Source organism: Trichoderma breve, chromosome 6 (genome assembly GCF_028502605.1).
Source record: "Trichoderma breve strain T069 chromosome 6, whole genome shotgun sequence".
Lineage (NCBI taxonomy): Eukaryota > Fungi > Ascomycota > Sordariomycetes > Hypocreales > Hypocreaceae > Trichoderma > Trichoderma breve.
Genome location: NC_079237.1, coordinates 1,915,324 through 2,020,852, shown reverse-complemented (window position 1 = coordinate 2,020,852; position 105,529 = coordinate 1,915,324). Strand labels below are relative to the sequence as shown.

General features: G+C 50.2%; 31 protein-coding genes across 31 annotated transcripts; 15 read left to right on the top strand and 16 right to left on the bottom strand.

The window, feature by feature from the left end:
• Positions 1–616: 616 nt before the first annotated feature.
• Positions 617–2,413, bottom strand: T069G_09552 (uncharacterized protein; the record flags this gene model as incomplete). The annotated part of the gene is made up of 4 exons (XM_056176762.1): positions 617–1,164; positions 1,245–1,876; positions 1,967–2,123; positions 2,287–2,413. 4 exons carry the CDS (start codon positions 2,411–2,413, stop codon positions 617–619), a joined length of 1,464 nt encoding a protein of 487 aa, XP_056025240.1.
• Positions 2,414–3,108: 695 nt separating this feature from the next.
• On the bottom strand, positions 3,109–7,320 carry T069G_09551 (ankyrin repeat domain-containing protein; the record flags this gene model as incomplete). Its single annotated transcript, XM_056176761.1, has 6 exons — positions 3,109–3,278; positions 3,408–3,466; positions 3,509–5,560; positions 5,635–6,256; positions 6,328–6,973; positions 7,033–7,320. 6 exons carry the CDS (start codon positions 7,318–7,320, stop codon positions 3,109–3,111), a joined length of 3,837 nt encoding a protein of 1,278 aa, XP_056025239.1.
• A 3,622-nt stretch (positions 7,321–10,942) lies between these two features.
• On the top strand, positions 10,943–11,575 carry T069G_09550 (uncharacterized protein; the record flags this gene model as incomplete). Its single annotated transcript, XM_056176760.1, has 1 exon — positions 10,943–11,575. One exon carries the CDS (start codon positions 10,943–10,945, stop codon positions 11,573–11,575), a length of 633 nt encoding a protein of 210 aa, XP_056025238.1.
• A 116-nt stretch (positions 11,576–11,691) lies between these two features.
• On the bottom strand, positions 11,692–12,882 carry T069G_09549 (oxidoreductase family, NAD-binding rossmann fold domain-containing protein; the record flags this gene model as incomplete). The annotated part of the gene is made up of 2 exons (XM_056176759.1): positions 11,692–12,218; positions 12,285–12,882. 2 exons carry the CDS (start codon positions 12,880–12,882, stop codon positions 11,692–11,694), a joined length of 1,125 nt encoding a protein of 374 aa, XP_056025237.1.
• Positions 12,883–13,984: 1,102 nt separating this feature from the next.
• T069G_09548 (adenylosuccinate synthetase domain-containing protein) lies at positions 13,985–18,164 on the top strand (the record flags this gene model as incomplete). Its single annotated transcript, XM_056176758.1, has 28 exons — positions 13,985–14,152; positions 14,311–14,439; positions 14,522–14,622; positions 14,687–14,978; positions 15,349–15,431; positions 15,492–15,507; positions 15,587–15,718; positions 15,789–15,807; positions 15,867–15,876; positions 15,941–15,961; positions 16,018–16,056; positions 16,116–16,152; positions 16,213–16,262; positions 16,320–16,411; positions 16,469–16,527; positions 16,586–16,823; positions 16,880–16,908; positions 16,999–17,027; positions 17,104–17,226; positions 17,278–17,314; positions 17,369–17,403; positions 17,461–17,465; positions 17,530–17,555; positions 17,614–17,649; positions 17,709–17,777; positions 17,833–17,973; positions 18,029–18,055; positions 18,111–18,164. 28 exons carry the CDS (start codon positions 13,985–13,987, stop codon positions 18,162–18,164), a joined length of 2,097 nt encoding a protein of 698 aa, XP_056025236.1.
• A 5,231-nt stretch (positions 18,165–23,395) lies between these two features.
• T069G_09547 (uncharacterized protein) lies at positions 23,396–25,097 on the bottom strand (the record flags this gene model as incomplete). The annotated part of the gene is made up of 2 exons (XM_056176757.1): positions 23,396–23,653; positions 24,885–25,097. The coding sequence occupies 2 exons, from the start codon at positions 25,095–25,097 to the stop codon at positions 23,396–23,398; spliced, it is 471 nt and encodes a 156-aa protein (XP_056025235.1).
• A 1,740-nt stretch (positions 25,098–26,837) lies between these two features.
• On the top strand, positions 26,838–28,148 carry T069G_09546 (phosphotransferase enzyme family domain-containing protein; the record flags this gene model as incomplete). Its single annotated transcript, XM_056176756.1, has 1 exon — positions 26,838–28,148. One exon carries the CDS (start codon positions 26,838–26,840, stop codon positions 28,146–28,148), a length of 1,311 nt encoding a protein of 436 aa, XP_056025234.1.
• A 1,043-nt stretch (positions 28,149–29,191) lies between these two features.
• T069G_09545 (heterokaryon incompatibility protein (HET) domain-containing protein) lies at positions 29,192–30,802 on the top strand (the record flags this gene model as incomplete). The annotated part of the gene is made up of 1 exon (XM_056176755.1): positions 29,192–30,802. One exon carries the CDS (start codon positions 29,192–29,194, stop codon positions 30,800–30,802), a length of 1,611 nt encoding a protein of 536 aa, XP_056025233.1.
• A 518-nt stretch (positions 30,803–31,320) lies between these two features.
• T069G_09544 (uncharacterized protein) lies at positions 31,321–32,806 on the bottom strand (the record flags this gene model as incomplete). Its single annotated transcript, XM_056176754.1, has 4 exons — positions 31,321–32,108; positions 32,172–32,329; positions 32,390–32,471; positions 32,539–32,806. The coding sequence occupies 4 exons, from the start codon at positions 32,804–32,806 to the stop codon at positions 31,321–31,323; spliced, it is 1,296 nt and encodes a 431-aa protein (XP_056025232.1).
• A 2,253-nt stretch (positions 32,807–35,059) lies between these two features.
• Positions 35,060–37,543, bottom strand: T069G_09543 (carbon-nitrogen hydrolase domain-containing protein; the record flags this gene model as incomplete). Its single annotated transcript, XM_056176753.1, has 3 exons — positions 35,060–36,917; positions 36,992–37,331; positions 37,402–37,543. 3 exons carry the CDS (start codon positions 37,541–37,543, stop codon positions 35,060–35,062), a joined length of 2,340 nt encoding a protein of 779 aa, XP_056025231.1.
• Positions 37,544–40,028: 2,485 nt separating this feature from the next.
• Positions 40,029–41,127, top strand: T069G_09542 (cytidylyltransferase-like domain-containing protein; the record flags this gene model as incomplete). The annotated part of the gene is made up of 5 exons (XM_056176752.1): positions 40,029–40,221; positions 40,276–40,413; positions 40,474–40,777; positions 40,836–40,929; positions 40,984–41,127. 5 exons carry the CDS (start codon positions 40,029–40,031, stop codon positions 41,125–41,127), a joined length of 873 nt encoding a protein of 290 aa, XP_056025230.1.
• Positions 41,128–43,836: 2,709 nt separating this feature from the next.
• Positions 43,837–44,844, top strand: T069G_09541 (uncharacterized protein; the record flags this gene model as incomplete). Its single annotated transcript, XM_056176751.1, has 1 exon — positions 43,837–44,844. One exon carries the CDS (start codon positions 43,837–43,839, stop codon positions 44,842–44,844), a length of 1,008 nt encoding a protein of 335 aa, XP_056025229.1.
• Positions 44,845–45,288: 444 nt separating this feature from the next.
• T069G_09540 (der1-like family domain-containing protein) lies at positions 45,289–46,489 on the bottom strand (the record flags this gene model as incomplete). Its single annotated transcript, XM_056176750.1, has 3 exons — positions 45,289–45,747; positions 46,097–46,373; positions 46,440–46,489. 3 exons carry the CDS (start codon positions 46,487–46,489, stop codon positions 45,289–45,291), a joined length of 786 nt encoding a protein of 261 aa, XP_056025228.1.
• A 1,140-nt stretch (positions 46,490–47,629) lies between these two features.
• On the top strand, positions 47,630–48,028 carry T069G_09539 (uncharacterized protein; the record flags this gene model as incomplete). The annotated part of the gene is made up of 2 exons (XM_056176749.1): positions 47,630–47,805; positions 47,869–48,028. 2 exons carry the CDS (start codon positions 47,630–47,632, stop codon positions 48,026–48,028), a joined length of 336 nt encoding a protein of 111 aa, XP_056025227.1.
• A 198-nt stretch (positions 48,029–48,226) lies between these two features.
• Positions 48,227–49,436, bottom strand: T069G_09538 (DNA polymerase III, delta subunit domain-containing protein; the record flags this gene model as incomplete). The annotated part of the gene is made up of 3 exons (XM_056176748.1): positions 48,227–48,975; positions 49,036–49,256; positions 49,333–49,436. 3 exons carry the CDS (start codon positions 49,434–49,436, stop codon positions 48,227–48,229), a joined length of 1,074 nt encoding a protein of 357 aa, XP_056025226.1.
• Positions 49,437–49,841: 405 nt separating this feature from the next.
• Positions 49,842–53,660, top strand: T069G_09537 (fcf1 domain-containing protein; the record flags this gene model as incomplete). Its single annotated transcript, XM_056176747.1, has 8 exons — positions 49,842–49,877; positions 49,941–50,468; positions 50,846–51,331; positions 51,408–51,612; positions 51,709–51,740; positions 51,814–53,176; positions 53,244–53,410; positions 53,511–53,660. 8 exons carry the CDS (start codon positions 49,842–49,844, stop codon positions 53,658–53,660), a joined length of 2,967 nt encoding a protein of 988 aa, XP_056025225.1.
• Positions 53,661–59,205: 5,545 nt separating this feature from the next.
• Positions 59,206–60,582, top strand: T069G_09536 (nmrA-like family domain-containing protein; the record flags this gene model as incomplete). The annotated part of the gene is made up of 2 exons (XM_056176746.1): positions 59,206–59,544; positions 59,602–60,582. 2 exons carry the CDS (start codon positions 59,206–59,208, stop codon positions 60,580–60,582), a joined length of 1,320 nt encoding a protein of 439 aa, XP_056025224.1.
• A 991-nt stretch (positions 60,583–61,573) lies between these two features.
• T069G_09535 (ERG2 and sigma1 receptor like protein domain-containing protein) lies at positions 61,574–62,318 on the bottom strand (the record flags this gene model as incomplete). Its single annotated transcript, XM_056176745.1, has 2 exons — positions 61,574–61,911; positions 61,979–62,318. 2 exons carry the CDS (start codon positions 62,316–62,318, stop codon positions 61,574–61,576), a joined length of 678 nt encoding a protein of 225 aa, XP_056025223.1.
• An 856-nt stretch (positions 62,319–63,174) lies between these two features.
• On the bottom strand, positions 63,175–65,276 carry T069G_09534 (uncharacterized protein; the record flags this gene model as incomplete). Its single annotated transcript, XM_056176744.1, has 5 exons — positions 63,175–63,319; positions 63,377–63,675; positions 63,730–64,082; positions 64,143–64,652; positions 64,775–65,276. 5 exons carry the CDS (start codon positions 65,274–65,276, stop codon positions 63,175–63,177), a joined length of 1,809 nt encoding a protein of 602 aa, XP_056025222.1.
• Positions 65,277–66,411: 1,135 nt separating this feature from the next.
• Positions 66,412–67,285, top strand: T069G_09533 (nuclear pore complex component domain-containing protein; the record flags this gene model as incomplete). Its single annotated transcript, XM_056176743.1, has 2 exons — positions 66,412–66,623; positions 66,718–67,285. The coding sequence occupies 2 exons, from the start codon at positions 66,412–66,414 to the stop codon at positions 67,283–67,285; spliced, it is 780 nt and encodes a 259-aa protein (XP_056025221.1).
• An 804-nt stretch (positions 67,286–68,089) lies between these two features.
• T069G_09532 (uncharacterized protein) lies at positions 68,090–69,184 on the top strand (the record flags this gene model as incomplete). The annotated part of the gene is made up of 2 exons (XM_056176742.1): positions 68,090–68,427; positions 68,533–69,184. 2 exons carry the CDS (start codon positions 68,090–68,092, stop codon positions 69,182–69,184), a joined length of 990 nt encoding a protein of 329 aa, XP_056025220.1.
• Positions 69,185–69,330: 146 nt separating this feature from the next.
• T069G_09531 (uncharacterized protein) lies at positions 69,331–70,021 on the bottom strand (the record flags this gene model as incomplete). The annotated part of the gene is made up of 3 exons (XM_056176741.1): positions 69,331–69,431; positions 69,499–69,573; positions 69,694–70,021. 3 exons carry the CDS (start codon positions 70,019–70,021, stop codon positions 69,331–69,333), a joined length of 504 nt encoding a protein of 167 aa, XP_056025219.1.
• A 755-nt stretch (positions 70,022–70,776) lies between these two features.
• Positions 70,777–71,505, bottom strand: T069G_09530 (uncharacterized protein; the record flags this gene model as incomplete). Its single annotated transcript, XM_056176740.1, has 3 exons — positions 70,777–70,840; positions 70,923–71,281; positions 71,413–71,505. The coding sequence occupies 3 exons, from the start codon at positions 71,503–71,505 to the stop codon at positions 70,777–70,779; spliced, it is 516 nt and encodes a 171-aa protein (XP_056025218.1).
• A 1,606-nt stretch (positions 71,506–73,111) lies between these two features.
• Positions 73,112–74,026, top strand: T069G_09529 (uncharacterized protein; the record flags this gene model as incomplete). Its single annotated transcript, XM_056176739.1, has 1 exon — positions 73,112–74,026. The coding sequence occupies one exon, from the start codon at positions 73,112–73,114 to the stop codon at positions 74,024–74,026; it is 915 nt and encodes a 304-aa protein (XP_056025217.1).
• Positions 74,027–74,847: 821 nt separating this feature from the next.
• Positions 74,848–79,426, bottom strand: T069G_09528 (ABC transporter transmembrane region domain-containing protein; the record flags this gene model as incomplete). Its single annotated transcript, XM_056176738.1, has 3 exons — positions 74,848–77,188; positions 77,257–78,938; positions 79,016–79,426. The coding sequence occupies 3 exons, from the start codon at positions 79,424–79,426 to the stop codon at positions 74,848–74,850; spliced, it is 4,434 nt and encodes a 1,477-aa protein (XP_056025216.1).
• Positions 79,427–81,636: 2,210 nt separating this feature from the next.
• Positions 81,637–82,326, top strand: T069G_09527 (exosome component EXOSC1/CSL4 domain-containing protein; the record flags this gene model as incomplete). Its single annotated transcript, XM_056176737.1, has 2 exons — positions 81,637–82,092; positions 82,156–82,326. 2 exons carry the CDS (start codon positions 81,637–81,639, stop codon positions 82,324–82,326), a joined length of 627 nt encoding a protein of 208 aa, XP_056025215.1.
• A 1,044-nt stretch (positions 82,327–83,370) lies between these two features.
• Positions 83,371–84,129, top strand: T069G_09526 (GDP/GTP exchange factor sec2p domain-containing protein; the record flags this gene model as incomplete). Its single annotated transcript, XM_056176736.1, has 1 exon — positions 83,371–84,129. One exon carries the CDS (start codon positions 83,371–83,373, stop codon positions 84,127–84,129), a length of 759 nt encoding a protein of 252 aa, XP_056025214.1.
• Positions 84,130–84,737: 608 nt separating this feature from the next.
• On the bottom strand, positions 84,738–86,319 carry T069G_09525 (uncharacterized protein; the record flags this gene model as incomplete). Its single annotated transcript, XM_056176735.1, has 2 exons — positions 84,738–86,185; positions 86,286–86,319. The coding sequence occupies 2 exons, from the start codon at positions 86,317–86,319 to the stop codon at positions 84,738–84,740; spliced, it is 1,482 nt and encodes a 493-aa protein (XP_056025213.1).
• A 1,426-nt stretch (positions 86,320–87,745) lies between these two features.
• Positions 87,746–90,193, top strand: T069G_09524 (uncharacterized protein; the record flags this gene model as incomplete). The annotated part of the gene is made up of 5 exons (XM_056176734.1): positions 87,746–88,010; positions 88,076–88,356; positions 88,424–88,582; positions 88,636–89,855; positions 90,082–90,193. The coding sequence occupies 5 exons, from the start codon at positions 87,746–87,748 to the stop codon at positions 90,191–90,193; spliced, it is 2,037 nt and encodes a 678-aa protein (XP_056025212.1).
• A 784-nt stretch (positions 90,194–90,977) lies between these two features.
• On the bottom strand, positions 90,978–93,597 carry T069G_09523 (MIF4G like domain-containing protein; the record flags this gene model as incomplete). Its single annotated transcript, XM_056176733.1, has 4 exons — positions 90,978–91,756; positions 91,825–92,905; positions 92,970–93,445; positions 93,540–93,597. 4 exons carry the CDS (start codon positions 93,595–93,597, stop codon positions 90,978–90,980), a joined length of 2,394 nt encoding a protein of 797 aa, XP_056025211.1.
• Positions 93,598–95,356: 1,759 nt separating this feature from the next.
• On the bottom strand, positions 95,357–96,833 carry T069G_09522 (protein kinase domain-containing protein; the record flags this gene model as incomplete). The annotated part of the gene is made up of 6 exons (XM_056176732.1): positions 95,357–95,490; positions 95,550–95,948; positions 96,002–96,350; positions 96,404–96,487; positions 96,550–96,722; positions 96,788–96,833. The coding sequence occupies 6 exons, from the start codon at positions 96,831–96,833 to the stop codon at positions 95,357–95,359; spliced, it is 1,185 nt and encodes a 394-aa protein (XP_056025210.1).
• Positions 96,834–105,529: the final 8,696 nt, after the last annotated feature.

Here is a 105,529-nt window from a genome sequence, read left to right as displayed (position 1 = left end):
CATCGCTCCGGCCCAATGAGAAGCGCCATCTCGCAACTAGTGTTTGTTCTAGCGAGTGAGCGCCTAGCGAATCCAAGGACGCAGAATGCTAGTAAGAGAGAAAAAAAAGCGGGAGATGCAAAAAGATGCAGCGTCTCATTGTGTGATGACGGACCCAGAAAGTGTCGGCGCTTAACTGCAAGCTCCACGTGAGTTCGCGCCCAATGCCGCCTTCCAATTCAGGTACCAAGACTTTTGAGAATGCGCAACTGGATTCGATTGGACGGAACTTGCAGGTTAGTAATTAAATAGTTTCTGTTTGCGGGTGGGAGTATGATATCATTCATTTCTGGCTGAGAAACGATTACTGTACTGTACGATACCATCCCATAGACTATTACCCAAGCCCAATCACACCCACCCATACTTGGCATCTTTGCACCATCATAATAGTAATAATCATGTATACGAATTGATACCTAATAACGCCAATTGCCCAAGAGCCACATGTGGGTAACTAGAAAAGAGAAAGGTACAAGGCGACCATTTCCATATCGACAAAAGACTCCCACGCCAGGATACTTTACACTGAAAAAGAATCCTCAGTCTTGATTCCACACATTCTTTTCTTCCTCTTTTAATCGCTGTCCTCGTCGTCTCCCTTGCCTCCCTTCTTTGCTGCCTTGGCAGCCTTCTTCTCTGCCTTCCGTCGTTTCCGCTCTGCCTTCTCCTCAGCAGTCTCTCCCTCGTGCTTCTTTCGCTTCTTCTTGTCCTCCTCAGCGGGAGCCTCTGCATCGTCCATCTTGCTATCAGCCTGCTCGCTCTTGGAAGGCAGGACAGGGATCGATGTGGTGGCGGGAGCAGCCGCGGCAGCAGCGGCAGAGGTGTCGGAAACGCTGAAGTCCTTGTACTCAGAGGTCCACTTGGAGGGGGTGGCATCGTTGGGTCGGCCAAACTTGTCGAGCTTGCCGTCCGCCTTGAGCTTCTTCTTCTCCTGAGCGACAGGTCCGAGACCCCATCTTCGGGGGTAAAGATCACGCTCCATGATGCAGCGCTTGACCTTGGCCACAACTCCGTGGTCGCATGTAGACATTTCGACCGTAGACATCTGAGCGATACCAATGGCGATAGCCTCACCCTTGGTGGTCATCAAGACAACCTCTTCGTGGTGCTCAATGCCAGACTCTGTGAGAGAAATTTTCAGTCAGCGAAACGCCCTATAAGGTATAACAAAGCATTTAAAGCTCTCTCAATCATGTACATACCATAACGCAGGAGACCAGGAAGCATAAGCTTGGCACCGTAGCACACGGCGTTGACGGCGCTATCCTTGACAACAAGACGCTTGTAGCCTGTGAGGAGGGTCTCGAGGGGCGCAATCACTCTGCGCAGGTAGGACTCATCCCGGGTGTTGTCCATGGTCCACTGGGCATCCAGCACATCGTGCAGGGTGACGAGGTGCTTGGTCTCGTCCATAGCACCGGATCGCACACGACGAAGCTCCTGCATGTGGGCGCCAACACCCAGCAGAAGACCCAAGTGCACACACAGAGTTCGAATGTAGGTACCAGCCTCGCAGCTCACCCAGAAGACACCCAAGTGGCGGTCATTGTCAAACTCAATCAGCTTGCTCTCGTGGATGGTTCGGATACGGAGCTGACGCTTGACGGCAGAAATCAGAGGAGGGCGCTGGAACAGGGCGCCAGTAAGGGTCTCGAGGGCACGAGCGAATTGAGCCTCGCCACCAGGCAGCTTGTCGTGAAGGCGGATGATGGCAACATACTCCTTTCCGGCTCCTTGTTGAGACTTGACCAGTCGAGTCGCTCGGTCGATACAGACGATCAGGCAGCCCGTGACCTTGGGATCGAGGGTACCACTGTGACCAGTCTTCTCAACTCTGCACCGATTTCATTGTTAGCTCTACGATACAGCGTGAGGAGAGCGACTGGAATCCCAATCGACGAAGAAACTGCAAGTCGCCACGAACCGAAGAATTCGCTTAACCCAGGACACAACCTCGTGACTAGAAGGGTTCGAAGGCTTGTCCAGGTTGATGACACCAGAGCTGATGTATGATTTGAGATCACGTTTCAGGGGCGCAGATCCATTGGGAATCGGGGTGAAGTGGCCAGTTCGCACAAGGACTAGAAAGAAGAACAAAGGTCAACAGAAAGGCTCTTCTTGGTGCTTGTGTCGTTTTTCCATCTTGCGCTCCAACTTTGCTTGGACTGCATCGCCACGCCCAATTGAGCGCCGAAATTCGTCCTACAAGTGTAAAAAGACCACCAGGATAGATTCTTCACTCACGCTTGTCATAGTTCTTGAGAAGCAGCGGCCACTGGCTGGTGTCGACGGCGGGAGTCACCGCTTGAGGCTTGATGGTGTATTCCACCTCCTCCTCCTGCTTCTTCTTGTTCACGACTTCCGTAACCATCTTGGGCAGTTGCTTTCCAAATTAAGCAGCTGAATATCCAGGATTCTGAAACAAACGGAAAGTGCAGCGTCTAGCAATCTCAATTACGGAAGACGAGGCTGGCGCGCTTGCAGTCGTGATGGTTTTTTTCTAGTTCTGCGAACTTTGGAGCTTCCAGTTTTTTTTTTTTTTCCTTCGCTCTGTGGGGCAGAAACTTTGCGTCCCCAAAATTGTGGCGTCAATTGGTCGCTAATCCGAATGCGGCTTATCGTGATTATGCAAGCCACCGCTATCCATTCACCAGCCACATCGAGGTTGTCTTGGGTACTGTCAGTACTTCTCATACACTCATATCCCGCACAAGTTGCGTTACCACAATGCCTGGATAGCATTTACAGAGCAAAAGCTGACCTAAAAGAACATGCACTGTACAGAATAGCTGATGGAAATTTTATGTAATATAACTACAGTTATAGAGGAATTACGGTCGGTTTATTCAGGATCAGTTTGTTTGATTAGGGCCGCCTAGATTGATCAAAATTTTCCAGATTGATGAAAGGTCAGCCAGTTCAATCAAGTTCATCCTCATTAATCAGGTCAGCCAGTTATATTAAGTAGTATTTCCGTCTATTAGCTACAGAATGTGTTTTATATGTGAAGTCTACCTAGTAACTAGTCCTGCTGTGCTTATATACTTTATACAGGATCCAGTACACTTATAGGTCGCCGGTATACCGGCTCTGCTCATTATTCTCGCCTCGCGCTTCATTGAGCATTTCCTGTAAAGCGGTTTTATCATCAATGCCTTGTTGATTACCAATTTCCTGATTCTCATCTATCCCACCACCGGCTTTGCCGTTAGAGGTGATGCGGGCTCCGGCGGCGTCTAAAGGTGTCATAAATTGACATTCAGCTCCTGCTGCCATGTTTACGTCGGCCCCTGCGTTTATGAGCATCCTGATAATACTCACTGGCACCGACGCATCTAAGCAGGCGGCCACCAACAGGGGTGTACCTTTCTTGTCTACAGCGTTAGGGTTCGCACCGTGGTTTAAGAGTAAGGAAATGATCTCTCTGCGGGAATTTTCGAACTCATCTTTGCGATCGCTTTCAGACTCGCGGCCAATAGATCGATTGATACAGACGTATAACGCAGTCCGTCCATCGATGTCTGTGGCATTAACATTGGCCCCCCATTCAATAAGCTGTTTCACTTTTCGTGACTTCTCTTCACAATCACTGTGCATGATACACAGCAAAGGCGTGTTGAAATTGCCATTTAGTGTATTGACATCCATCTTTAGCTTGATCAACGCGTTGGCTGCGGTCCAATTCCCTTCCATTACAGCTGTATGAAGAACCGACAAGCCCTTCAGCTCGGTAGCATGTGGCATGAGGAGCCCCAGTACCGCAGCAGCAGAATTGTGTACGACTTTGACGGCTTCTTCAAGAGCATACCAAATGATGCCATGGTACTGCCAACGAGGCAAATTTTGGACGTACTCAAGTAGGAGTGCCACTAGATCCATGTTGGATCGTAGCACAGCCTTGATGAGGGGCGATGAACTAGTTATCTTCTGATAGCCAAGTGAGACGTCGGCACCGTGCCGAAGTAGCTCTCGTGCAATTCCGATGTCGTCGAGTTTGACAGCCCTGATGAGGGGATAATCCTCTAGTTGGGAAGAGTGGAAATTGGGACTCGCCCCTGATTTAAGCAGTGCCGTCACGATTTCTTTATTTCTTTTCCCAACGGCAATGTTAAGAGGGCTCATCCCTCGAAAATCGCTTATGTTCGCATCTGCTCCATGCCTGAGTAACAAATCGCAAACTTGCGCATGTTCGCTCTCTATTGCGAGGACAAGGAGGCTGTCTCCCCTATCGTTCTTGAGGTTACTGTTCAAGCTCCCCTCCTCAAGCCAGACCTGTAATATTTGTTTCAGGCCTATTATGGCACAGCCCAATGCCGGTTCGGATATTGGACGCAGCAGAGCCCGCGAAGAAAACAGATTTCGGGCCTTCGGCGATGTGTTTGGGCGTCGTTTCGTCAAGTTATAATTATTCTGATTCAATACCGTCCATGCCCGATACGAGTTGCTTGATTCACCCGGTTTGCCCAAAAACTCTACCAGTAGACCAGCAGTTGCCGGGTCTGGCCCTTTTGCGGATACCATGCACCGCAAATGCGAATCAAATGTATGAGAAGCATAGGAAGCCCAGCCCTCCACTCCGGTATTTCGGTATCCTTCGATATACGGGTCGAAGATGACGCCTGAGTAGGACTCGTTATCGTCGTAGGCGCAATCATGCGAAAATTCTACGAAGCATTGGAATGGCGGCGCCTGGGACTTCACACCACGTATCTCGTGATGGCGGTCATCATGGGAATCTGGTATTTGTTCTAAAGCTGTCACACCGTCTTCATCATGAGCCTCCGGCTCCCAAATGACTCGGAACGTTGTTGACTTCTCCAACTCAGCCACTGATAATATAGTTCGGTCGCCAAGAACTATTTCATCCATAGTGGCAATGCCTCTCCTACGCAAATCCCAGTCGGTAGGATTGTCCGAGATGCGAAAAGAGAGGAGCGTTCTTAAACAGATTCCAGCCATAAAGGCCTCTGATTCATGTGTGCTCCAATGTTTGCTCTCGAGGTATTCCTGTACAGATAAGTGAGAGAAGCGGCATATGGAAGAGGGGCCGATCAATGTTGTGCCGGATCGTGTTGTTTTGACTGGTCGCGAAGAGTTCCTAGGATCATCGACCTTCTGATACTGGTAGCCACCCATAACTGTATAGTCTGCTCGGAGAAGCTCATGCTCCGCATCCACCGGCTTCTCGAGAGAGCCATCGGTCACCACTAGTAGGTTATGACAGACCTCGAGGAGATAGTCGATATCGACGTCACCGTCGATACAGAAATCCATTTCTGGATCCTGCACCACAGCTGCCACCAGCTCGTATGGGGACAATGGTCTCCGAGACACCATGACGATCTTGAATGCTGCAAAGGCTACGTCTTTTTGACTACCGTTCTGATTCGATATATTTTGAAGGATTTTGTCGTAGGCTGCTTCTAGTCCTCTAGGTAGCTGATGCAGGTACTTGAGGATGTCATTATTCCGCTTCAGCGCAAGCAGCTCGGAAATATGAAGAACGGCCCATTGGAACCTTGCCATTAGAGATCTGTTAGCCAACGAGTTTACCTACTACCATCATGTGAAGTGAAGGGGAGTAGAACTTACATTCCCTGACTCTTGTCATGAAATGTTGTGAGAATCTGCTCACGAACTGTAGAGGTCATCTTGGTGTTGCAGAAATCGCTCTGCTTCATCTTTTCGATGACAAATGTTTCAATATCAGCTTGGTTGTCGTTTGCTGTCACTTCTAGGTGCGTCCCTCCTTGATATCGGCTCCGGAGATCCTGATCCGTTCTGCTGGCAATATATATTTTGACAGGATGCCCTGATTTGTCAATCAAATCATCGAGGATATTCATTAAGACGTGACGCGTCTCCCGATCGCATTCATCGAGACCATCTATAACCAAGTACGTTCCACTCTGAACTCCAACCAGCTGAAGCAGCAGCTCGTGGCACTCCTCGCCACTCAACCTGTCTCTAGCAAACCCTTTTCGCTTCCTTACCATGTACTTATGCTCTGCGCAGGCATCAATACTTGAAGTGTCGCATGGTGCGCAAAGTTGTCGAATAAGACTTCGAAGAATTGCCACTGGGTCTTGGTGGTCCGCTCGATTTCGGTCGCAGTAAAAGTATGCAAATCCCATATCTCCGGCGTCGCCACCCTCCACAACCTGTAAGAGATCATCGACCACTTTTGACGAGAGTTTTGTTTTCCCAGCACCGGCTTTGAGTCCCTTGTCAGACCCGTTTGTTTTTTTAGTACCAGCAGGGGTTGCTTATATGTCAAATACTCACGAATCCCATTTAGCCATAGGACTGTGGACTCTTTAGCATCACGCCAGGCTTTATACGTCTCATGCTGAATGAGCCAACCCCCGGTTCCTTCTATTCTTCCACTTTTTGCCGTGTAATGATCACTCTCGTACGGTATATCCGATATCCACTGCAAAATTTTAACTCTCTCATCTTCGTTGAGCTTCTTCCACAGCTGTAGGGTATCCGTGTCCATGCGTGATACGAGCTCATGTAGCTGTTCTCGAGCTTCTTGAAACTTTTCGTTGGTTTGGTGGATTGCGAGTTGAGCCATGTTCTTTCCGCACAACCCAGCATCCCTGATTGTTCTCGTTTCAAGTCTGCCAATTTCTGATAGCATGTCTGAGATCTCATCCGGATTCAAAAGTGCGTGTAAAGCTTTCACAACGCCGTTCTTGTTCATCAATCGAATGTAGTGTGCTAGGAAAGATAGAAGTTTAGCGTACAACTGCACAATCACTTGACTTAGTGATTTCATAACGTTAACATGGACCATTTTTTGGGGCTCTATGTTATCCAGGTACAGCTGCTCATAGACTTTGCATCGCGTGATGAGACAAGCCACTTGCTCCAAACCAATGAGCACCAAGCCCATCTGGGATTGATCCCTAGTGACGACCTGCGAAGCCTATCAACGCGCGGAACCTCTGAGAGGTATTAATTATTCTTTTAGTTAACTGAGCTTACCTGTAAAAGGAGTTTTACTGCAGCCCATGGTAAAGCCGCATGGCCTGGATCCATCGATACAAGGATATCCCCGATGGCTTCAAACGATTTGAGCCATGACACCATCTTCACTATTACATCTTTGAGGGCAATTCTGCGGCCTCCGAAATTAATTTTCCAAGCCTTGTCTTGAACTACCTTTTGCTTTTCAGCCGTTAATCTATGCACATCGGCCAGGATGAAGCTGGGTTCAACGCCATCGCCAGGAAGTCGAAGTAGCTCCTTGTCCTGATCGTTCAACAAAAGCATCGCATATTTCCAACGGTCCACGAGAAAAGGCTTGCCTGGTTCGGGTGCTGGAGGTGACAACGGCTCGGGCTTTTCAAGGACCACTGCAGTGACGGAGGAAGAGGTCGATTGATTTGTATCTACATGATCAAGTGACAGGTCCGCGTCATCCTCTTCGGAAAATTCCTGGCTACTATTCTGCTCTGAATTTACCAGGGATGATGGCCGTGAGACGCTGGACGGAGAGTTGGATCGACTCCGAAAAAAGTTTCTCAGCTTGTGTCTGTGTGAAGTTCTAAAGCTCGGCATATTCAAGAGCAGTTGCCAGAAATTTAGCCCCAAGTAGAGTCCGCGGCAGCTCGTGACTATCACGATCGAAAAACGAGAAAAAAGAAGGGAATGTCAAAGCATAACTGCATAACTGCGCGATTATAGTAAGGGACGAGAGACGAGAGACGTAAGGAAGCAGAGGGAGAGCGGGGTTAGACCAATCTCGCTATATCCAAGGTGGCCGGTTGTCACCACCCAGCCTTTATGGTTGCGACAATGGACCTTCGGGGGACAGGTACATAAGTAGGCACCAACGATGAATCTTTGAGATCTGACCAATCAGATCAAAGTCATACGCTATTGGTACAACTCCAGACGATCGAGTCGTCCCAAATTGATATGACCTAGGAGGACTATATTCCAGGTCAATTAGATTGGGAATGAAGCATCACAATCAAAAAGTGGATTCGGATACCACATGCACTTTTACCCGCTTCGTGATCAACATATGGTTTATCGTGATCGTGCAAGCCACAGCTTTGCATGCACCAGCCACATCGAAGTTGTCTGCTGTTTTCATCAAAGCCATGATCATCGGGCAATTAGAGTCAACGGAATAAGAATGTACAGTATTCCTGTTTGAAAAAAAAAAAAAAAAAAAAAAAAAAAAAAAAAAAAAAAAAAAAAAGGCCAACTGCATAGTGCAAACTACCACAGGCTATCAGCAAACTACACTGCAGTACCCTTCCCATCATGACCACCACTATTGTAGTAGTTAAATGTACATTTTAAATAAACTTACTTCAGGAGTCGGTAGTTTTGTTTCTCTACAGATTTTTAGTTAAAGTCAAGAATGTGAAAAGACAGCGAGAAGAAAAAAAACATGCTGGCTCGTCGAACTCGTGGTTTAGGGCAGACTCTGGCAATGTGATCCATTTCGCGGCAGTTATAACATTTCTTTCCTTTGTGAGGGTTTTCGGTGATGGCAAGGCACTATACACCTATTCTTTAGTAGCTGCTACTATCTACGTTTTTCTAATAACTGCTACGACATTTACATTTTTCTAGTAACTGCTATTATATTTATATAATGCTGGCTGAATACGCGTTCTACGACTAGGTTAGGTGCTTATATTTACTGAATGTATGTACGTATTCAGTTTGCGGTCTCGCTTTTTCTGACCCCCGCTTGGTACAGTACCTATCCGTAGACAAATCCGCTTACAGACCCTTGATATTGTATGCAGATGACCTGCTTCCCTTTCTTTTCGAACAAAGGGTACAGGATGCGGATGCGGATGCCGACATGAAATGGCAAACTACGAGAGAACTCACAAAGTCTGATGCGTGGCTGTATCTAATCTTATTTCATTTTAAGTTTCTTTTTCTCGCTTCCACCAGGGATTTAATACATAAAGAGCCACCGCCTCCTTCTCCTCTCTCAGCATTGGTCCCCCCTTCCTTCTTTTCATCTCCTTCACTCGTACTTCACCCATGTGTGACGGGAAATTTTGTTCACAGGGAATGTTTTGAAGGGATCGTGACCGATTGCACTCGAGCTTTAAAGATGGGTTGCAGTTGGCGGCAGGCTCTATGGGTGGGGGTAGAGCGACATGACAAACAATTGAGACCAGGGGGACACGCGCAATGATGATTCACCTCTGAGCACAACGAAGCGACACATAGTGGGACACTGGGGAACATCACATGAGGAAGATTCAAAAAATGTATGGTCAGGGGTCGTGATGTCGGGCACAACTTTTATGGCAGATAAAAGGCATGGTTTCATTTGACGATGAAAGCCAGTATCAAGCCATCCCAACCATTGGATTTCATCTAGCCCAAGCTGGGTAGCAGTACAAGCACTAATCAGCTTGACTACGACCGATTGGGCTGACCTGGAGACAATGATGACCATCAAGTTGTCGGGAGATATCGCCTCCCGAGGGACCACGAGGGTGTCCCATTGAACCGACTGCTGAGTCTCCAGGAAATGGCATCCCCCTGAGCGAACCAGGATTCCTGAGAATGGGTTGGGTGGCTAGTAGCCAAAGAAGAATGAGATGACTGCCATTCATATGGCCGATTTGTTGTGGGAATGAAAGAAACGAAAAGAGAGAGAGGCGATATAGGCGATGTTCACCTTAAATACCAGAGACAGAGGTGCTGCTTCTATTTCTTTGACTTGCTTCGATTGTTGCACGTTCCTTCTAATTCTACAGGTTCCTTCCATCTCCGTACGCTACTTGCAAGGCACTTGTAAGAATAGAAAGTGCCAGACTACTGGGGGTCTCGCCAGACTGAGTAAAAACTTCAAAAAAGAGAAGCTACGCCCATAGGCACTTTAATGAAGAGACCAGAAATGCGGCGGTTGGAGAATTGATCAAGATACAAGACGAGTTACAAATACCTATGCTTCAAGCAGCAGCAAGGGCAGCTACTCATACGCCAAAGCTTGAAACATTGCAAATATGGGAATGGACGAAAGAACCTTGCCGCACCTTTCAAATATGAGCCCGCCACAGAACCAGATCAGACTTCTACCATTACTTGGAGAGGTACCTGGGAGTTTCCTTTACATGCTTCCGTCATTCAAGCTTGGCAATCTCTTTGCATATGAGCCTTCACCATATAGAATGAGAGTGATTTACGAAAGTATTGGCGGCGATGGGGTACGATATCACGGCGACGCGATGCTCCTTCTAGAGCCTCCAGAGGCGGTCATCCGGCATGTTTCCCTACGACAGATTCGACATGAACAAGTATACATACTACTAAAGGCCAGCTCAAGGGTTATCATAGAATCTAGAGTTCCGAAAAAGGCAGCATCAATAGACTCAGCTACTACCAGAGGGAAATCCAGGCGAAGTTTGTCAACTTCAGGCAATGGGAAAGGTGCTAGGGCCGCGAGGTCGCGGGCGAAACAAAAGTCTTAGTTTAGTTTAAGTTACCTACTTTAAAAAGAGAAAAGAAAACTGAAGACAACTTATCGCGGAGTTATTAAAAAAAAGGCATTTACACTCAGACTTTTAACACCTTACTGTATGATACTACGACTATAGCACGGATTAGCTCTGGCGATCAATTTACGGGAGCCTACGTTAGTCGGTGCCCCCATTCACGGTTCATGCTGCGGGGATGCATGCAACGGCGTTCAGTGGCTCACCCTGTAGACGTCGGCTTTTCAAGTCTTGCGAAGAAAGATGTAACGCCGAATTACCGGTATAAGAGATTGCGATGATCCAGTTTAGGAGCGGTAGTCAGTCATTCTTTTTACACGATAACAGCTTGTCTTCACTACCAATACCAATACCAATTGGCAGTCCCTCACGTCTCTCAACATCAGCCAACAATCCCTCACCACGTCTGCAAGATGAGCGACTCGACACCAACACGCCGCCCCTTCCACGGCTCATGCCACTGTGGTTCCATCAAGTACATCGTCTTCCTCACACTCCCTCACAAACCGCCCTCAGTGGACACACCCCCTCCTGCCGATCCGTCTCGCTCCCACCAGGAGTTCTACCGCTGCAACTGCACGGCCTGCCACAAGGCTGGTCACTTCCACATGCGCCTGGCCTGGGCGCCCGAGGACTTCATGTTACTCTCTCCTCTAGATCCCATGGCTGAGCTTGCAGACTACAGGTGTAACTCCGGAGGCTTTCACTGGCCCTTCTGCAAGACGTGCGGCGGGAAGTGCTTCATCTTCGAGGGCAAGGGGGAGACGGCCGAGGTGGACCTGGACGAGATGGGCGTCAAGGACAAGGACGGGAGCAGAATGGGCAAGAGGACCATCTGGCGGCCCAAGGCTGAGGGCTGGAATGAGGAGAGCGGATCCGGGTGCTATCTCAGTGTGAATGGGTATACCGTCGATGTGGCGCAGGAGGGGTTTGAATTGGGCGAGTTCACGACCAACGGATGGGTCGCGTACATTGACTGCCTTGAGCTCAATGGTCCGGAGCGGGAGGCGCGGTATGATAAGCCTTATGAGGGCGGCGCCTTCTGAAGCAAAATGCCTTCAACTTGAAGTGCGGGCTGGTGATATTCTCTATATTGTCAAACTCAATCAAGCTATCTGTCTTTTGTTTTAGTACAAGAGCTTATATAGATTCTCTATACAATTTATGCCCAAACTGCACGAAGCTTAGCTTCTTCCAAGGCCTTGTGAACTTTCAATGCGTCGTCAAGGGTGGCGTATCCATCTTCTTCACCCTTGGCAAACGCCTCGTATAGCCTCGCTACGTTTTGTCCCATATAAGACACCTGACTCAAATGTTCCGGTTCACCGGGGTTGAAGTCAATCTCCTTTGCTTCTCCTCCAAATTCTCTCAACTTCAGTTTGAGGCCTGGAGGCCCCCAGTGGAAGATGCCAGGATCGCTAGTCAACTCAAGCTCTCCCTTGGTCCCGCTGATGATCCATCGGAAGCCGGTGGTGTCGACTGGTTCTTTGGACGTCCGCATCGTCACTGACGTTACGGCACCACTTTCCAAGACTCCCTGGAGAAGAATTGTGTCTGGAGCTGTGATGTTAAAACTCTCTTGGATGGTTTTGCCTTCGTGATCCACAAGCTTCGTCTTCTTGTTTTGGATTTTGAACGTCGACTGGATATCCTTAAAGTCCCCAAGGATACTCAAATGAGTGTCCATGACTAGGTATTATTAGCAATCGGTTCTTTTCACTTACCATTCATGTATGATAATTGGATAAAACTCACTGTGCCCAACAACTAGATGCAAGCGGCTGATGCCAGAGTCGATATTCAGAAGAATTGACTGCGACTCTGGCCACATGGGCGCCGCAACAAGGGAGTTATGGCCGTTGAGGGTAGAAAACACCACATCGCCGATGGCACCGGACTTGACCAAGTCCTTCATACGTCGGAATACAGGATGAGTACGGCCCTGTGAGCCACTGATGGTCTTGACTCCAGCATTATTGGCCAGAGTAGTCAACTCCTCAACCTCTGCAAGTGTCGGCGCGATGGGAAACTCCACTAGAACGTTCTTCTTCTGTTGAAGCACAGGCTTTAACAATTCGTAATGCTTGCCAATGGCGACAACGATGGAGACCATATCAATGCCAGGATCACTAACAACCTCATCGAGAGAGCCGTAGGCCTTGACATCGGGGCCTAGTTTGTGCGACTCGATGGACTTTTGGGAGGAGGCGAGTGAGGAATTGCAAATACCGACAATCTGATAGTGAGGAGAGAGTTTAAGAGAGTTTAAGTGTTGGATTCCCCATTCGCCTGTCTTGTAACCCGCGCTGGAGGTGGCAGCGAGCCCGATGATGCAGATGCGGATAGGCGCCATTGCAAGTTTGATCTGCGTGGGAATTTGTATGAAGTTGAGAGTTGTACTATGAATTGTGATCTTTTATTACTTGATTCAAAGATTTCTCGAATGTTTCTCGAGTTTATATACATATCTATATATACACAAACTATATCTTTACATGGATATCACTATTCGGATGCCCATCAACACTGCATACGGGGGTTGCAATATGACCCACAAAGTCCGCGGTTGCTCCACTTGAACTCCGAGGAATTCGGACTCTGTTCTCCGCCAGCATCTTGGATGCCGAGTTCACGGGCCAGCTATCCCATTAGGAATGCAAGCTCATTACTAATCCATCGTTTGCCATAAACTGGAACTTCAAGATTCAACAACCCCAAACCCCGAGGACTTTCTTTAGTTGCATCTTGGGTCGATTCAGCTTGTGTTTAACGTGCCTCATTATACATATATCCGCGGACAATTAGACATGCCGTTCCCTCGCCAAAAGTCTTGCACTCACTGCAGGCAGTCAAAATTACGATGCAACCGGGCAGCTCCGACATGTTCCCGCTGTGCTGAGCGCAATCTGGCATGTGATATTCGAAATATTCACGTACCACCGTATTCGGGCTCGCGCCGTTCCAAAGTCCCTGGACTGGAAGGTGTGGACTTTGAAGCTCTCGAACATCAGCACAGGAGTTTTGCAGTCCCATCGGCTATTTTCGATGGAGTCTTACCTTATGCAGCTATAGGTCTCAGTGATGAGAATGTAAGCTCCAACTGGATGGTCACCGATAGTTTTGAACCCGGTCATTTAGACCCGAAAAATCTCGAATCTGGGATTGGCAATTTTGGTCTCGACACTCTCGAGGACGAAATAAGCCTGCAAATGATGCCTGAGTCCAATTGCTCGGAGCAAAATGACGTCGGGACGTGGACATCTTCCTCTGTGGTTCCCCCTGATAATTCCGCTCCAATCTCATGCTGGGACCCTTCACCTCTCTTAGGGGGGTCTGGTTCGGAGAGCAACACCACCTCGTGCGATCACACGACTTCCACCCTAGCTGTACGGACTCCCTCCAATCAAGGATCCCTGCGAAGCCGCCCAATCCTAAAAGGCTGCATGTTGACCAATATGGTCCTGGGACAAATTACCGGTTATCCAAAGATGCTCGTCCTAGGAGACCGCCTTCCTCCATTTATCCATGCGCCTTGCTACATGGACGAGAGGCTTGCTCCAGAATGTGGTGAAATGGGGAAACACCAATGCTTGCCCAAAAGACTTGCCATTTGCGCCAGCTTGGTGGATATGTTCTATTCGCGGACAGATGCCAACGCGGATTTCGTCTGGCAGACGATATCTTCTGAGGGACAGAGATTGCATGACGAGGTATTATTCTCTTACTTCACGCTTACTGACACCAATTTTGCCTTTTACTCACAAAATTGACCTTTCTCTAGTATAAAAGCTTGGACTCATACGGCCAACTTGCTGCCCTACAGGCGGTCATCATATATATCCTCCTACAAGCTCAGGATCCCGAAACAGCGGAACGAAATGGCGCCAATGCTCTGCTGTTGATCATGATAGTATGTTGACTCCATTTGGTCTTTTTTTGGACAATCAACCTGCTGTTCAACAATACTTACCGGCTGCATTGGCATAAATTAGGAACTCTTTACTTGCCTCACTGAGAGCATTGACTGGGATTCATGTGACTCTACAGAAACACCAGACAGACAACATTGGGTATTGAGGGAGTCTTTGAGACGGTAATCACACATACGCTCCCGTCCCATGCTGAAAACAAATTCCAAGTCCTAACGAGATATTCAGGATAGTCGCCTTGCTTGGCCTTGTCGAGCTACTATTCGAAGGTCTAATCCCGCCTCACGCAGCCCAAGCCAACCCTCCCTATAAAAACTTCCGGGCCACTCCTCTACCAAGTCAGCGCGACTTGTGGGAAGCCCGCACCAACAGATCTTGGAGGCGAGAGCTGAAGCTGTACCTTTCAGGCCGGACGTCGCGCGAAGTGCTAACAGTCGGAGACCTGCTTGAGCTGGATAACGCGGGCTGTTTCAAGAATACTTGGAACAATCAGCATGCGTACAGCAAGTTGCCGGATGCGGTCAGTTGGTGCGGAAACTCTGATTCGTTGGGGATGTTGATCTGGATGGTACTTCCGTTTCAAAGATGGAGAAAGAGGGATGCCCTCTGGTGATGCGATTTGTTTCGAGGACAATCTGGACTAATAGAGGAGCAATTGACACAAAGAGTGTGCTACAAATGATAATACGACATCCTACATACATCAACACTTCTAATAAAAATAGGCCATACACGTGCTGTCATTGAAAATCCAATTAAATGGCGGGGCCGGACTCGCGGGATCGGAGGCGATCATTCAAGTTTATTGGCGGGGCTTTGCAGCCACGGCGGTGCGATAAGATAAGGCGCCACTAAAAAGAAAGCTGCAGTGACTCAAATGGCCGCTTCAGCAACTGCGTCAATTGAAATCTCGAATCTTTCAAGCCAGCGAAATCTGCAAGCAGAATCCGAACCAGCCATGGCTACGATCATTGTAAGCTGCTGAAACCTGGTATACTATGCGGAATACGAGCTGACATTGACTTCTCCAAAGCTGGGCGCCCAATGGGGTTCGTTACCTCTTTTTTTCTATGTCTCCATGCGACTGCCATTGGTTGTAACTGTGCTAACATGATTGCGACTCTATAGGCGACGAAGGCGTACGACCATTTCCAAATTCCTACTATTCCTATGCGATTGCGACTAACAATGGCGACTCGACAGAAAGGAAAATTGACCGACATCCTTGCTCCCGAGGCGCAACTTTGCGCGCGAGCTGCGGTGAGCCTTTTCTCTTGACCGATCTATATAAGACGTCTGAAACAAGAATACATGCTGAGACGAGATCTAGGGCGGTCATAATGCTGGCCGTGAGTTTACCTTTACATGGTTAAATATTATAACTAATCATGAATAATTGTTTAAAAAGACTCCATTGTGTAAGAGGAAAATGTTCTTATTATATTCTATTTGATCCTGAGTTGCTGACCACAGCTTCAATAGTGCCAATGGCGTGTCGTACAGGTATGCGCAACCGGCAGACATTTCGTTACGGCGCAAATACTCAATATAGATTCCAGCTTCCACCTGCTGCCTTCCGGCCTAGTCAACCCCAACTGGTATGCGTTCATGATTTGGCAATTTGCGGCGGACATATTGCTAATTATGCTTCTTAAAGTCGAAACCTTATTGGTTCTGCCGTGGTGGCTCACATTGTTCATACCCCCCAACATTACTCCATGCACAGTCAAGGACTTGGCTAATACGTCGAATAGCCTTCGTTCTTCAAGGAACTAGAAGAGCTCGAGAAAAAGGGACTTTCAAAGTATTATATGCCTAGTCATTCTCTCAATTGCCAACAAGCATGCTAACCATATACTAGCGTCCACGATCGAATCTTCATCAGCGACAGAGTTCACATTGATCTGGACCTCCACGTTGCCGTTGATGGCTTGGAAGAAATCGAACTTGGAGGTAATTAGCTATATCATGAGTACGGGTCAATTATATATGCTGACTCCTACCCCTCAGACCGCAAGGTTGGAACGACAGGCCGCGGAATTGGCCCTGCTTACAGCACGAAAGCGGCGGTAAGGATCTAGTCCGAACGATACGATTGAGTGGGCAGCTTTACTGAACCAGATGTAGCGAAGCGGTATCAGACTCGCAGAGGTCTTCAACGAGGAGCTTTTTGAGTCGAAGCTCCGAAGACTTGCATCGGGCTACCAGAAGCGATATGGCGATCTGCTCAAGTACGATGTTGAGGAAGAAATCAACCGATTCAAGACATATCGGCCCAAGCTTCGCAAATACACCGTTGACGCCATTGCTTTCATGAAGGAGGCACAAGAGAAGAACACCAAGATCCTTTGCGAGGGAGCAAATGGTAGGCCAGAAACCCCTCATACCATTACTCTTATACAGATGTACTGACCTTGTTAGCTCTTATGCTGGATCTTGATTGGGGATCTGTAAGTCAAGTTCATTGGAGCGGCCCAACTCCTGTCGCTCTTTATGAGAAGGCATGCGACTCTGGGCGGGTATTTGTTGACTTTGTCTAGTACCCATATGTGACCAGCAGTTCTACCGGGTTCGTACCATTCAAGAGGCGGCAGATGTCCCTCATCCACTCTGACAATAAATGGATTTGTACTTACTTGGAATAGCATCGGTGGCATGGTAACTGGACTTGCTCTTGATATCAGGAAGATTGGTGAGGTCATTGGTGTGGTCAAGGCCTACACCACTCGTGTCGGCTCTGGCGCGTTCAAGACCGAGGATCTCGGAGAGTACGGTATTTCTCATTCTTAGCATGTGAAGAGAGCTAACCGTTACGACAGGATCGGTGAAAAATTCCAGGAACGAGGCCGAGAATGGGTGAGCCTCAACGTCTTCCCTCTAGTTGACATGAACGCTGCTGACAGCTCTTAGGGTACTTCAACTGGCCGAAGACGTCGCTGTGGCTGGTAAGCATTTACCTGTCTTAAGAACTTGTGATGGATAGTTTTGACTAACTGAAACAGGCTTGGTATGTGCTCTGTCTATCTTCATATCATGATACCTAGATCAAATTATTAACCGGAGTCTTGTAGATCTCGTCGTCGTGAAATACACCACGGTATATATCGTCCATTCACCTTGCAAGAAACCTATTGCAGGTATCTAACGTACACTAGGATGTCAACCACTACACGGCGCTGAACCTCACCAAGGTAAAATACTGCCTTTCTTAGTTTTTAATTAGAGGAGCATATACTAACTCAATTCTCAGCTTGATGTCTTGGACACCTTCCCGACAATCAAGATCGCCATTGCGTACGAGGACCCTGAGACCGGCGAGGTGGGATTTTGAGCTCTTTTTAGGCATGGCAATGACACGCACTAAATCTTTGCAGAAACTCGACTCATATCCCGCATCATTGGATGTTCTCGACCGTGCCAAAGTCATCTATCATGAGATGCCCGGCTGGAACCAGTCGACCACCAACGTGAAGACCTTTGAGGAGCTTCCCAAGGAGGCCCAAGACTACATTCTGGTTAGTATTGGCATACTCACCTGGAATTTTTTATCCTACTAACATATTTGACTAGTACATTGAGGAGTTCGTTGGAGTCAAGGTATTTTTATTCCAAGGCGACCTATTCCATGAAGATGTAAACTGACAAAGCGTAGATCAAGTGGGTTGGTACCGGCCCGGACCGCGAGGCTATGATCACCCGATTTTAAGGGGGCTGCCTACAACAGCACATATTTGGTAAGTGTAAAAAGCAGGAGTGTAGAAAACATAATATAGGCAAAGCTAGAAGAGCATTCTAGAAGTCTCGAATCAGATATGCTAGGTTCGCAAGAAGTATTAAATAAAATGGTTCGCAATTAGACTCATACGGCCTAACCCCTCCCCCCTTTGGCAGAGATGCAATGAAAATGAATCCCCAATCTCCGCCTTCCAAAAGCCGCCTCTAATGCCAGTGAGGCTGCCGATGAAGCCAAAAGAACAGACACTCAGACAGTTCGTCGCCAGCGATGATATGTAAGCGACTTTGTGACAATTCTCAAGCACATACAACCGTAGGTAGTGGAAAATCCGGGGTCCCGTCTGCTCCCCTATAGACAAGCCAGTATATCAATTATTTTGCTGCAATGATGTAAAAGAGAGCTAGGAGCAATCTTTCACAAGGTATACAGTAACCACTCCATCTCAAGGTTTCCTGCGAGACTTTCGAGTAGAACCCTGCGTAGCACAGATGCTGGATGCGTCTCCTTTACTGCCCTTGACTCTCCTAGTCTTGGGGTATACGCAATCATTTAAACCTATGATGCATTCTATTGGTACCCATGAATCTTCATTCTTTGGCTGTGATAGCCATCTCTGAAGTTGGTAGCCATTTGAGACTTGAGCCGATTGTTGCTGCGAAGCTGTGATGTACATAAGTCTAGGAGACCTATAAGGCAAAAGCACAATTGAACATACCAATCTTCTCAGTGCCTAAGTTTTGAGTCATCTTCAAAGATTTTGAGTTAAATCTGCTCATGCAGATGGTAAGGCAAGATATAAAAATATATGAAGGAGTATTAGAGGGTTTCTGTATATTAATAACTATGGACGAAATATATTATCGCCATTAAATCTATGCCAGCACCAGCTTTATATAATTGCTCTTAGTTCTTTAGTACTACGTTAGAACTTGAACTTTATGGGAACAACTCTGGACGCCATATCATTTTTTTCGTGTTGTCATCGAACGAGGGCCATTTTCTTCATTGGAAAGGCAGAGGAAACGTCAGATTGCCTGCAACAAATACCTAGGTACAATATTCTGCAATTGCAAGCACTTACTGACTCTTCCTCGCCAGTCAAAAAATTGGCCCTTGGATCTGATGCTCAGGAAATGCCACTACGTCTTAATTTCCTCGTTACCAATTAGCTTAAGTGCCAAAAAGGGTGAGTACGTAGAGGAGACATCAACACCTATTTTAGTCGTTGACTAGCCACGAGGATTAACGGCCCTCGTCCAAGCAGCTAACTGAAAATGCAGCAAGCGCCTTTTAATGTAGAACTATCGCTGCCTAATTCAGCCTGACAAGGGGAACATAAAAAGCATGAGGATCAATATACAGGAATGGGCATGTAGAGATTGACCAATCAGAAAAAAGGCCCTCATCCCAGTGCCGAGCTGCAACGCAGCGAATCAGCAAAACGGCCCCTCTTTGAAGCGCCTCAGCTGATGAGACGCAACTGATATCTACATATACTATAGACAGCTACCGTTTAATTTTCAATTTTTGTTTCTCTTTTCTACTCATTACTAGCATTTTGAGCGCCTTGGGGCTCACCAATCGCGGGAGCTACAGTGGTAAGTCCTCCTCTAATGCACCCCAACTTACCCGTTGTACTTGTTACTATGGACGTTTCGTTTGACTGGTCTCGAGTCTTGCTAGATTCTCTCACATTTATCAATCGCCACCAGCGACGCATGGAAATTATTATCATCATCGTAACGACATTTTCTTCCTGCTTGTTCTTGCGCCGGACTTCCCGGCGCGCCGAACATTCGGGGGCACCATGACGATCACCACATAGAGCGCGTAGACGCCGATGAACACAATCTTATATGGTACCTTGACTTGATAGACACAACCAGATCTAACAAGCATTTTGGGGCCTCCGATCTGTGGAGGGGCATTGTCGAACAATCGCCTGCCGCCGCCGATCGCGATATTACCCCTGCTTTTAGTGATGGTCTTGACTTACTCCTAGAGCCATCGACTCCTACTGGTTATTCATTTCATTTCACAAACGGAACTGCGCCTTCGTCCGAAACAGATGCATCAACAGCCTCTGAAGATCAAAGTCCACAAATCGCAGAAAGTCCAAGTTCCCCATCGCCCGCAATTTCAACTCCTACGTCGCGAGCCGACTCACCGTTCTTCTACACCTGCGACTTCTGCCGCGATACTTTTTTCAACCTAGGCCAGCTTATCGATCATATTGAGCTGAAACACCGACTAGGAAGGCGGTTCTACTGCAAGACTTGTCATGTTAGCTTTGGACTGAAGAAAGATTTTCGCCGGCATCTTGAAACCGCAAAGCCCCATCAATTATCGGCTATTCGATGCCGCTGCAAGAAACTACTTCGTAAGGATAAGTTTCGCAATCACCTTCAACGCAAGAAACCCTGCGACACTGTTGCACATTTTCTCTGCTATTGCGGGCATGGCGTTGACAGCAGTACACCCGATGCAGTCTCAAGGATTGTACAACATATCGGTGACTGTGGACGGGGCCGGCCGGGTCGACCAAAGAAATGAATGACTTCCATGTAGGAATGGATGGTTAAGAGGAGGAATTGCGCAAGAGATGACTTTGTTTTTTTCCCTTTGTTCCTTTTTGATACCCAGCCATCACTACTATTACCTATGTAGTGATGCGCTATGCGTACGGTCATATTGAGTGCAAGAAGTCTGTGTCTATGCTTCTTGGTTAATATTCGATGGTTCTTCGGACGATACAAACCAGTGTTTGGATGGTCTGTTTAACATAGGTAGTTGGTCAGTCCGTGTCTTGATTACCCGCCTGGGAACAGTGCCTTTGAGGCCTGGGTAAAGCCTCGCCGGCTATCAACATACCAAGATAGGGAGGGTGTTGTTCCTTTATGTTTTTCTCATTTGGTTTTTAGCAAGGCGTTGGGGATATTGCGGATTATGCTTTAGCTATACTATGGGCTGGACCCTTGGTTTTCGGCATCTTGTTTTCTTTGACTATATTATGGTTTGGTCTTTGGTTTCCTGTTTCTTTCCGCATATTCAAAAATAAACGAAAATTACTGATGATACACTTATCAGTCCAGATTGAGCCGTCCAATTTCTGTTTCAAAATTGCAGCCTCTTTCATTTCGTGCTATAATCCCGCTAGGGAATTATTTCACATTTGAAGTGAGGCTATATCAAGGCCTTATTACCTTCTTACCCTCATCAGGGCTAAAGCCCAGGCAGGTCAAAGAAATAGGAGCCAGCACGGAAACACAATAAACGAATAACAGACGAGGGCAATGGAAGTTCAAAGCCAAGTGATGAATGCCTGTTATTTAGCAAGATCGAGCCAATATATGCGCGGTATTTCTTTGTCGCACATCAGTTGCTCTCTTCGCAATGTCTATATAGTTCAACTCAGCAGCATACAGTCTCACATACGACCATAGGTAAGGGAGACTTTAGGATCCCGTCAAGTTCTATAACGCAGTTCAAAGTCTTTTATATCCGGCGCCTTGGGCTTCTAAAATTACTAAAATTAAAAATACACGACAATTAAATGTATACAGCGTTGAAATCAAACTACCTATTATATGTAGAAATTTTTTAAGGTTAGATCTATTAGACAAAGCCCGCATCTTATGGCAATTCAAGTGCCTTTGAAGCTCTACCCCCCCTTACAGGCAGTTTCATTATCAATAACCCAATAACCCCTGTCATCACACGTTTCGTACTCATATGGCGCATAATACAAATGTCTTGCCCGCCCGCGCATTAACCTTCTTAACCCCGCAAGTCTGGCCGGTACAGGGTCTCCAGGCTTTATCTGAACAGAGTTATAGTGTTGATATGGGTGCCCAGCGTATATGGCATCCCGCTCTATAGAGTCCCTTCTTTGATATTGGTAGAATAGGTGTGGAATCTTGGTAAAAGCGTTGTCAACTGCATTAACAAACTCCCAAGCGCGAATACTAAAGACAATAATATATAAGTAATCCATGTTTTAAAATAATGCAGTATATAAGGCATTAGCTTTAGTTACTTACCCAGTCACACTGTCATCAGAGACTAAGTCCAAAAGGTCAGTCCTTTCCATCCAGGTTTTATTAGTAGCCCAAATATAGACTATAACACGCCAGTCTCCAATTAAGCAATTATAATCCTGGCTATATTGGGAGAAAACTGCTCGTCTCCCGCATGTAATCTCAGGAGGTGCATTATCAAGCCTTGTACGGTTTTGCAGTTGGCCTAGATGTCTTGGAAAATTCTTCCATAAAAATACAGACTTTCGACTGATCTTTTCTTGAATGAATAAGATAGGACCGTATAAGCATACGCCATGGCGCTTGCCCATCTTTATATCCCCGGGGAATAAGGTCAGCTGATATCAGCCATCGAAATGATCGTACTGTGGGCGGTGTTAGCGGACGAAGCGGACGACTAATCTTCATGTTGATAGCCAACCACGCATCATGCCAGGCGGCCGCTATCCGTCGATAACCCGAGCTTTGCGTATGCTTAATTATGGTCTTGTTATAGTCTTCGTCTTGATAAGGTCTTTGCAAAGGTCTTTGCAGCCATAATGGAGACGATTCATCTCCCAGCGGCGGAGAAGCATATTCGGGGAGCGAGGGACAATGGCAGGGGATATAGTGCGTGCAGCGAGGTTTGTCTTCAGACGTATATGTAGCTGATGGTTCTGCGCCCACGGTTGAGGATTCTGCAGTCAAAAGTGACGATGTTGCAGTCTTGGTCGATGGTATTACAGTCATGGTTAATGATTGTGCAAGTGCCTTATCCATTAAATAAGGCTTTGCAACATATGGTTATACGTATGGTTTATATATCCAGAGAAATCGGCCCGACGCAAAAGTAGATCTCCTCTTGTGGGAATGGCTGGCTTGATACTTTTGGCGTTTCTCCCATTACCTATGACGATGTATCAAGGGGGTCAAAGAAGGCTGCGACGTCGCCAAAATTCACTATATACAAGATAGTATTTACGTACCTTTGTGCAGGAGCTACGTTGGGATTGTCTACATCCTGCCTTATGAAATTGGCAAGTACTACTGGAATAAACCTTAGCTGACCTGCCTTATCTTCTGTGACTGTGACCGCGACTGCCTACCTAGTAGATATAGACGGAAAGTGACAAGAGGATAATAATGGAAAGCCATGATAATGGAAAGCCATACCTAGCCTTGGAATTATTTAGAATCCATCCATCTCCCGGAAATCTTACTTTGTTTCTTCTTCTTCTTCTTCTTCTTCTTCTTCTTCTTCTTCTTCTTCTTCTTCTTCTTCTTCTTCTTCTTCTTCTTCTTCTTCTTCTTCTTCTTCTTCTTCTTCTTCTTCTTCTTCTTCTTCTTCTTCTTCTTCTTCTTCTTCTTCTTCTTCTTCTTCTTCTTCTTCTTCTTCTTCTTCTTCTTCTTCTTCTTCTTCTTCTTTTCACGTCCGGCGTTAATCTTTTATATTATTTATGGCCTGTATTATGGTCTGTATAAACGCCATTCCGACATGCCTCTCAAGGTCACTGCCGTGGTTCACTTCTAATAGACTTGTCAATGTTTTGTTCGCTTACTAGGTAGACAATGTGATTGATGGAATGCTTCTAATACGCCCACATAAGATTGTCTTGCTCTTGGTATATGATATCGGAGAAGAAGATGATGAGAGAGACGATGATGAACTATCTAGAAAGGGAGGAAAGCCTCGAGGCTTCCACGAACGAAATGAATATCCTATTGGTGTTGCAAACGGACAGGCTCGCTGCATCAGATCACGGGGGGTCTTACGTGCAATAGTATATCAAGGAGTGTAACGGAATTCCAACAAGGACCCCTATAAGCCGTTGTAAAGGGCAGTGCTAGCCTAAGCTGCTAGCATTGACGGATCTTTTTGATCTATTGGCTCAATTGGCACCCTTTTCAATTGCTGTTACACCTAGGGTGTTATATAAATTGTGCTAGCAAAGACATTGATTAAGATCCATATTTCTCGTTATTGAGTTTTTTGGCAGCTCTTTCAGCCCGGATCTGTTCAATTATTTCAGGGCCCCAAGATTTCGACTGATACTTCCTCGTATTCTTAATTCGCTTGGTTCTCTTCTTTTCTCTTTCTCTAGCAGCAGTCAATTGTTCTTGAGCTATCATTTCAGCTTCACCAGGCGAGATTTGAGGCATCGGTAATCTTGCAGCTGCTACTGTGCGGCTCAAGTTGTTGTTTATCCCAACATGGCCAGGGCAACTGCGCTCAGCTAGTAAGAGCAAGGCCCGTAAAGTGAAATGTGCGTCATTACCGCCATTATGCAGCCAATTATGCGGACATTGAAGTTCAGTGAGAAGCTCCCCAAGGGAAAGAGAAAAGTAGGAAAGAATGTGCTGGGCTATTCTGGATGTGTCGAGGGAGCCAGTGATATCAAAGCGTGAAAAAACAAACTTCAACTGCCTCAAGATTCGTATCTCATGTCGAATATCGTGGCCTACGAGAAGAACTTTACGACCCAGTGGAATGCATTGCATTATACTGGTTAGCATGTGACAATGATCGATGACCACGGGCTTTCCGAATAAGAACTTCAATTTAGCTTTTTCGGCGGTATCCTGCTGACCCAGCAACAAAGTTATAGGTCGATATTAGACGTTCTGAGGAAGTTGAAGAACTGAGATGTATAGGATCTAGAATGGCTAGTCCAACTTGAACATCATTTATAGGAAGATTTGTCGACTTGTCAAAGTTGGCCGTATTCTCAAAGTCGATGGCGACAAGAACAGAATCTCTATATTCAGATTCCATCTCAGATGTCCCGATGACATCGAGAACAGCTTGTAGTCCGTCTTTTATCATTATTGGTCCGGGTTGATAGATCGGAATCTCGCGTATCTGCGTCTCCAAGTCGAAAGATGACATCGTTGGTATTCTTTGGTGAGAGTAGTGTGAGACTTCGCGCGTCCTCTTAGAGTGATGGCGCCCGTGGACGCCCAATCACACTGGAAGAAGGGCCAAAATTCTCTGGGCTGAGCAAAGTGGACGGAGCGCACAAGCTCAAGCGGCAAGTGAGGAAAACGATGGAATCCAGTACTTTGAAAGCTTGGGATACAGGTGCTGCTATCATGTATAGATAGCCAAATCGGCATATAATAGATTACATGTAGTCAAGCCAAGCTGCGAGGCAGTTTTTGCGAAGGCTCAACCGGAGTGAAGAGCTGCTTCTAGCTCTGCTTTTATAAATAATTTAATAACTCTCCAAGGGCTAGGGAAGTTAAAATATATTTAGGTTTACAATTAGCCTTTAGTTACTGTTTGTAAGTACTAAAGGCTCTCAGTTATTGTGTTTTTCTAAGGTCAAAGTTGGTATAGCGATATTGCTTTTTGTAGCGTTTGTGAGTTTTGGAAAAGCTATGTATTTCTTTTACTTACAATAATCGCAGGCTATTATATAATACTTTGCCCGAATCTATTATATAAGAAAGCCTAGTGCCGCAAGAATAAAGCGCTGCATACAAGCCCCCAGCAGCCAGAAGGCAACATTTCTAGAACTAAAATCCAGCGATCCAGTTACCTAAGGCAATAACAATCGGAAGATCTTGATCGAACGGGAAGACCTTGATTGAACTAGCTGACCTTGATTGCTGCAGCAGCTTTGCTCGCCCCTATGAATGCCTTAGCAGGCATCAGATTGATAGCTGAGTTAGTAGGTGACCATCAGTGAACAACGGCTTATAATTCGATTCAGCTCCATATTCTATCACATACGACCATAGGTAGAGGAGAATTCGGGGTCCCGTCTGCTCCCCCATAGACAAGCCTCTAACCGGCAGATTAGTAGTTGAGTGGGTGACCATCAGCGAACACCGGCTGTTGTATGTTTTTCTTTTTTGCAATTTTTTCGAAGCTTGTGTTGTTTTTCTGCGAGCAGGCATTTGAGGCCGAGTTGGCCAGGGTCTGGTACATACGACCACATCCATTAGAAAATACGGGATCCCGTCCGCTCTCCCAGAGTCAAGCTAATGAGAGACAGATTAGTAGTTGAGTGGGTGACCATCAGCGAACACCGGTTGTTGTATGTTCATTTCTTTTTGTCTTCTTTTTATATACTTCGTTGATTCGACTAGTGATGCGGGAATGGTGTTGATATAAGTTGGTGGTGGTGGTGCCGTAAGCATGCATGGATGGATGTAACCCTCCAAGCCAATGGGCTTTGATTCTCGGGCATCAAGCGCTCATTGGTTAAAAATGGGATACCTAACAACTCAGATACTTGAAACGGACATTGAATCTCTTTTTCTTCTTTTCGAGTTCAACCTCGTTCTCCCTACATCATGCTTACCATTCATCCATGGCCTAGGGGTTGGCAACAAGCAGTGACTTAGAGATATTCTGGCCGATTAGCCTCAAAATACAAAGATGGGCTACAGTTGGCGATACGTTGGTTCGCAGGGACGAGAATAACGCATGGACCGTCGATGCAACCATAGCTCGGAATTCGAGTGGCTTCTACCTCGAGTACTGGGGATCTTTTATTGGCTAGATCAATTATCAGAGCTTCAACCTGAACGGATATCGCAAAGTGAAAGAAACACGACGTGATTACCAGGGAACAAGACGACAAAGATCCAGAACCGACATCTCTGCTCGATTACTTCCAGCATGCCGCGACCGATGCAGGACGGTTTAGGGTGGGAGCAGACAACATTCTATTTGATGCCAGTATGGACGCGGGAACCTTCAATCAGCGCGATTGAGAGCGTATGCCGCCAACAGCTCAAAACGCCCTCTGAGGACCCTTGCACCGTCGCCTTTCACGCAGCAGGTCTTTTCAACAAGGTCTACCTGGTTCACACTGCCGGGCGCTCTTTCATCATGCGCGTCACCTTGCCCGTCTACCCTCGTCACAAAACACGCGCCGAGGTTGTTACCTTGAGGTGGGTGCGCGAGAACACCAGCATCCCAGTTCCCGAGGTCTTCGGTTTTGACGACAGTAATGACAATGAGATCGGCTTCGAATGGATCTTGATGGAGTACATGCAGGGCACATCGGCGCGGAAGCGTTGGCGCACCATGTCGATGGAGCAGAAGGTCGCGCTCGCGGAGCGATTTGCAGTGTTCCAGTTCAAGTTATCAGGTCTTGAGAAGCCAGAATCCATATTCGAAGGAATAGGAACATTGGATTCGCCGGAAATAGACCTCGAAGTCAACTCTAAGACATCACAATCCACGGCCGCGCCTGGGCGCCTCATGTCCCCTGAATTCTTCATGGGCGATCATCTTGAATACGACATCCCAAGGGGGGCATTTCGCTCGAGCTCTGACTGGCTAAACGCCATATTGGCCATCATCATACGGCATCAGAATTTGGTTCTAGAGAAGTCTGAGGATGAAGACGACATCGAAGATGCCGAGGACATCCTGCCAGTAGCACAAACCCTCCTAACTCTCCTTCCCAAGGTTTTCCCCCAAGACTTGACCACATCAGAGTCGTCAGCTCTCCAACACCATGATCTCAATCTCAACAACATCCTAGTCAACGAACAAGGCGAGGTCACAGCTGTGCTCGACTGGGAATGTGTCTCGGTACTACCACTCTGGATGCTGACTCAAGTGCCCAAGTTTCTGGACGGTGAACCTCGGGAAGATGAGCCACAGCGGGATATATATGCGGACGAGACACCAGAGGAGGCTGCTGCAGAAGCGGATAGGCGCAACGACCCAGACTACCAGGACAACGAAGGCAAGAACGAACTGTATTGGATTCACAAGCTGGAATATGAGCAGACGCAGCTACGGAAGGTGTACAAAGCCAGGTTGAAAGAATTGTGTCCGGAATGGGTCGAGGAAAGCCCGTTGCAGAACGACTTTTACGAAGCAGTCTCGCAATGCGATGGGATATGGAAGAAAAAGGCGCGCAGATGGGCCGAGCGTGTGGAGAAGGGCGAGGCTGTACGGTTCAGAGATATCTAAGCGAGGGCCGGCCCCGAGACCGCCTTGTGTCACCAACATGCATAACTCCCGAGCCAATGAGCCCTGTTTCTCGGGTATCAGTCATTCATTGATGAAACTGGGATCCATGCCTTTTGCTTCGTCGCATTAGGCGGCAAGTTAGGCGGCAAAGCACACAAGATCCATCATTTCCTGCATTTTAAAAACGCGAAATTTACTTTTCAAAGACCTCTATACATCAGAATATATGATCGACCTTCTACGCATGCTTCAAGATAGTAAAGATGTGGATAACAACTAACGATGATGACGAAGCGCGCTGGCACCAAGATCGTCGTGGTGCCAATTTGCCGGGACAGCTCCCTCCACCGGAACACACACAGCTCAGAGTCGACTCAGATAATACTGATAGCAAATACTGTAATAATTGTCAACACGTCGGCAATTTCATTCTAACTCAACCCCTAATCAACCGGATTCCGGATGGCTACGCATCTTCCCGTAGTGAGGCGATTGCGGATGAAAAGCCATATTACGAAAAGAAACATGACACCATTAGATTAGGGAATCTCGCGGATCTTCAGGACAATCAAGGCTGCGTATGCTGTCGGTCTATTATTTCTGCCCTGAAAAATCGTATGGTTACACATGGTCTAGAGCGTGTGGCTATCGGGCAACGATTGCATGACTGGGAAGCAGAGTTATGTTGGAATGGTAACATGTTCTCCTGCATCCTTCACTGTCGTGAAGATAATAAAGCTGTGGCTTTCAAACTTCGCCTATCAAGATTACCATGCAAACCAGAAAGCTTGGACCCTGGTTCATTTCCCTACCACAAATATAGGAGGTTGATGGATGTCTACAAAATAGATACGACAATCATTCAAGAATGGATCGAAACGTGCGACCGTCTTCATGGGCCTGAATCGCAGAAGATTGCCCCTTTCTTATCTACGAGTAAGCTCGAGTGGTTATACCTCATTGATTTGGAAAAGCAGTGCCTAGTCAAGGTCGATACTGCCCAAAATCCCAAATATATTGCTTTAAGTTATGTATGGGGCGGAATGGAAATGTTGAAAACGACATCCGAGAATCTGGAGAAAATGCTACAACCAGGAGCATTGATCGATAGCCAGGGAACAAAAGGGCCAAAGCTCGCGCGCACCATTACGGATGCTATGGACTTGGCACGAAAACTTAGCTGTCCTTTCTTCTGGACAGACTGCATATGCATTGTCCAAGGCCCTGGTCAGGAAGAAATTGATGAACGGACCATGTTTCTGAATGAAATGGCTTCTATATATGCCAACGCATACGTTACAATTGTTGCTGCAGAGGGAGCGGATGGTAATTCCGGCATTCCAGGAATCGGTCGCTGCTCAGAGCCGCGGGATACGCTCTGGAGCGAAATGCAATTCCCTGGTCATACTCTATTGCTTGGACGTGATTGTGACACTAGACATGCCTTGTATGGCCGAGACAAGACATGGTCGACTCGCGGATGGACATTTCAGGAGTCCTACCTATCACGACGGGTTCTTGTTTTCACGTCAATCGTGAGCTTCCACTGTCAAAAACACACAAGCTGTGAATGGGACTTGGCACCTCACGGTATGAGGAGAGGCTGGATTGACCGAATATCTTTCGTTTGCAATGTTCCAAACTGGCCTTACATTGGCCACTACCTGGATGTGGTTCGAGAGTATATGAAGAAGAATCTGTCATTTGACGATGACACACTCCACGCTTTTGCTGGCGTGACGACAGTTTTAAAGCAGTCCTTTGATTCGGGATTTCACTACGGTCTACCAGAGGTGTTTTTTGATGCTTCTCTGCTATGGGAACCGGACTGGGCAAATTCGACTCCTCTTCAGCTCCGAAAGACAGAGAAATTATTACTTCCGAGCTGGTCATGGGTACGCACGAGGGGTCCAATCAAGACACGCATATGGAGGTATTTTGCAGAAGACTTTTACAAAGATACGTCGTTCAGGAACCATTATGAGCTCAAACCTCTAGTTCAATGGTGGAAAACCAGGCCCCAGGGAGAGACACCAAAGCTGATTACATATCAACACTTCAGCAACCATGCCTCGATGCCTCCAGGCTGGACTTGTCGGGGCGCTGAGCGCAGATATGATGCCAATTATTCACACTCTTCGTCTCCAGACACAAAATACCCGCACCCTTTCCCATTTCCCGAGAGTGCCGAAGCACCTCTTCAGGATGTTGAGTATGGCCCATTACTGAGATGTGTCGCACACCGAGGATGGCTGGTCAAATCAAACAAGTTCGAAAAGTATGATACCGTCACAATGTATGGCACATTCAACCTTTGTCTCAGCGACGGAACCTGGGCTGGGATATTATTTGACGATCGACTGGACCAAGGTTTCCCCCAAAAGTCTAGCGAGAAATGCGAAGTAATTGCCATTGCTGAGGGGCGGGTTCCTGGTATGGATGATGACTATTCCTTACCCGAGTACCGGGTGATTCAGCGAGCAATCTTTCCAGGGGAAGAGGTGTCGGGTCGCAGAGACTTTTGTTATGAGTTCTATTTTATCCTTTGGATCGGCTGGCTTGATGGCATTGCATACCGGAGGGGCATTGGAAGAGTTCTTAAGGGAGTGTGGGAGAACATGGAGCTTGAGAAGATTGAAGTAACCCTCGGTTAGATATGAGAGTAGCGAATTTGACATTGAAAGTTGACTTTTGCGTGTGCATATTGTTCAGTCTCTGTGAGGGCCTGCCTACTAATACCAAATATATTAATTAGGAGGTAACTATAGATTAACACAAACACCAACTAAGCCAATGAGTTTTACTTCCTAGGCACCAGCGCCGATTAAGATGCAATGTCAACTGCCCAGTCACTTTACTTATTACGCATTGCGTGCAAACGCAAGAATCATTAATCAGTCAGGAATGTGTAATAGATTTATTCTGAAAAGTTTGCACCATCAAGGTGTGTTCGGGTATCCCCAGCATCCAGCCCTCCTAGCCCCCTTCCATGCCCCCCAATCCCAATAAACTGCGCACCTTCGCTACAGCATCAACATAAGAGGTATATATATGTTTAAAGCACGCCAAAACACCATACAGAAAGAACAAAAAGAGGGAGAACCCTGCATCAAACCCAGCAACACATGACATACTTCATAATTCGTGAGCATTAGTTTGCATACATGTCCCTTTAAACTGCATTCCCGTTCACGTCGTACTGTCTTGGCGGGCTATCAGAGTTTCTCCCATAGCCGGGATGAGCTAGGATCGGAGCCTCAACGTGAATCGGCTGCTTGTTTGCGACGATTCCGCTTCCGGCACTGTCAACATATTGCATTTCGTATGCCTCCTCCTTCATCTTGCCCTTGTCATCCGGCGACGAGACCCATCGCTCATGGCTTGCATTGTTAATGTCAATGGCTGAGCCAAGCGCGAGTCCAATTTCCCGAGGAGATTGAGGAGATCCATGAGCGGGTTCTGGCCACGGCATATGATTGGCCTCAGTCGCGCTAATCGGACTGTTGAATTGAGAGGAATAAGGTGAGAAGTATCGAGGGAAGGTTTTTTCCGTATTGCCAGTCATGGGAGAGTCATCCCAGTTCCGCAGAGGGCGCTGGCTGATGGGAGTTTCGTTCGAATCGTGCGGGTTCGTAGACATAGATGGCCATCCTCCTGGGTTAGATTTCATCGGTGGCATATTGGTCTGCAATTTCCTGAGGAAGGCCTTTCTCCGTCTCCTGCCTCTGCAGACGATGAATACACCGGCGAGGGTCAACAACAGAATGAATCCCGCCACAGCGACGCCAACTTTTCCGCCCAACCCCAGCGGACCATGGTCGAACCAGGCAGGGTCTACCTTGGCTGTTGGTGTAGGCTCAGTGATGTTGACAACATCACTTGAGAAGATGTTGCCCTGAAGGCCCAGGGTTAGACCATCCATCGGCTTTTGTTCACATCCGGCTTGGAGAACAGTAACAACTATACACCGCGTTAACAAATGCTACGGTCTTCATTAAGTTGGGGCATGAGAGTGCATCATACAGTTTGCCAGATAGTTGTTGCTGACCTGAAGGCACTCTATACATCCGTGAAAGTCGACAGAGTCGCCGGTAGGCCATGTATCGCAGTATCCATAGTCGTCATACGTGACTGACAAGTTCTGATACGCAATAGCGTTGGCAAAGACACCACAAGCTTTGCTAAAGCCAACGTGTTAGTCATGAGACACAAGGCCAAGGACGGCGTGGTGTGGCATTTACCTCGTACCACATGGATTGTTCACAAAGTCATAATGTGATGGCTCGTTGAAGACGCAGTATGATACAGCATACCGGAGGTTATCTAGGGTCAAAGGGTTAGAACTTTTGTTGCAATAACATATATGACTTAGGTGAGATGAAACACATACACAAGGCCGCTTCGTTGTCGGAATAGTTGTTCTTTGTTACATATCCGCTATTTAGCTCGCACTGGACACAGCCTTGAAACACGGTGCCAGCATTGTTGTTGTAGCCGCCGCTGTACTGGCCCGGCGTGCACACCAGGTCATCGGGCGCCGTCGAATCCAGAACATTGCCGCAGTTGGTCGAGCACGGCGAGTCTGGCGCAACCAGAATAGCCTCGGCCGCGGGCAGCACTACACCGGCGGCTGCGAAGCTCGTTAGGAGGCGTAACATGGCTTTTTTGGCGAAAGCCCTCGCTTGACCGTCTTTGCTTCTGTGTGGGAGGGTGGCCTTTTGTCTTTTTTTTTGGGTGTCTATGATAGCGAATGTAGGGAGGGATTGGATTGGGGCGAAGGAAGCTTCGGGAGAAACACAGGACCGGCCTGTGCTACATGCCACGCCTGAAGGACGGCAATGCTGAGATTGAAGCTGTTCACGAAAACGAGAGACGGTCCTTGGCTCGGGGCGGGAGAATCGCGGAGAGGGCCAGTCGAGGTTGTTATAATGGTTGCTGTAGCGTGCTGTACGAGTGGAAAGCGTGCTCGCTCGCTGGTGAAGCCAAGAACAAAACAAGGGGAGCCTAGCTGTAGCTGGAAGCTGTTGGTTGCGAGATGTGATGAAGATGCAGAGTCGCATCGCAGGCCCTTTGCCATCCCCAAAGAGAGAGCTTTCACATTCTCCACCCAGAGTGGATGGGCGTCCGGTTCGCCCGCCCATGTTCGCCGCCGCTCATCTCCTCCTCCATCCCGTCCTGTCCTGTCCTGTCTTGTCCCGTCCTGTTCACGGTCATGGTGAGAGCCGGCAGGGCTATCCAACTAGCCTCAGTTTGGGGGCCTTGCACCATCCATAACCAGCAAAATCTCGAGTCACCTCACACCGGCTAGATGCTAAAGCCGTGCCAGACAAGGGCTCATCTAGCCACTAAAAGGCGGGAGACGACCCGCGATCCCCTGCGTGGCGTCAAGCCTCTGCAGGGATCCCTGCTCACATTCACATCGCCATCACCAGCCACTGGCTGTCGCCGGCCTCCGATTGGCGGCGTGCTGCGTCCTGGGCGCTTAATTCGACTCTGTGGATGGTTGCTGACAGGCCTGGTGTCGAAATTGTCAATTTGGAGGCGGTTGAACAAAGAAAATTGTCTCTCTCTTTTTTCCCCGCCGCGAGGCAATAATCAACTAGCCTAGAATCCAGTCCTGCCGTGTCTGCGTACAGTAATTCGTACGAGCACTCCGTAATCCGTTTTGTCAATGGCACGATAACGATGAATTAGGCGGCGTCCTCACGTCATCCCAGACCGTATGCGTTCATGTCAGGTACTTTCTGGGCCCTGCTGCAGGAGGAAAGCCTCACTGCTACCCTGCCCAGAGAGGTTATGGATATCCAGCTTACCGTACGGAGTAGACATGTCAGAGATGGAAGTATTCAACACGCTGGTAAAGAGAGGACATGCGAGTAAGTCTCCGAGGCGTCAAAGTCAACAAAGATTCACCGGCAATATGCTCGTACAGACAGACCCGCTTCTCCTCTGTCTGCATCTCGTCCTCCATCTTCATCCTCCTCCATCTGTGGGGGCCAAACCTCCCCGCCTATCCGCATAACATCACATCAACCTCGAACCAACACGCATTCAAACACAAAAGTCCTCCTTCAAAGTCCAACGTTACTCTGGCATCAAACACGGCGCTTCCCGTATCCCCTCGGCATCATCACCACATGGAATCACGCCTCTCGTACTACCAACTGCCGGCACGGGACACGGCTTGGAAAGTGTACAAGTGCAAAGTATGACAGCTTTGCCCGTGTGGAGAGTGGGAAAGGCAAGTATCCCTGTGCTCCGTGATACTCGCACATCCCCTCGCGCTTCACAAACGGACGTGTACTCGTGCTCGTACGAGAGAGTATTTTTTTACCCGCCCCCAAGCGCCGTTCACATCCGCAGCCATCACACTTGATCACGCTTTATTGATGTTGGGTGAAGGCTTTTAGGGGGAAAAACTGAAAAGAATGCATCCGGTTGTCAAAATTCTGCTTGGCGCGCTGTTAAATCTCGCATGAAAGCGCCAACTGTGAATACCTATGCGAACATCATCACTCGACGATGCAGAAGTCCATGACTGCACCTATTGCATCACCATCACATTCGTTGTAACTCGTACATGCTATTAACCTAGAACCTCGGCAGCCAAGGTACATGCACTAAAGCCGCATGCCTTCAGTGGCTGCGGTATACATGAGCACCCCTCCCTTTCGCTTATGCACGTCTAAACTGCAAGGGACAGGCGTTTGTGTGTGAGTAATATTCGTGAGGCACTGCTTATCCCGTATGTGACAACATCAGATGTGCCATGCTTGGCGCCATTCACTTGGATTCACGTAGCATCACGAGAAAAAAAAAACTTCGTCTATGGTGCAAATATTCTCGCTAAATCAATCAAGCAAATCAAAGCCAAATGACACCGGCCGCCCAAACCAAACAAAATATGTGTCCTACCAGACTGAGCTCACACGTCGCCTCACAATATGCGCCGGAGCCTTTTCCACGCATTTCAGCAAAGAGAACGTTTTCTCGAGGCCATCAAGTAACTCCAGATCCGGAATCAATTGCATGGCAGTCGGCGTCTTGGGGCCGGAACTCGTCTTTGCAGTAGATTCTTTGGACCTCTCCTTCTCACCCCGTCTCGTCTCAATACTGGACCGGACTTGTTCAGGCTGTGACGAGTGCGTACGTCGGTGTGATAGACTGTGAACATCCCTCTGGCTTTCGTTCTGCGACGTATCGCGCCGGGTGGATTGTCTCCTAGCTGTTTCCGCCTCCAACAAAGGTTGCGAACGATTCCCTGATCGACCTCTGGCCCTCGAACTGTTCTGACGCCTAGTCCCAGATGGAGGGCGACTACCATGCACTGGACAACTAGCAGAAGGATATTCTTCGATGAGGGCAAACTGTGAAAGATCAATTGGCTCTCTTTGGGACATTTGCGTGCCTCGAGACTCGCGCCGTCCCTCTTTCAGTTGTTTGTGCGAAGATCGCCGCCTGCCCCTCCCAGTCTCCTCTGTAGCTACTTGCGAAGTTGTGTGAGATTGCAAAAGGTGCACTGGTAGAACAGCACTGCTGGAATAACTCCTCGCCATTTCATCGATTTGACTGTAGCTGTACTTGCTTCGGAGTTGATTCTGAGACGACTGTCTCGATAACGGCATCCCATAGTCACTACCACGCCGACTATTCCAATCAGAGGATTGCCGCTGGCTGTGTGCCCTATGTCTGTTTCTGTTTCGCTCTTGAAATCTGGCGCTATTTCCTGCTTCAACAGTCCTGGGCCGTTCTTGAGTTGATAGATGCGATAATTCGGGGCCGTCAATCATTGAGACAGATATTTGGCGGACTCGACCAGGTTCGTTGTTCCAGACAGACACATCAGATCGGAGACTAAATCGTTTCTCATCTTCCATCATGTCGGGGTAGAAAGCTACGTAGTCATCTCGATCTTTTCGCGAGCCCCGGAGTTCTTCTGGGGGTGCTGTTGTAGACTGGTTCGGGGATTTGAATGAGTCCAGATGAGATACCGGAGACTCAGCCTCGAGGTATCGTCTGAGCATGTATTGATCAGGCGGGATATCAAGCTGTAGAGAATTGATATTCAATTTTGGGCTCGATGATCTTTGCGTATTCTCAACCTGGGGCTTGTTTGGCGTGTGTTTATCATATCCCTTGATGTACTCGGAAGATTGGTGGTTGTGTTGAACATCCGGATTGATCGAGTTACCCATAAGCCACATGTGCAAATCATCTTCTTGTTGGTCGGTTGAAGAGTCAATGGGTGCCTTGGATGAATCTTCATAGTCTTCGCGAGACTGACCCTGAGACTCATTGTGTCGATACGGGCCATTGCCAGAGTTTTTCTCCAGGTCCGGTGAGGCATCGTCTTCGGATCGAATATTGGGCTGAAGCGGCTGGTAAGACAGTCTAGCATACGGCTCAGACTCGGTATCAACGACAAGCAGACCCGTTTCACCGCGGCCCATTATACCGTAAACCCAAATTTCGCCAGACTGTATGCCAACAACAGCGCTGGTACCAGCATAAGTTGCTTCGCCCTCGATGCCACAGCGGTTCGCAAAGACGACAATGACTTCTTGGTTCGATTCTGCCCGAATCAGCGGCTCAAGGCGAGACACCCAGTACAATAAAGTCATGCTATCGGGCTCCATGGGAGTGCTGGTAAATTCTCGAGGATCCTCATTCGTAAGCCAAGCCATAGAAACTATGACAAGTCGAGCACCGCTGTCCAGCACATGTTGTCCAAATTCGAACTTGTTCCAAGGAGCTTCAAACTTGTAAGGACTCAACGTACGGGTTGCTGTGTTAGCTTTGGTAGTTATGGGGAGATGGAGAGTAACCGCCCTTCCATTACTCACTTTAGGTCCATGCATATCCCCATGGCGGCTTGACCTAAGCCTGGAAGTCGTCCTTTGAAGAAGCCATGGGAGCCCTCCAAAGCCCAAGTCTCGTCGGTGTAATACAGATGGGATTTGCGGTAGTTGGCCACTGTTTCGCCATCGCCGTTGACAGCGATTGCCGAGTTGTAATACTGGGGGTCCGTAGGCCAGTTCAGCGTCGGATCTACCTTTTCGGGATATCCCACGACGACGGTGCAGTCATGCTTGAGGGCTGTATTCCGAGCCCAGAGCGAGCTGATACCCGTGCTGGATTCTTCAAGATGGGGAGATATGTGGGTTAATGACTTGAAGTTGTAGCCTGATCCAAGCATGCAGCAAGTTAGAAAGGAAGTCGTGGGGCAAATGCCAAATAGGATATGCAGCCTCACCGGTGAAGGCCAGTTCTGGAAGGACCAAAAGATCCAGGCCTAGGTCGTCGGAATCCGCCTGGTTGAGGACCTCGTCCGCCTTGTTGAGGTTGTTTTCCACATCTGCAACCTGCGGCGCGAACTGAAGGCACGCGATCCGCATCTTTTTCTATTTCCACGGACGGCCTCTCTGTCTCTCTCTCTCTTTCTGTCTCTCAGCTCGTCGTCCCCCCTCAGCGACTAACTGCACAGTCCAGAGCTCGGCGTCGCGGGCAGAGCCCGGCTTTTCCGAGTCGCTTCGGGTGTTATAAGTCTCGGGCTCGCGACGACAAAGCAGATGATGGTGGTATTAATGCCGTGCCGTCACGCAAAAAGATGCTGGACCCAACAGCAAACCGACTGTTTTGGGCGTAGGACAAGAGCTCCTCCCAAGCCTCTCTCTTCCTGAATGGGGTTTTCTGTACACTGTATGCGTTTGAGGGGGGAAGGGTGGGGTAGTACACGGAACGGTTTTGAGTTCTCAGCACTACCGAAGAGTACTTACTCCATACTATGACAAGGGGACTGACTACCGCATAGTAACAAAGTTGAACTGCGCACTGCTGGAAGAGAATCAGTCAATGCTGGGGAAAGGGGGGAATGGGCTGACTGCTCACAGCCACATAATATCTTCAAATTAGCCTACAGTATCTTCTGCAGTACTCCGCTACATGCGCGGTACCTACTTTCTTGGTACTATAAGGTACTAGGTAGTCCCTAGATATGCCAGAACTTCAATCTTCTGGTGTTGCTTTCAAGATATGCCAAGTGCCAATACAGCTCAACCTTGACTTCCAACAGAGTACAGTACCTCACATACAAGTATAAGATGGCTCTTCTTTGTCTCTGGGAGACAACCTGCTTGTCGTTGGGCTCCGTTTCAGGTACTGCAAGGGGTCTTCCTGCATCTCCAAGACAGATTTGATTGGCTGCAGTGTGATTCCAACGGCGCAGTCCACCAACGGCGTCGCTTGGTTTACCGCCTTCTGCTGCATGAGCAGGGGTCGTTGAATCTGGATGCTTCTTGTCCATGTATACTCGTACAATGCTCTGCAACAAAAAATCGTCTTATACATCGCCTTTGTTGGCTGCCTACCTCTACTGTATAGGTTCCATAGTGTACTCGTATGTATTTGCAGTGCTTGTACGGCATGCTCCCCTATCTATCCTTATTCTTCTTGTATCCAGAGTCGACAGTTGCTGCAAAAAGTGGACTCTTACCCAAGGTAAAAAGGTACCTTAAGGTACGGGGTTTTCGGAGGAATCAATTAGGTACTAGGTAGTGTGATGCAAAGCAGCGGAAGACTCCGCACGTGCTGCATCCCGGCAGACAGGTGCCTGTATTCTCCTAATGGCTTAATACAGTCTCAATAAAATCCACAGATCATGACCACCCACACACAGCATATGGCTGGATAGGCGACCAAGAGAAATCAATTAATTAGACGGCTACCTATAAACTAGAAACATAATACCGAGGCCATCAGTAATCATCCAGCCTGTTGGATCTGATTCCCCATACTTATCAATCTGTCAATCCATTTTGGGATAAGTTGATTTGCCTCTTCTAGAAGAGAGACGCATAAACTATTACCCTGTAATCAGGTATTGATGACGGTTCACACTGCCGGATACCAGGTAAGCTATGTGGAATAGATATTCTTGGACTATGATTGACATCTTGTACTTGTACGAGATGCCATAAGACTCTTGGTAAACCTCGAGGGCGCATACTGCCCTTATAATAAGCCTGAATACCACTTACATGTGTTGATGTGATAGCAGCTTTGGAGGCCGCCACCCCCCAACGCCCGCAGGATTCTAGTCAAGGCTTGGAGATTAGTGCAGCCTTTGTATTACCACGATTGTATAGCACGAGCAAAAGCATGCAGTGTAGGTACATATGCATTACCCCGTTACCGAAATTCTGTCGTCGCCCCGTTTTACCACCGATTGCATCTTTGACAAGGTTGCGCAAACAAGATTGCGAGTTGGAGGATGCATGTGAGACGCGGGCTGGGCGAGATTGACGTCACTTTTAGGCAGGACGTCGAACTGCCGCTTTTTTTTTTTTGCATTTACGGGCATTTGAATTCCCCAAACCTTCTACAGATTCCAAACGCTGGAGGATTTGTCAAGATTAAGCCTTCCTGTCTTGCTTGGAGTGTTGCTGGATCCAGCCAACCTCAGTGCTAAAAACAGCCACAGGAGAAACAGCGACGCAGATTAGTAAAACGAAAAACAACTACAGAAAACAGCCTGTTCCAGCAGAGGCTAGCAGACTTGGAACAACTGACAAGTTCGGGTTTCGCTCGGATTAGCGTCTTAGTACCTGGAGGCACCTATTCTTAGTGGTGGAGGGTAAATCCCTCTTTTCGGCGTTACGTCTTTACATTGAATACCCACATCACCTAAATAGTCATCTATCGCCATCACCATCGCAACCTCTTACACCATATAGTCTGTTTCCTCTTCCCTTCGCTACACACGCGACCACCGAAATTCGGCATCACCGCCCTTCAAACTCGACTCGGGCTCCTCGATATCCCTTTCGCGACGTCCTTTGCCCCTCGTATCGCCGCCTGTCGCATATCGCAGACCCCCATATCATGGTGGCCTCGGCGTCGAGCTTCGGGACTCTCCCGCACCAAAACGGCACGCCGATGCCTGCCCCCCAGCCGATAGCATCGCCTCCCGGATATGCGTTTCCGTACCAGAACCTGAAGCGTCGCCTGACGCGGCCTGACAAGGCCCCTCTGGTTCTTGTTGCCTGCGGGAGCTTCTCCCCGGTAACGACCCTGCGTAAGTGGTTGAGGGCACGTGGATATCGCCAATGGCGCCCTAACGAGTCCATAGACTTGCAAATGTTTGAATTTGCAGAGAAATATGTAAAACAGAGCGATCCCGGTTTCGAAATCGTTGGCAACTACATGTCGCCCTGCTCGGACGCATATCAAAAGTCATCATTAGCGCCGGCCCACCACCGGATACAAAGTAGGTTGAATGCGCTGAACTGGGAGAGTGTTGTAACTCTGTACTGACTGCTTTCTATAGTGTGCAGCCTCGCTGTCGATACGGATACGAAGGTGACAATAACAATCGATCCTTGGGAGACGGTCCGCGTTGATGAATCCGGCAAGCCTCTGTACAGCCCGACGGTTGACGTGCTCCGTCATTTCGACCACGAGATAAACAACGTCCTCGGCGGCATTGAGACCCTGGACGGAACTTTTACGACGGCGCGCATTATGCTGCTCATTGGCGCCGACCTGGCTGCCACAATGGCAGATCCCAAGCTATGGGATCCCGCTGATATTGAGGTCTTGCTGGGCTATTATGGAGCTTTCGTGGTCGAAAGGTAGCACTGCCCCACGCCTGCTGGTCATACGAACAAAGCTAATCTATCATCATCTCAGGCCTGCTCAATGCAGAACCCAAGATGCCATAGAGCCTCTCGAGAAATACAACGCCAAGATCTGGGTCGTCCCAACAATCATCAACGAAGTCTCGGTAAGAAGGCATAGTGTCGTTCCACTGGCCATTGATACTGACCAGGCGTATTAGTCAACTCGCGTCCGTGCTCAGATACAGAACGGAGAGAGGGTGGAAGACATTCCGGATTCCGTCTACAAATACATCAAATTGCATCACCTATACCAGAAAGAGCCCATGGCCAACGGACACACCGAAATCACCAACGGGAATTAAGAAGCGAATCAAGACATAGACTGTTGCATTTACTTTCACAGCGTTGCATAATGGATACACCTGATAGCATTCCCCGCTATCAAACATGATACACGACAAGCGCAGCTACAAAAGAGCTTACAAGGCTCGCCATGGTTTAATAGAGTACGCTCTCCCCCTTCTGTCACTCTATGGCTCTGATCCAATACTAACTCTAGTATAGATAGGGGGAATGATGATAAAGCCAGTCTAGCGACTACTGTTTTTTAGTGCTGAATCTTGAGCTGGCTCGCTGCATGCTAGAATTTTTTTATTGGATACACTACAGAGGATATACGGGTAATGAAGAGTAGTATACTTAGAAATTACAGTCTTTGCGCCTGGCTAAGCTTCGCAAGGCCCTGGGCCAGCGAACAGTCAAAGGTTCAATTCTGTATGCCAATGATGAAATACGTCTAGCGATTATTCTAAGAGTGATGGGGGCTTTGACGACTTACGGCTCCAGACTCTGACTCAGTCTTGATATAGATAGCTGCTTGTGAAATGAGCGATGTCTTTTATCTTCTGTTCCCGAGTGGTTTGGCAGGGTATGTCTGCAGATTATTAAACGGAATTTCGAGTCTCTCTTTACAGCCTAATGCTAAAGGAGTGGAATCAGCAATATTGATGAACGGCCACACCCTTGTCCCTCTCTACGCGGCCGTCACGATCAGGTGGGCAAAAGCAAGAGATTGTCTCCGTGACATGAATGCAAATCGATTGGCCATCCGATGTTCACGCAAAACATCTCTCTCATCCACGTGCCCGCTCCATGTAACCGTCATGATCACCACAAAGTAGCATTCACTGACACATGCCTGCAATCTGGCCATTGCGACACTCTATCGACCGGAATCACGTCAATGGTTCATGCAAGACTTCCCAAGGCCATCACACAGGCGCCGTCGCGGCTATCGGATGCTTCCTAGCGCGACGGTGCACAAGCGACGAGAGAGCAAATGCATGTCAGAATAATCCCGGCCCAGGTCGGCTATTCAAGTAAAACCGCTCACTTTTCTAGCTGACGAAAGAAAGCAGTAGGCATTTGTAAGTTTCTTCTCGGAGGGAGCCAATAGCAAAGGCAAAGATTTAATTTGTATTACTCCTCTTCCCTCTTTCTCTCTCTTGTTTCCACCCTCCATCTTCGCTAGCTTCTGTTCGTTTCAACCTCTCTCAGTTGATTCTACAGGGTTTCATTCGTCCCGCTATCGAGTGGAGGACGCGGAACACAGGCCGTGTTGAACAGGAGCCAATCATATGGAATTCCGCAGCTCGGACACCTGTTCGTCGAATATCCGCAGCTGTGCGCGTCTGTCACTGATCCTGGTCGAGCGTCAGTGGCAAATGGCATATTGACAGGGGACGAGAAGAGACAGAAAGGAAGGTGGACGGACGGGCCTTGCAATGAAGCAATATCAGAGATTTGAGTGAGTGAGTGATTGAGTGGGCTCATGTACATACAGGGGGATCTTCATACCAGTGCATACCAATGGAGATACAACACAAGGCACGATATTAACTGCTCATTGTCATTTACACTTTACCCATCCTCGTACAGGTAGGGTTGCATCTTGCGCGGGTCGCCAGAGGGCGTCTGAATGGCCTCGTCTTCCGCCCGCCAATCCCGGCCCTCGTCAGTCGTTCCTCAACCCGGTCCAGACGGGCTCCTCCGCGGCACGGCCTTTGCGCTCTTGCGCCTCTTTGCCCGCGCGTCTATGCCGCTGCTGATTGGATCACCGTCTGTGGCGTCTACTTGTTTGCATTGGTATCCATTCGCTCGGACAGACGCCGTGTTCCCGCTTGTTCTTTCTAAGAGAGCCTCATTCAGCCGACCTTTTTCTTCAATCAGACGCCCACGTACTCTCTATCTTGACTATACGAGACAGGGCTTAGGGTCATCTCGTGCCGTCTCTCTCTTTGCGAAGTTCCCACACGCACCAAAAAAGTCCTACCAAAAGCCCACGTCCTCTGTTTGGATGGAAAGCTTACCGGTAGTCGAAGGATCCAAAAGGTTGCCACAGGCTAAGATGCTCTTTCAGGTTGGATCGTCGACGAATAGCATCATCAGGATCGCTAGATGAAGAAAGATACAGCCAGCCTTGAATTTTCCCTCCAGGCTTACAACCCCTCTTTCTGCTTGGCGGGGGACCAACATTAGGTTTCCTTGTGAAATGTGTTTTCTGCCTCTACGTGATTTTTGCCTCGGTGTTGAGAAAGCCTGATCGGATGGGGGCGTGTGTGTCTTGTCACCACCATCAGCGTTGCATCCTAGCAGGGGATCCATCGGGATATGCATGCAATCTGTATGCTAGAACCAACGCGCCGTTGACATGATGCCCTAATACGGATGCGGGCGAGATGTTGGCTTGTGTGTGTATGTCCGAGGATGCGTGCGATCCAGGCTTCCATGGCCCGTATAACTATTGCCGGGCCTCCCCGTCGGCCGCATCTTGGACATGTGTTTCTCGCTAGCTGGTGTCTTGCTCAGTCGCCTGTCTTGATAGGGTTGCTCAGTTCAACGATATCAATCTTTCTGTTTGAATCATCATCTCGAAAGGGAATGAATGATACTTGCAGTGGGTTTGACTCAGCCCTATTGTGAGCAGGCAGCCTCGGTGATAGACCACTAGTACATGTCATCTTGTTATACTTGGATATTCCCTACTTCAATCATATATAACAGACCCCAACATGATTTCATCAATACATCTCCCCTTGGTGGTTCTGGCCGTCTCCCAGGCTACATGTATCCAGGCTCTTGAAATCATCCCAAGAGACTCTTCGTCTCAAAGCCTCCCTCTATCCGCCACCATCGGCATCATCGTCGGCGTCATCTCCATCTTCGCCCTCGCCACTGTCCTCTTCATCATCTACTTTGCTCGCCAGAGACCTTCCCCATACATCGAGCAACGCTACTATTATAGAGAAGAATATGTCTCTCCTAAAAACCTAGTTGAGCCTTGGGGTTACGTCGTCAACCAGGCTCATCATGGCACCGACTTCCAGGGCGCTGCAAACATAAATGATGGAGCCAGCGAGACCAACGGCCAATACTACAACCGCATGGAAGACGCCGCCCGCTACGGCCATATCCAACTCACACACGATCCAAGATCTGTCATTCAAGGCCCTGACAACGCCATGCCTGCTCATCATGCCTACGATCCCAACACTGTATCAAAGAAAGATAGCAGAGCCGGCTCTACACGATCCCTCTCACCCCCTCGACCAACCCACAGACTCAGGCCAAGCACGCCCGACTCATTCATCATCCAAGCCTACAAATCAGTCGTGGAAGACGCTTCAAGACAATCCGCTCTGCAATCACCCCCTACTTCAGCACAGCCCGCGCTGCCATCCCCATCATCACAGGCAACTTCCTCGCCAACTTTGAGGTCTTCATCTCGCTGGAGCTCCAGACTCTCCTCCCTCTCCCTACCCAAAATCCACATACCCAGACGAAACGCTCCTCCCAGCCTCGTCCTTCAGCCCATGGCAATGGCCCGAACCTCTGGGGACCGCCAGCTGCACATCACGCCTCCCCTACTCAACGACCCGAGATTCATCGACAGGCCGCTTGGCGCTGGCATCGTCGTCGTCGACCGCAATCGTCCACCGACTCCTAGATCCAGCGAAAAGTACGCTGCCTACACAGAAGTTCCTCTGGCTAGTGGGAAGAGCGTTCTTTACGGAATGTAAAGGGGAGACGGCAGGAATACTCCCTGTTTTCTTTTATTAACATACACACACTCGTTTACTCACTCTCCTTTCCTTTGTCTTTTATTGTATCGTTTATACGGGAGGCTCTAGCGTTGTAAGGCTCTTGGATGTTTGTTCAAGTGCTCTCAGGTTTGGGGAGGTGGCTTTGTCTATTAAGCGGCGTTGGGTTTGCACGAGGTATTCAGTCATATGGAAATGGCCGTCGATCATTTATACCCTGGGAAGACTTATCAAGGCGTTCCGGTTGAAATTTACAAATTCTTATATCCAAAACCTGTATTCAATTATATATTCTTGGGCCATTCTGGTCGTTGAGTCACAATGTTATATCCTTTGTAGCAGTGTATAGTGTAACAGTTTTGCATCATCATCATTTAGTAGTATTAATAGATAAAGAGGTGACGTGTCTTATTACTAAATGGCTCAGCCTAGGCGGTGCCCAGGTCCTCTTGTCCGCCACGAGTCTGGCAGTGGTCCACGAGACGCACCACTACTTCGACCGGATGCTGCATCAGGCACTCTGGCTCCAGCTACTGCTGGTCGTTGTTGTGGTGCTGGTGCTACCCCATTCACCAACGAACTAATAAACGCAGGAGTCTGAACCCAGTTTCGGCCACCTCCAACCTCAGGCCAGATCTTGCTGAGGAACAGATACAAGTGTGCCGCTGCAAGTCCATGAAGCTGCAGCAATACGATGCCAATACCACCGGGGAAGAAAAGGTTGATGGCCATCATGGCAAACGGCACAAGCTGGGACGGGATTTGAATGAACATGTAGTTCGTTTGCTGCCCTCGCTGCTCCTGGGTTACGGTATAGGCCATGGCAAGGAGAAGAGCTTGCGTCAGTACTCCAAACCCGAAGCCCGTCAGGTGACTCAGTATCTGAAGCCGGGGTGTCAGCCTCAATCACGAGCCAGGAGGATACAAAATGAAGGTGATGGAGAAGGAACAGGCACAAGTGACATCAAGAGGGAAAGATGTAGGGAGCATATAAAAACCACTCGAGTGAATAGTGAACCACACGAGCCATCCATTACGACATCCCACCATGCCTACACCGCAAGCCGATCCTTATGCGAATGAGTGGATTGACTCGAAGTGCAGGGGTAATCTTCCTCAATTCCAGGAACCGTGATAGCAGTAGAGGCATCGCACTATCCGGGCAGATATTTTGAGGAGTTTTCATCAGGGTACATGGGGAAGCACGAGATATTGAGCTAAAAAGACCTACCAGAATCGTTCCGCTAACGAAAGTCAGGTACCAGACGAAATCTTCTCGTCGAGACAATCGCGGATGACCTCTCTCCAGCTGACTCATGTACATGTACATGTGGAAAGTGTCAAACAGAATACCCAGGTTTGGGAAGGTAATCAAGAAGCATGTTACGATACGCCAAACTTGCGGAGGGATCCGCAGTAAGTAGCGAAAGTCATAGTAGAAGAGATCCCCGGCAAGGACTCCCGTGTGTACAGCGCAGGATAGACCAAAGGTAATGGTCGCAACAGTTCTGTAGAAGCAGAGTCAGTACAGGCTTCTTGTGTATGTATGAGGCTGTATAGGAGAGTGTCCTTACCTAGCAATGGGCGGCGCTCGCCAGTATGCGTCCGTAGAAAGCTCTGCCATTGTGGGCAACTTTGCTCATCAAAAGGCGTAAAACCTCAAGTGCAGACGTGAAAAGAATGAAGATGCAAAACACCAGAGCGCTAGAGATGCTTATGAACAGCAAAGGACAGACTTGGCAGCACCAGGCAACAACGGGAGCGTAATCATTGCTGGGTTTGCTCGTGTCAAACTTTTTGTTGGCTGCTGTAGGACAAAAAGAAATTGTGTCCAAAAGATTCTTTGCTTCCGCTTTTGTCATCAGAGCTTTTGCCTGAACTGTATAAATGCATATACCGCTTACTAGGTTTTGTACCTGCAGCTTTGTACCCCACAGCTGCAAAAAATACGTGAAAAATCGAGGCGGTTCGTGGTGCGAAGTGGGTGTGCTAGAAAATTTCAATTGGCTAATGCTCCAGTGAGCAGGAAACAGCACGGCGTGTTGGAGAAATTTGCTCCGAAGGCGTTTTCATTGTTTGCAGATACTTTGTAGCAAGGCTAATATATGAGGCCCTACAGGTATACTCTACCCTAAGGTTAAATAACAAGATCCATCAACGAATGTAGATATTTCCAATTGCTCAATTACTATTACGGGAAAATACCCCGCGTGGCAGACATCGGGCAATTTATTAGCTTGTCCAACCAGACATTGTTCGATAGAGAGTGTTGGGTCAGAACCTCATATGCCTTTTAAGGTTGTGTAATGGCACGCTTTCATTTTGCAACTTGACAGCACTCATACAAACCAAGAAGGAACCCCGAAGCGCGCTGTATTTCCAAAATAGCTACACAAGAGAGCTACACGTAAAAAAGGCCCTGTTGTCTGTCGTATCCATTGAAAAATTTCTGATTATAATTCTCGTACGAGCAAAGATGGGATATGTGGGGAAGCTCACAAAACAGCTACCCTGAAGCTTTTTAATGACGTACAATATTTCTCGGACGCTCGGCTTTGCTAGATCTCACGCAGCTGTTTTCGATGTGAACTTGGCATCATCCCAAAGCGAATCTGCATCTCTGTTAGCCCCTGGAAATATTAAAGATTGGCATCCTTGGGTATCTCTGCCCCTCTCTTCATACACCCTCTTCACCGGCTGTGGCCTTGAACGCTCAACGCATCATTCAATTGCCCCGTCTCGTACTGCATTTCTCGCCTCAAAGATGGTCGTCGCTCCCCACGATCCGTTGAAGAGCGACGAGGCAAAGGACGCCGGGTGGGAGGCCGGCAAGGGAGGCCTTATCGGAGCAGCCAAATGGGGTTTCGGAGCGGCAATCCTGGGGAGCGCCGCCTTCTTCTGGTCTCCAGTCTACCGTAAAACCACCATCCAGTTCAAAGTGTAGGGCATATCAAATCAGAAACTTGAACTTATTAGGTAATACATGAGCTCATACGGCAATAGTTATGTTCAAATGTCAGCCATGGTCCTCGGCGGCATGATCGAGGCAGATCAACGCCTGAGGCAGTATGAAGCTCAGGTGAGAGCTCAGAGAAGGTGGCTCAGAGAAAAGGCAAAGTGGGACAGATACGAGCAAGAAATTGCACAGAACAATGGTAAATAAAGATGGATGAGCCCAGCATGTCGGATTTTCCAAAGATCAAAAGCTTGATCATGTATATAGCATCATATGATGATACCCCCAAGTACCTCACAATGTATAGTAGCATCTCCCCAATTCCAACGCCCAAGAAACCGAAATGAAAAGCAAAAAAGCACATTCGCTACCTGTATTCCGTCGGTCATGCTATTATCTTCTATCCTATTTTGACGATGTTTTAAACCTCTTGGGATCCATGTTGAGCTTGCACAGACGAGCGACACACCCAGACAGCTGAAGTAGGGTCTGAACACCTTCCAGAATCTTCATGTGTGTGAAGCCAATCTCCTTGATGAACTCTAGCTTTGAATGTTCGCTGAGCGTCGGCATTGTCTTTGTGACCTTGAACATGGTACTGATAATATCGTGGCTCGAGTATCCCAAATCCCACAGCTCCCGGAGGGTGTCCAGAGCTGAATCAACATTTCCCTCGTAGCAAGCTTTCAGCATGGCCTGCACTTTGATTGGGTGCGGTGAGTCGACCACCTTGAAGACATTGTCGCCAGAAACAAAACCGAAACCAGCCCATGTTGATTGCAAGTTGTTAATGGCTTGTCGCATATCTCCCTCTGCACTAAAAACCAAGGCGGCCAAGCCATCGTCGCTGTATTCAACCTTTTCCGCCTCGATGATTTGCAGCAACCGCTTCACGACTTGTTCATCCGTCAATTTGGCATACCGAAGGATTGCGCATCGTGATTGCAGCGGCTCGATGATTTTGTTGGACTGGTTGCAGGCGAATGCAAATCTAGTGGTGTTGGAATAAATCTCCATTGTTCTACGGAGAGCTTGCTGGGCACCGGATGTCATACTGTCGGCTTCGTCGAGAATAACCAGCTTGTGTCTGCCAGCGGGCAAGGTAACTTTCTTCTGCGCAAAGCCCTTGATTCGGTTACGCACGACATCAATACCTATGTTTACGAGTTAGCAGAGGTCAATTGCACCGCAGCATATACGCAAGCATCATGTACCTCGTTCATCACTGGCATTGAGTTCCAGGACAGCCTCCTTGTATGATTCTCCTAGCAGCTGGCGGGCTAGGCAGAGAACACTGGTCGTCTTTCCAATGCCGGGCATACCCGATATAATGACGTGTGGCATGTTTCCCTCCTTGGCTATAATCTTCAAACGCTCAATAGTCTCTGTGTTGCCGACAACGTCGTCCAGGAACACCGGGCGATACTTTTCCACCCTTCAAACGATGCCGTTAATAACTTCAAAGTGGAAGACACAGCTGCCCACCTGGGGGGGCTGGATTTTCGACATACCATGGTAACTCATAGTTAGGTGATCCATTGGACGAAGCTGCAAGAACTGCCTTTGACGTGGCATTCGAGGACTCGCCCTTTTCTTCTGGCTTTGCGGCGGGCATTTTTGCTTGAGGATTTTGGGATGGTGAACTAAAGCACTTTACGCGATCCAGCGGACGCGTCGAGATCGCTAAGTTAGCAGCTCTGGCACTGCTTTAGTGGACACCAAACTGCCTACAGCGGTACAAAGGTACATTGGAAACTAAAAGTGGCTCGTGCACCACCGCCACCACTACGCAGCAGCAATCGCAATCTTATCTATCCAACTTTTTTTTTTAGACTCTGATCGTCATATCGTCTCACGACAGCATTTACAGAGGGTCGAACCGTTCACAACCAAGCTCTCTTTTACCTGCGATATCACGCCTTTCACACAACCAGGGCCGAAGCATACACATAATTCCAAAGAATTGAGAATCAAAGAGGCCAATCATCATCCATAGCCGGACGACCGCAACAACGCAGCCATGGGTGTCGCGAAGAAGACGAGAAAGTTTGGACAGGTTTGTCTTCTTTCACCGGCAAGATTTATCGAGTTTCTGGGAGATGCTGACCATTGAATCTAGGTCAAACGAGTCATCGGCCTGAAAGATGTCCGACTCAAGGAAAACCGATTGAAAGAAGAACTCAAGCAGAAGGAGAAGGAGGCCAGGAGGACAGTCGGAGGAGAAGTCGTCAAGGAAGTTGCCCAGATGCCGAGCGGCATGTATTTCGCCCACAACGACAATCTCAAGCCGCCCTATAGCGTCCTCGTCGATACAAATTTCCTAAGTCATACCGTTCAGAGGAAGCTGTCGCTGCTGGAATCCATGATGGACTGCCTCTACGCAAAGTGCAACCCCATCATCACCTCATGCGTCATGGCCGAACTCGAGAAACTCGGCACAAAATACAGACTGGCTTTGAAAATTGCTAGAGACGAGAGGTGGCAGCGGATACAGTGCGATCACAAGGGCACGTATGCAGACGACTGCATCGTGGACCGGGTGACCAAGGATCGGATATACATCGTGGGGACCAACGACAAGGCGCTGAAGCAGAGGCTGCGAAAAATTCCTGGTGTTCCGATCATGAGTGTCGCGAGGGGCAAATATGTAATAGAGAGGCTTCCGGGAGCGCTGCCTACATGATAACGGGGTTATGGGTTAAAGCCTTGATTTATTTACTTTTTTTTCACAATCTTCGTTCTCGGTTTTTACACTTTACGGTTTTGCGCAACTCGCGACTGGAGTTTAGCGCAAATCCGAACCATTTCCGCTTAGGTAATACCACAGAAACCATCAGCCTTGCTGTCACCAGTCCGTAGTTGAACAATCTAGACTCCAAAGCGACTACGACGCTGTAAATAAACTTCATAACGGTCAGCCATTGCGACTCTAGTGTGTTACTAGTTGTGTTAAGCATATATAGGCATTTGGTGTGGCGCGCGAAATTTCCAGACGAGAACTTTTCGGCTTGTGAGCGCGGATAGCGAGCATCGCCACCCCTTTGTATTACAAAAGGCTTACAAAAGGCCGACGACAAGGCTGAGAACCAGCGCACTGGGCAAAACACCATCAGGCGTGACAACGAAATGGATTTGGGAATGAACTCGGGGAGCTCAGCATCCCTTGTAAAGAAGCGCACGCGGATTCTCCTCTCGTGCGCGCCATGCCGGAACTCGAAGCTCAAGTGTGACCGTGAGCAGCCATGCGGGCAGTGCGCCAAGAAGGGCCGCCTGGACTTGTGCGTCTATGCGCCAAAGCCGGAGAAGAAGAGGCCGGCGGCCAAGGGCATGGCGGCGCGGCTGAAGAGGCTCGAGGGCATGGTGCGAGGCATGATGGACGACGAGGGGAATCTCAGATCGGGGCCTCAGGCGGCGGAGGGCGTTGCGCCGCAGCTCAAAGGAAAAGTTGTTCATGGAGATAATGCGACGACGTATGTGGGCGCCACTCACTGTCTGGCGATGCTTGAAGATGTGAGTGATGAAAAAGGCGACGATGACAATGGGTTTTGGGATACGCGGAAATTCCGAAGGCTAACGGTGGTACCAGATTGAGGATATCAAAGCCTACTTTGACGATCCTGGGGACTCGGATGACGACTTGTTGCCAGGCGAAGAGCTGGATGGACCGGAGATGCTTCTTTACTCTCGAGGGGCGCCAACTAGTCGTGAAGAACTTCTTGCTCAGCTACCCGAGAGGCATGTAGCGGACAGACTAGTTACGCGGTATTTTTCATCTAAAAGCCCGTCTCAACGTGAGTATCATTCCTTCAGGTTCCTCTTGAGTTGTCAAAGTTTATGAGAGTTTCTGTGGTAGAAAGGAGGGAGGAGGCTGACCTCATGAGATATAGACGTTGTTCACCGTCCGACATTCACAAGAGCGGTAAGTTTGATGGAGAAACCCCCGCCCCAACTTGTCATAAACTCACCCATAACTAACAAAAGATGGCATCAAGTATGTGAAATTCTGGCAAAACCCTGGTGAAGCCTCACTTCATTGGGTAGCCCTACTCTTCATGGTACTCGCGCTGGGCGTGTTTTTCAATAACTTTTCCGCCCCCGACGAGGTTGAGAGTGATTCGCCGATATCAGTCAAGGACAGAATCAAGCAGTACCGCTCATGTGCGGGATGGGCGTTGATATGGGGCAAATACTCTCAGCCGACGTCTGTAACGGTGCCGGCGTTTATTCTTTATGTGGAAGCCGACTTCATTCTCAACCGAGCGGCGCAGATGAACTGCTACATCCTGTCGGGCGTCTGCGTGCGGTTGATGCTCAAGATGGGATTCCATAGAGATCCTTCTCACCTGGCCAACATTTCCCCCTTTGAAGGCGAGATGAGGCGCAGACAGTGGAACATGGCTGCCCAGATCGACCTCCTCGTCTCCTTTCACATGGGTCTGCCGAGCATGCTCGCTGGTATTGAAACAGATACGGAGCTGCCGCGTAACCTGGAAGACGACGACTTTGACGAAAAGTGCAAGGAGCTGCCGCAGCCACGGCCGGAGAACGTTTACACATTTATGACTTACGCTATCCACAAATCCAGACTACTTCGTGTATTCAGCAAAGTTGCCCAGCAGGCTCACTCACTAACACCGCCGAGCTACAGCGATGTGCTGAAGCTGGATAACCTGTTGACCGAGACTTGGAGCAGCATCCCGTCATTCATGTATGTGAAGCCGTTGGAAGAGTGCGTCGGCGAGGAGCCCCACCAGATCATTCAACGATACGGAATTGCGTCTCTATATCACAAGAGCCGCTGCGTTCTCCATCGACGCTACCTGGCAGAGGCAGACCCAAAGCCCGAGCACGACTACTCGCGAAATCAGTGCCTGGATGCCGCTACGACACTGCTGGACTTTCAATATGCTTCTTGGTTGGGCTGTCAGCCCGGCAATGTCCTCGGCCGCTCGGGCTGGTTCATGAGCTCGCTCGCCGTGCACGACTTTATGCTCGCCGCCATGATTCTATATCTCATCATCCAGAACGACAACTATTCCGAAGACGGCTCTGGCTTCGGCACGGCGGGCAGGCAAAGGGAGGCGCCGACCAAGGAGCAGCTGATTGCCATGATTCGGCGATCACATGATATCAGCTGTCAAGTATTCAACAAGTTGACGGATCTAAGAAAGACGGCGGATACACTGGCTGTGATGCTGGCCAAGCTCGGACGGCCAGTTGAGCGAAGCTCGCCTGCTTCCTCCAGCACGCAATACCCACAGTCCGGTAGGGACTCGAGTCGATCAGTATCTAGCCATGTAGTATCTCTCGATGCTGTTGGATACGCCTCTGACTATCCCAACAGCGGACTCGAAGGTTAGTCTTCATTCCAGTAGTGTCCTGTCCCCCCAGATGATATGCTTGGGTTACTAAGAAACTGCAGATTCAGGCTCTAGCTCCGGCCCAACACCATTCTCCCAGGGTCAGCCAGCCAGCACTGCAGCTAATGCGGGAGCTATACCCAGCCGCAGCAACGCCGGTGCGCCAATAGCAAACAACATTAACCAGTTCGACATGTCTTGGATGTTATCTGTGGATAACGTAGACTGGGTAAGTAAGCCCTGTTTTCCCTCTGGAGCAATTCTCGCTTTTTGCCGTGGCAGCACATGTTGCAGTTCCAACAAAGAAAGCTAACTATTGAAAAAAACAGCGACATCTAGATGCTTCCCTCGGCCAGAATGTGACGGATGGGTCGGGTTCCAGCACGGCTCAGTCGTGGATGGAGAGAATGCCGCTGGACGATGTGGATATGTTGAATGCCGATCTTTGGAATATGGCCCCTGAAACTGATGGCCAATGAGTTTGAGCACTTTGCAGAGAGATAAGAGAAATACGAGTAATGATACATTAAAACACTATGATCAGCCAACGCGCCTGCTTGTTACGTTTCTGTTTTCCAACAGGGGTGTTTGTGTTGATTGCAAAGAGTCATAATACAGCGACAATTAACTTGACGCCCTCTCCACGCCAAGTCCAACCAGGGTCACATGTTGCATCATAACGAACCAGTACAACACTCGTCGTAGCATGTCTCATCAAAACGAACTTGATGCTCGCAACCGCGTCTCAATATAGATTGTAGTTTGACTAGCAGGAACCTTGGAGGAAGAATTGAAATTACAACTCATGCGGCCAAATATGCAGATGAATGTGCCGATTTCCCCACAGGTTGGCCATCCATTATGATGGTACAAACCGGGAAATGCCACCTGGGATGCTACGCCAATAAGAGTTGGAGGGCTTTTTTCAAATAACCGTTGATAGCACCGTGCCATTGGACCAAGAAGGGAAAGCCGGATGGATTGGGGGAAGAGTGGCTTGGGATGAGCCAGTTTGAGGTTTTTTAAAGAAGAAATTGGCTTCAAAAGCCGCTCAACTTCGATAAGGAACGAGAGAGTGACGCAACGAACAACAGAAAAAAAGCACTGATCATTCCAAAAGCCCTTCGGTATTCGGCTCGTCGCAGGGGGCCCTGTGCCATGTTGGGCTCTCCCGGGATCAAAAAGAGTCGACAAAGTGCGCGCGGGGTGACGGACGGCAGTCCATCTCGCACGGAGTATTGCTACTTTACTGTACAGGCAATAATTTCACCGCGATAGGGACCGAAATGCAATAAGAAATTTGGAAAAGGGCACGCGAGCTAATGCATGATATAGGCCGAGTTTGCGGCAACACACCCCTCGTTTCTCCTCGTTCGTGTAAGCACAAGTACTGCAGTACAAAGTGTCCCTCCTCCGCGTTTTGAGACGCTCGCTTGAGCTTGATGGATCGGGCGAGGTTGTGCGCCTTTGTCGCATTCCGTGAGTTTTGCGGAGGAGCTGAAGGGCTTACCGTGTCCTGTACCCCCTAGAAAGTGTTTGCTGTCTCTGCGCGATCCGGCGCCAACGAAGCTCACGAGGACAAGGAAAATGAGCTAGCCAATAATTGGGGGCAATGCTATTCATAATGGCCTGCATGAGCGGGGGGTTGAGACGAGGAAATAGTATCACGTAGGAGGTTGACCGTCGGCTAGATGAGCGGTTCTTTGGGGTTTACGGGCATTGTCTGCAGCCGGTGAAGTCACAACCCTGTCACCAGCTTTTCTCACCCGCTCGTAGGGCGCAGTCACAGGGGGCGCTAAAATGGAAAAAGAAAGAAAGAAAGAAAAGAAGGCAAAGTCGCGATAGTGGCGGGAAGCCGGTTGGTGTAATAGCATGGGGAAGCCGCATCAACGGCGTCGTGCGGCGTGCGGCGTGTCGGAACGCAGGATCTCTCAACGAGCTACACTACAGGCCACAGCGAGTGACGAATGAGAAGGCAAGGTGTGAATGCAGAGGGAAAGCTATCGCAGGGGATTGGCTGCATAAACCGTTACACCCAGAACTGCTAGGCCTAGTACGAATCCAGGTATACGTCGACAAGCTCAAGCCATTGATGGAACCATCACATTACGGAGCTGTAGCACCTTGAGGGTTCAGAGAGATTACTCGTAGTTGCTAGAAGGGAGTGAGTGGGAGGCAAGGCAAGGCAAGGAGAACGTGGCCCTGTAGACAGAAATTTGAAAAATTACTAAGAAAAAATCATCACAGGTCTGGTGACTCGAGCTCTGGATCGATCGATGACGGTCCAGGCCGGCAGCAAGAGAAAAAATTTCGTGACATGGACCAACAATATCAAGGCGATCTTGAAGCAATTGAGGATATGAGCAATGGAATGAGGTTAACGAAATCATCTGACTGGAGAACCGGGGCAAAAATTTACCTAATCTCAACCTCTCCTTTGCCGCTGCAGGGGCTCTGGTCTCTCTGCGTGTATCCGCTCTTGGCCCTGGGGTTGAACCTCGTTGAACCTGGAGCGTGGAAACGTGGGAAGAATTAACGAGAGCTAATGCAAATAGGCCGAACGCCGGCAACGCGGGAGACTGTTACCTAGCGGTCGTATTTCTTAGTGAGGTTTTGTATGGGGAATACGAAGGGGGAGTAGCACTGTGGCAGCCGAGAAGAAATTTTTTCTTCCTTCTCTTTCTCTTCTCTCATACTTCCAAAGGGTCTTTTTGCTCATGGATCCTGCGGCATGAGTCGAGTCAAGTTGAAGATCCTACCCCATTCCTTCTTAGAGCCAATGGCCCGATAAGATACCTCAGATAGCCTTTGGTTATCTCGGAGCCGCAAATCCAAAATATTTTTGTATTGGATACTTCAAAAGTACCTACACCGAACGGCACATGCCCTTCAAGTTCTTGGGCGCGGTACTCATGCTTCGTACTTGGGGACAAACTTTTGGTCCGATGCCGCAATCCAACTCCAGTATTGTCTCAGCACTATCCGGCGTCGACAATGTATATACTCGTACTGTAAGCTGCCGCGAATTAGGCAGCGTGCACCGTACTGCATCGAGAGCCGCTGCACGGAGTACCGAGCCCCATGTGCTACGGCTTTGGTCCGTAAGTGAGGAGCGCGTGACAGGCCGGGTCAGCCATTCTGGGTAGCCCCGGCGCTGGAAACTGTGCTCCATAGCTTTAGCATTGCATGTAGGGACTTTGGACATGTCCATAACTGACACACGTTGTTCAGAACGGCAGTATCATTAGGCTGATGCGGCATGTCTGTATGGAGTCGTGGTGTTCGGTAAGGGCAGGTCATGCAACTTGTAATACATAATACTGGACCTCACCTGTTAGCCCCCAGGTAGACCAGAGGTACTCGTACACATGCAGATGGAGTATGATGGCATTCGGAGAGACCGCTAGCCGTCCTGTGCCTTTGTCGACGTCGTCTGCTGACCTTGTGCGCCTTTCTTCCGATGCCACAGTGTACGATGATAGGCCCTGGCACTCCGTACAGTAGATGGTACCTGTGCTCCCTACACACGTTAGCTCTGATCTTGTGTAGCATTTGGTTGTGTTCCTCTTCTGTCTTTAGCGCTTGTGCATGCCATTGGTGGTACTGGCAGCACTATCTAATGGCATGTAGTAATACCAGATAAACGGCAATGTCCAGCAAGCCCTTGCGCCTCATCCGCGGAGTTGCATGGAGCCAAGGCGCAAAACAAGAAAATCCCAGAGGCGACTTCCTTTAGCGACGCCGCCCGATTGGCTGGCCCCAGACTATCTTCAAGTAAAGTGGTGAGGGAACACAGCATCAATGGTTCAACGCACCTTTGGCCCGATTGGACACGCATCGTGCATGGGATGGGATTTCTCTGATCTGATGCGAACGGAAAGGCATCGACAACTCGAGCAGAAACCCGTTGCTAGCCTTGCCTTGTTCCGGTCAGGTCATCCGCACGTGAATGGATCGACTTTTGCTTGGAAGATTTTGGAGCAAATCAGGCCAGTCGCGGGCCCTATCGGCGCGTCTGACTGGCCAAAAGTTTACACAGGCCTAGCACTCATACAGGTACCATGTTACGTAGCAGTTGTCTCGACTTGCACGAATCTAATCAGATGTTGCCCGTTTGTGCAAGGTACTCCATACAGGGATCCATGATGACGGAGATCGGGCTAGCCAACTCAAAAAAAGAGGTGGTGGTAGAGGTACCGGGTACCTAACAGTCTTACATGTTGCTCCGTTCCTGTCGATGATAGCGGCCGGGGGGCTCCGACTTTTTTTTCGACTTTTTTTTTTTTTTTTTTTCTTTCACTTCATCTTTTCTGTTCTGTTCTTGCCGTCGTTAACCATCCATGGGGAATGCTATGCACTGAGATTAGGGCTCGCTCTTTCCCCCAAATTTTCACAGGCAGTACCTAGCGGCACCTTTCAGTTGCGTTCAGTAGAGTCCAGACCAAAGTACTACCAGGTACCCCTAACCCAAGCTTTTGCAGCACATGGCCGTATCGAGGACCTTGCAGGTGAGGCTTTGACACTTGCCTTTACACGGAGTCGGTACAAGTGCGCCGTGCAAAAGTTCTCGTACCTGGTACTACCGCTGCAAGTCTCTCATCTTGGGGTCCAAGCGGTACTTGCACCTGTACCCTGTAGGTACAGTGCCTGTATCTGTACCTGTGCCTGTACCCGTCGCCTCCGACCTTCGCTCCTGCTGCTCTGGGCGAGGCAAGGGTGTGCCGTCATTCTGCATCGCCGTTGACTTCACTCGGGATTGTAGATGGTATCAGTGATATGTATTAGTATGAGTATTCGAGTAATAATTGCCCATCCAGGGATATTTATTTGTAGTATGACGCATATTTCTGCTTAGTACATGCGGAATTCTATACCGAGAGTCGACTTGACTATTCGTTCGCCTTATTTGCCTGATTACAGACAGACTGACAGACTGCATTCAAGCAAGATTCATTCCCCCCCTCCATCTTGAATCTACTTTAGTTACCTATCCCAACACAACCACCCCCCCTCCTCATCCCTTATCGCCCTGCACCCAGCAGCAGCCAGCCATCTGACTGGTTTCAGCGCGCGGCCGCCATTTAAGTAAGAAATTGCCAGAGTCCTCACACGCCAAGGCGTGGCGAGGCCACTCCAACTAACCCCAATCTTTCCGTCTCTTCGAAGCTAGTCTCCCAATTCGCGCGAGCTAAATCGACCACAGCCGTTGTTCTTATCGGGAAAAAAAAAGAGACTTGACCCCTCTACGGTACAGTATATCCAGTATATCCAGAGGCCGTATCCCGTCGCCTCGCCTCGCCGCCTGTGGTCTGTCTGGTCTTTTACACGGCGAATGAATGCTCCTTGCGACAGCGTCTCGGCCCCCTTTTGTCTCGTCTCGTTATATCACAGGCAATCCCGGCTGCGGTCCCCTCGGCCCCTGGCGACCAATTGTATTCAACTCCATCCCATTTCCGCCTCTTCTTACTCATTCGCCCACCGCTCTCGAATATCCATCCGCTGCTTGTCCCCCGGGCCTGTGTCGTGTTTGTGCCACCGGCCTAGACCAGACCCGACAAGTTCTGCACTGAGACTCGCCGAGCTGCCCTCGTGGGATCCTACATACATCATCACCACTTTTGCTGTGCGCCGCGTCCAGCCGCTGGCATTGGATCTTTCTAGTACAAGTAATACCGTGCTCGCTGCTTGTCCTCCCACGCTCGCCCGTTCAAACGGCCCACGACCCACGGCCCACGATCCACTGTCATACCTCGCTCTTACGTACTGACTACTCGTTTTCGATCCATGAGCTGAGAGACAAGCCCTACTGCTACCTCTTTTTTTCTTTTGATCCCCCACCATCAAATCCGCTTCCTAGGCCATCTGCCTCTGTTTCACAGGCGGGCTGGCACGTCCGGATAACGGTGGCCTTGCCTGTCGAATAAATACACAGCCTGCGTCGGAGCAAATCAACTTCCTGTCTCGGCGACCAATTTCATCCAGTCGGCTTCGGCCTCAGATCCCACCAACAAGCCAAACGGAGCCATGCCGGCACAACTCAACGGGTCCGTTACGGGCGCCCTTCCCATCCATATCGCGACCGACCAGACAAACGGCTTCCACAAGCAACATAAGCATTCGCGATCCTCCTACTCGGAGTCTTCCCCTCTGGCCAACTCGAGGAACAATTCCTTGACCTTCCGCCCTACCAAGAGATTCATGTCGACGCCAAAGACCATTGCCGTTATAAACGCTAGCGGCCGCCAAGCTGCGTCGCTGATCCGCGTGGCTACGGCCGTTGGTTACCATGTTCGTGCACAGCTGCGGAATCTCGAAGGAGTTGTCGCTACCGAAGTGTCCACCAACCCCAACGTCACTATCATTGTTGGCGAGCTCTATACAAGACACCAGCCTACCAAGGAGAACAAAGATGTAACTCAGAACGGCCCCATGCCCGGCGTCGGCGTCAACCACGATTTGATCGACAATCTTTTCCGCGGCGCACAGCTCGCCTTCATCAACACTACTTTTTACGGAGATGAACTGCAGATCGGCAAGGCTCTGGCCGATGCGGCGAAAAAGGCAAACATCCAACACTACATCTACTCTTCCATGCCCGACCACGCAGTATACCACACCGGGTGGCCGTCGTTGCCTCTATGGGCCGCCAAGCACAAGGTTGAAGAATATGTGAGGGAGCTGGGTCTGCCTGCCACCTTTGTCTACACCGGCATCTACAATAACAATTTCACCTCGCTGCTTTACCCATTGTTCTGCATGGAGCTGCAGCCGGATGGCTCTTTCACATGGCAGGCTCCGTTCCACGAAGACGCCAAGCTCCCTTGGTTGGATGCTGAACATGACGTTGGGCCTGCCATTATACAACTTTTCAAGGACGGCGTATCCAAGTGGCAAGGGGAGCGCATCGCCTTGGCGTACGAATACTTGACTCCGGTGGAAGCTTGCAAGCTCTTTGCCCGCGGAGTCGGCCGCCCTGTCCGCTATATAAGAGGACCTATCGATATCAAAGTTCGCATTCCTACAGGATATCGACAACAGCTGGAGGCTCTGGAGAAGCTTTTTGATCCCAACGAGAAGGACCCCGCGAAGCAGCCCCCCTACTTTGGTGACCCAAAGCTGGAAGCCAGCTGCCCGCGGGAAGCGCTTGAGTTGTGGGAGGGCCCTCGAGGGCTAGAAGAGTATGCCAGAGAAATGTTCCCACTGGAAGAAGAAGCCAATGGCTTGACGTGGATGTTTGACGAGGAGGATGACGGCCATGAGGCCCGGATGCAGGCCACAACGACTTCTGTGGAAAATATGAGAATCCAGGATGATGTAGAGGACGAGTCGTCCGACGATGACGACGAAGATGGGCTTGTCATGCGTGGCCTGAAGCGAGCTGAAGAAAGCTGGCTTGCTTAGAGAAGCTGTTTCTTGTGCAAGTTGCGTCCGTCGTCATTGGATGGGCGATGATTGTATTTTGCAAGCCTTGGCGTTTACATCGACATGGAATTCGAGCCACGGCTTGAGTCGAATGGTGTATCTGGAGCACTGTTTCATTACTTCTCTCTTATTTTTCTTTTGGTTGCCATTTCCCCGGGTTTTCTTCAATTTCTCTTTTTTGCCCCCCCAAAGGCGTAGGTCTCTCTCTACTGCTTGATAATGGGTAGCTTTTACGAACGACACCGATATTCCACACAACTCATAAGAGAAAAAAAGCGCTTGGACAATGGACGATGGGAGTTTCAACATGGGTGACTATTTTTCCTCCTCTTAGCACAACTGCACATTGGCGTGGCGTTGGTTGGCAGGGCGGAGAACTAAAAAATATAAAACAAATCTGACGAAGGCGCGCGGTCTTGGAACTCGGTGAATAAAGGGGGGTTACTGTTGGGAGCGGACCATTTTTTCTCTCCTCTTCACAGCAGTATATAGTTTATACGAACTTGCTATATGCACTTTAACTGCCGCCATGCGTCTTGTTTCACTAGAGCGTGAATGGGTGACTTCTGTCGAGAGGCTTTTTGCTGGTGCTAGATTCACGCAACAGAGGATAGGGGCAGCAAGGGGGAAAGCTTGATGATTTTTTTTCTTATCCCTATCTTATTGGCTGGCTGTCTGGGGTGGTACAGAGGATTTCAAGTAACACAACAGGTAGACGAAAGTTGTTCTTGGTCGTAATTTGTGGTTTGTATTCATCATGTATCCGTACATATATGTGCTTGGTACATATACAGTACCTTGTAATTACGAGGTATATGTCCCGAAACCACTGTTTCCCGCTTTTCTATAACATTCATATCCCATAATGTTTCCCATATAGTTTGCCTTGCTCCTTTTTGTTTCCAAGCCGAAGTTCTATCATAAACTCCCATTTCACCTACGCCTACACAGACACACAACATAACTAGCCTCACAGCTTCCCCTTGAGCAAGTTCCCAATCATCTGCTGGCCAGTAATGTACGTCGTCTTCCACAGCGTCGGGAAGTCGAGCGTGCTGCTCAGGCCATCTGCAAAGCCGAAGAAGAGCATGGGCGGGATCCAGCCGCGGGCGTACTCGAGCGCGAAGCAGCCCTCGGGCATCTTGTACTGCTTGGCGTCGCCGCGGCGCAGGTGGTGCACGCTGCCGGCGGGATACACCTCGGGCTCGTACTCGCCGGGGACGTAGGCGACCTGCGTGCCGGACAGGATGTGGAAGTAGTCGTCGGCCGTGTGGCGGCCGGTGTGGCCCTCTGTGCCGATGGCCGTGCCTGAGAGTTATCTATTAGCTGTCTTTCTCTTCTTCTTTTTGTTTTGTTGTTTGTTTTTTTTACTCACCAAAGATGATGAGATACTCAGTCACGCTGGCGTGGATGATATACATGGCTCCCATGGCCCCGCCAGCATTGTTAAACACCCAGTCCTCCTCCAGGTTGACGTATCCCGGCACTTTCTCATTCAGCTCGTCCACGATGTACTTGACGATGCCCCGCGTGTTGTTGCCATGCTCGGCGACTCCCCGCTGCGCAAGATCGTGCAGGTGATCCGTATCGAAGACGTAGAACCGCTCCAGGTCCTGGTCGAGCACGTACACCACGGATGCTAGCAGCGCCGTCAAAAGGCCCAGGATGGCCAGCAGGCGGCTGATGCCGGGCGGGGAGGGTTCGTTGCGAGGCATTGGCTTGCTTCTCTTCTATAAGAACCTGAAAAAGAAAAAAAAAAGAGAATTAGTATATATTACACGGATTAATTCTAAAAAAGAAAAAAAAAAGGAAAACAAAAGCTTTAGGGGAATTGAAAGGAAGGGCGAGTTATCGGAAACGAACCACTTTGGGAATTGGGCCAAAATTTAGCCAAGTAAGCACAACACCCGGCAATAAAACAACTTCAACGAAACGCCGATGAATCGCCCAGTTTTCTTCCGAACTGCGCAAAGATGTCACGGCAAGCAGCTAATTCCTCTGAAGCCAATTCGATCTGCTCTATTAATAAAGAATTCCAATTGCCTTACAACTTATTGGATTGTCATTCTCGGCACCCGAGGACTCGCGCGCTCGTTCTGCCGCACCTCACCGCTCGGCCGGATCACGGCGATCCGGATGAGGTCGTTCATGTTTTGGTGGAGAGGCTTCCCTCCGAATGCAGCTTCGTATTCGTACTCGTGCGTTATGCCAGATCGGCGCGTGTAATCCGACCATCAATATCCGAAATATTGCGGCCAAATCAGCACCTAACCAACACACAGGCGACCACTCCTTTGTTGTTGTTTTGTAGTTTGATTTGTTCACGATCACGGCTGGAGCAGCTTTTCAGGATTTGCAGTTAATTAATCACAGTGTAGTCATTACGGAGCGCTGATGCGGGCTCTCAGTCAAACGCCTCGACGCCTCTGGAAAATCTAAACCTCTCCCAGCCGTATCCTTTGTGTACAAGTTTCCTCAGTGTGAAGCAAAATCAGTTCCGAATGTAGTTCCCTTTTGGTTTTCCTCCTCCCCTAGTGTGAATTGACAACCCAGCGCGAAATCCGCGCCCAACTACTCACCATCCGAGTCCACCATGGCCTCCTCTGTCTTATCCGCGTCATCAACGTCCTCATCCACAATCGCCGCGTTATCGGCATCTTCCATGTCTACATCATCCAGCATGGCAGTGTCGCCATTTGCGTCCTTGTCATCGTCCCTGGACGCATTGCCGTTGACCTTGGCATCAGCATCTTCGGCGGCAAGGAGGTCTGACCCATCAATCAAATTCTCGCCGTTGCCATTCTCGTTGGCCGTGGCTGGCTTGGGCTTCTTGGTTGTGGGAATCACGCCAAGCTCGTCTTCGTGCCCTCGCCAACGAGCCAGACGGCGCGTCGATCGTCGAATGGAGGCGGCATACGAGCTCACCTCCTCGCCATAGTCGTCCTTGTCGGTGGCCAACAGGCAGAGCCCGCCTATGCCCCTTTCTCTAAAGGCATTGCTGCCTTTATCACCACTGACAGGCAAGTTGCGTGGAGTATGGCCCTCGCCATCGCTATCCTCGAAAGGATCAGCCTGGGCTTGCAAACGCCGGTATGTTCTCACAATGGCACCCTCTTGTCGCCGGACCTTTCTGCTTTTGTGATGGTGTTTTCGAAGGCCACGGTCAAGAATGTACTCTACTCTTTGGCTTCGGTTTCGCTCAACGGCAAGCTGATGTGCTGTCGGCGGACGAGGTTTTCTGGCGACAACGCCACTCTCGTTTCCGTGGCGAGCAGGCGAGGAACCTTCGAAAATCTGATACTTGAGAGGAGCCGTTCGACGTCCATTCATAACCGCAATCGTTCGGGCTAGTGCTCTCGGAGGAGGTGTCGATCGCGTACTCTCAATGTCAGATTCATGCTTGGAAGGTCGGATTCGGGGCAAAATCGCAGGGCCATCATCTGCCAGCGATGGTCGAGCTTTGCCACGCTTCTCTCGCTCTGTTAGGAATTGATGATCCATTTCCAAGATTGTGGCACGGATTTTCTGTTTCTCGTGACCAAACTCAATCTCGACAGCTGGGTCAACATTCTCTGCGGCTTCCTGCTCCTCGGTCATTTCTTCGAGCTTAGGGACTCCTTGGTTGGCAACATCGAGACCGTAGTCTACGCCAGGGCCGAAAGGATTCTCCTCACATCCCTCCTCCGTAAAATCAGATTCGAGGTAGAACCACATTAGCCACAAAAAAGCCTTTGCTCTCGACATGCTGGTGTATTGGGTTTTCATAATGACGTCGTGAAATTCGCGATGGAGCGGGAAATGCAATTCTGCGACTTTTTGCGCCGAGTTGCACATGACAAAAATGAGGTTGACGGGATTGGTGCGAGGAATCCCACGCTGCTTAATCTTGTCCAAAGAATTCGGTTCGTCGCGATCCTCCGCGCCGCCCTTGAGTATGGACTTTAGACGCGGGGCGTCTTGCAGCTGCTTGTAGGCGTGAGGATCTTGCTGCGCTTGGAGAGAAGGAATGGCGTGATATGTCCGCAGCTGCGCTCGCATTTCAGGAAAGACTATGGATTCATGGGTTAGTTTGTTGGAGCGCTCAAGATGTTTGATGCAACTGAATAGACGGATGCATAGGTGTATGGATGGAGTATGAGGAAATAATCTGTCGGGTAGGGGAGGTACTCACAGTTGAGAGTCGTGTTCATGCGGCCCATGTTAACCAGCAAACAGACCATTGCCATGCCTTTGGCAGCTTCTCGGTCATTCATCAACTTGTCCCTTAGCACTTTGCTTGTCTTGGAACTGCGCGCCATGGTGTCGATGTACAAGTCGGCAAAGCATTGCTTCTCCAGTTCAGTGTCGTACGAGTTGGTAAAGACCTTTTGTTCATTGTCGAAGACGGCCCTCAAGAAGTCGTACTGGATATCCTTGCGCCACAGAGGCTCTCCATCCTCCTTCTTCAAATGCCGGATTTTGCCAATCTGAGGCTGCGCGTCCTTGTCCTTGTCCTTGTCTTTTCCTTTACCCTTGCTCCTGGCGGGCTTCTCAGCGGCCTCGGAAGGGGTTGCGATGATGGTGTCTTCATCGTCGACTTCGGCGCGCGAAGCAAACGACTTGGTTTCTGGAGCAGGAGAGCTCCGGTGCTCTACATCTGACGCGGCGTCCGCTGAGCTGGGCGAGGCGGCCATGGCGCGAGCAGTTTGTGGTGATGACGTTGAAGTCGGGCTTTGTTTTGAGGGACAAGCTAGAGTGCGTCGTTGTTCGTCTTGCGTTGGACAATGGAATTAACGGCGCATGATTTATGACTCTGGCGCCAGGGGAATTCGGACTTGCACCAAGCAGACAGACGCTGATGCCGATGGCGATCCGATGGCGATGGCGAGGGTCGTGGCCAAGCAGCTGATGGATAGGGATGATGATGATGCGAGGGTGATGGTGATGTGGGAGAAGAATTGATGACAACGGACGGGCTGGGAGTTTCCACAAGACCAGGGAAATGGGGACAAGCTACCGGTACATTTCTCGCGGGCAAGAAAAGCTGAGGTCAAGCACGAGGCGCACGTACGCGCATTGCTAATAAGGCTAGCAGCAAAAAGCCAATTCGCCCTGCGATGACCTTGCCTCGCCCTAGCTGCGGGTTTTGAGCGACGACGGGTACTTGTCGCAGGCGTGCGCACAGGTACCGACGTGCGCGGAGTCGACTGGCGCGGTACCTTGCAGCTAGGTACCGGCCGTCCTCTCTATGCCCATCGTCAAGTGCCCTCCGAACTCGAGCTTTCAGTGAGAGGCGCGCTGGGCGATGCCGCTATGGGAATTTCAATGGGCCTTGACTGCAGCCGGGCAGCCACTGAAGGGCCCTTGTAAATGTGCGGGCCCGTGCGCCTACAGTGCCGCTGCCGGCTCACCTCTCCAGTGCCTTTGCATCACCCCTGCACAGCCAATCTTCCCAGTTGCTCTCACGACGTTACTACTGTAATGCAAACATAAACAACACCGGGCATCACAAGCTCGAGGCCGCCCTGGCCACTGTTCCCTCCCCTCCTCTGGCTGTACTAACGAATCTAGTGAATCTGCGCGAGGCTCAGCCTCTCTTCGGCAACCTGCGACGGTCTTTGTATGTCCAACACGTCCTCCAACTCTTGCTCTGATTTTTTTTCCTGCCCTTGTTTGCTTGCGCCTAGTCTCGTGAAGTTGGCCTAGCTTACCAACGCCCGCATCAGGAAAACTGAATAAACACATTCATACTGTTTTACCGCCGACCGGTTACCGTTCAATCCCCCACAGACCGTTTCTCTGTGTCCTCTGGGCTCGCAATTCCTCAGAATGTCGAGCTTGGCCAGGGCGACCACGCCCGTGAAGCAAGTTACGGCGGCCACAGCTACCGACAGCCCAGGCACGTGGAGGCACCCTCGACTTGACGAAATCACCAGACGTCGCGATGCTACCAACTTCTCCGAGAAGAACGTGCGGCGGATTGCCTACAACATTGTCGCCTTGCTGGCTATGTGGTCTCTTCAGCTGCTAGCCAAGTTCAAGTTGGACGCGCAAATGTGAGAGAAAACACAAGAGACGACGGCTGGGATTCCAGCACATGAAGGTGCATTTTCTAACACCACATCGACAATTTAGGTTGCCCAAGCCACTCCGACTATACCTCGGATGGGCATGGTTTCTCGCCCAGCTCCTCCCCTTCATCCAGATTGGCATGGCATGTCTGCCGCTCATTCGGCCGAAAGACGAGCTTTCCGATATCCCATTGACGGCTACCCAGCGAAAGTTGCTGGGACTCGATCCGTCGGTGGTCGCACCTATGCCCGAGGCAAAGTTCAGCACACCTCCGCGATATTCACGAACACCATCCATTGCGGGCTCAGTGGGAAGTAGAGCTAGCTATCCTGGCTCGCCTCTGGATGGTCGAGGAGGCGACATCACCAAACCTCTTCCCCCGAGCTTTGCTGGCGCACTCTCCCAATTCTCCCCCATTGGGAGCCCTCTCTCCCAGAGCGTCAACGGCATGAACAATAGAAGGACATCCTTTGGATCGCCGGGCTCCTTTGGCGCGAGCACCTCGTCCAACATCTTCTCTGACCCTACCTCACCAAGCCCAGCGGGAGGCAAGAGGACGAGCATTGGACTTAATAATAAATGGTTATACGAGAAGGGAAGAAGGCCGTCGGGTAGCACTTGGGCTCACTGATACGTAAGGATTAAACACGTCAGGGGGCTTTTTATAAATCTGGAAACTTTTGCAAGGGAAACATGGTATTTCGTAGCTCTCGAGGCTGGAGTATAAAACCAGAAGGCGAGTGCCGGGGGTTTTAACTCTGGGTTGGCACATTAAAGGGCAACAATGTAATATAGAACAGCCGTCTTTATGATAAACGTACGTAGCAATATGGTAGTTAAGCATGGTCTTTTTGGGTACACGACCTTGTAGGCCTTCCTGCTAATTCCCGAAGCTGCTTGACGTTGCTTGACTCAGTACCTGTTGGCAAAACTGAGAGCCGGTCCACTTTATGCTCCATATCTTTCTATAAGTGCAAAGACCACTCCCCCGCTACTAACCTGAGAAACAGAAAAGAAGCTGGATTGAGATGTCTGCAATCAAAAAGAAAAACAAGACGTGAAGCAGACCGCGAAAAGGCAAAAAGGGATGCGCGAACCGGGACTCGAACCCGGGTCGCATGCTTGGGAAGCATGCATGCTAACCGCTACACTATTCGCGCTGGTGATGATGTAATAGGTTTGGAGTTCGATGCCATAGTTCAGGCTTATAGAGGAAACAAACTGGAGCTACAGTAGGTTGGTTGCAAATCCCACCCAAGCCTGCTGCTACCCCTCCATCCTCTCTATCCATCATAGCTCCCAGAACACGAACACTCTCCTTCTCCTATACCACAACCCAAACCTTGGCCACCTTCACCTCGCCTTCTAGGAAAAGAAAGACTCTCTCTCTCTCTCTTTATAGCTGAGCTTTCGAGTACCGTCTCCGCCTCCCGCCATGACTAGCAAAGTCGAACGCATCGTCGCCCGGCTGCAGGAAAAGATCGCCGAGGGCGACTTTTACGAAGCGCAGCAGCAGACGCGAGTCGCCGCCTCGCGCTACATCAAGACGCAGAACTGGCCCGCGGCAATCGACATCCTCTACAGCGTCGCGCAGTCGCTGCTCAAGGCGGCGCAGGGCGGCAGTGGCGGCGACTTGTGTGTCATGATGGTGGACGTGTATAAGCAGGCTGAGCTGAAGCCGGATGCGACGAGCAAGGGGAGACTGCTGACGTGTCTGCGGCTGTTTGATCCGGAAGAGCCCACAAGGAAGAAGTTTATTACTGAGAGCATGGGGTGAGTAAAAAAAAACCTGGGGGAGGTTTGCCATATATGTGTTGTGCTGGGCGGGTGGTCGTATGTTACGTTATAAGATGGCTGACAGCTATGGCCTGGCATTAGATGGTCTTCCAAGTTTGGCGAGTACCCTGCGGGCGATCCAGAGCTGCACCATGTTGCTGGCTCACTATACGCTGAAGAGCACGAGACATACGAGGCCGAACGACACCTGATACTGGGAACCAAGGACTCGCCAGAAGTGCTCTTCAACATGGAGTATGCTTGGTACAGAGAAGGAGACGCTCACATGGCACCGCACTTTGCAGCGCGAGCTGTCCTCCCCTATCTCCTCGTCGGCAACGTCCGCGCCGCCACCACCAGCTATCGACTCTTCGCCAGCGCCCTCACAAACGACAACCCGACCCTCGGTGTCCAAGACGTTTCCAGCGCCACCTCCGACGTTCGCATCTTCCCTAGCCTCCCGCTGCTCAACTTCTTGGGCCTGCTGCTCCTGGCCATCCAGCGAGGGGCTCCCGAAGTCTACAAGGGTCTGGTGTCCAAGTATGCGACGCAGATAGACGAGGCCGAGGCGTGGGCGGAGCCTCTGGAGATGATTGGCGAGATGTACTTTGGCATACAGAAGCCGCGACAGAGCAACCCCCTGATGGACATGATGAGCGGACTGTTTGGCGGAGGTGGTGCCGCGCCGCCGCAACAGACACGGCGGCCGGGGCTGCGTGGAGCGGACGCTCCTGCTGCTGAAGGGCTAGACTAAGAAGCAATTTCTTCTTCTTGATCATCATCTTCTTCTCATATCTTGCTTGGATCGGCAGCGACGAAATAGAATCATTCATGTATCATAGTCATAACGGCGGGGTGGATAGAAAAGGAGCAAAATTAACGCTGATCGTCTTTCGTCGTTCATGATATGCGCGGCTGTTCTTCCGGCTCGAACATCCAGTTGTCTTCGGCCAATGCGCTGACCTTGCTCCTGTTGCTCTCGCGGACCGCCTCGAAAAGGGCTGAATTCGATCCCACAAAGTCAGCCAACAAACCTTCATCCCGAGTTGCGAATGCGATTCAACTCACCGTCTGGTTGATCGGCCATGGAGCTGTGGCTGATTTGGTAATGGCGAATGGCCTCTGCTAAGCGCTGCTTTTCTCCTAGATGAACAAGCAACGTACCTAGTTAGCGAAAACTCCTACCCGCATAGATAGATAAAAGAAAACCAATAAACGCAGACAACAATGAAAGCAATTGGGGCTCAAGGTGGTTTTCCTCACTCTCATTCTCCTGCTGATACTCCAACGCCTGCAACTCCTCCTCGTCGTCCACCACCGGCGTGGGAGGGTTCCCAATCTCAACCTCACCGTGCTGATCGCGCACCACCAGCTCCGCCGCTGCCTCGGACTGCTGCTGCTGCTGCGTCTCGCCGTCCTGGCGCACGACGCCCTCGGGATCGGCCGCCGACGCAGCGTTGGGCCGCCTGATGAAGTGGCTCCGGAAGAGGCTTGTCTTGCTGCCGTTGGCGCTGTTGCTGCTGCTCGCGGCGGCCAGGCCGGAACTTCTGGTTGTGCGCGAGGATCCGGCGCTGCGGGTTCGCTCGTTCATGGCTTTTTGTTTTTATATGTCTTGGAAAGCGGGAGTTGAAAGGAAGTGCGGTATCGATGATGACGGTACGGATGATGTGTTATATAGCGTCGATGAAATAAAATAAAAGGCGATGGTAATGGAATATGCGCCAATCTGTAGTATGCAGTGTCGAAGGAGAATGCAAGGGTATTTTCTTGTTTATGTTTGTTGTTTACTGAAGAGGATTGGATAGATGGCCATTGATGGACCAAAAAAAGTTATTGGTGGATAGCGCTAGCAGTGACAGCTCTCTGCGGTTTGTACTCCATACTATGTCGGCCCTGCTTTGATAGCCTCAACTGCAATGCCGCCCCCTGCAGTGCTTTTTGTGGGTTCATTTTCTAAAGATTCTGGAAACTGAATATTGATGAAAGGCTTGGATTCTGCTTGGTTTCTGAAGGGAGAGGAACCCTCAACATGCTCAACATGCTCAACTACAAACACCAATACATTGCCAATTTCTTGGCCCGTACAATATGAAACATGGCCCAAGTTCAAATTCATACAGCGAACTGATCGTTTCGATTCGTACAAGAAACAAAGGCTTAAATCATCACCAGCTGCGCCTTGTTAAAGTCTCTGCGTATGCTCGCGCGTGTGCCAAAAGGGAAATAAAAACAAGAAATCCAGACCCTTCCCGAGAGCCCCAAGTTACGCCCGTGATCCAAAGACATTCGCCGACACTTGCTCCTCACTTGCTCCCCTCTTTTGCGCGCAGTACAAGGTCCAGTCAGTTAAAGCGAGAGGTTGTAGGTGAACTCGTCCTCCATGTTCTGGCTGATCCACAAGACGACAGAGCTAAAGGTGCGATTCAAGGTTAGCTGATGCATTTCATCCTTGCGCTGGTTTGACAACCAGCCGCCGAATGAATTGTACATACCTGCATCCCACGAGGGCGTTGCTGACAAGATTCTCAATGCCCATGCTCAGGGCCGGCATGCCGACTCCAGGAACAACAAACTTGAGGACAAAAACGGTGACACCTCCGGCCATGCCGCCGGCAAGGGCTGCGAATCCCAGGAACAAGACCACGCGCGCCTTCCATGCGACACCAGATCCACTATAGCTGAAAGAGTCGGCGCTGAGGCGTTGTTTTTCGACCGAATTGATGATGAGCATGCCCAGGCTGGAGAAGATGAGCGGCAGCCAGTCTACGAATTTCACGTGGACATTGGAGCCGTTCTTGGCCGACTTGGACCAGACGGCGGAGTCGAGCATGACATAGAAGGCGAGGGAGAACTGCGAATGCATACGTCAGCCAGCAGCTTCTCGGGGAGTCGTGGACCTGTCGACAAAGGTCCGGAGAAGTTTCTCTCGCCGATCAAAAGATAATGAGGTGCTGAGACTCGGCAGGATGGAAATAAACTCACCAAAGCTCCGGCACCGTAGACGCCAGCGTTCCGGGCCCAGATGCTGTTCAACCACTCAGGCTTCCTAAACTTCCAGAGGCGCTCTTCCTCCATGTTGTCCAAGTCGAGGGTCGGAGAGTCGGTGGGAAAATACAGAAGAGAGAAGAGATTAAGCGGCGAAGATGAAAGGCGCTGAATGGAGAAAAGGCTGGCGATGAAGATGCGGCGTTCGACGAGAAGATGGATTGATTGTAGGTTGGAGAGGCTTTAGTCGGCTTGGTGATGACGCTCCGCTGAAAGGCTGGGATTTGGCGGTAGCGCCAGTCCAGCGGCTGAGCCAACGTCAGAGTCACGTGCGCCCGGCTGCTGGGCGATGAAACATGTTTGCACTGTATCAAGGTACGAAGTACGTACTTGAAACGAGATGATGCATTAAATGATTAATCTTTTATATAGACCTGGAGTTAATATGCTTTTCTTACCAATGCCACAGTAAATAACATCACAACTGCTTATTCGATTACACCCCCTCACGACTATGATTTCAGCATGTCTAGGTAGATTTTTACTACCCGCTTGATGACTTGCTGTCCACCTGCCCCTCTGGTCCATCAGCATCTTTGACTGACTGACACATTGGCAGAGTATTGCATACCGCCCCGTTGCTAGCAATACGAGGCGCTCCATCTGTATCGAGAACCTGCAAGGCACCCCAATGCTAGGCTAAAAGAAGCATCTCATTGTGGGGATGGTTATACGGGATTCCGTGCAAGGACGAGCCCATTCGCCGTGTGAGGTTTTTGCAACGTTGAAATCCGCATTCAATGGACTGCGGTACTAGTCCTTTTTGTATGGTCAATCTGCATCTCCATGTACTAATAATAGCCCTGTTGAGATGCCCCTTCAGATTGTTAAAGAGACTGCATCAATACCAAGGAATCGAATTTTTCATCTTTTTTTCCTTTGAGCAAATATTTGTTGTCAGATTCCAACGCGGAGAGATTAAAAAGCTTCCAATCCATCCCGTCCAGATCGAGAGCCAGTCTCCCCCCAACTGCGCACTGTAAGGCCACCTGCCATCACGCCGATACGAGCTTTTCTCCAGCGCGCAGAGGGGCCGCGCTCAGCCACTCCCGCCCTGTAACCTGCCGCCATTGGCGCTGCATTCCAGAGCCCGTACAGTGTGTCCAGGCCGCTGACGCCCGTAGCCCGCCACTAATTGCCGGCCTACAGTGGTTGAGTGAGCAGCTCAACGCCAACTGTTGGTTGCCCTGGCCTAAAAGGAGTTGAGGTCAAGTGCAAAACACGCGCAGCCTCTGGATTGGATCCGTGCCGTCTTTTCCCTCCCCATCAACCCTCGTCAGCAAAACGCTTCGATCCGTCAACTCTGCCTGGGTTTGTTCGGCGTTGCGTCTCCGGTCGCTTCGAATCGCTTCACTTCGCATCGAATTGTGTTTCTCCCGCGACGTTCGTTACGGCCAACCCATTGCCGGTCTCGTTTCAGCCTACATTCGCTGTTGCATGCATCCTGACGCTTTCGTCTTGTTTCCGTCAAAACGCCAAAAGCGACATACGAGCACGGCCTCTTCGCCAACGATCCGATTTTGTTTACCCTCGTTTTGACCGTGTTTCATAAAGAGCAGCGCTCAAACTCGACGGCTCGCATTGCGCCTCAGTACACTTCGTTTGCCCTAGGATACAACATTACGTCTCAGTAAACATGCGGGCCTCCAACTTCTTGTCGACTCTGGCTGTTGCCGTCTTGGCCTCTCCGGTCCTGGCCCAGAACAACAACAACAACAAGCAAAGTTCTTCCTCGTCCAGCGGCGGCGGTGATTCAGGCCCGACTGGCCTCCCGACGCTGACAAAACCCGGAGCAAACGTCCCGACATATCCTCCCCCAACCGTGCCGCCGACCAAGAATGCGCCTTTCATGCAGCATTCGAGCGCGCCGGATGGAACCGTCTTCATCGCCGTTGGTGCCATCCTCGGCGCTTTCCTCATTGGCGTCTTGCTTTGGCGCATCATCGTCAGCTTCCTCCTGCACCGCTCTGTTCGCCGTGCCGCCTTGGCCCAGCACGAGGCCAACAACAAGACCGGCTTCCCGGCACCTCCCGCGCCTTTCTACAAGTATTCCGACCATGCCTCGCCTGCTCCTCCTCCCGCCGGCAGTGGCCGCGGCGTTCGTCGTACCAACCGAAACACCATGACGCCGTCTGCCGCCCCCAGCCAGTCCAACCTGTTCTTCTCGCCTACCGCTGCCGGATCCAATGTTCCGGGCGGTCGTGGCTCGACCTTTTTGCCTTCTGGGTTCTATGCTGCTGGAAACTCATCGCCTGGCGGACAGCAAGGCCCTTCCATCAGCTTGACGAATCTGCGACCCGACTCGATGAGCCACCCCAACGGCTCTAGGAACTCGCTCATGGGCCCATCGCCCCCGGACTCTCCTCACTTCACGCCCCGAAGAGACATGAGCAGCTCCTCTGTGAACCTGAACACTCGCCAGCCGGGCCAGCGAGCCCCCAGTGCCTACCTTGAAGACTTGCTTGCCGACGAGCCTGGAAGCCTTCCTCCGCCACAGATGCCGCCCAACTCTGGCCCAAGAGGCAGCGGCAGTCCTCGACACCGATATTAATCGCCTTGTCTGGAGTTTCTATTTTTCTTATTTCGGCGCATTTCTAACTAATACTTTTGCTACCAACAGTATACGCAAAGTGTTTGGGTCTTTGATATCAAGTATGAAAAAGACTGGGGATTCATGGCGTCAATGATGATTAAGTGTATGATGTTTTTATTTATTTATTTTATCTGACTCTTTTTCGGTTGGGCCTTTGGGGAAGAAGATTTGTGTAAAGCAGGCTGGGAGGGGGCTTGAATTTTTATTTTCTTCCGTCAGCAGCTTAGATGGGAGGACTGTGCGGCTTTGTGAACAACTTTGTAGCATCGTTTTTTCTTTTTTGGAGCGCTATCTTTTTATTCGAGTATATAGCTTGTTTTTGTCTTAACGTCGACTGCAATACTTTAATACATGCCGTAGTGGGCTGATGAATATGTTTATTCCGCATGATTCTTGTGTTTGTCCTAGTGAAATGATCTGTGTCTTTCTACGAATTGAACAAGTAAATGCTGCTGGAGATGCTCTAAATTTACAAGAGGAAGAGGAATGTGAGGTGTGTATGAATGATTAATTTCTATTTTATGAGGTGTGCCTTTCACCATCCTCCCATCATCATGCATAGGTAGTACCACCTTTATAACCTTTGCCTCCCCCGTCTATTAAACATAAAGAAGCACACATTAAATTCATCAAAACATAAATTAACCAGGACGTAAAACTTTTAGAATTGCTCTATATGAGCGCTCTCCATTTCATGAACCCCAGACGAAGAAGAAGAAAGAAAAAACAGGTTCAGATGAAAAAAGGGGGGTTTTGTGTGGGGGGTATCATCATTTCTTTCATGAGCTGGAGGTAGCGGCAGCGGCAGTAGCAGCATCCAACTGATCCAGCTCCAGCTTAGCGCTCTCAATGTCCTCGACGCGAATGCCGCTTCTGTCGCACATGCTCCTGAAGATGCCGCCCTCCATCTTCCACAGGTCTAGAGGAGAGGCCAGCTCGGCGATCTGACCGGCGTCCATGACGCAGATGCGGTCGTAGCCAATGATGGTGCGCAGACGATGGGCGATGCAGAGGAGAGTCTTGCCCTTGAAACCGGTAGCCATGGTGCGTTGAATCTTGTCATCCGTCTCCATATCGACGCTGGACGTAGCCTCATCGCAGACAATGATTTGGGAGCCACGGACGAGTGCTCGCGCAAGGGCCATGAGCTGGCGCTGGCCGAGCGAGAAGTTGAGACCGTCTTCCTCGACGACGCTGTCGAGATGGATGCGTGAGGGGTCAGTCTTGCGGTCTTCCATGTTGGCATCCGCGGGGACGAGATCGGCCTGGCGAAGAGCAGACCAGAGCTCCAAGTCGGTGTGCTCGTGGAAGGGGTCAAGGTTGCTGCGGACAGTGCCCTGGAAGAGCGTCGGGTCCTGAGGGATAATGGCAAGACGGGAACGCAGATCAAACAGGCCAATGGTGGCAATGTTAATACCGTCGATGGAGATGGAGCCCCCGGAGATTTCGACCAGACGGAACAGAGTGCTCATGATGGAACTCTTTCCGGCACCGGTACGGCCGACGATACCAATGCGCTCTCCGCCCTTGATGTGGATGGACAGGCCCTTGAGGACAAGAGGCAGATTCTCTCGGTAACGCATCTCGACATTGTCAAAGACAATCTCTCCCTTTTCTGGCCAAGACTCGCGAACGTCGACGGTGTGGAGGGGAGCCTCTTCTTCAAGCTCGTTGCCATAGTAGCGGAGACGCTCAACCGCGTTCATTCCGTTCTCGACTTCAGCAAGCTGGCGGATAGAGAACTGCAGCATCTGCACGATAGACAGAATGTAACTGAGAACCAGACCACCAATGGAAGGGTTGACGCTAAATCGCGATGTGACGACAAGGATTCCGACGGTAAACACGAGCAGGTTACCAATCAGATCCAATCGGAGTGACAGCCACCGCTGATTAGAATAGGTCAGGAAGTAAGCACCATTCATCTCATCAATCGAGTCACGAAGATCCTTGATGAATCGGGACTTGAGCCCGTAAGCACGGATCGAAGCCACTCCCGTAAGGCCCTCGCCAAACTTGGCAAAGACTGTCGATCGAAGGACCGATTCGAAACGCTTGACCTCTCGGGCCGACGCGCGGTAGTACGACGCAGCTCCAATGAACAAGAAGTACAGGGGCACAAGGGCAATAGCAAAGTAGTGGAAATAGGCAATGATCAGGGCAAACACGGCAGTACACATGCAGAGCGTGAAGAAGTACATTCTGATGGCATCCGTCAAGTTGTTGTCCATGACATCGACATCACGGGAGAAACGGTTCGTGATGCGGCCCAGCGGCGTGGTGTCGAAGAAGGACATGGGAGCACGCAGGACTCGGAACATTGCCTCTCGGAGCATGACCTTACTGGAGTTGGTACCCAGGATGGACAGCATGACGGAGAAGAGGAACATGAGCATAGCCTGGAGGGCACCGAGAGCGGCGTAGATGCCGATGTATTGACCCATTGACAGCCCGAACTTGTCCGAGGTCCAGTACGAGAGCCACAAGCTGGTCATGATGTTGGCACCTTGAGAGAGGATAAGGACAAAGATGACCAACGGAGCGTTGAACAGGGTACCGGAGGCGCGGACGTATGCGCCATACACAGACCAAGGCACACTAGCTTGAGCCTTTTCTTCCTGTTGCATGAGAGCCGCGCCCTTCTTGTTCTTCTTGTTCTTGCGGGCTTCGGCAGTCTCAGTCAGCGTGAGCTGCTTCAGCTTGTCGTCGCCGTCTTCATCTTCGTCCTCCTCCTTCTTTTCAACGGCAGTTGTCTCCATCAGGTCTTGGAAGCCCTTGTGATCCCGCATCAGATTCTCAAAAGTATCGACGGCCTGAATCTTACCGCCGTCCATCCAGACGATCCTGTCGCAACGAGAAAGAACCCACAGTTGATGGGTGGCGAGGATACGGCACTTGTCCTTGAGGAGACCCAAGATGGCATTATCAAAGATGTGACGACCAACATGGGCATCAACTGCACTCAGGGGGTCATCCATGAGGACAATATCGGCGTCGAAATAGATGGCGCGAGCAATGTTAAGACGCTGCTTCTGGCCACCAGAAATTGTGATACCACGTTCACCAATTTCAGTCATATCACCGTTGGGAAGCATGTCGAGATCAGGTTGAAGAGCACATCTATCAAAAGAAACAAGTTAGTCTTATAGTATTGCAGTAGTGGGGATCAAGGGGCAAAATAAACTTACGCTCGAATAACCTCCTTATACCAGTCCTTATCCATGTCCTTACCAAAGATGATGTTGTTCTGCAATGAGGCGTTCTGAATCCAGGCATATTGAGGACAAAAAGCCCTGGATGCGCCGAACACCACGTCACCATTTGTCTTGCGCATGTCACCAGCCAAGGCAGCGAGCAAAGAACTCTTGCCACTACCGACAGTACCAATGACAGCAATCAGTTCGTTTCGGCCAGCCTGTAGATTTAGATCTTGCAACTTGAAGGGCTCGCGCTCTTCCACCAGCGTGCTAGAGTCATCACCAGATGCAGCTTGGGCAGTCTCCTTAGGAGCCTCTGGTTTCTTGGCGTGCTTCTTCTCCTTACCGGCAGCACCCTTGTCGGCCTCCTTGGTTGGGGTTCTCTCCCAAGTAAAGGAGGCGTCGATGAGTTCAATTGCATGCTCTCCCTCAGGCTTGAGGGTAACGTCCTCTTCCTGCTCTTCTTCAAGGAGGAATTGCTCAATTCGCTGAAGAGAGGACCAAGCATCAATCACTTGGCCAAGGACAAGAGGCAGCAAGTTGAGAGGGATTCGAAGACCGTTGAACAAGGCCAGCGAAGAGAAGATTTCGGCTGGTGCCAAGCCATGGTTGGTCAGGGAATAAGTGATGAAGGACAGCATCGAGGCAAAGATGGGCATGGACATGCTGACAGCATTGATGGCATTGCGGATGGCGAGCAGGATCTGGATGGAGTAGATTTCTTTGGAGCGAATCTCGGCGAGGCGGTCGATAAAGGCCTTCTCCCAGCCAAAGTATTTGACAAATCGGACGGATTGCAGAATTTCCTGGGTAAGAGACACTCTCTGGTCGGTAATCTTGTTGATGTCCTTTCGTCGACGAAAGAGGGATTGGATAGCCTTGGTGATGAGAGGAACACCAATGACGAGGAGCCCAAAACCGGCAAGGGCACTGTACGTCAGATTGACTAGCAGCAGAACGAGTGTGATGATGCAGGCGACAGGGGAAGTCCAGGTCATGTGCAAAAGGGCCGAAGCCTGATCAACACGATAGGTATCGACACTCATCAAGTTGGTGATGCGCCCATTGCCCCAGCCCAGACCATCCTGCATTGGAGCTCCCTTCTTTCCCTTTTTCTTTTTGCCATCGTCCTTTTCCGTGTCCTTGCCCTTGCCCTTTTCGTCTTGCTCGTTCGTCTCTGGCATAATGGCCTCCTTGACACCGCCAGCCCTGGCACGACCCGAGATGACCATGGACTTCTCGTAGATCATGCTAATCAGGACAGCACGGCTTTGGCCTCCCATCATCATGCCCCGGTAGATGAAGTGGCTGATACACACACTCTGGATTACCTGCATGACGGTAACGCCAATTGCCAAACCAAGACCGCGTCCGATATGAGGAGCAGGACCGTGGCTGACGTGAGCTATGTAGGCATCGGTTGCGAACTGGATCAGGTAGCGGAGGATAAATGGAGATAGGACCTGCATAATGGTTGCGATGAGCGAACAAAGACCGCCGAGCCAGAATTCAAATTTGAAGCTTTCGTGTAAAGCACCAAGCAAAGGTCGTTTTTGTCCATTTTGAACTCGTCTCTTGAAGGCCTCTTTCACTTTGAGCGTCATTGGCTCAGCTGCTCTGTCTGGATTGACGATCCAGATGTCTTGCTTATCCAGCTGGCGCTTATATCCTGTCTGTGAGACAACAAGTTAGCTAATGCATGTCTCATCCGCCACGTGGAAAAGGATCCCAAATTGGATCAAAAACTCACTGTCATGAGAGGGTTCATCCAATAAAAGGTGAGTCTGCTAAAGAAACCAGCCTGGTACTCTCGAGAGACTATCCGCTCCTTGGGAATCTCCGGGATACCGCCCCAGCGCATGGGGTTGAGCTTCTTGTACCAGGGCTTCGCCGCATATTCTGCAGCAGCATTCACGACTACACTGGCATCGGTAGCATGGCTTTTGGTCGTTGCCAGCGGCTCCTTGGGTGCATCATCTTCCTGGTCGGACCTGGACTCAACTCGTCCAATTTCATCGTCGTGCTTCTCGCTCACGTGGGCAGCTTTTTCACTATCGGAATCATTGCCACGGCTCTCCGACGCGGATTGAATGCTGATCGCGTGGCTCTCTGCGACAGCCTTGGGCGTCTGTATCTCTTTCTCTTCACCGGGGTCTGCCATCTCTATACAGACCTCGGCGTGGTGCCGCGGTCACTTAGACCAGGAGCAGCAAATATCTTGCCCAGCAAAGCGGGTGGCGCAACGGGTATCTTCTAGTCGACTGTGGAGTCTATCGTGGAGATGGTCTTGGCTTTGTGGTTCCGGATAAACGAGATTTAGTCTCTAACATGAACCCAGATCAGATGTTCTGCCTCAGAATGGTATTACTGCAGCTATAAGGAAGCAACAAAGAGCTACCCGGATCAGATACGGCACGACAGAGGCGACATAGCCAACAAGGACGACTTGAGATGAGTCGGCGCGCAAACAGCGAGCTCAACTGGGGCAGCAAACGCCTTATAAACGAGCGGAGCGACAGCCCGCCATCCATGCATGGCTAAAGTGGATATAGACAACCTCCTCCGGAGTAGTTCCCGTTTGTAAAACTTCAACAGACAGGGTTAAACAAAAGCATGGAAGCAAGCCCTTCTGGGTCCCCGATCCACATTAGATTGGTTGTCCATCCATCAGAAGAGCAGGGGGCGACACTCGCTGGGACTAGGCAGGCAGGCAGGTCGGCGTCAACGAAACCCGATGCGTTCGTACTCGTAGACCAGTTAACAATGCTTGCGTTGGTGGTGCGGTGGCGTCCAAACCTCCAAGTAGCGTAGAGCAAAAGCAGCAGAGCGAAGGAGCAGAGAGGCTCTAGCGGGCTAATCGAATTGGAGCAGCTTGAACAAAGGCCCTCCATCGGAAGTTTTCCAATTGGCTGCTTCACAACGGCGAATGAATCATACAACTTGTTGTGGAAAACTCATGGGCCAAGACGGGAGAACTCCACCATCGGCAGCGTGGCATGAAACCGCAAACAGTTTCGCTACCGGCCAGAATTCAGCAATAGGGGCTCGAGATCGATGATCCGCACATGCACATTCGCTTCACCGTCTAGCAAAGCCAGATGACACATGCCGAGATGGATAAGAATCTCTGCATTGACCCCGGGCAGCTGCCGGCGTCCCATCTCCATTGCGATCGTTACAAAATCGTCAACGTCAGTGCGGCGCCGAAGCGGTGCCGCAGTCCAAGAGGCTGCCGGAGATAGCACTCGGAGGTCTTTTGCAAGTTCGCAGAACAACATGAAAGATATTGTTTCAACCAGTAAAAACAATGGCGGGTTTCGTGGCTGCTCGTATACCGGAGTCCGTACCCGCCCGCCTCTTGACTTAGCGCTCCTGAGGTCCTCCGAAAGCGTCGATAGTTGGACGCCAGCTGGCATTGCAGTTTGTCAGCAGAAGATGAATCCGCTTGATCGGCACGGAGTTCATCATGACTTCCGATCTCCTGATGGTCCCTTTGTAGGCTGGACTAAGCAATTATCAATTGCTCGCCATTATTTCCCGGCTAAGTAGTTTTGGGAGTTGACCTTTGGTCGACTAATCAAAGTTTTGCCGCGCGCGGATTGGGTCAGCACTCAAGCGGGACGTAAAAGAAGCGGGACTACGACAGAGATACCTTGTAGTTTGGTGCCGTGTAATTGTAATCAAGCAGCTGAAGGACTAGGAGAAAGGTTATTATTCTATCAAGTAATTGCTTCGTATGGAGAGATCTAGCAGTCATAGGGAGAGGGGGAGGCAAAGAATCATTGGCTTACCGGACACTTTGCAATCCCGCTTACACTCTCCAATCCACCTGGTATCCGAAGAAGAGCTGTAATGGTGGGTTCTCTCTGCAGGCTGACAGACGCTGTGAGTGTGAGTGAGCATCATGGGTTTTGCGATTCCCTGGCATTGCCGAAAGCTTCTCACGGCTAGAAATGAAGGGGAATTAGAGGATTATTCACTTTGCTCTGGTATCGAAGAAGAGCTCAAAGTCACTCCGTATGATATACTCGCGCATGGTGAAAATTGCAAGCCTGGAGTTTCGTGATACTCGTATTTGGTGATACCTCACAGCCCTGTAAGAAAAGGAACAGGGGCTCCATACCAAAAGGCACAATTCTTTCCGTTTGCCTCGCGATTTTCTGCTCCGCTTTCCCGCTGCCTTTGAGCCCACCTCGGGTCCGAGTGCGGATGAAGAGGCGGAAAAAGGTCGCCGAGATGGAGCTAGCGGGTAGGCGGGCACCTTCGTACCGCACGTGACTCTTATCGCGATAAGACTTTTACCCGTGGTGAATGGTGATTTTTTGATAGAGCATCATCGCTGAGCTTCATAGAACGCCTGCTGAGCTTTCGATGGCGACCGACAGCATCCCTACTCTCGCCATACCAGGCACAATCCTGGGCCCAGCTAGCAAATATGCTCCGGGCCCGGGCACGCATATCTACGAGGGCAGCATTGTTTCCTCGCTGCTGGGCAACGTTGCCGTCACAGCACCGGCCAAGGCTCCGGGCCCGGCCAAGCGATTGAACAAGATTACGGCCCCTTCTGTGGAAGAACTAGCAACCATATCTGTTGTTAGGCGCGGCCGCAAGCGAGAGGTGCTACCAGATGTCGGCAACATCGTATTGGCGCGCGTGGTGCGTCTCATGCCTAAGCAGGCCATCGTAGTCATCCAACAAGTTGGCGAGACGGTTCTACAGACAGAGTGGCAGGGCGTGATACGGGTACAGGATGTGAGGGCGACAGAGCAAGACAAGGTCAAGATTCACGAGTCATTCAAGCCTGGCGACATTGTTCGGGCCCAAGTGGTAAGGCACTATACATCCGCAGAGTGTTGATGTTGACGGAAGACTGACGCAACGAACCATCAGATTTCCTTGGGAGACCAGGCCAACTATTACCTTTCAACAGCCTCAAATGAACTTGGTGTCATTATGGCCACGAGTGATATTGGAAATGACATGGTTCCTATTAGCTGGAAGGAGTTCAAGGATCCCGAAACGGGGGTGAGCGAACCGCGAAAGGTGGCCAAACCAAGCTGAAGATGTTGCTGCGAGACGTTGAAACTCAATCGCCGCCCTTCTATGGAGAAAGACATCTTGGACTGCAAATAATATCAACAACACTAGGTCCGGTTACCTAGCTAGGCACTTGGGCTCTCCGCATTGACATGTATGGAGCTCATGCATGCACATAACCGTTTAGGGCCGGAGCAAGGATTCAGGTTGGGATGAATTGGCCACGGCGCAGAACAGCATTCAAGTACGCCAACGGGCCACTGCTTGAACTCCGGATGCCGAAATAGTGAGACGGGATGCAGCCAAACGAGGCGATGAATGGCGGCGGCGCATGTGCTGCTATATAATGCACGGATATGTTGACAGCCGAAACTGGCTGATATCTAGAATGGGGGCGGATTCAGGTTCTGGTTAGCGCACTAATTGAAGCTCTATTTTGGGACAGCCCGCTAGGTACTGTAGAATGAAGGTCACTGTGCCTGACTAGAGACGACCAGCTATGTATGCCCTGAATTGCCGAATATATCCGTCTTCAATTATTGACCCTCTGACATCAAATCCGCTGTGTCGTCTGCAGCTAATAATAGCATCAAAACCCCCCTTGGTGTCTTTCATGTAAGGTAGTAGTAGTATTAGACTCTTCCGGTAGTCACACAGACCAGCTCTCCATCAATTGATTGCAGCTGAGACGATATAAAGTGCCCTGAAGCAGCGGACCCAGCCGCTGTCAGTTCCCCCCAGCCCCCCCTGTTTGCAGGGCCTCCCTCCTCCCTTGCGCCCCTGTCCGCAACTCCACCTACACGCGACATTCTTCAAGCCGCCCCGCCACTTTTTGGCTTCTTCAAACCTGTCTGCTTGGGTGCTTGATGGGCACCAATCCCGCCCTTCATCGTGTGTGTGCCCGGCCATACTTGTAGCGGTTGCCAGTATATCGACAGGATTCTTGCAAAAGAGCGGTCTGTGAAAAAGAAAGCCTGACCTGTGCTGACCCGAGGGAAAGCCTGAACCCTGCTAGACTGCACAGAAAGATCACAAGCAACAGCAAAGCAAGCAAGCATGTCGTCCACCATGGTCGTCACGGCGTCGAAAACAACATCGCTCTTCGTCGATCCCAGCCCGTCGTGCTGCCCCAGCTGCGGCTTCGTGATCCCTCCGCAGCACGATGAACCTCCGTCGACGCAGCTGCTCGATGCTCAGGCCCGCATCGCCGAGCTCGAAACCCACGTCTTCCAGCTGAACCAAAAGGCCACCGCCGCCGTCGACCGCTGGGCCGAGTACGAGGCCGAGCTGTCCAAGTTACGAGCCAGGCTATCTTCATCGCCCGAGCCCGCGACCCAGAGCCCTACCCGCTCGTCCTTCTTCCAGGCCGGCGCCACGAGAATCTCCGCCCTCATGTACTCGCGCCGATCGCAGCCCGCCAGCCCTCCTGCGTCCAACAACAAGCCCTTGCCCCCCGTGACGCCGCCGCCTACCGAATCCAGCCCGTCAAGGACCCCCGGCCGCAGGGAAGAAGATCTGCTCGAGGCCCTCAACAAGGAACAGATGCTGCGGAGGGCTGCGGAGGGCCGGCTCAACGCCACGAACAAGGAGGTTGAGGAGCTCAGCGTGACGCTCTTCGAGCAGGCGAACGAGATGGTGGCCACGGAGCGCCGCGCGAGGGCAGCCCTGGAGCAGCGGATATCCGAGCTGGAAAAGCGAGACGTGGAGAAGAAGCAGCGGCTGGACAAGCTGGAATTGGCCATGAACCGCATCGAAAAGGTCAAGACGCTGCTGCTGGAGGGCTACGACGCAGCGGCTCTGTCGCTTGCATCTGAAAAGATTGAATGAATGAAATGAAACGCGAGGGAACAAAAAGTATTACTGGAACTAATTTGGTTGGTTAGGTCTCATGGGTTGGTAATGGGATATAAGATTATTGGGAATCGGCAGCGCAGGATTCTTTTCTCTATTGGCTTTTTCTTTTCTTTTGTTGGCGAACTGGCTCATGCACAGGAATAGGGATTTGTCCTGCTTTGAATTTTGTAGCTGTTTCGGCTCACACAGACTGCGATACTCGACCTGGGGAGTATTAAGAGTATATAATAAGATACTTTTTTAAAGTGTGCCTACTGGCCACACTGGATAGAGCATTTCATGGATGGGAACATGAGGCGAATTGAAGAATTGTGTATATGCATTGTGCTACGGCGCAAGAGACTACCATCAGTCATAGTATCTGCTTCTATATAGACGCCTTCATGTCCCTAAGGACGTTGTTCGTTCACCGCAAACGCCTGTGTTCCTGTCCTCAATCCCCCTAACTGCCCTCTGAACTGATTGTTATCAGTCATGGTAATATCGCAACGCTGCCATATGGCTCCCTATTTCCATAAAGGATGTGTGGGTGTGAGAATTTGCCTAGATAGATTTTGAAATATATGTTTTCTTCTTTTTCTTTAGTCGTCGAAGCCGTTCCAAGACTTTTCATCGTCCGACTTGCTGGGCACTTTGTTGCCATTTGTCTGCCGAGTTGGCTTCTCTCCGTCACCCTTTGCCTGGATTTTGCGAGCGGGTGATGCCGCACCATTGACAGATGGAGACCGTGATCGCTTCTCCGATCGAGCAGCATGAGTAGGCGATGCGACTGGGCTTGCGCTTCTCTTTTCTTGCTTCTTTTGCACCTCGGCCTTATCGAGAGATGGACTCGTGGCCTTGGAAGCTGCCTTGGGGCCGGGCCAGTTTCCTTCGGGCTCTCCATTCCATCGCGCAAGCATATCAGCAACCTTGGGACCCCAGACCTCTTCTCCTTTAGCCAAATCATCGTATTCAAGGCAGTTTGTGCCACCGATGGTAAAGTCGCTCTGGCGGACACGGGCAAGCTCCGCCATGAGACCCGCAGATCCCAGCTTGGTGCCGAGATCATGGCAGAAGCTTCGAACGTAAAAGCCCGACGTCACCTTTAGTCGGATCCTGGCGGCAGGGGGTCCCTCATCGCTCCATGGTGGAGGAGTGCTTTCGTCGGGCGACGGAGGGACGAGATTTTTGCCCTTGCTGGAGTAAACGGGCTGAGGTAGCTGACCGAGAGCACCAGACATCATGGCTGAGTGCCTTGCAGGCTTTTGCTTCTTGCGCGGCGCATCTCTAATGAGCTCATCCTGTCGCTCTTCAAACTTGCGCTTGAACGTCTCGTGGGCCGCAACCGCCTGGTCATCTTGCTCCTTTTCCTCCGGCGTGAGCTTTCGCGCAGTCTCCTGCTGCTTCTTAACCCTCCAGACCTGCTCGGCAAGGTTGCGCTCAGATGCCTCGGCCTCCTCCGTTGGCCAGCGATGGTTGTGTGTCTTCGGCTCGTAGTAGTCCAAAAGCTCAACTTCCAACACCTCGACTTCCCGTCCCTCAATCTCCCTGGGTATAGGTCTTCCTTCGCGCGCATACTCGTAGAGCGGCTTGCCGTTCATCTTGAGCGCCGAGAACAAGGGCGGAATCTGAATCTGCTTTCCCTTGAACGTTTCCAGCTCCTTCTCCACCATCTCCTTTGTAATGTGGTCGTATGGTCGCTTAGACAGGATACGGCCCACTCGATCATAGGAATCGGTGCTTGCGCCAAATAGAACAACGGTTTCGTAAGTCTTGGTGCAGTCGAGGAACTGGGGCAGTTGCTTCGTGGCTGAGCCGATGCCCAGGATCAGGACTCCGGTAGCCAAAGGGTCTAAGGTTCCTCCATGGCCAATCTTGACTTGTGAGGCTTTCTTCTCGGCCTTGCGTCGATTGAATTGAGGGCCTGATTCCTTAAGTCGGCGCGCGATTTCTGCATCGATCATGGGCTTGAAGAAGGAAGAGGGGTTGAAGGCCTGCTGGCATTCTCGCACCACCTGGGCCGAGCTGAGGCCGCAAGGCTTGTTGATGGCTAAGACAGCGCGCATTATTGTATTAGCAAGATTCCATAGGCGCCAGATACGCTGGAATAGATGCGACAGAGCTGGGAAGCAGGATGAGGATATGCCTACCAAAGACACCATCCCGGACGACGTCCGAAGCCATTGTCGTTAACACTTTTCCAAGCCGTCGCATACGAGGCCTGAGATGGGCGAAGGAGGGAAAGAGGAAGATGCTATGAAGAGGAGAAGAAGGGAAACAGAGGAAACGGAAGAGAAGATGGCGGGTATAACAGGGGGGAAGCTGCAAGTTGCGCAGTTCTCACCACGAACTCACTTTCACCTCCGGCCTTCAGTCCGCGACTCAGGCGACGGGTGGTTTTGGCTGGGAAAAAAAAACTTGTCCTAGCGCGCTGATAAGAGATTGTGAGAGGTGAGTGTACCTGTACCTGGGTCGTGCCGGGTTAGCGTCAATATACACAGGATGTAGTTAGCATACCAGCTTGGAGCATGTAAAAAAGCCCCTCCCGGGCGCATCAGATGTATAGGATACAGGGACTTGCCGATACCAGGACGGGGAAAGGCTCCCCGTTGAAGGCTGATGTGAGGGTCCCTGTCACCATGAATTCAGATCCAATTGACAAATTCCATCATTGTTCGATGACTTGGAATTCGGTGAACTTTCACTTTATAATACGTCACAGCCAGGCTTGAACTTGATAGGTTCTAACAAGTTGACAAGGTAGCTAGTACCAAAGCAACTGCAAGCTACCTATGGGTCAGGTACCTCCACATCAATATTTGATAGTCTCCAAGTACGGGCTGCTATTACTGATTCATTCCTTCAATATCTACTCCCATGCTCGCCATTTTCAGTAATATTTGCTAGTTGCTATTTCAACTATCCTATATTACCATTAAAGTGACAATTAACGAAATTTGTGACCCTGGATGCTGAGTGGCAAATCCCTATGTATATGTGCTTGATATGTCCAGAGTAATAGATGCTGTCAAACCATCAGGTAAGAGCCCGCGGGCGGTCAAATATTGAATTGAAGTATCCAGCTCCCATTCTACAGCAGGGCTATAGTGGGGTCATGCAACGGCGCTGTGCTACAGTGATCCATCAAGGCTCTTACAAGGCTAGTTGGCGCATTCAAAGCCGCTGACCCCTCCGAGATTCTACTGGACCCAGCAATCGCGAACGCCTATGACGCCGTGCTAGCGCGCTCGTGTTCGCCCACTGCCGCTTCTCAGCCTTTTCGACTTGCGCGCCTACAGTTTGGAAGCTGCATCTACAACTGCGCAAACACCGCCAATAAATCACTTGGGCTCGGCTATCCATATCTTGCATCTCGATCAAACTAAGAGAAGATCTCAGCTCTTCCTTTTCCAAGATCAACCCGCTAGCCCTCTAGCAATTCCACTATCCGACTTGCCGACTTCAAGTCTGCCTCTGGTACCGTCGCTACCACCAAAGCACCAAAGCTCTGAGCCTCCAGGTGTCCTTCGAGTCCAAACCCGCGGTTGTTCCTTATCCCGCTTCGAAACTCATATCGTCCTATGGTCACCTACTGCTTCTGCGATTCATGATGAGCGGTCGCAGGCGAAGGGCGTCGACGTCGAGCGTCGAAACCATAGATGGAGACAAGATCCGCTGGTTGCAAGAGTCTTCCGTTGTCAGATCACAACCCAAGGACGTCTCCAAGGATGATTATCCTTGCTTCGAGCTTCGTGATGCCACCGTCTACGATAGAAAGGGAGAGGCTCTCGAAAACGCACTCAATGTCGTCGTGCGAGGCCCATATATCGTGCGAGGCCATCTCATCATAGACGATCCCTCTCAAAAGACACACCGTGAGTTACTGCCACCCACTCCCTCGCTTCCTCGCTCCTTGTCTCAGCAACGCTAACAATCGCAGTGATCATGAGGGTCCGAGCATCTACACCTATAGAAATACGCCATTGTATCGCTTATTCGATCGGAGAAGACGATGGGCGCCCTGTTGTATGGGTTCTGGGTCGGGGCGGCTGGTACGAGATAAACCCTTCAGACGCATACCGACCGATATTCAATAAGATGTGCGAGGCCACGACCATGTATTACAGTTTAGTGGACATATACAGCTCTGGCAAATTTGGCAAGACACCCGCGGCATCGGGTGCCAATCTCCTAGAGGCTCTTCGCACTGATTTGTTGCAGGTGGGTAAAACCAATTCACGCATGAACCACATTTCTCACAACGACCATTACTAACGACGCTTCGCAGTATGCCATGAAAGTAGGCGATGGAGCAACGTTCAACGAGGTTATACAGCGGTGTGCTGAGCACGCCATCTTCTTCGTTTGCCAATTTGGACAGGAGTCTCTCAGCCTTATAGACTGGAAGCAAACCCCATTCCATAAATGGTTCACGGTTGAGCACGCCGTAAGTTGACCGTTCCTGGTCCATCGAACGCTTTTCGACTAACATACATACAGGACGTGGTGCATAAAACAGAGTTGGCGCTCAAAAATCCACGAAAACCAAGCAGTCCGGCGCGCGAGATAGTGAGTCCGGCGCCGAGTAACAGGTCCTCCAATCGCATTACTAGGAGTCTAAGCACGGAGGTTGTTGATCTCGATCAAATCCAGCTATCGAAACGGCCGAAACCAAGCCCTCTTGCAGATGTGGCCAGCCCTAGTGCTGCTGCTCAGAGTGCTGCTGCTCAGAGACCAGCAATGCCTACGCAATCTACTGACGGTGCAATGAGCACTGCAGCAGATGATGACTCTCCATTGGCCTCCGTCCTCGCTGCATTAGAAGCGTTATATGCCGAAAAAGGTGGTTCTAAAAAGGGTCTCACTGCGACGAATTCTCTCAATTTCATCTACTTCAACTACAGAATCCCCAATTATAAAGACGGCTCTGTAGGAGCCCATCGCATTCCCTCTGAAGAGGTCTTGCATTATAATGCTGCCGCCTTATTGCAGGTACTTGACAAGGAGAGGTTCCAGAAGCACGAGCTCTGGTCTTTTCTCGAGGAGTTGTCAACAAAGCCATTTTCTGCCCGCGCCATAAAAGCATCGGAATTCCCTTTTCGACTGATACCGCGCAAAGCCATGCCGCGTCAATCCAAGAAGCCTGCGCCAACTGCGCCAACTGCTGTTGACCCAGAATCATCCTCACATGAAGCTGCCGCAGCAAGTCCCAACGATGCTCCTCGGCGTATTGGCAAATCACTAAAACGACCTGGCCGGAGACCGATCAAAACATCAGGCCTACGAACAGGAACTGCCTCCAAGAAAAGAACTCACGCCGAGATTGGAGATGAGAGTGAGCCGGACTCCGAAGCCTCGGGCATCAAACGGTCACACTATTTCTCGGATAAGGACGAGGAGGAGGAAGAGGGAGACACTTCTATGCAAGACTTGACCGAATTGAACACCCCTAGAAAAGCTGGTCCGTCTGTTCAGCCGCAACCAGACGACGTAGAGCCGATCCAGATTGTAATTCGCACAGAGAAGATACCTTCCACCGTCCCCAAAGGCCCCGATGATACTTGGACGTGCGAAGAGGATGGCTGCGCTTATGTTGTGCGTGGTGGTGACGCGCAAGGGTGTCAAACTCGCATTCAAAAACACTTTGAAGAACACCAGGAGCAGAACAAAAGACTCAACCTCGCAGTCACAGAAAGCAGCCGTGGCCACATGCCGATTAAGTATGCCTATTTCCCCCCTTTCCTGATACTCGTTGAATTCCCTCCCACCACAAACACAACAACAAGAAGAACTACTCCCGCCGTCGACGCCCCTTTAAGCCCACCACCCGAAGCCATACCAGATCTAAGTGGATCAGCAACAGAAGCATTTCGTCAGCTTGTTGCCCAATTTCGCCGCCGTCCCCAGCCCGTTTCTGATAGAATACCATCTCTAACGCTGTTACAGTCATCTACTCGAGAAACTCAAGCGAATGGGCGAAAAAGCCCAGCCGAACCAGTCGCCAGTGGCTCAGGATGGAACACTCCCGCAGCCGATCAAGAGGAAACTGATAGTGTGACGCTGCAGCTCGAGGACGACGATTGATTTTTCTGATCTAGCTTGCTCATCAGGAATGGCCGGCATTGTCTTTTTTGCCCATTGCTATTCTTTTGTTCTTTTGTTATATTTATTTGCATGTTTTAAATGCAATGGCAGGCCATCGGGATGGTGGTTTCGGGATAAACGGACATTGGGATGGGGGCATTAACACAGCGGAGTTTACGGTTGAGAAATGAAACGACTTTTGCGATTTGTGTTTGATGAGTGCATGTATACCATGATGAGTTGCACGCCTGCTGTTTTATCTCTGGTAGATAGCTTTGGAAGGAACGGAAATATTTTGGAATAGAATAGCCGTCAGGCAGCCTGATAGGGAATGAAAATTCACCTAAAAATTCACATAACAGCGTTTACGAAAATAAGCAATTTATCAAGTACGAAGTATGTATCTTGTTCTTCAATAACAGGACCAAGATTCAGTAGTCGAATTGAATCCCATTTCTCCCCCTTTTAATACAAGGAATATACAAATGCTTCTTATTGCATGACTGAAAATATCTGTGTTCTCATTTTTCTAAACCTTTGCGAATGTGTTGTTAACCCGCCCCTATAATCCTAACAATCAGAAGAGAGAGAAAAATAAAAAAAGAAAAAAAAAGCAGAGCCCTCAAGCCTCCCCCTAGCAGCAATATACGGCCACTGGGGTTCTCTTTCTGCGCATGTTTAGTAGTGTCCGAAGCTTCTTCCCTGTTGTCCCCCATCACACTCTACAGTATATCGTCACAGTCTTCGACCCAAGCCTTCTAAACGGCATCGACTCCATTCGACGATTCCAGCTTCTCTTTCGAAGCCTCAATGACAAAGGCCTCTTCAATAGCTCCCAGCCGCTTAAACACCCTGAGCCAACGCTGACCCCATCTGCGGATCAAGGCCTCGGGCTCACTGGAGCCGTCGCCCATCTCCATCAGTTCATCCTTGTTGCCACCAGCCCAACTAACCAACAAATCATTAAGAAGACCGAAAAGCTCCTGCATGGCTTTGATCTCGCTCTTGCGCCCTTCCTCGTCCGCGTCGGGAGAGGCGAGAAGCTGACGAACTCTAAAGCTAACCTTGGTCACCGTATTCAAGACAAGCTCGAAGATGTGAGGCTGCGCAAGAGCTTCGCCCGCATTCGCGCCATCGACGGGAGAACCATCCGTCAACGCCCAACGAACAACCGACGCAGGCGTCAGGATTGAGTAATTGAGCAGCTTCTCAACGATCGACAGGGCAATGCCGGGATGTGCGTGCCAGTAGGCCATGACAGCTGCCAGAACCTGGGTTTGCGCCGCCGGAGACGAGTTGGCAGCCTTGAGAAGGCGCTCCTTGCTTCGGTCAATGCAAGCCAAGACGTGGCTCAGAGACTTGGATCCAACCCAGCAGATGGCCGTCATGAAGACGTCAGTGCTAGCAACGACCGGGTCAAGTGCTCTTTCACCAGCTTCAGCCTCAATCTTATCGATGATGGGCTGGAATTCTTCATCAGGGGCTTTTCGCTTAAGCAGGGCGCCAATTTCTTGGCCTTCGCTCGAGAATGGCGTGTCTACACGAGACAACACAGTCAGTAATTTGGATAACATGTATGTTATAGAGATAGTAGTGACCACTTACCAGAGTTGTTGAACTTGAAATCAGGCACATCCTTTTCCTTCTCAGGGCCAATCAAAGGCTGGTACGGTTCAGGAAGAGTCTTTTGGATTCGCTGGGCGAAGCTCAGGCGCACTTCTTTGTCCAGCGCACCTCTCAGGAACCATTTTGCAGGATGAAGGTCAGAAAGGCCGCAGTCGTCACTCCACTCCGCCCACTTCCACGTGAAGCCAAAGTTGCTCAGGTGGTGGGAGAACCAGTCGAGGAATCTAAAGCTCAGCTGAAGATCCATTCGAGGCGAGTTATTGTAGAGGTAGCGAATTGCTCTTCCCAAACTAGGCGCAATGGCGGCAGGGGCCAATTTACAGGCTTCCGTCAAGACAGAGTGGTAATAAACCAGTTTGTGCTCAGGTGCGGGTAACTGGAAGAGCTGTGCAAAGACAATGTCGACGGCGACATCTTCAGGCTTCCACGTAGACTTTCCAGGAGCTGCGTTGCGTAACTCATCGAAGGGAGTAGCGCGCTTAACAAAGGTATCGTCTGCAAAATAGCAGTCCAGATCAATGAGATATCTCGCTGTGGCGTTTCTGTTGAAATGGAGGCCATTGATGGTATCAGTAAGACCGTCCCTTATTAGAGAAGACGCCACGCTATCCGTCGAGGGGACAGATTCAACTTCCTGGTCAGCATAAACGGAAAAGTAGACCTCGGGAAACAGCGGTCGAGGACCAGTAATGACGGTCGATGGTATGGAAATCGCGGGCAAAGCATGCTTTGGTGCATTGGCAAGCTTTTCCTGAGCCTCAATCTCCTCCAGAGGCATGTTCCAGGGTCTTGGGATGCAGGTCAGCTCCCAGTTTTTAGAGGCCTCGGCTTGCAATTGCTTTTGCAAAAGCATGCACAGGCTCAGGGACGCCGTTGCGCTTTCGCTCGAGGGGTCAGGGTGGTAGGGGTCGACCAAAGCCTGGAGCGCGTGGGGTTCGGAAGCGATAATGTCGGTCTTATCCATGAGATCCGCTGCCTTTTGCTGGAACTGGCCGGGGGCTGCAGCCATGATATAGGGGATCGTAAGGAGGATTATCTTGACGATTTCCGTGCCAATGGTCTACACGGTTGTCGTTAGTATGAAACTAGATGATAGAGAGACCTCGGTCGAAAAAGAAACCTACATCCTCGGAGCTTGCCGTCTGCAAGTCGGCAGCACGGCTGAAAAGCTCTTCAAGCAGAGGAAAGACTCCATCGCCCTCCAAACACGCTTGCAGGCACGCCAGAAACTTAAGGTACAGCTTCACGTCTCTCCACTCCCCCTTGGCGATCTTGCTCTCAGTTTCTTGGGCGACGGGGGTGAGGACGGCGTCCACAATCTCGGGCTTGATGGTGTTTGCCACGAGCACAACAGCCGCCACAAACGGCGTCTTCAAAGGCTGCTCGACAACCAGCTGCATGGCCAGGCTGACAAACGTATTGCGTAGGTTCTCATCGTCATAGTTGTCGGCCACCATGCGAGCAATGGACTGCACTTCCTCGGACCATCGGCGCAAGGGGGAGTCGGCAAGGCTGAGGAGCTGTCGTCGAAGACGCACGGGCACGGGCACTGAGTCTATTCGCCTCCGTTGCTGGCGGCGGTCGTAATGATCATCGTCATCTGCAGGTAGGGACGGTCGCATGAGCTTCTGCAGAGCGTGTAACGAAACAATGGGGGAGTTCCTGACGAAACATTGGGGGGATCATTGACGAACCTCTGTATCTCCTCTTGCGATTATGGCCGCCTTGCTGCCTTCGATCGTAGTCGGCCATGATTCGACTCTCGGCTGAAGCGAATAACAATTGTGAGGAAGGCAATTGATGATTGCAAACAATGTGAGCGCTGGGTTGGTGAGCTGCTGAAGTGCTTAAAGCTCGGGAAAAGCTGCTGCAGGCAACGCGCGCGACGGCCTTCAAACGCTGAACTAGCACAAGGTTAGTGGTGGATGGATTCCCTGCGCCTAAGTGGGCCCACGACGTGCAGGCGGCCTAGTCTCCCGTTGCTGCCTCAGGCTACAGCTTTTTTTTCGTGCGAGAACCAACATCCAGCAGGTTCGTTGATTGGGCCGCCCTTTGAGCGAAAAGAGTATATGTAAGAAAGGGAAAATAGTCATTACTTGTATCAAATGAGTGCAGTGCTATAGCATTAGTAGAGTAGCTGTAATATGGAAATCAATGGGTATTTCATGTTGCTATCACTGGTACCTGTTGGTAGATGTCTGGTTCCCCAAGTATTTGCTACTATGGCGATATTTTTCTAGCATCTGCTACTATAGCCATGTTCCTCTAGTATCTGGTATTCTCATCATTAATGCCATCTTTCTGCTACAGGTAGTACATGGATATTTTACATGTGCCTTGGAGCGCTACAAGGGTGGAGCCGGGAGCTTCAAGGTAACCTCAACATCAGAGAATCATGTCTTGTGCAATGGAGTACTCTTTGTTAGGCTAGCTGCAGGAGTTTGTGTTGTTAATACTATCTCCATGCTCTGAAATGCCCAATGGCTGAGCTACTCGCAATATCACTGTAGCATCTTGCACAAATCTTCCTTCTTGGATTGAGGTGCCTCATCGAGGTGTGCATATCTCCTTGTTGAGCATCTACCTGGTTCTTCTAACCATTTGCCTGACTTCCGTGATACATTTTGCTCATTTTTTTTTGTTCCTTCATTTTAACCACGCCCAAAAATTAGGACCAATGAGGGTTCTCCTTAAGCGCTCTCATGGTAGTAGTAGTAAAAGTCCATCTCCCATTCCTTTTTTTCATCTGTTTAAACGATGCCTGTCCTAATGTCCCGCTAAAGCTCATTTTCCCCATCCATTGTCTGCGACATCCGGGCTTTGCTGCTGGGGTTCTATATCCCACGACCCAAGACGTTCATATCTTGTCCGTCCAGCAATTTCAACGTTTCCCCTGCCCCCCTATTTCCCTCTCCCGCTGTACGCCGATGCATAGAAGGCGACAAAGGAGACACTCATGTTAAGACACAAGGTCGACATCCGATACCATCGACCTGATAATCCCCTCCATTTCCATAAGCACGGAGCTTCATGACACGACAACAGGAAAAAGAAAAACAAAAAAAAGAAGCAACAGCCAGCTCCGTCATGCATCGAAACGTGGTCTAAAAAAAGCGATCTCCCGCGATACGCATCAATGCAGCCTCCCTCGTGTTGGCGGGTGGCCCAGGTTCCCGCCCGGAAAACCATGTTTTTAGGGGATCAAAAAAACGCCTCCTTTCCTTTGCCAATTTTGAGACAATGTCCGAAGCTCTCCTCTCCACAACACACCACACAAACCCATCTCACCCCGTTCCCTAGTGTCGAGCATGCGGACTCCACACGGCAAGCTTTCGAGACTATGCCTCAATCGCCTCTCCCAATCACGGCCCAAGTTTAGTAGCGAGCCATTACCCTCGACACCAACCCAAGCTCTACACGGGGGGAGAGAACAGGGTTGTTTTTCCAGAGACACCAAGTGCTTCCAAGAGTGCAGCAGAAGCCTGCCAACTCTATTCAGTCACCATGTGGCTCAGTCCAGCTTTGCCAGCATGTCCGCCTTCGCCATGGGCGTGAAGTTGTCAATGTCAAGTCCTCGGGCAGCCAGGATTGGCTTCATGTGCGGTGGTACGAGCTGTTGGTTGAGCTGCGGGGCAATGGAGAGTTCTGAGATCAAGTTAGCCAAACGCCCCAGGGTAGTCACAAGTTGACAACATCAAGCTTACCATGATGGGTAAAGTCAAAGAGATCGGGCAAGTCTCGCAGCTGGCCAGTTCCATGACGTGAATCAGGCAGCTTGGTGGCCGGGTCTCGGAGCTCGTCGAAGAAGGGATGCACCATGGCGTCGACGGCAGCCTGACGCTCGGTTGGCGTATACTCGAGTAATCGGGAGATGAGATCGATCGCATTGGCATCAGCCTTCCGGAACACTTTGTTAAAGGGGTGAGGCTTGATCTGTGGGAACTTGTGCTCCATGTAATTAGGGTTCATGGTGCGGATCTGCTCTCTAGTCGGCGTGCCGAGAACCTTAATAATCTCGACCAGCTGGTCGATACCAGATTCACCGGGGAACAGAGGTTGGCCGAGCATCAGCTCAGCCATGACGCATCCCGTGGACCACACGTCTATAGTCAAGGTTAGCAAATGAATTAAACTCGACGGGATGAGAAGGCCGTACCAATTTTGGTGGTGTAGTTGGTAGCACCAAAAATGAGCTCGGGGGCACGATAATATCGGGAGCAGATGTACGAAACATTAGGCTCGTTCTCGACCAGAATCTTGGCACTGCCAAAGTCGCACAGCTTGAGGATGCCACTGTTGGGATCGAGCAAGAGGTTTTGAGGCTTAATGTCTCTGTGGCAGATACCCTGAGAGTGAATGTATGCAAGGGCTCGGAAGAGTTGGTAGATGTACAGCTTGACTTCCAAGGTGGGCATGGTCGTCTTCATCTTGTTAAAAAAGCGAGAGGCCCGATAGACAGTTTCGGGAACAAACTCTTGAACGAGATTGAGATAAACTTCATCCTTCTGGAAGGATTGTTAGTCAAGGGACACCCAAAACGATGTTGAGTTATACGTACACGTTCGCCGTTCGAGTAGTAAAAAGCCTTGAGCTGAACGATGTTGGGATGTCGGACAATTCTCATGATTTGGAGCTCTCGATTCTACCACAACGAAATTAGTCGCTGGTGATTATACCGGAAGATGGAGCCGGGGGCATTTGTACCTTGAATCGCTTGTCTTGGAGAACTCGCTTGATGGCGGCATCTTCGCCAGATGGTGAAAGCTTGGTTTGAAAAACAACACCGAACGAACCATTTCCAACGATCTTGCATTGAGTGTACTGCAGATCTCTGGTCTCGCCCGTAATACCATCTTGAACTTTCTCGCGGATCACCTCTGAAGACGGCATCGGCTCATTAGTCATAGGTACCAATGTACACCGTACGGCACAATCAACTTACCTCCCATCCGCAAGCTGTTGAAAGCATTTGGCCGGTGGGCTGACATTTTGGGCCGAGTGTACTCAGACTAGGACGCCAATGCTATCGGAGATCGAGTTTGAAACACCCAAGCGGTAGGCAGGTGAGGGGCAACAAAGAACGAGCCTTGACGAGGGCCGTGGTGGGCAACGAGAATGAAGGAAATAGAAAAAGATAATGCAATGCGACGACGTGTCGCAAGAGCTTCTGTCGCCGGTAGTGAGGTCGATGATCTTGTTCGACTTGGCAAGAACCTTTTTTTTTCTATGCTTTTTCTGTTGCGGCGATGACACGCGGCTGGTTGTTTTCCGTCAAATTGAAGCTGAGCAGGATTTGCAGAGGAGCCGCTAAACACACGTCGAGATTTAGCGAAAAGAGTTCTCGCCTTGGAAACAAATGGGATGCGAATCAGGGATATCGACAGGATACGAATTGGAGAATGCAGCAGCAATTGAAATCGAGTGCAGGCAAGCAGGTAATGAATTGTGGTGACACGCTCGCTGCCAGGGCGAAATGGGAAGTGCGGGGAGGGAAAGATGACTGGGGCTGAGAAGCAGGAGGGGGAAAGGCACCAACTAAGGCGGACGCGCTGGGCAAAAAAATGGTAGCTTTGCCAATGATGAAATGGTCAACTTGCGCGACGGCAGTGGCCTAGAAACTCAGGTACGAAAGTCCAGGGAGTGCTCGGTGCGATGGGGATTTCTCAGCTGCGCCAGGCAGTATGTCGGGGAAATAAATGGGTAGGAGAGTGAAGGGTGGGAGAGGAAAAAAAAAAAGAGAGGAAGAAAAGGGAAAAAGACGCCCCTCCAGGAAAGAAAGCAGCTGCTGAGGTGTAGGTACATGCAATCAGGAGGTGACAGGCGGCAGCGGGTGTAGAGAAATTTCCATAGGTCCAAATCGCTAGCTGGTGTAGTGGCACGAGAAAGCTGGGCAGAGAGAGGAAGAGGCGGGTCTTGGAGGGAGCAGGGCGGGGTGCTTAACGTGGTGGGCTCGTGACATACAACAGGCGACGAGCAGCAAGGCAGGAAGACGACAAACAACGAGAACAAGGGGAAAGGGGCACCAGCAGAGGCGAGGGCGATGATGAGAAAAGGACGTGAGCCGAATTGCAGCCTTGTGACGCCAAGGCGAGGGCCAAGAGAGGAGAGGGAAAGGAAGGGAAAGGGCAGCGGGATGCGAGGCAGGCAGAGCTGGTGAGGGTTTTGGCCGGCGTGGTGAAGCAAAAGCAAGCAGCACGAACAAAGAAAAAAGAGGAGACTGGACCTACCGAATGCAGGTTGACGGCCAGGACGATCAATGCGAATTGAACGAGCCGTCGTGGCGCAAGAGAAACAAGATGTGTGATTTCTGTCGGCGTTGCGAAAAGGTGTCGGAGGTGGCTAAGGAGCAAGCACAAAGAAAACGGGAGGCTTTTTGGTGGATGATGTACGTCAGGACCGGCACGGAAGGCTGTGGAGCACGGCGCGACGCTGACGGCACGAGTCTGAGAGTCGTTGCAGTTGCACAGGCTCACGACCAGAATAAAAAGGCTATGCAGCGGCTCCCAAGGACAAGGAATAAAGAGTCGAGTGGTGTGTAAACCGACAGATTCAATCTCGTGATCCGAGGGTCGATTACGGGATGGACGCTGGGGAGATGCTATCGACGATTACTGGCTGTTCGTCGCGTTGCACTGCTGGCTATTACACTCTGAGGCGATGCGGGGCACCCTGCGTCTGCGTCTGCGTCTGCTGCTGCTTCTGGCTGCTTTCAGGGTCAGTTGCTGCACTCTTTCAAGGTCATTCTTCTCCAGCCATCATTCCGCCCCAATAGGCCTCTCGGTCAAAACATGCAGCGGAAGAGCCAAGCATTCCCTAGAGTAGAGAAGGTGCACGGATTGCACACAAGGGAGGAGGGGAGACGGTGTGCCTAGAGGTGGTCAACGTACTCTTTGTGCCTCTTGGTCTGCTCGGTGAAAGAAGGGTTCAAGGTGAGGTGGAAAAAAGTCGAGGAGGGGAGGGCGAGGCGCGGTAATAAAAGTCTCCAGTGAGGGTGCAGGCTGGACTGGGGAGGCTACCTCGAGTAACCACCTGACCAACGCAACACGCACAAAAAAAGAGCTGGAGTCGATGCAAGCAAGACTGATGGGAGTGAGGGCCAACAACACGGCATATGCCTTTTTCTCGGTAGAAGACAGTATAAGATGTCAGGACGCACGCAAGGCAGAGGGCATTCACAGTTTTGTTTTTCCTCGTTCGTGGTCAATGGGTCGATGGGCCGGCAAACGAGGGAATGATGGTGCGAGCTTGCAGAGAGTGGCATGGCATGGCATTACAGCACAGGTGAGGTAATCTGCGAGCATGTACCGGTACCTGTCGAGTAGCTGTTGCGGGAGGGGAGCCTAAGCCCACTAGAGGCAGCGCGATGGCGGGTGACCTCGTACGGAGATACTGCACTCCATACAGAGAAATTTGATGGGATACAGGGCGGTAGGAGACGCGCTTATCGTGGGAGCAGCGACCAGGTACTGCTAAGGTACTGAGGTAAGAGGTACCTGCTGAGGATGATTCAATCGATTGATCCGTGAATCCAGCCACCAATGCCGGCGATCCTTGTCCCCATCTTATATAACTGCCTTCTTCTTGTATCTCTTGCTTTGTATCTCTGTGATTAATGTTGTCTTTTCTTGCTATTCTACCACAATTCGATTACAGAAAAAGGAGAAGAAATATTGAAGAGAAAAAAAAAACTCGCCGTTGCTCAGTAGTACCGTAAGTACTGTACCTACTACAACTTTAGTATTGGAGGTAGTGCTACGCAAGTTGCTAGAGATCCAGCAGACCCGCAGTTGTTAGGCTCGAGGTGCTCATGTGCTCATTTTTGAGACGGGCACCTGGCGCTAAAACTCGGCAAGCGGAAGTCAAAGACTGGCCGTGCAGAGAACCATGCAAGCCTGAGCTCTCCTAGTGGCCACTAGTATCTCGTCGAGGCATTTGTAAGTCGCCTGGGCCAGATCAGAGCCACAGCAATTTGGACGCCCTGGAACTAGATTTGGACAACGAGAGCCGAGCTGCTAGCATAAGCCGCCCTGCCTGCCCATCTGAGCGTCAGTTTACACCAAACCGCACTGACAACAGGCAGCTCACGCGGCGATGCTCAGGCACCATGTACGTGGTATTAATAGATCAACGCTTCCATCCATTGGTCTCGATTCCCCCTTTTTTCTTCCTTCGAGGCCCTCTTACTCCCTGCTTGAGCTATACTGAACTCGTGCTTCGTCTGCTCATAGTCAGGTACTCCGTACACCAAGTCGTGCTTGTACGAATTGCAACGCCAAAGGCTATGGCCGTATGTGGCCAAATGCGGGTATGGCTCAGGCGTCACGTTCTAAGGTGGCAACAAGCCTGTGGCCTGATGTGCCGTGAGCTACCGCAGTTTTTTCTTTGCTTGGACGTTCGTTGCAGGAAGGCTTCCCACAAATCGCTTACCCTCTTTGCCAGCAAGCAGAGGGTCACTTGACAGTGGAAGAAATTGCGTCCAATTTCCATTGGATTTGATCTCTCCAGCTGCATCGCATCACATCACTTCATCGTCCTGTCCCTTTGCGGGCCAAAACCACTGACGAACAGCCCGGCGGGTTCTTGCAGAGTCAATTGCTGTGAATGACGGAACACACCCCTCACCACTTGACCTGCTGCTGCCGCCACCACACACCCCCCTTTTCCTCGCCTCGATTTTTATTGCTTGTACTTGACAAATCCGCACAGCAAACGCCACGTCTGTCTGCCTCGTTTCTTCCAGCTGATGATGACCTGAGACGCGCTCGTCGACTCGACTCGACTCGACTCAGCATGACACCTAGACTTTGACTCGTAGGTGTGTTGTGTTCAAACCGGGAGAGCCCAAAACCTTGAGTGCCCTGCCTCCCGACTAGCTTCGGCCAGCGGCGAGATTTGCGCAGCCATGGGCCAGCATTGCCCAGCATCTATCTCTGCGATCTGCGGCCGAATGCACGGGCAAAGAATTTGATATATATATTTCGCTCAAACCTGCATCCGGCTTGCATGTATAGTGCATGCGTCAGGATTCTCACAATACCTGTCTGCTCCAGGGTTGTATGATGCTTCCAATCATGTTGCTCGTGATATCATCCAGGTCACGCCAGATGTGGCAGTGTCTCTGAATCCCTCATCTACCGGTTAATATGTTGCCATACGGCTCAATTGCTCGTGGCCATTTCAAGTCTTTTTCTCCGGCCCTTTACCGCCTTGTCGTGCTTCTTCATCTCTCGAGCGTTGCCCCTGCGGGAATCGACGATTTAGTATCGTCCACCCAAAATAGGAACCATGGACGATGACCTCACACGGCACGGAAAGCACCTTGAGACTGGTACAAAGTAAGCCGCAGGCACACCCTCCTTTCGTGCTGGAGCTTGCCACAGCCAAGCAAGGCCGCCCTTGGATCAGGTCCCTGAAACAAGACATGCCGTTCATACAGGATCCTACAGGCTCGTACTCGTACAAAGTGCAAGGAAGGACTAGCCAGCCAGGTGGTCAGCCCAGATATACAAGACAAGCAGCAGCCTTGCCTCCCTCCAGGCTTCTCGCAGGCAGAGATCCGGATGCTTGCAGGTACGCCGTTCTTGTACTCGTACAGTAGTCAAGCAGATATGCTGTGGCAACACCAACATCTTACACGCTATTCTAGGTGCATGCGCTACTGCTACCACATATAGAAATGTAGCATCGCGCACCAGGTGCCTGCACAAGCAAGGATGTGACTGGTCTTTTTTTCCCTCTCGTCTTTGCTTTTCTACCACGCCAATACCAAACGCAACGCCAAGTTTCAGCAAGGGGCCGAAAGGAACGCGCCGTGGCGGGATGCTGGGAAGTCTGTTTGGTTGTTATTTTTGCACGGTTGATGGCCGTCATCATAAATGACCCCGGCCGAAGCTGGCAAAGTCGCTGTGAGAAACAGCAAAACGCCGGTGTCTGTGTCTACATGGAACTTGCAAACATACGCCAGGCGCTGTTAACAATGGCCGACGTGCTGTTCGTGTTGTTCGGGTGGTAGCCGAGACGACGAGAGATGCCCGCCGTCATATGTCTGTCACCATATCTAATGCAGGTTTCTGCCATTTCCAAAGCCTTGTTGGACGATGCTCGCGCTTTTTTTAGCGGCAGCAGGGCGTCGTCATTCTTGGGATTATCCCGGCAGCGAGCATCCCGGCATTCAGCTTCAAAAAAAGGCGAGACAAGGCTCCCGGGCCTCTATACTCTATGTCCGAAAGCACAGCACATACAAAGCAAGCAAAGCTGCACTTGATTCTTGGAAACCGGCCGCCACCCATTCGCCAGGCCTCGGCCGCGGTGGAGCAGCAAACAAGCTCGTCCGAATTGCCATGAGAGAAAAAGCATCTTTTCGGGTCTCCGGTCTTCTGGTCTCTGGCCACTGTGGAGGTTTTTGTCTTTTGAGTGCTTTGCTAGCCCAGCCTGCTTGCTAGCCATTCCCATTCCCCTCACCAGTTGCAGCATCCGGCCCCTCCTGGCCCCTCCCCCTTCCCAAGTCCTGCCATTTGGGAGGTCGATCCGTGATTTTTGTCTCCAACGGCTTGCTGCCGGCACCACTAGAGGACAATAACCAGATCCAACTATGGAGAGGCTTGGGATTCGCTATCCGGAAGCTCTTCTCCATCTTTTTTCTTTCGTCCAGTCTCAACTGTTTTGGCGACGGGGCTTCTTCATTAGCTCCAGCCCTCTACGGGGTTTTTCTGTGGACTCGACCTTTTTTTTCTCATTCCATTTCTCGAAAAGCAGCTGGAGTTTCACAGTGTGCGGTCGGAGATGCGAGCCCTGAGAGATTAAATGGCGCCTCCCGAGATCCCCCCCCTTGCGTACGTCGACGACCAATTGCCATGACAGGCCTGCGGAAAAGCGCAACAAGGTCGGCGTCGTCTCTCTGCATGTGCTGATGCGGCGAAAAAAGGGCCCACGTAGCATAGCGCGAACGCCAACTTGAGGCCCCCTGTTCCGTCTTAGGTCTCTTTCGTCCTGGTCACATTGGGGCTCAACGTCATGCTGGAAGTCATCTGGGAGGGCCGGCGAAAACTAAGCAGCGCTAGTCTGCCCATCTGGTGCGTCCGAGTGGACGAGTTAAACTCCGTTGAATGTCTCAAGGGCCATCAAATTACTGGATTGGTTATCTCTCAGACTGGCGACAGCATCTTTTGTCAGCTCTCGGCGACAACACCTGCTGTGCTCTTGCTCTTGGGATTTTCCAACGTTCAAAAGGCAGATGAAAATTGTCTGAGCCAAGGGCGGCTACATTGAGCTCTCTTGTCCCCTTCGTTCTTCTTTCGTCAAAAGGGTCTCATGACCGGAATCATGCAACGCTAGAGGTCCCTGACGTTTTGCCTCTCCCATGGCCATGATATCCATCGCCGCGCATGACGAGACAGGAGTACGAATGTATGTCTGTGGAGTCGCCCGGTATCTCTCTCTGTAATGAGCTTTGTCATGAGCATGAGAGCATGACCCGGCCATTTGCATTTGCATCTTCTCAATCAGGCTACCCAATGGCTCTCCCCTAACAGGCTCAGCCAATGATCATTGTCAATTGGCTGAGCTGCAACGTGGCGCCCTGTCCTGTTCGCCCCAAGTTTGTAAAATGGGCTCGACGGATGTAGCACCGGCTGGGTCCATGTCCGCATGTGCATGTGCTCTACCATTGAAAGCTTCCCGTCAGGTTCTCTCACATTGTTACTGTTGCTGCTGCCGCACACACTCCCGGACCCTGATACCTCGAACTCTTGCGTTCATCTTTGTCTTGGATGAACTTCTGCCACTGGCATTGAGACTCTGAGCTAGTCAGGTCCTTTGTGCTTTGCTCTACAGCATCGGGCAGTCTATATAGAGTTAAATACTCAGCATATATCTCGTAGAGCTTCAACGGCTGCCCATAACTCTCCGTACGAGTACGCGTCTGGAAAGATTTCCTGAATAGGACACAGGTGGTACATAGGCCCAGCCAGTGCATATCTTTTCAAAACACTGTAGACGCCATCCAATGCCTTTCGAAACCAATAACCAAGATTCAGGGCAACCTTATAGAGAGATCTCCTATGGTGTGGACATGTCTTACCGTTCCTCTTTGATGAAAGATATGTCCATAGTATATGGCCGTTACTCACCATAACTTTGACATATTTGCAACTGAATAAGAGGTAGTATTGGCTATCTATTTAGGGCACAAGAAACCATTATAGCTTGTGCATCTTTACTTTTCTTCATTTGTTTAAAGATATTCGACCTTCCTAAGACCGTCTGGAATATACCACCGTTCGCTGATGCATTGCAGACGATATTCCTACCAATCAATAATAATGCCCAAAACTCCGTTCCTTTTGCCCCCTTTCACAGCAGCAATAATTCATCAAGCCCAGGTAGCATCGTAGGAGAGCGAGACCGTGATTCTAGCACAGGCCGCAGTCTCGATCCCGACGATTCATCTATTCATTCGCCGGTTGACCAGTCTTTTATGGCGTTCGATTGCGTCTGCGAATAATTTACACGGCAACAAGACCAAAAGCTTGATCATCCACCAGGTAAATACTAACAAATAGAATGTCCAGAAAAGTTCTCGTGCAACATCAAAGGTCGGATCATAAGGTCCGATCACAGCCCCTATATTTCGAATGAGCGCTGAGTGGTGGTTCTTGATGTCGTCCAGGCTGTTAGTTGCCCAGGTTCGCAGATCACGTGTGACCTCTAAGCGGTAGTTCCCAGAGTAGCCCGTCAAGATGGCCGTCCTTGTTCGAAAGTTTCGAGCACGTCGAGAGTAAGGCTCGAGGATGCAACTAGCGGCAAGGATCAAATAGTGAGAAGCGACTACACCAGGTATTGCAGCCCTAAGAAGTTGGGTGTGTTCAAAGTACAGTCGAATATCCGATACTTTCAGGAAATATAACAATACCACAGCGGCAAGAAAACATAAGGAAATTGCATCGTCAATGCGCTCGTAGAGCGGTCTGTTGACGGACGACATCCCGTTCCAGTGAATCCTTCGTAGCGACACTGATCTAGTAAGGCACCTATAAAAGTGGTTTCTACTAGAAGGTGGGAAGCTATTTCATTCAAACGCTCGCTGCGATGAACTTATCAGTATCTATCTCGTGTAGATGATACACGAAGTTGTATCTATTGTGCAAGCCGCCGCACGGGCTTCGTGATGCGAAGATGACGAATGTTTTCGATAGTTGACAAAGGATGGAAAGATTTCTTGACACTTTGCATACTAGGTGTCTATTGCTGGCCTTTTATATGAGGTTTCAGCCATTAAATCTTATCACCAAGGTCGGAACTATAGTCAAGCCATGACTGAACATGCTCCGTAGCATCAGCCATTGAGTATTCATTGAACTGTATTGCTCATCTATAGATCTATGAGTTATGAGTGAACGTTTCATAAAGTGATCGAGTTTTGATCACGCCGCGTGGCGTTTCGTTTCGTCGGGAGCCCTTTAGAGTTGCATCATGAGTTCGAGGGCCCTAACCAAGGAGACCAGATTACTTCCCGCAGTGCTAGAAATAAAACCGCTGCATCATCTTAATATTGTATACATCCCCAGCCATCTTTGCCAAAGTACATGATAAGGAATTGATGATAATAGCTTACCCATAACACCTTACCAGGTATGTATATTAATGTACCTTATACAATGCTGCTCATGAAATTGGAGAGGGAAGC